Below are 137946 nucleotides of genomic sequence, written 5' to 3'. Positions count from 1 at the left end.
ATAAGTCTGATGAAGTTTTTATAGTAAATACAGTGTGCTGCATCATTTTCGTGGAAAATATTTAACATTTGAAAAAGGATATTTTTAATTCAGGCGGGAAGTTTAACAAAATCCTAGAGAACAAACCACGCAGAGAGTCACCGTTTATTTGTTTCAGCCAGGCCAGCGTCCCGCATCGGAGAATTTTGTGTCAGTCGAGCTTTATTGTAGACATTTATTTGATTTATCATCGGTGGAAGCTGGCAAGGACTGTCCATACCAATGAATGTACGCTAATTTTATTGACCAAAGCAACTGTGTTTTTAAGTAATAATACAATCATTTATTTGCTCAAATATATCATAATTTCATCTTTTTACCGTTACGCTTTCATATTACCTACTTGGAGGTCAACCCTCTTCAAAATTGTCCATGAAAATTAAAAATAAAAAAAAAATCAAGTACCCTTGAGAATATTTATTTATGACATTACTGAATTAACGGTATTTAATTAGTGCTTATTATCAGCGTTGCAGATATTAGTGTAGGTAAAAGTATTGAATTTGTTTTTAATAAAAGAATAAATTAATACGAAGTCCTTCAAGTTATCAATTATTGATTATACAAAACGATTTATAATACTGCATATGCAATAACCCTAAATCCGGATAGTTTGATTGACAAATATACTTAATTTTTTAACAAATCACGGCTGATTTGGCTGATCACGTTAATTTTTGGTTAATTTTTTAATTTGAGTCCCTAAACCCTTGTAATGTTCTGAGGGTGCATATATGGCGAATAATGCCTCGGAAGGTAATTGGTAATTACGTGTGCCAATGGTGACCTTGGCCTACGATCTCTGAAAGGAGATATTTTTTGTATTGAATAATATTTGAAGCATATGAAGGCATCAGTGCATATAAAAAATTCAAAAGTTCTAATCATCTAAGTTTCAGGTGTATCGATTTTGAATTTTTCACGACTGAGGAAATTAAACTGATATGACATTAATGGTGGGGATTATGTACCTATATAAAGATGTTGTGACATTCAGGCGGAATTACAAGATATGAAATTATGTTTCTTCATATAAAGAGTTCTGTTATTTTACTTATAACTGTAATAAAAAGTGTTTCTATTTCATTTGTTTTTCCCTGTGGTTTAAAACCGTTCACATAGTGCATGTATTTACATCGTAAATAAACCTCCCGTTTAATTTACTATCTCTGTGTTTTTTGTGTGTTTTACTTACTGTATACTGTGTCCTGTGTACAGTATTGTATATTTCCATCATATTTTCTACAGTATTTATAGGAATGAAATTTATTATGGTTGTAATAAAATATTTTTTCCTGCTTAATTTTACCATCGCTGTATTTTATTCAATTAACATAGTGTATTTTGTGTTTATTTACATTAGTTTCAATTTAAAATGTTGATCGTCCTACGGCCTCAGAGGCTAGTTGTCAGTCACGTGGAAGTCATGTATAATAGTACGACCTCGGGTTGGAGTGTACTTGTCCCCTCGGCTACTTTAGCTGAAGCCTAGGATTGGGATGTCCTATAGTTTTTTATACTTTGGCCTTCGGCCTCAGGTTGGTTTGGCTGACACCTCGGTCTGCAGGCTATGGTTGGTTTTAGTCGAACCTCCCGGTTTAGCTCACACTTTGTCAAATTTTTACCATGGAATTACCCCTTGCTCATGTTATTCTTTATACGAGTAGATAGTGTACACGATATCTTGGAATCAAACTGACTTTTTAAGTTTAAATATCAAATGAAACTTCATTCCTGTATAATAAGCCAACATCGATTTTATAATCAAGCATATCACTTCATTAGGACTTAGATTAAACGTTAGTGAAGTTTTACATTGGCCTTATAAGTAACGACGATGGGAGGTAAAAAAACTAAAAAAACCACAGAATAAAAAGTATAAATAAAAAATAAGCACCATCATATTATTTTTCACATGTAACTTATTAACATATGTTGCACATATAATAAACTTATAATTTTGCATGTAACCTCATGGAACGAAGGAATGTTATCGGTATTTAATGTGGCATACTCTTTACCTAGTAACTGCAAAAAATCTAACCTTTAGTTATCACACAGTAGTAAAAGTAGTAAGAAAATAAATACCCTCTGTCGACTAAAACAGTGTGTCGTGGGGTAAGCGACCAGACTTAGAGGTCCTTTACTTCACAAACTTCGTTTCATATTCTTTTGAAATGCGGCAGTATCTCGTATGAAGCAATTTGGGTCTGAAACCTCTGCTCTGAATTTTCTTATTATTCTTTCGCGAAGTTTGCTAGCGGATGCTAAAGTCTATGAACGCAATGATATTTATTTGTTCATTTCAACGATAATTAAAAAAAGCTTTAAATACAATATTTACACGATTGAATAATAATAAAACATTTAGTATTGGCAATATTTATAACTGAATAAAGCAATACAGTTTGTTGTGACGTTTTTCATGTAACTTTTTGACGACTTCGGTTTGTACAGAGATTTTTATCTACACCAAAAGTGCGTCAGAACCAGCATAATCATATCTAAGTACTAAGTACATGATGTTTAGGTGTTCCATTGGCAATCGAGTACAAACATTGTATAAATTGATCAGTAAACAAAAATTTAAGTCAATCAAGCCAAAATATGATAATTTTGTCAACACACACACACACACACACACACACACACACACACACTCTCTCTCTCTCCTCTCTCTCTCTCTCTCTCTCTCTCTCTGTCTCTCTCTCCAAACCAGAGATAGACAGACTTGACCGCAAGGGTACTTGTTAATGCTCTCTTTAATCCTCACCATCTGCAGAGAAATCCATCCCATCAGTTCACCAGTCCCTGGATCCGTGTCATTGCCCCTTTCCGCTGATATGAACTGCCATGGTGACGTTTAGTTTCATTGAGCGAGTGCTATGGACCAGTTTAGTTCTGATGCAGACCTACTGGAGAAGTTCCGAACAACTAGTTTGCCATTTGAGATATAATATTTATCAGATTTAAGAATATTTTGTTAATTGCGTCTATTTCAACCGTTAATGTCAGAATATTTATATTTTGAATTATCCGTAATTTAATCTAACCCAACTGGATTTTTAACCTGAGATCAAGTGTTGACTAAATTTATACATTATATAGATTACTAAGAATGAAATGATAAGACTACCACATACATCTAACTAATCGATTAATATTCTGCCCGTAACGTTATTTAGTTACAAGGTAGGAGTACACCACACCATGTGTCGCTTTGTTGATGTTGCGTGTACATGTTAAAGTCTATAGCTCAATATATCGTTCTGATAGTTGCGCCACATATATGTTACTATGTCACATGCTTGTATACAAATTTATTTATTGAACGATTTTGTCTTTGTCATTATGGTTTCCATAAGTCCAATATGAAAGTTTTCACTTTCGCTCAGCCAAATTCCGTGGAATTTACATGCACAATCATCAAAATAATTTTTGATTATGTAGAAGTGAAGCTTCACACGCAAATTTCGCGTATATAGTTCATTTTGTTTTCAGTACAGACAGATATAAATGAAATTTTTTCAATTCCTCAAGTTATAAGCTTAGCTAACGCTGATCCAATAAATGTAGATCTGCAATCAGTTTTGAGGACCCAAAAGCAGATGATTTCAGAACTCAATCCCTATCTCCCCATCCCATATTATAACTCCCCTCCCCTTGTTAGCCACCCCACGCCATGTAACAACTTTGCTATTACAGGGTAGAGGAGCTTTGTGACACGATTTGCATCTGTAATGTGCACAGTTCCTGGAGGAGCTCCCTTACACCCCCTTTGATTACCTCAATAACGGAAAGCTGTCAGGTTACTTTATCTCTCATAGCATTATGGCAATCATGTAAAAGTAATGTTACTGTACGTCTTTATTGGTTAGCAGCTCATGAATCTTGTTTTATATGTCCTTGTTGATTACTTTATGATGATACTTGTTTTTGTTATTTCAATCCTTATGGATAAACTAAGTTACGGATAAAAGCAATTTGTTGCGTTATTAATACTAAATTAAAAATGTCAGTACTTACTTGATTGCTTTAACAAATTCAATGGCATCCATTATAAAACAAAACATTTTTTAAAGTTTTAGGTACACAATTAAGGTTACATTACTATTAAAGTATCTCACTGACTAGGCATATCCTAGAACTTCACCCTAGAAGACGGTATAGTCGTTAAATATTATTAAATATTAATAAAAACACTACTTTTCCAAATTGTTTATTTTTTCGGGCGAGGCCTTTCAAAACCAAAGGTTTCATCTTCAGGCAACTCCACAAATAAATATTTACACATTGTTTGTTACAATTAATATTAAAATAACATATGGTGTAAAAAATGTAAATACAAAAAGTTTGGAAATATTTTAGCAGTATGAAAAATTATATTTGACTAGAGTTTAATTTTGAATAAACTCAGAAGAAAGAAGATTGGAATTTTCAATAGGGCCCTCTTCATTGTTCATGAGTTTTTCTTTATTTCTGTTTATGTATAGTGTTTCCCAAGCATTCAAGTTCATTGGTTTTTGTTATTTCTTTTATTAATTTTAGATTTGTAATTGATGTTCTGAGTCCTGATTCAATGCAGTGCTTGGCTACAGCAGATTTGTCAACTCTTCCATATTTTGTGTGTGATAAATGCTCTTTAAAATCGTGTTTTTATTGTTCTTTTTGTTTTGTCCAATATATATTTTTGTCACAGTCATTGCATCCAATTTCATAAATTCCCGATTTACTATCATTTGAAATTTTGTCCTTAGGGTTTCCCCTAAAATTTGGGATAATTTGTTGCTTGTTCTGTGAGTGACAGTTTTATTTGTATGCTTTTTAAAAGTTTTGCATATTTGGTTTGAAAAAGTGCTGTATGTTGTGCAAAATAAATTCATGTTTTGTGTCTTCAGGTGGTCTTAATGTTGTCTTATCTTTTCTATTTTTTCTTTTTAAAGCTTGTTTTAGTATATTGTCAATGAGTTGTGTAGTGTAACCATTGAACATAGCAATAGATTTTAAGTAATTTAGTTCTTTCTTGTAGTTTTCTGTTGAAAGTGGTGTATTTAACAGTCTATAAATCATTGAATTTAAATGTTGCTCTTTTTTGTGCAGATGGATGGTTAGATTCATTGATGATGAACCTATCTGTATGAGTTGGTTTTTCTGTAGATATCAAATTCAAATTTTGTTTTCATTTCTAATAACTAATACGTCTAAAAATGGGATACTATTGTTTTGTTCAATTTCATATGTAAATTTAATAGTAGGGTAAAACGAATTTAGAGTTGTGATAAAATCTTGTATGTTTTCATTTTTATTAAATATTGCAAAAATATCATCGACGTATCTTATCCATTTTCTTGGAAATATGTCATTTTAGATTTGGCTGTAGTTTCAAAATAGCTCATAAAAATATTGGCAATAAAACATGAGAGAGGATTTCCCATAGCTGTTCCATCAATTTGGGTATAATAAGATTCTCTATATTGGAATGTGCTCTGATTCATACATAAATTTATCATACGGGAATATTCATCAATTATTTACTTTTGTAAATTTTGAGAAGTTAACCAATCTGTAATTATTTTAATTGTGTCCTTAATTGGAACATTAGGATAAAGCGATGTTTACATCAAAAGAAACGAGATATTCATCTTTATATAGAACAATGTCTTTTAATTGATTCTATAAAATCGTATCTGCTCTTGATGGAAAATGAATAGTCTACAGTATAGTCGTGCCTAACAAATTCCTGGTGTATTTACAGGATTGAAATTTTTCTAATGAATTAGGACAAGTAAACGCAGTATGGTTCATAACTAAGGAATGATATTTTGTTAGCCAATAATTACATCCTCTCTCCAAGGATCAGTAATTCTTAACTGATAACAAAACTCCACACCCATTCTACGCATAATTCATGTTTAAAATAAACTTGAGAATATTTGAGTTTATTTTAATTACCGAATAATCTATCAATTGTTAAATTATAACAATACATCACATGTGATTGAAAACCTAATGCAAAGGAAGACCTTAGATTGGATTTTACTTATTAACAAGTATACTGTTTATAAAAAGTTTTAAAATACAAATAAATATTTTTGGAAGCACAGAATATTTTTATGAGTAATAATATAAATTATATTTAACTAAGTTAAACCGATATACCACATACTTATTTTGCATTGACGTTTACCTGGTTATTACAGTCAATTCACCATTAAGACTACGTACATTAAAAAAGGATTCTAAAGTATTTTAAGATTGAAATCTCTAAAACTGCAGAGTTCATTATAGGATTGTCTAAACCCATTCTGTATATCACGTGATAGAGTGGAAACGAGAAGACGAACTTCTCATTTTCTTTCCAAAACCACCTCTACACATAATCTCATATTTCATAAAGATATATATCTTTATAATATATATTATATAAGTATATGAATGGTTTTATATATATATATATATATATATATTTCATTATAATATACATGGAATATACATTAATATACATATAATATATATTATATGTGTATTAATGTCTTATATATATATATATAAAACTAAAATTTATGACAACCAATGTTTGGATTCAGATTAATTTTGAACAATTTTCTTTTTTCAGTGCTACTAGCTACCTGCTTTAGTTTTATGCCAAAAGAAAGAAATCTAAATACATATTATATTTTGTACAATCAGTACTTTAATTAAAATGTTCTTAGAATGAAACTAACCACAAGCAACACATTATTTATAATACATGTTAACTTTAATATACAAACACTCATTTCAATATATAGTTTTAATTACATAACATATCTAAATTTTCATTTATTTGAATTGCGTTTATTAAGAATGAATCAATAGAAGGCTTTATAAATAAGTACAGAAAGCAGGCATATTGGAAATTTTAGTTGCACAGCTATAATGTTCAAACTCGGTAGTTCCTGACATATTAACTAAAATCGGAATTTGTTTACAATAAGTAAGAAATTAAGAAGATAGCCGTGTTTATCTCAACCATCGAAAGCTTGAACATTACCTTTTACTTATCAAATATTGTTAAAACAAGACAGGAGTACACTACACCACGTGTCCCACAAACAAGCTTCGCTCAAACTGCATGTAAAATTACAAGTTTATAACTCTTTAAACTCTGTTAGTTTGACTACAAGTACTACTATGTCGTATATTCAATTTCATATAATTTTACTCAGTTTGTTAATAGATTTATTTTATATTAAATTTTCTTGTTGTAATAATGTTTACCCACAAAACCATTGTACAAATGTTTGCTGAAGCTTATGATATGTGCCACCACCGAACTCAACTTATATAGAAGTGAAGTTTTTTGGAAAATTCCAATTTGTAGGTCAGTTTGCTCATAAAGTATCATGTAGATAGACAAATATACAGATAATCAGAAATGAATTTTTCCGAGAATTTTTCCAGCCTTCCGAGTTATTTAGGCTTTGATAATGCTCAGGACAGTAATTATTATTATGTTCAAAATCGGTATAATTTAAGAGAACATCTCTTCATAAACAGTCATATAAGCTCAGTCATCTTTGTCCCACTCATTAAATTGTTCTAGATTGGAAATTAAGTTTTTATATCATGAATCATTTTTATTTTAATTAGTGCTATTTTTAGGAATACTTCAAAAATTTAAAGATTGTGTTTTATATGAAAAAATATTTAAAAAACGATTGTAATTTATTGAAACTAAAGGAATAAAAATATCACACAAATTTAACCAATTTAAAAGATTAGAGCTATGCAATAACTTAAAATTCAGTATATAATACGATTTTAGTTTACATATTGAACAGATATGCAGTTTTATTCAGTTTTATTAAAAATCAAATTCGAATTAAGTAGTAAACATTTTAGAGGCATTTAGAAGAACATTTTAAGACATTTTTTATAAAACAAGTTTATGTTCGTAATCTAGTTTAATGTTAATTAATTAATTAAATTACATACTCCAGAAGTACTGACACAATCTTTAAAATTTACTCCCATTCTTAGAGGCATTGTAAAGAACAATTTTTGGTACTTGCAGTACCCAAAAATATTTGTACAACAAAATTTAAAATGTGCAAAGTAAACGGAACCGTTCTACTGGATAATTTGTCTCGCAAAAAAATGAAAAACAAAGTACTGGTTCTCTTAGTTTTGGTTCTTTTTTTGCAGAATATTCGAGTAAGTGAAGTGGCGCGGGAGACACATAGTTTAATATTTAGTTTAAAAACAGAAATTTTAATTAGCACGCAATAATAAAGGTGAGACTTTTGAAACCTACGTTAACACAGTTTAGTGCAAAGAAGAGTTTGTGTAACAGTTGAAAGAAACAAACTACGGTAGAACGTTCACCAGGTGCAGCTACTTTCGTTACATTTTATTTTCACTCTTTAGTTTTATAAGTAAAGGAAATTCCCTCAAACTTCAAGCGCCAGTTATCAATATTTGAAAAGTTGGTTATTGTTGTATATGATTAATTTTCTGAAATTGAAATTATCACATGGAGCTAGTGTATAAATTAAAATAGTATATAAATGTAAAAGAATGTTAAATATTTAAAATGATTTACTCTTTTCAAAACACCCTGTATGCTTCGTATTGTAGTGTAACATATGATACATTTTTTAAAATGCGCACGGTCACCATGTAACTATTTTTTTAACGGGTATGACTTATACTGTAACTATTTCAAGACGCAATTACTGTTTACATGTCAAGTTTGTTTGGAGCTAGTTAAAAGTTAGGGTAGTTATTCTTTTCTACTCCTGCAATATCTTTGTATAGTTCTCAACATTTGTGCACAATACTCTTCTTGAAACTTTACTAGATATTGAGCATAGTAACGAAACTTATAAATAATATCATAATATTAAAATCATTTGCACGGGGGTTTCTGAGAGGATAGATTTGTACACAGATGTTGGGACATTCATCACGCTTCATTGCCGATTGAAAGCGATCAATCAGACTTGTCGTTTCCGAAACAGATGCAAAGTAATATATATAGCCTATGGTGTAATTTCTTGTTTTACGCCTACAGGGACATGTAATATTAACCTATAAATCATTTTCATATATGTTCATTTTTAATATTTTCTGTGGTTTAAAAGTGTTTTTTCCCCAATGAATGTTTGCTACACGGAAATCAAGAGAGTAAAATCAATGAAAATTATTTAAAGGCATAAAAACAAAGTAATTCGTACATTTGGTGTAACAAATTCTCTTTCATTTTATTTGGTAAGTACATTCCTGATTATGACGGAGATAGTAGGTAATGTTTCTTTAAGCGTCTGTATGTTTGGTAGCCAAGTTGCATCCACTGCGTACCTTTCATTATAAAGAAATGTCCTGTATCGATCAGTGATGCAATAAATTAGTTACAATAACGTTTCGAGATATTAAATCTGATATATTCCTCAGGTGATGATCTCTTCTTTCACTGCAACTTTGGCTTGCGAGCCAAGTTGCCTTTGGTTCTATTACATGCGGATACAAAACTGATGATAGGGTATGTAAAAAGTAACCACTAATTATTGTTCTATTTTAGTAGATTGAAAAACAATTCGAATAATTTAAAAAACGAATATTTTATAATAATTTAATGGAACTGGGGTTTAAACCACTTGAACTACGTATGAAGTGTGTATCTCGAATGCTTTGTTTATTTCTCTCTTAATAAAAGCAATTATTGAGTTATTTATATTTCCTGTTACTAAATATGTGTAACTATTAAAATTTGTATGTGCGACTTTGAAGGACAATGTACTGCTTTAATTGGAAAAAAAATTTAAATGAGTGATTTTATCTACATAAAATCATATTATCCTGATTTATATGATTATAATTTTATAAATTTTTATATATATATTTTCTTATATCAATTATATATTATGAGTTTAAGGCTCTTATATGTGTACAGATGTGCCTTTTAGGACTTAAAATATATCTGACTGTAGGTTCTATCATACGTGCTTTGAAATTTCTTTTGTAAAATCTTACGAGAGTATTTTATTGCATCTTTTAAAAACAGCTGATTACTACCAACAAAAAAGTGAACGATACCTGTGAAGGGGAGTCACTCTCGTAATAGGATTAAAATTATTATTTTTTTATGACTAAATAAATAAAATATTATGTGACGAAGGGACCCTTCGTCTGAATATTTGAGGAAATTCTCCCTCCAAGAAGCGATGGTATGGAGTGGGGGAGTAGACTGAGTGGACAGTGGACAGCAGGGCAGAAGGACCGAGAGCGGCGACGGGACGAGACGGAGGTGGCGACGATGACACCCAGGAGCGGCACGGCGGGGACACCAACGGCCCTGGTTTGGATAGCGATGCCGGTCAGCCGGGAGTGACTATATTAATGTGTTTGACATTTTGTAAAGTTATGTTTTGGTTAGGGAAGTTACGGAGAGGGCATCGTACAACTAAATAAATGGGTAAGTGAAAAGTAATCATTTATATGTTCTTTTATTTAGCATCCCTTGCTACCCCCCCCCCCGCGTCACCCTTCTATTGAGGGGTGCATGATGTGTCAATTAATTGGAATTAAGTAATTTTTAGTCGACACATAGGCCTATATCTTTTTCTTGTTTAAAGCAAAATACCTGAAAATAAATGACATCACATATTCTCCTATTGCAATTTTACTTGGATGAAATATCCATAAAGGGTCCAATAAATAACGAGAATATCTGTTATTGGATAGTTATTCGCAATGTCTGGAAATAATTCAACGAATTGTAATGAGAGCTCAATAAAATCAATGGAATGATTTATAGTAAATAGTTCATCTAACATTAACTAGGAATGCTCTGAGCAACCCAAATATTTCGAATAATTTTATTAAGTACTTATTCGAATAGCACGTAACGTATTGCAGTAGGAATTACTTTCAATGATCTGTCATATTCTTCCAAAATTATCTAGAAATATCGAAGTATGTATTATTATTTCGGGGAAAATAATAATACACTTTGAGGAGAAATACCTAATCTATCTAACATCTAACATTGCCACTGTTGATCCATCTTACACGTTGATTAAATCTTCACTTACTGTACTTCTGACAACCATCTTGTGCCATAATAATGTATCGGGTTGAAGTCAAAATAAATGTTGTGTCATAAAAATTGGACTCATATATTTTTACTGCAGTAAGATTTAATCTAAAGCTAAAACACTTTTGCTTAGCAATTAAAACTAAAATCCTAGCTCTGATTTCTAAATAAAATGGACTAATATTCAGCTAAATGTACCCGTTAAAAGCCTACCACCCTCACTAGATACCTAGGTAGTGTTGTCGCCTATAACATCCCCAACTACTTGTGTTTTAATCCTGCTTGCACACAAAGAATAATAACGAGGGGCTTAATGTATAAGCTTGCCGTTACTCCTAAGCACCCAATTGCGTCTGCAAAGCACCCAATCCTTTGTATCCTGTCTATTCTGTATGTTAGTCATAGGTTGTATAACGATGTAGAACTCGCGGAACAGTGCCCCATACCAACAAACGAGGCAGTAATGTTTCCCCGAAAAGGTTGCTCTGTTACTCCTAAGAATTATCAATGCACATTAAATTAATATTCCTTGTATTATTCAATATTATGTACTCTTTGTAATTTAAAATTAGTTTTATTAGCATATGATCCTTAGTTTTTTTTTATTGTTTTTGGTATGTTTACACTTTATATCTCGTCAAAATGTCGTATTTTACACGAAATATGGAGATTTTTTATGATTAATTTTTCTGCTTTCCATTGCATCTGAAAAGAAAGTAACCATAAGAAAATCAACCGTGCCCAACATTAAAGGGTCACTTTGGAAGGCTACAGATGAGATTTAGGTATATAGATTCAAATTTTTCTGATTATTTATATACATAACAAACAAATCAAAATATAATGTACATAATACGGAAAGGTAATAACATTAAACTCATTAAAAAATACAACACATCATCCGGGAATTTTCACATATTGGGTATTTATACATTTGCTTCTACTCGCTTTAATAATAAAACGTTGTCACTTTATATAAACACTGGGTACATCAATGGAATATTTTTTCTTAGTAACAATAACTATTACAAACAAAATTACGTATTTATAGATTTGAGTTTATAAATATTTAGAATAACAGATACAATGCAATTTGTAGGTGAGAAATATTAAAACATGAAATAACAATAGATGCATTTGAATGCTGTTACGGAATATCAAATCATTTCTGTCAATGTCATATTTTATGCAATATAAAGCATCGCACGTCGGACGCTGTAAATAATGTACTGACGTTGGGTTATTGATCAGCAGTCCTCTAATAGATTGGTTGTGATAAGTACTTTTCATATGTGCTTTTCAGTGGACACTACATTTCAAAAAACATTCACAGCATCTATGAAATAATCACATTAAATGTATAAAGATGACAGAAATTGTGTATAGGCTATTTACGGTTCGCCAAGGTTTTTTTAAGGGACTAACATTCATCTTTATCAACATTGGATGATCACTACGTTCATCATACATTTAATCATCCAAATTCAGTTATTTTAGAGAAATAAAAGTTTTGAATAAACACTTTTAAAAACTTGCGCTATTGATTATCACACTTATTTAGGAAAATATTTATGACTTAGGAAAATATTTATGACTTTTCTATATAAAACCCTCTGAAAATCTTAATACTAACAAAATAAAAAAACCTTAACCCGAAGAAAGTTTTAAAAATTACTTTTTTGAGTTTTGTGAAATTCCTAATACCTCTGTGGGGTAATAAATAACTTAGATTAGAATGTGCACTTATTAAAATCCAATATTATACTTTATTTGAATATAACTTATTGTTAAGTATCTAAAACGGGCAAGTTAACAAATCAAAGTAAACATTCGTTTGATAGGATAAGGCTTAAGAAATAGTTTAGGGTTACTAAAAAATTAAATAATGCCTGGTTTCGTTTTCAGCAGTTGAAATTATAGTACGACAGTGTCTAATGGGGATAAGGTTTAAGATAAAGAGATGAGCGATTTTGGTTGAAAAAATTAAACAATGAAAAGGAAAAGTGTCCCCATCCCTGAAGGCTGAAAAGACAGTATTTTAAGGTAAAAGGAGTTGTTAATTAGGCATTGCCGACCGAGAATATAAAGACTGAAATCTTGCGCAAATAGACGCAATATATATGTAATACGTCGGGTAGGCAGCTGGAACTAGTTTTCACAGCAGTTTACGAAAAACAAGAGACCCACTGTATATTGTAAGAATTAATATATTTAACCAGCACTAAAAGAAATTGCAATGTTATAAACCTGAAGTTGAAAAACACGTAATAAACGTTTGACAACCAAAGGCAGAAGTAACAGGGGCCGAACACACTAGGATGGGAACATGTTTATTAAATGTTCTTTGCACTGATATTATTTTTATCTGCCTTGTACTAAAGTCATTCATTTGTAAAATGAATATTCGTTATGTAAGAGATTAGTAAAATGTATTTTTTAAATCAAAAATGTAAAATATTCATTAGTTTAATAGGTCTTTAATTCTAGGCAGTTAGGTCAATTTATTTATAACTTTTGAAACGACTAAAACACCATACTAATTTTTTATTTATTCTTCCTAAAATTGTCGTATGCAAGAATTATTGAACTGACATTGGACACGGAACTAAACATTATAAGGTACTGGATACAGGTTTATAAGATATTTTCATAAAAACGTTGGTTGGTAAAAAATATATAATTTTGTGCTTTAAGTTTCAGTTTACATATAAAAAAGTAACTAAACTTCAAATTTGTGGCTTTGGGGTTTTCGCTTACAAATGATCTTGTGACTTAAATCATGTTATTTTTTATTTAATTACACTGAACCATGTTTGCGACTTGTTTTATTTATAGTAGTTTCAATGCAAACATATGTATGAACATGCAATTCATTATAATGGTGTTTAATTGGCACAGATTATATAAGTTAAAATAGGACTTAACAAGTTTATCAATTAATAATTTTAACATATAATAGTGATGCAGTTTTTAATTCACACTATTTAATATAAGTCAGTTAAATCAAGAGACAACCAAGGTTGTAGTCTAAGTTACATCAAAAGTTAGTCAGTACTAATCAGTAATTTTGGTTCTTGTCAAAATTACAGGAACATTTTTAAACTCATCCTGTATATAATGCTTTACTGGTCATTATTTTGGACTACTGATAATTATAAATAAATGAATTATTCTAGTATACTTAGTAACTTTTAAAATTGAAAGTAAAAGTATGAGTAATATTTGCTAGTAATGTTGGTCGAATCAGCTATTGATATAAGTATGTTCTAATGTTAGTTCTTACGTAAAATAGAATAAAAATAAAATAGCCAAAGTCAAAACACAAAAGCGCGATCAATGTGGAAAAAGTTAAAGTATAAATAAAATGAGAGCTGTAAAACAAAATATTGATGTAGAACTGAAAACTGGTTTGCATTCAGAACTTCCATAGATGTTGGAAGCGAATTTCGCTGACGAGGCGTAACAAAGTTTATATATTTTTACCATAGAGGTGCATTCACAGTGATAACATCATCACTGGACTCTGATCCACGAGGAAGTACAAATCATGCATTCTAGGATTGTTTATTTAACTATTTTACATGTTGTTTATTTTTATAACTGATATATTTCTCAGGAAAAGTGTATGCCTCCGATTTATAGCCCATTAGTTTCCAAATTCACATTACTGGATACTCAGTCTAAAAACCCCAGCTAAGGACGCCATCATTGCTTTTCGAGAGTTTGACAAAATCTCGGAGGGGTTAGATATGAAATTAGTGATTTCCCACGTTGAAATGTTGTAAGACCTGACCGTCAAGAAAATAATCTTAAAGAAAAATCAACTTTGAAAATTACCATTGAATACAGTCACCGTATCCAGAAGGTAAAGTGTGTTTGTTTATAATAATTTGCGCTGACAGCTTTCAACTCTGTACCCCGTCCAGATGTGCCATAGACCGGACTGTTTATCCTAGTAAATTCATGCAGATAAAGATCAATTTTGTAATTAATAGACTGTTTAAGTCTGCAGTTATAGTTGTAAAACAATAGTCCAGGAGCGGAGAGAGCGAATTTGCGTTGTATTTTATACAACGTACTGTGTAAACACAGAAACCGGGTTTTGTATTAGTTTGTAGAGACATTTTGCTTTAAGAATGAAATCGATTGACAGTTGCACTGTTCTTGGTGGGAATCGATTATGTTTTCCAGATCATATATTTCATAGACTGAAGCACTTAAAACAAAAAATCAGAAAACATAAATAAATTCTAAATCAGCGTGAACTTCTCTCCCAATTTTAAGACAAACTCTCGGCTCCTACGGTAATAGGACAGATGAAGGTTAAATAATTATTGATCATCTGTTGACCATAATGTTCTTAATATGATCAGTATCGGTGTCATCATTTTTTTTATTATATCATTGTTATTTTATTAATGGAAAATCTGTAGTATTTAGTGAGTGTCACCGAACCACTCATTGGGACAAAGTTTTTCTCGGATTGTATCATTGTTGTTTAGCTTTGTTTATTGAATTTTATTTTTTATTTCTTTATTAATTTATTAATAGTATTTAATAATGTGATGGCTGCTTGAATTTTGGTGATGTTAGAATACTTTCAATGTATTTTCTTAGAGTCTGGGTGTTTAATTATAAAAATAAAGCTTTTATAATTTATTCCGTTTATATTACCAATGACATATACGGTAGTGTTGTAATTAACAATTTTACAGGACAGATTCAGTAACTCTCTTTACTTGTTTCATCATGAATTAAAACATTCCTCTGTAATACAAACAATATCTAAATGCTATTTTTAGCTGGATCTCAAAGTACAATTATTTTAAAGGATAAATCGAAGTTCTATAATAATTGTGCAATACGCTATCCTCAGTAGTTTTTTAATGATATTTTCTAAGGTTGTTTTAAAACATATATAGCCCTTGATTGTGAATTCTTCTCAGTTGGACTCAAATCAAGGATATATTTTGAAATAAGGTTATCTAAATTTAACCTTATAATTGAAAGTTTTGTCATTTCATTTAGTGAAATATTACTGTCAATAATATTTATTCCACTTACTTCGATCAATATACAAATTAAATTCAAACCTTAGATGAATTTTGTAAGTTTATTTTCATTATTTTACAAAAAAATTACACCATTAATCTCTTGATACTAGTAGTACTTTTATTTGAATTATCTAGAATTTTAGGTTAAAATTATAATACTACGTCAAGAAAAATTATCATAACACAGTAATACAAAAATAGTTGTAGCTACCAGAAAGCACTTAAATAGTTATTAAAAGTTAAAAATTGCACAAATTTTCCGTTGAGAGCTTTTAGTTTATACATGAGAGTGAGAAAATATTCCAGAATGACACACTTAGTTTCGATATTGGAAAAGCTTGATTTAATATGTACGCAATTTCGTCGAAAAGAAAGACAAAATCTCTCAAAATCACTTCTATAAGTGAATTAATTCTGGTCAGTATCTAAATTCATTGTAATGTTGCATATACAAATTTATTAAATTAAAATGTACAGCCGAAAACTACCGAGTCCTATGGCAGTGAATTTACATTTCATTTGGTTATTGCAGATAAGTAATGAAATAGAAGTTTAATAATATAGTATACCTGTAGGATGGATTTTTTTGAATTGGATTTATGGATATTTGGTTGTCAACAGTAACAAATCATTAGAGAGATTAATCTATCTCTATATTTTATTAAAGGCACATTTAGAAGTATTTAGCATATATAATAAACATGGATATTATCCGAAAGCACTCGGTTACGTTTTTTCAGTGTGATTATAATAATAATAGATTATTAATTAATAACCTATTAATCATAATTAATAATATTAAACCAAAAGCAATGAGTTATACATCTCTTAAGGGCCTATAACGTCAGATGGGAGTTGAGGATAACATAATTTAAACCTAGGTTTTAAAGGAATCTTTGTCCTTTCCAAATTGTTAAGACAAGTATTCCTGTAATTTAGGTCATATGGCTAAAACGGTGTTAATATTATATTATAGATATCAAAAGGTCAATTCTGGGGCAATTAAACTATACAGGAAGAACAATATACCGTCTTCACAGAAATATCACAGGAACGATATTTCATCATACTGATTTTCTGCCGTCAAAACGGTTTGATTTCATAGATATAATCAAATCTCTCCGAATAGTATGATTTTCTAACCATACTATTCGGAGAGATTATTAGTTAGTTAGTTAGTAGAATATTCTATTAGTTAATGTATTTTATTTATTGCTATTCATCTAAAACTATAATAATTATAAGCTCTTCATTTTACATTGAAATAACCCACCTTTTAACAATATGTAGAGACAGGAGTAGGGATATTTAGATATGAAGCGTATATTGCTAATAATGTATTACTATTGTTATTGACATTTTTTGTAAATATTTGCGAGATTATAGATGTGTTTAAATTTGGAGTGGCGAGAAACCAGTTTTTAAACAAAAGTAAAGTAAAGATGCATTATTTTATCAGGCGAAGTTAGGAATAAGAAGCTCTCTCTAACTGTTAACCTGGGGACCAACGTCTTAAAGGTGACTTCTGAACCACTACAAATGACCGGGCAGGCGGGCTGCTTGAAAGGACAGGATCGCTCAGCGGTCACCCATCCCAGCAGCAGCCACGCTCGACGTTGCTTGATCTTGTGATAAGCGTTGTATTCGCTACACTGCGCCATTAGGAACAATTTTTTATGTGAAATTTTTAGGAAAATGTTTTTATTTTATAAAGAGCATTGGCCCCTTCATGCTCAAATGACTTGTTTCCATCCTTATTTAACATGTGTTTTTCCTCCGTCCAAAGTTTCAATGGCTCTCTTGATAGCATCTAGTATAAAAGAAGTATTTTCATTGTCGGATGGTACGATTTTGAGCATCATATTTCCCAAAACGATCCTACCCCAGATCCTCCAGATCTAGGAGGAATTTGTTTAGTAATATACTTGCCTAGTAACGAAGCCAGTCATTATGTTTCTGATATGTTCCAAAGTCCAGAGTACCCTGCGGATTAAACAGCAATTAATGCCGCGTATAATAGATGTTTAAATTTATTTTTATCTTAAAAGTTTTAAAACTTATTATTCTTTTTTAGTAACATACTATCCGAAATCCTTATTTTCTTTCAGACAATTAAAGTAAATTAAAATATTAAATTTTAAGTTCTACAGTTGAACAATACCTCGATGGAGTGAGTGGGTGACATGAGGAACGACCACAGTGAGGTTGTGCGATGTGGAAGGTAAACCGCAGACAGACCAGACGAGGTTGTGGCTGAGCGTTGTTAAATTGTCAGGCAGAACAGGGGACACTGCGGATATCGGACTACTGAAAGGGCTGCTAAAGTCCTTTAAAAAACCATGAACTAATACATAATTATACTGTCAAGGTAAAGGACTAATTTATTTTGCTCGTGTGTAATTAATTAAACCTATTAAAATTTTGAAACCTTGTGAAGCAAATATAGAGAAATATAATATCTTGGTTTCTCCTTCACCTATGTTACTTCTGGGAGATTATTTGTGGAGATACACTTCTAAAAATCACTTAAATGAACAGTTAAACTAATACGAGACTGAAACGACGTGTTTTTTATAAAGTGGGAAAATTTAATTCATTTTCTTTAAAATTAACGCGTAGTTAACCAATATTTAATTCTTTAAACGTTATGTATAATTCAGCATGTTCTTCTTAATAGAGAAGAATAGGGGTCCCTTCAAACTGTATGATTTACGAAAAATAGTGAATGAAAACTTATTTGCCGGTATATGGTCAATAAAAAGGCTATCATGGCCTAAACAATATTCCAAAAGCTCCCTATCAGATTTTCCAAAGTACTCTATATTCTTAAAAGTAAATAATTAATATAAAATAGGTAATATACATTGATTACTGCATAGTTTTAAGAAGTCATTGCCATATACAAGGTTCCAGTGTAATGTATACTCGCAAAACCTCACATCGGGTTCTAATTAAAAATGTACATAAACGTAAAAGAATATGATTTATATTATACACTTTCTAAAGAGTTATTGTGGGCATCCTGTGAAACAAAATGTTGTAATTTGATTTTATAACAAATATTCTTTCGTACAAAACATATTTAACTTTCTTAATACGATGTATTTTTAATTTTCGTTTAAACTAATGGTAATGTTACTCACCAGTTATCGTCGAACTGGTGTGGAAAAGTCTTTGATCCCTTTAATGAACTTAAATGCTGAAAATCACCTCTTTCACAAAGTTATGCTATGAAATCATTCTCAATACCAATCTTCACAGTTTAGAAAGTTCCTCCTTCTTTTTAATAGCATTCCTACATTTTTAATTCATTTTTTTACCTTTTTTGGCTTACTTCATTACGTTCTGATTCATTTATGTAAATCCTACGATTATAAACCCTGAGATGTTTCAGGAAGTAATCTTCAGCAATAGAGCCTTAATTGGACTAGATTATTGCATTACTTATTTTTAGCTTAAGACACTTTATCCGTACAAAATTGGTTGTAAGAAGTCTAAGTATGATGGTACTATAAAAAGTATCATTTAGGTTTTTGTTTTTCCCCGCAAACAGCGTTTTAACAGTTGAAGTTATTACGTGTCACAACAAACATACAGGTTTTTCGGTTCACACCACTTCGAAACATTGCTTACACAATGAAATCCTTGAGATATGTTGGTTTCGTTATGGAAAGCCTTCAAGAGTTTAATTGAGTAAGAAATGTTTCCACCCATTTTGAACAGGAAATATTGAATATAGCGTTTTATTAAGTTTAAGTATAGTAAGGGTATGTGTAGGGTTTTGTATTTCTATCTCTATCTGTGTTAGACGGAATAACCAATTTCGTAGTTCTTTAATTGTTTTCTTTATTTTTATTCTAGCCTAATCGCACCATGGCTCATGTCCAAAAGAATGAATATGATACAAAAATGTAAATGCTGGTTGCAGCTCTAAACATAATTCACAACATAATTTATAAAATAATTACCCAATATTAAAAGAAGTGAATAGTGTATAATTTTTAAAGGAACAAACTGGAATATTTTACGCTCATAAAAAACATAATTTTATTTTGAAAATTTCCATTTCATGCACCTGTTATAGTTTAGACTGAGACTGAAAATATGGCACTGTTGTTATAAGTGCCCATGGCAACAAGTGATAACAAGTAAACCCAATTTCAAGTTCAAATACAGTAATAGTCTGTTTGAAGTTATGATGGTCGACCATAAATAAGTATAGAGACTACTTGTTTTATTGCTTCTTTCACATTAAATATTACGCGTTTGACCAATGAAATATATGTTCACACCCAATCACCCCAAAATGGTTAAGAAATATGTGACATAAATAAGGCTTCTATTGTGGTTTTCTTCATACTGATTGTATTCAATTGATACCGTTATCAAATAACATACTTAAATAATTGTTAAGGTTACTAAATAATTTTATTACACTTTTTGTTAAGAACTTTTTCTCAACGTTAGCTTAATTAATGTGAAAACAAAAAATTTTAACTAACTCATTACAAAAAGAATGGTTCTACTATCCCAAATGCATACATTTTAAAAGCTACTTTTTTAGCTTCTTCAAATTAAAGTTAAAATTTGACTACGTCGAGTAGAAAATATTTTTTTAGAATCGAAAATAGATAAATAAGAACAAATCTTAGATAATTCTATACGTTTTATTTAACTTTTCGGAAAGAAACATAGGCTATAAGGAAAAAATTGAATTAATGAAATCGATTATAATAAAATTATTTAATCTTTAATAACATAATAGTTTTAAAATATATTTGCATTAATGAATATAACAACCACGAGTAGCCTATGTTTAACAACAACGTATGAACACGCGTATTTTTGGTAGCAAAGCAAACAAAGCTACAGGGAAACCTCACTTAATGGAATGTTGGGGAACCATAAATTGTAAGTGATACATGAAAAGGTCCAAAGTCATTTGTCTTCTTTTGAATTCACTGCCCAATGTGAATACTCTAGTCTAAAATAGCGGAATGTGAAATACATTTACTTTACTTTTAGAGAATTAAAAACACTTTCAAATAAAGAAATTCAATAAAGGTACTCATTTTTTGTTTTGTTTAATATTTGTTATTGACGATGGAAGGTTTGAAAGGGTAACAGGATTTTGGAAATTTTCCATCTTTATAGATTATAAAAGGGGGAGGTATCTGCACTTCGTCAGGTGGGGGAGGTATTAATACATATAAAAATAAAGAACAGAACGATTTAAATAAGGGAAAGAAAAGGGTTCAAACATACCGGAGGGAATTTATATTTATTTTATAATAAGTGTTACAAATCGTTTCGAGGATTGTAATCTATCCTCTTCGTCAGGTGGGGGAGGTATTAATACATACAATAATAAAGAACAGAAGGATTTAAATAAGGGAAAGAAAAGGGTTAAAACATAACGGAGGGAATCTAAAATCACTCAATTTTATATTTATTTTATATTTGTCATTAATTTACATACAAAAAGTAACTCAACAATATTAAAGCTCTTATAAAAAAATAATAAAAAGATAATACATAATTGTTGTTGAAAATGGAGCTTGTATCGGCTACTGTTAATTTATTTACAGTAGGTACAGTAAGTACTCATAATTATTATTACCTATTTCATCAAAATTATTTTGAAAATGAATTAAATATGCAATCATTTATTGAAGAAAAATAAATGTATAAAAGTTCTTGGAGATTTTACTTTCGGAGTAACTCCAGAAAGGTTTACAACTGTGCAAGGGATTATGAAGAAGCTTAAAGTGGCTATGGCTGTATGTACGTAAACAATTAGCAAATAATTCAAATGATCACTCATAATAATTAAATGCTGTTTGATAAACTGATGGCGTTTTATTTTTGGAGAGATGTGCGTTTCATTTATTCATTATATTTGTTGGAATTTATTAACCATGACAATTTAACCCAAATCAGTGACAGGTTTGATAACATCCTTGTTAAATTTAATTATTTTCAGCTTATCCTACGTAATGAGATCGACATTGTTTGTAGATAACAACTTTATTATTTTGTACTACGGGATATTTGTAGCTAAAAGTAAACGTATTCAACTGTATAATAAAATATACAGTTCGGGGGATCAAGCGAAGTTGCTCATATAATATGTCAACAATCGACCTTGAAATGCAAAATTTTTATTTTTCACGAAACTGCATTAATGCAAAACTTGTAACTATCTGTAATAGTGTAGTGAATGTTTGCAGAAAAAGCTTTTATCAATATTGCTAAATGATTTCTGTTAAGCTACTAATGGTAAGTGAAGACATATAATTAAACTGTATAGTAAAACCTGTGGTTTGAATTCCACATATATTTAATAATTGTAAAATATTTTTAACAGGTTAAGCATTTTGCACTATAATAGTATTTCGTTGTGACAGATTTTTAAACAACACACATCACTGTAGACTGTTATTTTGTCATAATGTTTGCTATATACTCGTATTTATAGTAATGAACCTGAAAGAATGTGAAGGAATTTAAAACCATACAAAATATAGTTCTCATACTTGAAGTATGAAAACGGAAACTGTGCGAGAATAGTTTCACTGTGAAATGACGACGCTTCCGGGCCGGTACGTTGGCTGCCTGCTGGCCATACAAGTAATCTCTGCCGGCCGAGTGGATCGAGACATAACTTTTAATTTCACGCAAAGGCTAATTTTCGCTCAGAGAGGACACTAAATTTACTGGTTTTCATTCTTATTTACAAAGCTATTGAAGTAAATTTAATTAGGCGAATAGCGCACTGATTAAGACAAAAAATTATTTTAACAAATTTTATAGTTATCGTTTTATTACTTAATACTCTTTGGAAAGATGAAAAATAAAACTACTTTACTACATTATTTTTTCACAAGAAGTCTGCAATGTTTTGGTAACTTATAAATTTATAATCCCAAACAATATTTGTTACTTTCATTCAGTATTTTTTATTCGCTGAAGATAATCCAAGCTCTCAGAAATAAAATGGTAAACGGAAGATACTACGTTTAAGTACATTACTAAAGTACTACTACAGGAATATGAGGTAAAATAAATGGTCGATCGTTTTCCTCCGAACACAATAATATTGGCAGACTTTCATTATGTTCTAAATACGGTCTTCACGAAATGAAAAAACACTGTTCTTATGATCTGTAGATTCTTCCACAGGCTGAATTCTTCTGCGAGGGAAATAGATCATAACTTTCATCAGTGTGATTCTTTAATTAACGGTAAAAGTGCATAGTTTCAAATATTGAATAAGATTATTTTTTTACTTCATAATTAGCTTTCTATAGAGATTCAAACAAAAAAGAACAGATTTTTATAATCTTAAAAGAGAAAGCTGGTCCCATTTATCATATTTTCTTCTGAACATTCTTTAAAACCCCACACATTTGCGCCAGAAGCTGTAACACTGAAGAGAGATAAGGGGGAGAGTTGTTATTATTATACTAATGTTTTATTTATTTCATAATTATTTTTCTATAGAGGTTCAAACAAAAAAGAACAGATATTTATAATCTTAAAAGAGAAAGCTGGTCCCATTTTTCATATTTTTCTAAACATTCTTTAAAACCCCCACACATTTGCGCCAAAAGCTGTAACACTGAAGAGAGATAAAGGGGAGAGTTGTTATTATAGTAAGTATAATACAAGTATAATATTATACAAGCTTTAATTTGTTTTGTATTATACCGATGCAAATAAAAACCCATATTTTTTACTCAATTAAAAAAATTTAATTGTCCTAGTTCTATATATTGTGGAATAGTATTGAAGAGCTTCGGAATATTTATTAAGAACAAGCTTTAATTTTCTTTATCTGAAATTATTTCATATTTTAATTTATCTCAAGAGGCACAAGGAAAATGCCAATAGTTATCTATATATCATACTAAAATCTTATGAACTGAATCTGAACTTACTAAAGTTACCGTGAACTGAATTTTTCATATTTAAATGGTTACAAGGTCGACAGTTATTTAGTGTTGGATGTTTCCTTATCTATGATTAATTTTTAATTAAACGGAAATGAAAATTGCGTGTAGTAACCACAAAACGATTTAGGAGCCTGCCTTCTCACCTACCCTTTTTTATTCCTACCCCCACCCATTCCTTATTCTGGATAAAACTGATAATCTGGCTAAGTGATTCAATTAAATAAGTTTGGAATGCTTTTTCCTTAGCTCCTGAACCTCACTTAAAAAAAAATCCAAATTTAATTACCGAATCTGCACTCTGTTACCAAATCTATTCCTTCTTCTCATTCTCAGTCAATTATAAATCTGTGCCACTAAATTCACTAATATAAGTTAGACTATTCTCAAATATCCTTTTGGACACTCACAATATCTCTAATTATACTAATAATGGTTTGAACGATACAAGGACCCCAATTCTATTCAATTCGGTCAAATCCCTTCACCTTACAACTCGTATGTACGTAGGCCTAAATAACGGTATTAAAATCAAAACACAACAAAAGCTGGTGAAAACTTCAAGCTGTGCATTGAATTTAGAAAGTGGCAGTTGGATTTTCTTAAGCTATTTACCTTCATAGAAAGTAATGACAGTTTCGATAGTGCTATATCATTGTTCTCGGCTAAGTGTCATCTTGACTCTGAGTACTTAATGCGAGATTATTGCTCTCTAAAAATTCCACAACTTATTCAGTAAAATAGAGATACTTAATAGATACAACTGTGTTTAATCACGACTGCTTTACAGTGATGAACAGTTATATGTTGGCGTGTGACATGTTAGTTACGATCTGACGATAGAAGGCACGTTTCCTTGTATTCAAGCCGGCATAAAACGCTGCTTGTTTCGTATATTACCGTATCATTGCGATTTTCGACATCTTTTTATTTCCATAACAATAACTGGTCAATAACGTACTTTCTTTGGCGTTAAAAGTTGTATTCCTGCAATTGACCCTTCTGTCTCTTACAGGTAGCAAACGGAACTTATTAAAATATGAAATAGCATACCAAAACATCCTGAAATCATTACCTTAAGTTTTACGAAACGTGTTTTATAAAATAGATTCAAATACGATTGTTTGCCCATGTTTGGATTTGTGGTTTAGTGCCTGGGTATTTAAACTGGTCACCAACAATGATCGCCGCCTGTCAAAGTTTATACTTTATATTTATGTATGTGTATATATTTTTATTTATTGTATAGAAAATTGCCAGTCTATTTTGCTATTCACTAGTTGAATACCAAAAAGTAAAATACAATTTATAAGAAAAACAATATTCCAGACTTTATTGAATATTAAAAATAGATTCCTTCCATATTTATATGTCAAATAAACCCCCAGATATGCTTGGGGTTAAGCTGAATTATTAAGGAGTAAAATTCTAGGTTATTATATTATACTATGATAACCATGTTACCTTTGGGTACCACAATGTAAGAAACTCTAATAAATTCACAGCTTTCCAATTTACGTTTTTTATATTTTTTATAATTTTTCACTATTAAATTAGTTGAACACATATAGCCATCTTTATGTTTTAAACAAATTTTGATGAATATTCTTTCTTTTATAAATAGCCTACATCACGCTCTTTTAGGTAAATTACATAGAAACACGATAATTGCCGAATGATTTTAATAATTTCAAGTACTAAAGTCATAAGTACTTTTGGTTTGGTTTGGTTAGTCGGTCTCAACCAAATAAATGTTTTATGATGACTGTCATTCACATTCGAGAAAAATTTTCAACTCAATTAATTCAAAGTTGTATAGGTGGTATGAGTGCGAGAGAACGCGAGAGTTAGAGCGAGAGGGAGAGAGAGACATTTATTTAAAGAAACAGAATATCGGCTTGAAAAGATATTTCTCGATCTTGGTTTATGTCAAATGTTTTGTTTTTAATTTTGAATTATAGTACCCAGAGAGAGAAGTTTATGACACCTTTTAGTTTAAAACACTGTATATACGATCCAACGGATTCGACTACGGTTGTATTTTCAGTAGGTTTGAGTAGCAAGGATTAGGAGATCCACACAATTAGTTAACCGTATACAAATTTTTAGTTCAGTTTTAAAATTTTATAGTCCCAGGAAACAAAGCATTATACAAGGGTGAGGATGGTACAAAGATTCAAGATTCATCATACTGTAGTCACTCAAGTAGCTGTGAGGAACGAGCAAAGTTGTCTGAAAGAGATTCTGTTGCATTTCATGAAAGAAAATGCGACGCAGCTTTAGTATATACTGTGCAAGGCGTGAAGTTGGAGTGACAAAGGCCTGACAACGTCAGTTGCCGTTTACGAACACATCAGAATTCGCGTTTTCCTTCAAGTACTTAACATAATGTATACATATTTTTCTATTAAAACTAAGAAACAGTAACACATTTGATTCCTGTAATTTGCTTCTTTACTAATAATATCTATATAAATCATTAGTAATGAATTACAATATGATAAACTAACAATATTAAACACCAAATTGCTTAAAACCATTAGTCCTGTGTTTTGAACCCTATTCTACAATGAAAGAACAATTTCATTTACGGAATAGACTATTCAATGTAAAACATATAACCTCTGAACAAAAACAATTCAGCTGTCCAAATTTTTTAAATTATAATGGAAGCTATTTTATTGAATAAGTTCCCTTCAATGTCTGGCCCTAAAACCTTATTCCAAACGCCAGAAGAGGGTGTAGGATTAAACTAAGTCATCTTCAAGACTTATGGGAAACAAACATATACTAAGTTACGTAAGACAGATGTTTGAAGTTACATAGCAAACTTGTATGCCTTAAGTAACTTTAGCGTGCTTGATAACTTGACACTTAAAAACATGTAGTCTTAATCTAAAAACACATTTGCAGATTACTGGTATGTGTTATATTAATATGGTATTAAGAAAATGTAGCACAAGTTAAAAATTAATTGAAAATATAATATATATTAAATTAAAAGTTGATAAGGTAAATTATTAAATAATTTTATAAATGAATTACAATTCATATCATAAAGTAACATCATTCAATCTGCAATCAATGATTGTTTATTTATTAGAAATTAATCCACCCCTCACATATAATAGTATACACATTAAATACATACTTCTCCTAAACCAATAAATTATACTAAAATTTTATTTGATAAAAAAAATTAAACAAAAAATAATGGGAAGAAAATAAGCATACTGAAATAACAGTAATACAATAAATATACTATCGGCAAGAACAAAAAATAAATAATAACAATAATATAATATAACAACAATCGCTCAGAATGTAGAGATTAACGTAAGTACATAAAATATCTAAGAAAACACAAATTTACATAATTTTAACAAAAATAACAATAAAAGAATAAGATCTGACTATTGATAGTTTTATAACAACTTAAAATTAAATGAAAACCGAAACAAGAAAGCAATTTCAAACTAAAGGTTTAATAACGACTCTTCAAATGTCGATGAAATAGTCCCAAAAAGGTTGGAATGACACGATTTATTGCCACCAAGATGAAGTTGAATTGATAGGCTACGTCAGAGAAAACACTTGTAAAGTTGTTTTACAAGCAACATACAGTCGAAGGGTTTTTTGGCAAAAAGAATTATCTTGAGAATAAAATATCAAGTTTTAATTATTTATTATAATGAAATTTTATTTTAAAAGGTTTCCTCCCTTTTTTTTTGAAAAATCGTAATATATATGTTATGTATGAAAAATTCTCAAAAAGTTTAACACTCGTATATACTGCTTTCTACAGATATCCAAATAAACCTAAGTTTTTAGAATCCCATTCCAAAGGGGAAGTTGGTGAGTAATATTATATACCGAACTAGAAACGAAGGAGTAATTTCTAATTAATAGATGGAGGAGTGTTAATTAATAAACTGAAAAAAAATCAGGATTAATATAACATTTTGGTGGCTTATTTGAAGTAAGCTGTAGAAATTAGGTGTAAAGGCTCCGAGACGCCGAAATAAAACCTATTTATAATGAAAACTGTTACGTAGTCCTTTGGATTAAAGCGTCCTTGTGTCAAGCCGAGTGCCTTTCAGTCAAAGGAGACTCTTAGCTGCTGTTTGTGGGCGACTTAAACAAAGGGGGTTTTAAAACACAATGGATGATTGTACAGATCAAAGTGTAACGGCTCAATACTTTTATAACAATGTTAATGTAACAAGGACGTGTTCTCATGCCTTGTATATTTCGTGAAGATTGGGTACACTTGGATAATTTTCTCCTTGTTCGATTAAAGGTATTCGAATATTTTTGTATTTTGAATCATTTTGTCACAGTGATAATACTCTAATATCCTCCTTTTATGTTAGAGAACAATAACCATTGTTTTCCTCAAAGTTGGAATACCAACAATACACAACGAAACATACTTGACAACATACTTGCATACTTGACAATGAAATACTATGGAATACCTACTTTGATAAATCATAATGGACGCTCCTATACAATTATTTTGTTTGACTCGACTGATCACCTCCACTTCCGGAATGTCTCGACCACTTCCACTTCCGGTTAATTCAATAGCCTGTAATTGCCCTTTGCCTGAGTCACTACAAAAGTCCGCGAGCTGTTGGTAAAGTATTTAATCAGCTTATTAAGACGAGAATGTGTTGTAAACAATAAGTTATTGTTTTACGCAATACAATAAGAACGCAGTTACATTGTTCTCACATTTTTTTTAAATGACGTAGAAGAGTTTTATATGTAAATGGATATATCGGCTTAACCGGTCATTAAATAATGACGAGATAGCCACACTTTGTTGCAATATTATGCATACTACTGTGTCTGTATGGCTGCACTGTGTTATTGTAGGTTAGGGCTAATTATTTGTAGGTCTGTTATAAAGAGGCTTTGTTTCATTAATTGTTTTGTTGTATGCGTTTGTCCTTAATTTTCGTTCTTATTCTCTTTCTGTGATTGAGTTACGAGTTGACATTAGGGTAGAGTGACAACGAATGACTGCCTAGTAGATACATCACAGGTTGGATATATGCAATACAAAGGAGTACATATTTCTAACATGCACTGCGTGTATTGCATCATGATTTAGATAACGTAACAATTTTAGTTTTAAGTTCATTATGCTACATTTTGTAAGTCTGAAATATACGTTAGGGCATAGGTCAGAGTACGATAATAGTGTGGTTCTTTGTTTGAAATTTGTTTACGACGATGGGAGGATTGTGAAGGAAACATGATTTTCCCGATATTTGCCATCGTTCACCGTTAAGTGATACAATACAATCGGTAAAACTGCATTTCGAGATCTGCAATCTGATCTCTTCTTCACGTAAAAGACTACATGATACAACTATATTTGATAGGATTCTTTAATGGAAAAATTCGTTATAACATTTATATGTTTCAGTCAGACAAACAGAGATGATATATAAGGTAATTAATAATACAGTAGTTGCACGAATTCAGAAAATATTAGACTAGTAAACAATAAATCTTGAAGAATAATAAATATTTAATTTTGTAATTATTTAATTTTATATACCTAAATTTAGAACATTTAGCAAATACAAATATTTTAATTTACGAGTTAGATACGAAAATTTATCAGCAAGACCGTATTTAAAACTGAAAATAATCACACCTACTGTACAAAATCCAAGTACGAATCATGTTTAGTATCACGTTAAGAAGGTCTGATTGAACTTTCCGCTCTCTCAGCGGTTTTATCAGAGAGGGAAGATGAGAGAGGAGGAAGTCTGAGAGAAGGATAAATACTTGGCAGCCGCAGGAGAGATCCTTGGGGGTAATAAATCTGACGACAGAACTTGGGGTGGGCTACATGGTGATCGACCTACGTCTGCGACTAAGATATTTTCCTTGAAACAGGCACCCACCTTCGTCTGCTGTAACACTGGAAAATAAGTACACGAAAGTGAAGGTGGTTGTCCTCAGAAGCAATTTAAATACAAATAGTTTTCGTTATAACGTAAAGATTTTAACACAGCACTATAAAATAATAGTGATAAAAACTACTGTCATTTTGGTCTAATTTAATATACCGTTATTTATATTTAAAACGCCAATTGGATTTTTTTCATAATATAGGCAGTTTGAAATGTTAAAATATTTTTGTGTAAGTACCAAGGGACCTGTGAGTCTGAGTATTATATACGAGTCAGCCAATGTTTTTCAAATGTAACAAAATAAGTATAGAAATTAATTCTGGTTATGATTTGCTTTAATATTTATTCTAATTTGTAAAAGTATTCCATGACAATATAAATTGTTATTTTAACTGAAATCAATAAATATGTTTAGATTTATATCGCAGTACAAAGTTGAAAAACGAATCTGCTATTTTCCTAATTTCTAAAACATCGTATCTTTAACATATTAATTACAGACGTAGCTTTAAAAATTCTGTGTTAATTATATTTTTACCTAATTTACATCAAACTAAGACCATTGTAACTTTTGAATGTGGACTCTATTATAAAAATACTAAACATTGTAGGCCTATGTTTGTCATGCATCAATAAATATATATTTTAAGCTTTAACTTGACATACATTTTTCTGGTTGTGGATTTAGTTTAGATATAATGTCTTTTCTTAATAACGTTATCCAATTCGAAGGGCTAGAGCCAAGCCCAGTAACAGTGAGAGTGTAAAGGAAGCCGGTAAGAAAAGGCGCGAAAAAGAAGACAGCGTAGCTCGTTTTGCCTAACAGCCAAACAAATCTTAAGTCGCCAAAAAAGGAAAAAAATTTCCCAAAATTAATGTTCCAGAACACACATAAAGATTGCCGCTAATAATAAGTAAGCAGGGTTTCTTGTAGATTCATCTTAGACTGGGATAAAACTAAGATACTTATTTTGTTCTACCTCTATGAAAGCGATTAACTAAAATTATGCTTTTTAATGTAGTCAGACTGTCGAAAAGGAACTGCATCATATAAAACCTAATAGTATATTTAAAGATTCATTTGTGTAATTTATAGCGATCGTGGCCATTTACATTCGGCCGTAAGGAAATTAATGGGTTTTTAATTGAAGTTTCACTTAAGGATATTACATTTTTATGAGTAAACCCCATTCAGTTATTCATTTCCCTTCCTATTATCAATGATTATAAAAATAACATATCATTTTAACCGTTTTTCTATCGGCCTGATTAATAAAAAAATCCAAAATTCCAAGTGGAATAACCAAAAGATTTTCCTTGGTTTTCTTGTTTTCACAAAATATATTGAAAGGACTGTGAGAAGAACTTTTCAAATAAACTTATAAATCTAATATACCGCGTCACCGTTAACAGCACTTATTGATCATATAGGCACAGTATGAAATTGTTACTTTATATTAACATAAATAATGTAGTATAAGTCTTACTGAAAATATTTTAGAATATACCATCAAAGATAGTAACGTCGATAAACATAAATGCATACTGAGTATAAGATAGACTATATTTAGAAATCTAAATAATGTGTCAACATTTATCGCGTACCTTGTCTTTTAAAATTGTATCTTTCTCAATATGGAACCTCTATACCACATGATCAGTTTAGGGAGAACGAAAGGTATTGCCTAATGTTCCTTACGTATATAAATTTTCATTTTTCAACACGTTCAAGTCATTTTCCTTACATTTATAGATCGTATTGTTTCGCAATACAAGTTATCTTTATCACATCTACTCATGCATAAATATTGACAGGGTGACAGTACTGCACACTACGTAAGCCTTGACTTACGTACAATTTCAAATTTAATGTTCATTTTATTCTTCAGATGTCTTACGGACATACAGAAAAGAAATGTTCACATCCCCCGAGAAATATAAAGAGATATTGTGTCTGCCTACTGAGTGATGGAATTCAACGATACTCAAAGAAATTACATAGTTGGACATACTCCATAATAACTCATTTTTTATGTGGAGATGAAGTTTGATGCAAAATTTAATTCTGCAGATTAAATCTTTCTCAATATATCTTGCACATGATATATTCTAATTTTTTTTTATTAAGTTAGGTTTCATACCAACATTTAAATATTAAAAGTACCGTTGAGCTAGGAAGGTTGCTACAACGCAAGAGTGCGCTGAAATCAAATCTGTTGACTTAATCCACTGCGCTATGTTTTACCTCTATGAATAAAAATGTCACATGTTAAAATCTAATATTACTATACTAAGTTCGTTTACAAATTTATTTATCCTGTTATTTTTCCTTGCCATCATAGTTACCCATAATAAAAATATAATGATAATCGCTAACGCTTAGCCAAATCCCATTGAATGATATGCACCACAATCGAACTTAGTGTTGACTAAATAAAGATGAAGCTTGACGCAAAATGTAAAACCTATAGGTTACTTCGTTTCCCTGATATAGCGAGGAAAAAATGAGATTTGCCAGTCCCTAGAGCAATAGGCTCAACTAATGCTCAGCCAATAAATTATTGATAGATAATTAAAAGTAGATCATCTCAAAAACCTTCCTTCCAGGTTTCTCTGGGAAGACACTACGGGTAGCGAGCGGCTACTACAGTATAGTACGTGACAGATGTCGATGATTAACGGTTTCTGATGTGTTCATTCTTCAGTTTGCAACATTAATCATCTTCGCCTTTCTCTTCAAAGGTCCATCAATGTGTCGTATCTCTTGTCACTGATTTATGTGTTTTATCCAATTTTAACAGCGAGCGGTTTACTTACGTTGAAGTACATTAATAAATCATTGGTGTTTTAATACCACAAATAATCATCTCTAGTGGTGGTAATTAGGATAAGTGAAAATTAAAATACTAAAATTATTTTACAAAAAAAGGCTTGAATTAATTAATATAAGATAACGACCTGTAATTATTTACGTAGTTTACAGAAAGCTACCACTTTTAATACATATCTACTCTTAGACCTCTTCCATAATTGTAACACTATCACGATATTCAACATATTTTCTTGGTTTCAGAATAAAAAGCGTAGGGTTATTATAGCAAATATTTGTAGGAAATTTTAGGACTACGATGATAACAAACAACGTCATCCAATATATCGACAGCTGGGCATAAAACTATTGCTGAGAAATTACCAAAAATCATTATGTATGTATTAAGTATGAACATGTAAATTACAAAATATATTTAAAATTCATTAAGCACTGTGTAATAGTTTTTATTTAAAAATTGCAAAGCAGTAGTATAATAAACTCATAACGAGTGTATAAGTAGAATTTACTGTTATATCGCTACGTGAGACAGGTTAGATTTACCCTACTGATAACGAGTCGTAACGGTAGCAGTTCTGTTCACTACGAGAGGAACGACACTTTACACACTTGTAATAGCGACCGGTGTTACGAAACTTCCATCAGTGGAGTTATGCCTGAACGCATCTAAGGCCGAATCCCGCCTAGTGGGTGCCGACATCAACCTGGAAACCCTTGAGTAAAGGGAGCAATGTGACTATACTTGGTCCCTCTTGGTTCGGTGACCGCATACCATACCGGTGACCGTATACCATACCGGTAACCGTATACATACCGGTGACCGTGTACCGTAGCGGTGACCGTATACTGTACCGGTGTCCGTATACTACACCGGTGACCGTATACTGTACCGGTGTCCGTATACTATACCGGTGACCGTATACCGTACCGGTGACCGTATACTATACCGGTGACCGTATAACATACTGGTGACCGTCTACCGTACCGATGACCGTATACCGTACAGGTGACCGTATACCGTACCGGTGACCGTATACCATACCTAAATATACGTGAAATCAGTCGATTATAATCGTGTCCGTACTGATATGTGGTTTAGTCCAGGTAGGAGAGTGTCATATGGGGACTGGGAATCGTATATAGACAACTTTGGAAGCCAAACAAATAAACTAAACATTGTTTTTTTTCCAGCCTGCTGACTTGTAAATCTTCACCCTCAGTGACAAGAGGTTCTAAAACCCAGCTAGATAGAACACTTACAAGATGCTTGTGAACATTTCCCTGCGCACAAAATCAGACTTGGCCATTTGTGCCTAACAAAGAAGTAAAGCCCTGCATTGAAATCCTCGAAAGTTCGTTACAGATCATTAATGTTTCTAATAGGGAAATGACATTTTATAGCTCATGTTGTTAAATAAGTCATGTCAATCCACATCTCTATATTTGCTTAGGCCTACATAAAGTTTTGTAGCAATATAATAAAATATAAATGCACAATTTTAATACTACGAATTTTAACACACGACTAATGATAATATAAGTACGGTCGCAGGCCGCTGTAAAGTTTGCATAAACCATACGCGTACTTAGCGTTCATGGTTCGGAAAAAGTCATGTGATCTACTAACTCCACTATGTTTCTAATTTCTACATTCTACATTCTGTCAATTATATTCCTGTATAACTCACCCTATACTTTGAGAAAGTATGAAATGCAATTTCTACCTAGGTCTAGTTTTGAAATTACTGATACTACACTACAGTTCAAGTGAGTACTTGTTGCTGCTGTCGGTAAGTACTTCTTGAAATACAACTACGAGATAAGACCTTTTCAACGTAAATAATCTGGTGTCGCAAAGATAAGATAAAAACCACAAAGCAGAAATCAGATAACAACTAATGTTTCCTCACTGATTAAAAGAGGTCAATTAAATTGAATTTCATTTAATTCTAACCACTTATAATAAGATAAAAACTGAGAAATTTTATATTATTATAATTTATATTATAAAAGGTTCGAAATTGTGTTGAATCTGTTATACGTAAGACCCAATGTTTTGCTCCAAGCACAACATTGAAACTATATTGAACTTGAATTTCAATATAATAATTATTATTATTGTTTCAGTTTCCTGGTGTACTCTAAAGTACTCACCATCAATACAAATGCGGTTGTTGTTTAGATTTGTTGGCGACAGGATTGAGAACGAAAGATTGAAACTTGGTGTAATTGAATAAAGCTGTATTTATTGTTTGAGAAATTCAACCATCTTGAGACTAAATAAATTTTATGCTTCTCAGTTTAGTTTATTTTCGAAACAAAACTAATCTTTGAAGTACTATTTCACTGAAATCATGTAGTCTATATGCAGTATACCATGACATAACAGTTAAAAAACTAATAGAAATAAATCAATATTTTAAATACAAGTCTTTAGTACTTTTTTAAAACCACTTTCCAAATACTGGGTGATTGAAATTTTAATCACTTACTATTTCTATTTTGTAATGTCAATTATTTTTAAAACTAAGGTAACAGTGTTTTGTTTACGAATTACCTCATTAAGTTCATTTGAAAGATTACGTAATATTTATTAATTCATGCGGTTTAACTTTTAAGGAAGTAAATAATAAAACTTGTCTCAAATACTGTTTCTTTTAAATAATTTTAAATTTTGATATAGTTCCTACTGAACATAATAATACTCGGATTGAGATATGAGGAGTGTTCTTCCTCTTTCTTAAATCCATTAAATACATTCTGTTTCATAAATTTATGGATCAACATTTCATTATTAGTAAATAAATGCCTATAGTATATTTATATTTCTATCTGTCACTCAACATATAAAATGTAGTATTATTATATATATTCCGTCTAAAAATACACGAATTTATATTTGGAAAGTTAATCGCCTCCATTTAAGAATGGGAAGTCATATGTGTAATACAAGAGAAATAATATATCATAAACATTATAAAATAAATAAAAAGTATTATTAATAAACTATCTTAGATGGGGTCAATGTTTAATGTATAAATAACCGATATTATTATAAAAATAAAAACAATATATCGACCATAATACTTGGAAAAGAGGTATGTATTGTTACAGCTTTACACGAATTTACAAAATTAATTTACGAAATATTTTTTTTACTGATCTTTGGCATGATATTAATAGTTATTTTAACATAATATACGCAGTTTTATTACAGTTGAAATCACTTTACCTTTGTTAGGTAAATTACTACATTAGTTCACTTACGGGAATTTGATAATTATAACACTTCTGCGTACAGTAGTGGACAAAAAGTATAATTTCCTTTGACCATGGAACCTGTTCATTCATTGATTTTGGCAATCTATTGGTCATTTTTGATTTTGGCACGTCCAATACATTTATTGTAGTTTAGAATTTTTAAGACTCTGCCCTCTCTGATTAAACTCTGAACTCTCTGATGTTTTTGAGATATTTACTTTACGCATATGTACGAACGTAAAACTGAATAAATAATACAAAATGATCAGAAATGAAATGAGCGTAATTGAGGGGAAGAGGAGTTTTCACTTAAGCATACTCGATCTATTAATTGGATTAGAGAAGGACCGTTTGCCTAACAATCAATCCATTAATGGAATGGACTAAACGGGATCAGGTAGGAAGGCTCTTATCGCCTAGCACTCTGCTCAGGTACACAAGTGAAATGAGCATAAACACCAACAATTCACTTTCCTTTTTATTGTGATGGGTAGGTCTACTCCCGGAAACTCTCAATAAAGTTACGAAATACAAAGTTTCAACTCATAAATGAAAGATGAGGAACTGTATACTCGTAAATGCAACACTCATGTCTTACTGAAAGATATCACGCGTGCATTGTGTTGATATGAGCAACACATTGCTATTGTGCCTACAGATTATTATTTTTTGGCGTTGTTTGCCCATACATTTTGCTAGAAACGTCTAAAGATGCTATCTAATGTAATTGTGTTTCCTTTTAACTGATCTTTATAAGAACATGTCACAAGATACGTATTTCAATTTGACAATTAACAATTCCCCTTTGTACGAGTAATATGATATACCTATACGGGTTTTTCATATTAGAATCAAACAATTTTCAAAAGACGCCATTTCTTTATAATAAAGAACAATTAACCCAATTAAAAAAAATATTTTCTCTTATCTGTCCAAACGTGCGCTAAATTTGATCACATTAGCTTGTGTAGTTTTAGAGACATAATTTTTGTTAATACACAATGGAGAATAGTGGCTAAACGAGACATTTATCAACCTATGTTTGTGTGATATTTTCTGTTTGAAACAATGAATAATAGTATCCCCAGAAGTTTGAGACCCACATTATGTGAACACACATATACATACATATATTTATTAGATTTTCTTAAACAGGTATATTATGATATCCTTAATTTAGGCTACGTAATTTCAGTGAAAGAGTACTTCAAAACTCGTTTTGAAAATATACTACAAAGAGGAATTAAAACTTGCAATAAATACAGATTTATTCAATGAAATTAAGTTTCAATCGTCGGGTTCCAATCCTGTCGCCAGCAGATCTAGGACAAAAATGGGATTTGTATGGACAGTGAGTTCTTTATATTACATCAGGAAACTTGTATAATAAGTAATAAAATTGGTATTTAACTACAATTGTATATATTTTCAACGCCACACTGTGTGTAAAGCAATGGATCTTGCGTATTTAAAATCCACCACAATTGTATTGTAATATTTAATTTCGTATTTTTTTAAATCTTGTTATAAATAGTTCGAATTTATGAAAGTTGGTTGAGTTGATCTCTTTAAATGTGTAAGGAAATCAGCAGTAGTTATCTTATCTTTGCTAAATCAGATTATTTGCTTTTCCAAAGGTTCTTTATCTCATAGTGACATTTAAAGAAGACCCTATGGAGAGTTGCAGCAAGAACTTCTTACACGACAACTATATAAACAATAATTTGCTAACTAGACCAAGATGGAATTTGAATTTTATAGTTAATATAAAATATAGAGTAAGTAGTACGAAAATATATTAGAAAGTATATAGAACCTAGATGTATAATAATATTTACAACAATTTTATTTAGTTTAAGATTCAACTTTATTGTTTAGTATAATATTGTTTCTATTTGTGTTCTCTATCTGATACTTGATATGCTGGGCTGAATTGCATTATAGAGGAAGACTAGAAGAGTAGAATTAGGAGATTGCTCGCCACCGGCCGAGAAAAATGAAATACCCCATCACCCGATATCACGTGACATGGCCTGATTGGTCGGCATACCATCCCCCGTACGTTGCCAGGTCACGGTAGTTTAAAATCTCTCTCTCTCTCTCTGGCCCTAGACAGGTATAGATTATCTTATAACGTCCTCCCCGATGCCAGTAACACGTAGAGGGAATTGTTTATATATCCTGTGTAATTTCGTTGGAGATACAAATCCACCCATGAAGCCTCTCCGAAGAGTGCCTTAGTTTCGAGCTTGATCGAATTAACCTTAGTCAAATTAACCGTGATCGTTTTAGGGAACGTTGAGGTGTGAGGGCAGTTATGCTAAACTACCTGGCAGTGATGAACTCATATTGATCCATTGATCATACGTGCTGAATTTGTGTTACATTGACGCGGGTTTGAGCTGAACTTGAAAATTACCTCCTCCTTCCGAACCCTGGATTTTACCCCGCTCGACTGTTCTATTTACTTTAACATATTTACTTTAAATTAAGGCTACGTTGCTATTATACCAAGTGCAAGAATTGGAGTTACATATATTTCCTGTTTCTATCTCGTATATCATAATAGGTATAAGACAAAGAATTTTGTTGTATAATTTCGTAAATTATAACCTTACATACAACAAAAAACATATTTCTCAACTTAGGTAAATTGGAATTTAAAGAGATTATATTATCTACGTACTCTAAATCGTTTGTCTAATAACTTTCACTCACAAAGTGTTTCGACTCCTGTGATGACAGGCACAAGACTCACATGATCAGTCAATGTCTCTAAAAGCCATTAGATATACGGCCAGGAGAATCTCACACTCTATCAATCTAGGATTAAGTAGAATATCAACACCCAACAATAATAGACCTTAACTCTACGGATTTGTTTATACTAGGACGGCAACTTATTTAATGAATAGTTCCGTTTTCTATTCCTTACAAGTCAATGTAGAATCAAAATATTTATATATCAGCTTTTAAGTTAGTACTATTAAAATGCAACTAGATTTTGAAACAATTTGTTACTGTCATACGGTGTCAAATGATAAAGTTGAGGGGTAACATACATATACTCGTATATATTATTTTAAAATATTAAACATACGATAAAACTGCAAATACAGATAGTAACTAGAGTAACGCAAATAATTTACATACAAATAATATGAGTACTTATGCAATAAATACTAATATACTTGACATAAGTAAGAACATTAACTAAACACTTCTGCACACCAAGAGCCAGATATTTTTAAAGCTGCATTTTTGACTACAAAACAAGTTTAATATTGACTGGCTGAACCACCTGTGCACATGATGATACAGAGAGGATAATTCTTCATTATTGCCGGGTAAAACAGGCAAAAATAGTTTGTAGTCTAGCTGCTCATAATGTCTAAACTACGCAAAGATTTCATTTTCAAGGTCATCGTCTTCAAGAATTTTTTATTATCTGTTCAGAAGGCCGTAAAAATAGATTCTAGGAGTGAAGTCTGTGACAGTTTCAGATTTCAGACGTTGCACTAAAAGTAAGAAGGGAAGAGCTTCGAGATACTGTTACAAGTTCTTACCTACAAACTCTGATACAAAAGAACTGTTTATCATTTATTTACAAGCAATAACAGTTGTCGTTGTTTATAAAAAAAATACTCATACTCAAAATATGGCTGCAGTTAGTCACGGTCCACACGGGACTATAGAAACTGAACCAATCGCCATGAAACTTCAAGGACAGTAATGGTCCAATTATTGCTACAATTCCAATATAAGTACAATATTTTACATATGGTAAATTCGTCAAATGTAAAATTGAATACAATATAAACAATTATCACGAAACCAAAAGTCGTTAAACAATTGATAATGGCACTCGACCATTTATATTTATTCATTGTCAGGCCGTAGAGTTACGAGAGAGATTTAGTGTCCAACTTTAGATAAGTTTAATTTAACCTCTCTACTCGATCTAATCTACATAATTAACAGTTCTGGGAACGAAGGAACATTTAAACTCTAAACTGTTCTAATACAAACTTACTAAATAACCTTTATAATAAATTATAAAACACCACACTTTTAGATTCATTTCACGTCATTGTAAAAGTGGTAAAGATAAAAATGTAAAACTTAAGTTTAAAATATTTGTCTTGTAACAAGTTTTAAAGAGATTGGTCACATGAAATATGTTTACAGCTATAAATTAAAACAGCTAAAACTAGTTTGATCAGATAGCCAATACCGTACTATTTAAAGGGTTTTAAAATGTGTTTGGCTGTTCTAGCTCAAACCGTTCTTCTTATACAGGGTGATGAAAAGTCTTGAAACGGTCTAATCTTCTGTACTCCTAAACTTACATCCATTACACTTTACACCGTGTTAGAGGACATTTTTAATACACTCAATAGCTCTTCAAACGCTCGGGGGGTGGCCCGTAAGGAGTAGGTGTAAAATCTTAAATGTAAGCATAAGTTGATTTCAATACCATTTTAATTTCCAAATAAGTAGAACATCATGCCGCCTGTATGAAAGGCATACGCGTGATTTGGACCACTCTTGTTATACATTGAATATAAATTAAAGACAACTTACAATTACCTTGTTCATGTTTTATCCTCTTTACCGTATGTTTAAAAAACTTGAGCACCTACTGAGCATAGATTTTAAATATAAAAAGTAACACATTATTTCAAATGAACGTAAGGAATTCAGTATCAAATGTATTTTTTACAATATTTCATCGAAGATATTACTTTTTAGTAGTGTAAAATAAAAAAAATTAAATATTTTACAGCTTTTAAAGGGCCAAATTGTTTAAATTTACAAATCACTGTCGTTTATTCAAGCAGAAAAATTTTATGAATTTATACATATTGGGTCCAAAACAAATAAGATTTAAACTATGTTTTCTTCTGCATGTTAAAAAATTTTCGTCTTATGTCATCGGGTTTCCTCAAATCTAAAGAATACCTTATGGGAAAAAATAGAAATATTTTAAATATTTCATACCTAATTCACAAATTGAAGCGGAATATAGTTTACGTTATATTTCAAGTCTACATTTTAATGTGTCCCCCATAACTGGTCAGTACAGTATTTTCATAAATTACTTTAAGGTATAAAAAGAAGAAAATTAATTTAGGTGAAACACTTTGGTTTATTGTTTGCTTGCTATTGGTTGGTTTTTATGAAAAGTCACGTGTTTTACTATCTTATTCCTTATTATTTGCAAACCTTTAGTTTCCTAATAATTATGAATACATAATTCCAATAGCAAGGTAAAACTTGTCAATTTAAAACTATAAATTTTACTTTATTTTCATTTTTCTCGGTGTTGCGTAAGCAATAAGTTATATTGCAACCTAAATGTATTAAAAATCCTTATCTTTGTATAAAATACACTTAGACCCAAATACAAACAAGAGCATCTTTTGACTTACGTTGATTTTATTTTTTCTTGTTTCGATACCTTGAGCAAATTTCTGAAATGATCATAATCAGTTCTAGGACACCTTGTATATCTCTTATTTAAATAAAAATGTGCAGACAGGTAAACAAGTAAAGAAGCACTACATATTTAAAAATTATTAAATTTACTAACTATTTTATCAGTATCAAACACTAATTAATAATTTGGCAGTGTAAAACGATTGTCATTGCAGTTGTTCTAACATATTTAAGATGTAAATAGTTGATTTAGTAAAAACAAAATGTCAGTACGTTTGCTTTTTATCACATTGTTAGTTTGTGAATTATATGTTCCGAACTTAATTTTATAGAATGATAGTACACTCTTACGAACAAAGCACGAAACAAAGAATAATAAAATTGCACGTTTCAGATTTTAGCGTCCAGCATTAACCAGTTACCTATTAATATTTCCCCTATGTTCAATAACAAATCAAAGAGATCATTGTAACAGAGAGGGTTATCATTATCAGCAAGTAGTCAATTCTATGGACAGAGGCAAGCCTTCCAAAATTTGTCGTTGTACAACCGTCCTAGTGACTTGAAACTTGGTACACAGGTTCCTCTTGATCTTGAACATAGTCTTGTCCGTCTGCCTATCTATGTTATAACTCTCAATAGAATAATTCTAAAACTTGAACCCAGGTACATAGGTTCCTCTTGATTAAAAGAATTCTTTTTTAATAAGGGACAAAACCCGTCAGACCGTCTGTTTTGGTGAAACTCTTACGTTACGTTCTGTTTGGTACTACGACAATAAAATTCCACCGGTTTATTTTTCCGCATTCAATGGTTTAAGTTTACACGCGATTTGTGCAACCCGAGTACAGTAGATAGAGCCATATGTGTTCATTCGCTTGGATAATATACCCTTCTTACAGTAACACCTATCTCTACAACAACCTCAGTTCTTTTAGGCAACTTTGAGTGGAACAAAATATGAGTCAGCAGAGCATAAAGCTCCCCTAGGAGGTTGCCAACCTAACATACAACTACAATCTAAGTTAAAATATTGAAATCATAAGAGCGTTATGACATGAATAAGCCAGATATTATAACATATGAGTTGTTTGTAAACTCCATGCAAGCTATTTATAAAAAATAAATCCTAATAAAATAAAAGCAGTAACAGTAATTATTGAAACCGAACTAAAGAATGCAGGTCACACTAGGTCTGCTGTACCAGACCAATCACTGAAAACTGACCAATAGAAAATGGCGATCATCACGGCAGAAACAAGATGGCCAAATTATGAAACGGGATTAGTCCTGTTTTATTTATACCATTAGTTAATTAAAGATAACATTTTCAAAACCATACTCTAAATCTACATAACCTTATAAGATATTTGTAATCTGTTTGATAATATATGTTTCCTTGTTAGGTAATTTTTCAGAATTGGCAAACAGAGCAGCCTAATTTTGACCGATGGTTGACATCGATCAGCCCATATATACGTTGTGAATTTATAAGAATCACTAGTATAAATAAGATCCCCTTTGGTGTCACTCCCTGCAACTCTGTTCCTATTATCTTTATTATGTTCTTATCTTTTTCTTATTCTTTTCCGTTAGTATTAAACGTTTATTTCTTTTTTGTGGCAATTTTCATGAAAAATAATTTAGAACAAAGGTTGAACATTTGCATTAAGATACCGTACCAAATAATCAAGACTAGGTTTGTATTAGAAGATAAGTATCGGAGTTAATAACATCCTCCTCTCCTTGAGCACTATATTTGGTTTTCTAAGAACTAAAACTCCTTAGAAAGTATTGGATTTCACGTATAGCAACCATGCGATTCGCTTAAAAATAAAAAAAATTCACTTCCGTAATTTAGACAATGCTACGCTACGTGTAACATAATAGTAATTTGAATCTAAAACGTCTGTTTATAAGTAACCTTTTAAGATTTCTAGTTACTTCCGATTATGACGCTACCAATGTATAACGCACCATGTGGCATTATTAATTTATACCACAACACCAATAGCAACAGTATAAATATTTCGAACAATATGATTTACTTTAACCTTATATTTTTAAAGTGGTGTTTAAGATATTTAAAGTTGATATATTATCAGATTGTTTATTTAGTTTACAGCATTGCACTGCGCAACCTTATCTTATCTTTGTGATGGGTTCGACGTTTTATTGTAATCTCAGTTGTTCAATTATTTATCTGTTGGATGGAGATATCAGATGACAGAAAGATATTGATATTTCTACAAAACAATTATCTTTCGATAGATCCACAGAACACATCAAAGCAGTATGTTTTTAATAGCAAATTTATTACTATTAGAATAAATATCCCTATACACGTCACAGTTTTCCTTTCACTATTCAACCGGTGAACAGGGAAATACAAAGTTATACAATCAAGAGTATACAATACTCAGTGTATGTATCATGATATACATCGTGACATCTAGAGTCAGCTGTAATATACGACTGTAGTCCTCAGTGACAAATCATTCTCCTGGTACACTCCATGCTCAGCATTCTGTCAAATTTGTTAACAGATGTAGCGCATGATCTGATCGTGATCACTATTCATATCATCCCTTGCTTATTTCATGGGGTTGCAATAATAATTGACGGTTGTACCGTATGACGATAACACATGGGGGTGGTGACTTCTGAGGTCGTAGTAATAAATACTAGAAATACAAAGTTTACTTATAAGTTCAGTTTAATTACGAAAACTTAAAAGCACCACTTTTAGATGGTAAAGGAAAAGTTATGCACTGCCACGTTGCTGCCAATTAGAATATAATAACTAAAAAGTATATCTTCTAGGTGGGCCTAAAATATCCAATGTTCTATTGAATTATGCGTACGACGTTTTACTTTACAAAACAATAATATTTTACTTCCCTTCACAATAGGTAGACTCACAACCCGGGTGTCGGCGTCTTGGCACGAGACATTGAAGCTGTAGTCTAAGAACGGTTATTTCTAGAAGAGGAGTAGAAGTTGGGAAGTGGTAGCCATCTATTCAAACAACACGTGAGATACATCAGCTACGTAAACTCGCCTAAAACAAATTCGCGACGGTATTAGCCATTTAATGATAAAAATTACAATTTATAACAACGTGCTCGTCGCCATAAGGACGACGCCACAACCTTTTATCTATCTCCATCAAGCAAATAAAAGATCTTCAAGGGTAAGTTACTTTACTATTCACATATTTACTTTACGTTACATTCATTTTATACGTTTGGCATCAAAGGGCTAATTTAATAATACGAAAAGATAAATTTTACTTACGGACAAAGCGCGCGAGGTCTGATCGGTTACGTAGTTGGGCTGCTACAAAGGGTTAGAAGAAAAAATTCATACGCGTGCCAATTAGGTAGTTACTCCGCCCAATAATTTAGTTCCGGAACATTGGATGTAAAATAATATTATATTATACTGGCTGATTAGTTTGCGAAATTTACATTGTATGAAATTTAATTAACTAATTTACGGTACAGAATATCCCCCCCTGTTTTGATTTCGCAACCTAATTAGTCGCTTTACTTTAAACATATTCTAAATAACAAACTTAATTCAACCTTTTATTAATTACATAAATTCAAATTCAACCATAACAATACGATAGCGCGGGGTTTCAAAAGTTTCCTATCAAATCCGCTAGATCGCATGCCAATGCAGTTCTATGACTGCTCGCTTAGGGACCAAAAATAGAAAATCAATTTAGGCAAACTATTTTCATGCAGTGCACGTTGCAGCGTTTTAGAATTTGCGGGTCGTTGCAAGAATAAGTACATTTAAGGCGATTAAATCGTGAACAAGTGTAGTGTAGTGTTTTGTTATATAGGCGCCACATTCATACTTCTTTTTGCATTCATACCAGTGTTTTGTGTATAGTGTTGTGCCATTAAATACCCTGAGACTTGCGGACAAGTTACCAATATGGATCGAATACTTTGGAATGAAACGTCCCCTCACGAGAAGCTAAGTCTCACATTTCTTATTACTACTCATCACTCTTAATATACATATTTACATACAACATCCTATACATCTTACATCTACATGAATTTTAACACTTCAAATATATCCACAAAATTCAAACTTCAATATTTTGACATACATACAAAAGACAGACACAACTTTTCATATTTGTTTCCTATATTACAAACAGGATCAACTCTGTCTCATTTCTTTATACAAAGTCTACCTACAAACTCTTTTTCTATATTTTATTTCCATTGAAACATTCGTTAAGAATTCACTAAACAATTAACTTCCTGGATTTTTATCTTATCTTTTAAATTTGGCAGCAAGTGGTTCCTTAAGCTAGGGATGCTACAAAGTTTTTTTTTTATACAGAACAGGTCTTAATTTAATTTTAAATCTACAATATGAACCTTTTTTACATTCAAAACATTTTCAGTGTGTTGTACAATACAAGTTACAGGGCTTAAAAAATATAGAATTCTATAAATTCCTACATATTTTGGTGCTAATTTTGCACAAAACTTTTCTACCTTATTGCTTAGATAGTGGGTTATAATCCATACTAAGGAATGCAAACTTAAAGGGATGTTTTACATTTTGCTCTGAGTACTTTTGTCTATTACTGTTATGTGCTATACTTCTTTTTACATTCACCACAGCTCTCTTTAAATTGTTTACAACAGTTTCCTTGGACAAATTCTCACCAATTAGATCATTTAGCTTCCATAAATTAGATAAAGCATTATTGCAGGAATGATTAAACATTAAATCAAAGGCAGCAAAACCTGTGCTTTCATTATGGGCGGTGTTTAAACTTAATTGTATATAGCCTAGGTCATTATCCCAATTACTATGACAGTTGTGATAGAAACTACGTAATAATGTAGATATGTTTCTAATATGCCTTTCTGATTGATTTCCATTAGCCCTGTAAGGCGCTAGTCTACGGTGTTCAATAAAATTCTTAAATAAGAACTTCTTAAAATACAGTGATGTAAAATATGCGGCATTGTCTGACACTATTATTTTAGGTACAGAAAAGTTGTTAAAAATTATGCGGTCTAATTTATTACATATTTCAGCACTCTTACATTCCCTCAAAGGGATTAGCCATAGAAATTTACTGGCGGCATCTACAACTACAAGTAAGTATACATTGTTGTTTCTAGTTCTCACTAAGGGCCCTAAAAGATCTATGAATAAACAATCCATATTGTTCTTAAATGGCACAGATACTAATTCGCCTTCATATTTTCTTTGGCACACTTTACTCATTTTACAAACATTACATTCTTTGACTTTTGCCTTTATAATTTCGTCTAAATCAGGTCTATAAAAATACTGATTAATTTTTCTTTGCGTTCTAGCAATGCCTAAATGACCTCCTATTAAAGAACTGTGGAAGAATTCATATACTAAATCAATTAACTGTACAGGCAAAAATATCTTACTCTTACTTTTTACATTCCTTTTGTACATCAGTAAATTGTTTTTTATAAAATAACATAAATTGTTACTATTGCTTTTAACAGATTGAATGATTCGCTGAGTTTCTTTATCTTGAAGTTGATATTTTTCTAAATCTTTAAACGCTAATGGCAAATCATTAATTAACAACCACAAATTATCCTTGTTATTGCACTTATTATTTATCTGCATTTTAGGCTTTATATTAGATGTTCGTTTACATGTTTGCCTTCGGGAGGAGTTTGAATGGCAGAAGGAAATCGATAATCTATTTTTATCCTGGTCAGGACCGTTCCGGCAGTCACTGGGGCTCGGATCAGCTGTTCCCGTCGACTCGCCCTCAAACATACGTGAAAGGGCGTCTGCCAGCGCATTATCGGTGGAACTTTTAAATTCCACCTCAAATGGCAAATTCAAAATCCTCTCGATCCACCGGGCAAGTCTTCCTACCTTCCTTTTGTGATTGAGGACATAGGATAAAGCTTGGTTATCAGTTATTAATTTAAAGGTTCTTACTTCTAAAAATTCGTGCCATTTTTCTATGCAAATTAGTGCACTCAAAGCTTCTTTTTCATAAACAGTATATTTTAATTCGGCATCAGTAAATTTCCTAGAGTAATAGGCTATTGGCATTAATTCATTTTGGTCGTTTTCCTGTAACAAACAACCACCTGCGGCTATTCCACTAGCATCTGTCATTACTATAAATTGCTTTGAAAAATCGGCTAACTGGAGTACAGGAGGATTCGTTATAGCTTCTTTTAACTTTACAAACGAATCTTGACATTTACTTGTCCAAACAAATTTAGCGTTTTTCCTTCTTAAACGATTTAAAGGATTACATAATTCAGCATAATTATTTATAAATTTTGAAAAGAAATTGGTCATACCTAAAAATTGTGAAATTTGCTTGGCGTTCTTAGGCGGCATAAATTCTCTTATACTCCTTGTTCGCTCGGGATCTATAGTTACTGTATTATTTTTTATTAAGTTCCCCAAAAAGGAGATTTCCTCAAAACAAAACTTTGCTTTCTCTAGGTTTGCCGTTAAGCCATGTTTGCTTAGTCTATTTACAATCTCTCTGACATGTACTAAATGCGAATCAAGGTCTTTACTGTACACTAAGATATCATCACAAAAATTTATCACATATTTAAATTTTATATTGTCTAGGACTTTATCCAGATAGGCGGACAATACAGCACTACCAACATGTAAACCGAAGGGTACTCGTTTAAATTTATATTTACCAAATATAGTGCTAAATGAGGTAAGATCTTGACTGTCAGGTGATAATGGACATTGCAAAAAACTTTTTCTTAAATCTATTATTGAAAAATATTTGGCTCCACTAAGATGTTGATAATAATTATTTAAATCACCAATGGGAAAATCAATTTTCTGTAACTTTTTATTTAATTCGGTATAATTGACTACAAGTCTGTCCTTTTTGGTTAAAAAGGCTGGACTGGAGTAGGCTGAAGTACTGGGTTCAATTATTACTTGGTCCAACCAATCCTGTATTATTGTTTTCATCTTATTTACAGTAGGAGGGCTCATAAAATAAGGCCTAATATTTACAGGTGTGGGGTCATTGAGAACTAATTTCACTTCCAAATCTAGAGCCTCTCCTAATTTTGGAGTAAAAACATTTGGAAAATCCCCTATAAGGTTTTGTATCTCAGCCTCAGCTCTAGTGCACCCTATTTTTACATCAATGCTGTTTACTTCATGTTCAAAAGGCTGTTGTCTGACAATAGTTATTTTCTCATTACAATTGAATTTAAAATAACATGAATCTCCATCAAGATCTAAAATTAATTTGCTATTAGTTATAAATGGGTTTCCCAATACAATGTCCCATTTTAAATTATCCAATACAAAAAATTTTACTTTCCAACAAAATTTAGAAATTTTTATCTTAGCATAACAGTAACCAAAACATTTTATTTCAGTGTTATTTGCACCAAACATTCTATCCTCTGACTTCATTAATTTAGAAACATTTTTATTCAACAATAGGCTATCATAAAATTCTTTACTAATTATATCTCTTGTAGCACCAGTATCTAATAAGCAGTTTGTTTTTACATTTTTACCCACTATAGCTTCAATTAAAGGCATATTGTTACACTGTCTAACATTTAGTCTTAAATTAGGTTTTATATAGTTTAATTTACTCCAATTTTTAATTACCTTACCATAGACTCTCATAAAATAGTGTTTTTCTTTTCTTACTGTATTACTATTTATAAAATTATTATTCTTAAACTTATGAAACCGGGGAGGGATATTTTTAGGTGTTGTGTGTAATACCACTCCCCTATCGACTAGTTTTTTGGATTCCTAAAACAATTTTTTGCTAAGTGACCAGGCCTATTACAATTGAAACATAACTTTGGGTTTTTGACAGTAGGCCTACTTTTTCTAAGTTCAACATGTGGTGGATACATGTTGTTAACATATGTCTTACTTAAATTGTCCCTTAAGTTATCATTAAAGGTTATATTGTTTACTAGCTATACACACATTTTCCAAATCTGTAAAACAAATGGGATTGTTTTCAAAAATTAACTTATTTCTATCTGTAGGCTTAATACCTCTTTTTATACAAGTTACCAAGTCCTGTTCACTTATTTTACACAATAAAACTTGACTGAGCTCTTTGATGTCATAGATGTATTCATACAGTGGCTCATCAAACCTTTGTGGCCTATAAACTAAATCTAGTCTTAGTCTTTCAATTAGGCCTACAGGGATAAAAGCACTAATTAATTCCCTGTGTAGATAGTTGACATTTGGCATGACAGGCTATTATTTTGGCTAAAAGTGGACCTTTTGCATAACATGGTAACAATGCTAAAATTTCATTTTCTGATAGGCTAGTTTCACATTTTAGTTTTAACAAAGTTTTCAAAAAGTTTATTAGCTCAGGTACTACTAAGCCATTTGTTACTGTAAAATTTTGTAAATAACATTCTACAGGGTTGTTTAACTTATTAAACATATTTAAACCAGACATAGGTTGACTAATACAATCATTGTTTGTATTATAAATAGGCATTATAGGCAAAGTGGGGGTACTGACAGTAGGCTGTGATATTGTTGGTGGTTGTACAGAAATAGGGCCTATTTGTTCTTTCACTGCCTGTTCCATAGCCTCATCTTGTTCTAATGATTCATTTAAATTGGCTTCTAACACTTTAAGCTGTTCTAGGTTCACTGTAGGTAGCAAGTTTTTAGCTAACTGTTGTTCAACATTTACTAGCCTACACTTTAAAGCTGATAAAGTTTCACTATGTACAGAACTTAGTTCTAGCTGGTTGTCTAAAAATAAACGGTTTATTAAATGTTTACACTTTTCTTGGAATTTGGTGATTTCTAAAGGTGAACTAGCACTGTTCAATTCACTGCACCCATGTTCTAATAATATCACTTTGTCACTGAGAAGTTTTACTTCCTGATTGTGGTCTATTTTTAATAGGCTACTAGGAGTAGGTAAAATATTGTTTCTCAAACACTGTCTTAAGGACTTTCTGAGTTCATTTACTGTACTGTCACTATTTAATTTAATACCTCTAGATATCAGTTCAAATACCAACTCATCTTTAGACAAATATTCTATTTTAATGGCAGGCATTGTGGCGTTTTCACTCAGTTTCACCCAGTTGATGGCAGAGTAGGCACATCAATAGCAGAGTTGCGCAATAAAAATGTGTACCGTATGACGATAACACATGGGGGTGGTGACTTCTGAGGTCGTAGTAATAAATACTAGAAATACAAAGTTTACTTATAAGTTCAGTTTAATTACGAAAACTTAAAAGCACCACTTTTAGATGGTAAAGGAAAAGTTATGCACTGCCACGTTGCTGCCAATTAGAATATAATAACTAAAAAGTATATCTTCTAGGTGGGCCTAAAATATCCAATGTTCTATTGAATTATGCGTACGACGTTTTACTTTACAAAACAATAATATTTTACTTCCCTTCACAGTAGGTAGACTCACAACCCGGGTGTCGGCGTCTTGGCACGAGACATTGAAGCTGTAGTCTAAGAACGGTTATTTCTAGAAGAGGAGTAGAAGTTGGGAAGTGGTAGCCATCTATTCAAACAACACGTGAGATACATCAGCTACGTAAACTCGCCTAAAACAAATTCGCGACGGTATTAGCCATTTAATGATACAAATTACAATTTATAACAACGTGCTCGTCGCCATAAGGACGACGCCACAACCTTTTATCTATCTCCATCAAGCAAATAAAAGATCTTCAAGGGTAAGTTACTTTACTATTCACATATTTACTTTACGTTACATTCATTTTATACGTTTGGCATCAAAGGGCTAATTTAATAATACGAAAAGATAAATTTTACTTACGGACAAAGCGCGCGAGGTCTGATCGGTTACGTAGTTGGGCTGCTACAAAGGGTTAGAAGAAAAAATTCATACGCGTGCCAATTAGGTAGTTACTCCGCCCAATAATTTAGTTCCGGAACATTGGATGTAAAATAATATTATATTATACTGGCTGATTAGTTTGCGAAATTTACATTGTATGAAATTTAATTAACTAATTTACGGTACACGGTATAGTGATTGTTGTATTTATCACATACTAAAGAAGCAAAAATATATTATTTACGCTTATGTAAATTTTAGAATTATTTGCTGAGCTTTAGCGAAGCCTAAATTTGTCTATCTGAGTCTCGCAAACTAACTGACTTATAGACTTGAAATTTCGCATGAAGCTTCATTTATATGATAGCAGAAGTTAGTCAGAAGATGGTGCACGTCACTCACTCGGGATTTGGCTGAGGGTTAGTGAATATTTTTACATAGGTCTTATTTGTATCCATGATGGCAACGAGTAAACAACAGAATACGTAAATTTGTGAAAAAAGGAGTAAAGTTATGTCAGATTTTAACATGTAAAATTTTCATTCATAGAGGTAAACAATTTTAAGAAATATTGGAGTCAGTGAAAAGATGCAATTTCACAGCACCTATGTGACGTAGTACCCTTTCCAGCTTACAATTACAAGTACTTTTATTATTTAAACAAGCCGAAATCTTTTAACAGAGATTTTTTCATAGAGTAATAATTTTTATTCATAGATTTGTACCGAATGGACAATACACATGGAGTTGGATACAGCTGAGGTCGTAGTATTGAATACTCGAAATTCGAAGTTTACGTATATGTGTAATATTGGCAAATAAACATAAAAGCACTTCTTCTAGTTCGTAAAACAAAATAAAGTATTGCCACATTGTTACCAACTAGAGTATGAATGAACTAAATTTTGATACCTTGGGATGAGCCTAAGTATTCCAATGTTCTATGGATTGAATCTTCGAAATTAATAATTACTAAAACTTTAAAAATAACTTCCCTTTACAATGAACTCGACTCACAAACGCGGGCGTCAGCATTCTTGGCTCGACAATGCAGTTGTAGTCGGAAAGGGGAAGATTAGTAGACTGGAAGTCTAAAACAGGAAGTAATTGGGCTTGAACTCAAGAAATTACCTCGAAGAGGGAACTGCAACTCGCCTAAAACAAAATCGCGACGGTATTAGCCATTTATCGAGAAAAATTATAATCACGACAACGTGGTCTCTTCAGAAAGACATATATTATCCAAGTTGATCTGGCAAATAAAACACATTTAAGATAAGTTACTTTACAAGTTATAATGTTCCATTACATTACAGTCAAATTAGACGTCTCGCATGAAGGTTATTTATGATACGAAAATATAAATTTTTACTTACGGACAAGGTGTGCGAGATGTAGCTTCGGTAGCAAGGTTCGGCAACTAAAAAGTTCCCGAAAAAAAAAACAATCAATTCGCGTGTCAATTAGGTTATCAATCCGACAAGAATTTAGTTCCAAGAACATGGGAAGCAAGTTATACTAACCAGTAGCAAGTAACTGGGTTGCGAAAATATGTCCTATATGAAGTACAACTAAATAACGTTACAGAGTAAAATGAAATAAAATAGAGTGGAAGTAAATTTAAAATATAATTGACACGACTTGATTTAGGCGCTCTCTTGTGTTGCATTATCTTCTCCAGCTCAACGGGACTATATTTATTAGAGAACTACTATGAGCCTTTAAAGTTTGCATGATAATTCATTTCTACATAGACAAGAATATGTTCTACGATGGTCCATTTCCAACCATGGAATTTGCCTGAGCTTAATTCAAACCTAGCACTCAGTACGGTCACACATGTAAACATTTGTTTTCTGAATTTGTTAGTCTATCTTTCTCCATGCCATCTTGATCATTAAATTAATTATAGACTTGAAAGTATGAATGAATCAGCGCAACCTGTTTTGAGACATGTGGTGTGACGTATTCCTACCTTGTCTTAGTAGGATTGTGCATAAGGAGAGATCTAATTTATGTTCTAGACGTTACAAACTGTATATTTGTATATTTTTCACTTTGTTTGTAAATAAAGATACCTCAATCCTACGCTGCATCGGTTTCAAAGTTCATGCAGTATTCTATATGGGCCATAATCTGAAATAAAACACAAATACTGAATCTCTCTGATATCATTGAACTTAGTATGTTAATGCGTAGAAAATATGATATGAAAAATGGATCTTATGCCCATAATATTTTATTTATGGCTGCTCTCAGAGGACATCTCTCGGAATTTTTAAAATCCCCAAAAGGCATTTATGGTGTCGGTAATAAAGTTCGTCGTCAGGAATGATTTAATGCTCCTTCAGTATCAGTAATTCCGAAAGATTTAAAACTCTTTTTTTATCAGTAAACGGTTACCTCATCGTCAACATAACACACGAGGACTTGGTAGTTCATGGTGAATGGAACAGTTTTATACACGCTGTTCTGATGCTCGAGGATTATTTTATATGGAATATTTTCCATCTGAACCGCCAAAAGGAGTGTAATGTATACTCCTGATATGGAGAAAATCTCTCAAGAGATAAAAATGATCATTGATTGAAAGCTATAGGTCCTACTGCTTTTGTATGACTCCCAACTTTCATGTGGCAACTGTAAGATTGTGTTAGGAATGTCCAATTTAATACTTAAAATAGCCACAGTTATCTAGATCAATCTAAAAAGTCACTCTCTTTGTTATTGTTTGAGGTCAAGCTGTATAGTGTATATGACCCCTTACTAATTGACACCCAGAGATTCTTAGGAATCCTATCATGATCCACAAGATTTCTTCAACATTTGCTTAAGTAACTCTCATTGCCCCTGTAGGTGTGTTACTGAATTTCTGGCATAATTTACAGAAAAATATCAACTACCATACCCATGGCTTTTTGAAGAATTCAAACATTTTATATTTCATTGCTGCTCAAAAACATATTCCATATGGCCTCCAAATTTTAGCCGGACCTAAAATAAGACCATGGATATAGTTTTTCTACCGGCTGTGCTTTAAATCGAGGTAAATCAAAAATAATTAAATAAGACGTTAATAATCTGATATATTATGTATATATATATATATATATATATATATATATATATATATATATATACACTCGTTTCTTAAGAACTCATATGTGTCAGATTTTATATATATATATATATATATATTATATTTCTTAATTTTCATTTTCTGTGTTGAAGTTTTGTTTTATTTTTATTATGTTCTTATAGCCCTATTTATGTTTGTAATTTCCTGAAGACGGCTTAAGCCGAAATATAGAAACTGTTAATACATTTGAAGATTTCTTATTGGAGATTTATATATATATATATATATATATGGATATATAACTAGTAAATAAATTTAACACAATCAATAATTCTTATCATGGCTTTGCTGTACGTGTATTGTAAGAGTATGTGTACACTAAATTATTTTATTCAGTTTATAACTGTAAATTCAACGTATCGTGATATGAATCCCAGACGATATCAAACAATGTCATCTATATCTCATGACTGATTTATGATCTGATACATCCTGATATAGTCATCAATCATCATCTTATTGCCCTTTGATTGTGATCGCGATCGCCCCTGTTCAGAAACATCTGGCTTTTGCTCCGTCTCTCTCTTGGTATTTCATACTGTTCTATTTATACAAACAACAGCAGCTATCAATTATATATTTCTGGTGTGTTTATATTTTTATCCTTGGTAATAGTATAATATATTTATAAATTCAAAATCAAGTATAATTTGAGAAAGGTTGATGGCGGAGATATATTTAGTCAATGCAAAGTGTATACCTGACTGTTAAGTATATTTAATTATTTTATCGTCAATTAATTCCAATAAGGAGAGAAACACATAAAATATTTATTCGTTCAAACATAATGTAGCCTTTCGGATGGATTTCATGGAAATATGTTTATTGGAATCGCCTTCATGACGGAATCATAACCACCATATTCCAAAAACCATCATAATATATATATATATGTATGTATGTATATATATATATATAAAATATACATATATAATATATATATATAATTTATTTCAATGTTTATTTAAATAAATTAAATTCGGCTATTGCCATTAATACAAATTAAATGAATGTAAATAGAAGTCATTTGACAGGTATTTGGTCTTCCGATCATATGTTAGTTTGGTTATTTAAACACATATGTGAAAGAAACGGCCAAATACAAAATAATTGAATCGTAAAAAGTGAGGGCTCTGTGGTGTAATGGTAGCACATTCACCCGGTAAGTGAGAGATCCGGGTTCGAGTCCCGGCGGAGCAAGTACTTTTTGCGATTCAATGTTTATTGAAATAAATTAAATTCGGCTATTGCCATTTATACAAATTTAATGAATATATATATATATATATATACATTTTACGATTTAACTTTTTAATATCTCTTAAGGTTTCAAGATGACTGCCATTCAATTTCTTATACATATCAAACATACTCGTTAATGTCTCATACAATAATGAACCAAGTGATAGACGTCCGTCATTGTTCAATAAATGAGTATTAGTCAGGCTGTGAAACTGACTGTGCTTGAGCATCAACACAAAAAATTAATATATTCACATTTATTTATTCACACGAGTAAGTAGAACACGAATATTTACACACGTGTTTCATTAATAACAGCTACGAGAACAAATCACGCACCTCCGCGCATGTGCATAACAGCATTGGTATTACAGTGATGTTGGATGAACAGATACCTACTCAGAAACTTACAATATATCATACAGAAACTCAACATGAACTTTTTACATAGTATCGACATCAGAGTCATCTATACCACAAGATAATTTGTAATCTAGATGAAAGTCATTCTAATTGTTATTAATGGTAGCTGTTGAGAAAATGGGAAATATTTCGAAACTAGGTAGAAAGTACATTTGTAATTTTTATTACCCGAATTCTATTGTACTTTACAGGTGAACATGACTCCAGATTCCAGGATTAAAGTAACGGAGTCAGATTCCAAACATTGTACTAAGAGGAAGGTAAACTGGTGCTTACTGATCGTGTTAACATCTCATTACACACAACTGGGCACCTCATGAGACAATGAGAATGACTCTGCATCTTTAATTAACTGTACTTTAAATTCTAGGTGTCTCTAATGCTGAATCGCTATAAATGTTTATACTGATTTTCATTGTTTCCGAATTTTTCTACCTCTCTAGACGAGTATGACTCCAGTTTTATGTAGTCAAGTCTGTGATGGCTTCGATTCCAAAAGCTGCACTAAGAGGAATGAGAATTCTAGCTAAACTTACATTCACATTGAATCAACCCTTCCTACCATAGATTCTTTATATGTACAAGTGTTGTGTTCAGCATATTTGATTTACTTTCATAAATTCCTTAAGGGGACCCGGACAGTCCTATTACGCTAATGTTAAATTGTGTATTTTGTGGATCACTTTCTTCAAAATCCATTAGAGATAACCAAATGAAATTTTTACCACACATTCTTTGACATTATTAGTACACTTTAACACAGGGATTTTAAAAAATACACATTTGTTTTAAAAATTTAATTTTTTTTATATGCTGCTAATTTTTTACTTAAAATTTCACATATAATATTTTATAAAATATTAACTAACGTGCTAATTAACAAATGCTCGTGTTAAAGTGTTCAAATAATAGCCTAGAATATGTGGTAAAAATTTCAGTCTGATATCTCAAATGGTTTTTGAAAAAAGTGTTCCACAATGTAAAAAAATGCAACTTTCGGGAATCGCGATTTAAAGTAATGGGTACCATTTCAATGTTGTAAAAAAACAGATTTTACTTACAAATTGTGTTTAAAACAGGCCAGCCCCATAACTTGGTTGTCTGTGTCTTCTTCCTTGTCCTCCAGCTTCCTTTTAGATTGCCTCTTGGTCTGCCTTGCCCTTTTCTATAATTCAGCAGAAGCGCGCATTGAATTTCGAAGCCTCTCGGTGTCTAGTAATTTCATTGTAGAAACAGTGTTTTTTGCCAATTGAAATGCCCAATTTCTGTAGGACCTTACATTTAGTAATCTGTCCGATATTAAAAGTTGAAACGGCTTTATAAACTCCAAAATGTAAGGTCTTTATACCCACAAATCCAGTTTTTGGGAGGCGAGCCCATATCACACTATTTACACTTTCGTTAGGGTTTTAGGTCTTTTTGTGTAAACAATTTTTCAAGAGATCAGGATCTGACAGGCTCCTAAACACTGGCCTAATAAACTCCATAATAACTGAGGGGATATTATTTTTATGTTTGTATGTCTCACCAGTTACAAGAGATCGGTGATACTTGCACCAACTTTCAGCGCCTTTTGGGCAAAGACCATGTTGAGGATTTTCATCACTGGATGACTTGTGATGAAATAAAGCCAATATTCCTTGCTTCATCTCTTCAACTGTATTGCTCCTTCTAATGGCTTGGCCATAATAGGCCTGGAGCTGGTCTATAGCACTTGATGAAAGGCGGTTTTTTACTATTCAGTGGTTTACCATCAGCAAGTTTTATGGAATTATTATAGGACTTTAGTTTGCGTAGCCTAGTACCCATCCGCTTTTGTATGTGTCCCAATACACTCTAATTTGTCTATTAGGACATCTGCTCCATAAGGCATCATCTCTTTTACTGATAAAGTAATGAGTACTACAACAAATAAGTTGCGTTGCTCAGCTATGAGGTGTTGTTTCCTTGCCATATTTACGTAAACACACTTTCGAATTTATTTTTTTATGAGTGCTAATAAAATTTAAAATATGAAGTGTTGTATATCAAAATGTTCACAAGAAAATTGTCTACAAAAATAAATAAAAAAGTGAAAACGTAATTTTTACCAAATTTTTACTGTCCGGGTCCCCTTAAGGACTTATATATTCCTAAAGTATTTATACTTTATATACTTAAACTAATCTTATATACATAAATCTTATAATATATAACTGAACTAAAATCTAAAGATTTATGGTTACTTTTCTGTACCTTTTCCTGAAAACTAGTGGCATCTCACTCTGAAACTGCTATCATTACTCAACATCCTTGCAGGTATAACCTAATCTAGAACGTACTAGAAGAAAAGTGACACTAGTGCCTCCTGGCGGTAAGAGGTGAAATTAGGTTTGTGACGTTTTTAAAGTGAAAAAAATCTTTTGCAGTCTGCCAATCGAAAAATCCGAATGGAAACATTTTGAGATGTGACACTTTTGAAGGAACTATATTAGTAATTATACAAGGTTAAAACATAACTAAGATCTCAATGCTCAGGTAAGTTTAATATCTCGTCCATATGTCGTACACAAAGGAAGTGATTAAACTTTAGGATAGCTGGCCATTGTGGCGATACCGCACATGTTGTGGAAGTTCCTGGCCATCATGGACGTAGCCGTTCATGCCCCAGTTACTTCCCCAGGAGTTCTTCACCAGCCAGTAGGCGCCGCCTTTCTTGGCTGAGCCGTAGCCAACAGCCAGAACTCCGTGGTCCAGAACTATAGAAGAACAGTCGGGATCCTTGTACACTCCTGGACAACAATGAGAGCACATTACGTGACGAGGACAATTACAAGGTTAGTCTAGTTGTCACAGGCGGAGTTAGTTACTGCAGTATGAACTTACCGCTCTTGTAGTGTTTAAAGGAAGTGTGGTTAGCCAGAATGGCGACTGAGATCGGCCCAACCGTGGCCACAGCCTTCTGGAGAGCCTTCTCGCTGCCTGAGGTGATGTCAACATATCCATTGTCGGTGGCTCCCTTGTTCTTGGGGTCGTAGCGGCAAGTATCACTCTGTAAATAAAAACACGTTTTTGTTTTAATGTTTTGCTAGATGCATCTGACATTCCAGTGTTAGCAATGACAGTAAGACAAACTGTGGTGACAGCAACATCTTCTGTTACCTTTAGGAATGTTGCATACTGCAAGACTGCAAAATCAATTAAAAAGTTTTATTTCACAGTTATAATGAAGTAATACGTAAAAAAACATAAAACTACCAATTTGATAAAATTCTTCATGTATGTTCATTAAAAAAACTTGTTATTTTTATTCTACAACACTTATTAACAAATTTTGACTGATTCCAGTCACATCCAATCAGTTTGTGAACCATTAGCACAATATATTAGGATGATTTTTGGCAGGACAAATAATTTAAATTATATAAATAAATAAGCTGCATTATTTACGTACTTTAGCCTCGTAGGGGTAAGATGCCTCTGTGTCAATGCCCTTGTTCTTTTTCACGTAAATGAAAGCATTATCCATGAGACCACCGTGACATCCTTCGTTTCCTTCAGCAGTTGAGCAGTCCATAAGATTCTGTTCACTGAGTGACACCAGCTTCTTAGTCTTCAGGTAGTGTTGACCCTCGAGACTTCCAGTCTGTTTAACACAACGTCACTTCAAAACAGTTTTAATAGATATTTAAATATATTTGCTTACTCGTATAGCTGAGATTTCAATATATTTCTAATAATCTATATTAAATATTTTATGGCCGTTCAAAGACTTACAGCACTGAAAGCCCAGCAAGATCCACAAAATCCTTGGTCCTTGACTTCAGTGACAGCTCCTTTCTTCCTCCAGTCCACGTTCTTAGGGAGCCTGACGTTCTCTGAGTCGTCGAAGGCATCTCCAGTCCTCTCGCGTCCCTCTGGGCGATTGTAGCCATTCATCATGGTAACGAACTCCTCGGTGGTCTGTGTGGGAATAGAAAAGAATTCTTATTATATGCCCATTACTTGTCAATTTAATTGACATTATATTTTTTGGGTAATACATAAAAATATTAAACTGCAAAGTTTTTTATTGGTTTAGTTATTCATAACAATATTAAAACGCTTGATGAGTGCTCTATTGTCATTAAGGTAAATGTACCGTGAAAATACAGTTGATTGTGTACGCTTTTTGATATGTATAAAAAGAAATTTATCCTTAAAATAAGCAAAACACTTATATTGTATTTTTTAAGTACTGTTGACCTATACCTTAACATGAAAATTTGAAATGTGCGTAATATCGTGCAATCTAAATTTATTTTCCGTTACAAACTGATGGCTAGATAATTAAATAACGTTGAATAAGGTAACCAGTATCCCGCTAAGTGTCTCTGTATGGAAACCGTGTAGCAGGAATACGTGAATTGGGGAAATAAGTGAATGTATGATAATTTGATGAACGATTTTACATGATGTTCCAGAGTGGCTGTCAAAAAGTATCTTAATATTAAGAGTATTACGAAGAAATACGGTAGTATATCAGTGCGAGATATCTAAAAGTCTTTGATTGCCGAGTCCAATTCCAGTTTAGCTTCCTTTTATTTATTTTTGTTTTCTGCCGAATTTGATTCGGCATTCAAACCGAATTATCACTTCCTACATTTTCTGCGTTGTGTATGAAAGGTTCGGTTATTCCGCCTTGCTAAGAGATCGTATCAGAGACATCATAGTGAATTCTCAATCAGTTGGGAAAACGAGTACTCAGCGGTATGATCGCTGTATCTGGGAGAAAACTACGCCTGGTTTCCACTCGACGTCCAAAACCTGTCGCCGAGCTGCAGTCGCCGCCTACCTGTATGGACCTCTCCGGACCAATAACCTTACGTCATGAGACGTATGCCGCCGCCGTCAGATCCTCCGATCAACCAGAGACTTCCAGCCTCCAAACGACACCAAGTCAACGACAGACTGATTCTCGATCGACAGAACACCATACTTTTTTAGGGTCCCCACTTCGGATCGACAGGCAGAATTGAATATATCAAAACAAAAACAAAAACCTATTGGAAAAGTTCCATTCCAAATTTCATTGAGACTGCTTCACCAAAACGCTCAATTCGCAACTAACAAACTGGATGCACTTCAGCTCATGTGTGAAGATCTGAACACAGATGTACTTGTTGTAACCGAAAACGGGTTCAACAGTAAACACATTGAGCAATGTAAAATTCCAAATACTACTACGTACTGTCGTAATCACTCCAAAGGAGGTGGGGTCGCAATTTTTTTGAAACAAAATTTCATTTCAAAAACTTTTCCTATTCAAGAAACAGACGAGAAACATTTTGAAGCAGTCGGAATTAAACTTAAAACCCAAAATTCAAAATTAATTGTCATTGGCATCTACAGGTCTCCCAGTGGCAACGAAAACATGTTTTATACAAAATTAGAATCCTTACTAACGGACCTGACGAATCATCACCTTGACTACATCCTGATGGGTGATTTTAATATAAACGTCTTGGACAACAACCAGCAAACCACAAAACGATTAGCAGATTTATTAAGGTCATTTGATCTCGAGTGGCTTGTCAAGACCCCAACAAGAGTGACAGCAACGACAAAATCTGCTATTGACAATGTTATCTCCAACCTTCCTAATGTCGCAGTGTCTGTGGTGAATACAGCGATTTCTGACCACTATGGCCAAGAGGCCGTAATTAGTGGAACAAAATTCATTAGGGAGCCCAAAATTTCCAAAACCGTAAGAGACACAAGGCCAGAAAATATCGCTCTTCTCAACTCTTTCCTTTCGAAAGAAAAGTGGGACTTTCTAAATTTATCCAAACCAGTTGAGCAACAGTTTGAAACTTTTAATAGTTATTTAAACTTTTATTTAGCTATGTTGTCCAAAAAGAACCATCAAAATTGGTCAAAAAATGACAAACAATAAATGGATCACTAAAGGAATTCTCATCTCGAGAGAAAAACTTAAGTTTTACTCTGAAATTTATAAAAAAACACAAGATGACAATTTTAAAACATTTTTCCGGAAATATAAAACAATTTATAGAAAGGTGATCCATGCAGCAAAAGCATATGATGTCTCAAAAGCGATTATATCTTCAAAAAACATTTCTAAAACTATTTGGGGCATCATTAACAATAAATCAAATCCTTCAAAAATAGCACAGATCAAAATTGGGGATCGGCTTTTGGATGATGAAACTTAGGTGGCTAACGAGTTTAACAAGTTTTTTGCAACTGTGGCTTGTGACCAAGGCCCTCGGCCATCGGCTCCTGTAGCAAACTCCACGAGAAGACAAATTCCATCAGCCTCTATGTGCTTGGCACCGGTCGACGAGAAAGAACTCGTCAGTATTATTCAGCAGCTCCCAGCCAAAAAATCGAATGATCTTAATTCAAACTCAATGTGGCTCATAAAAAAATGCTCGAAGCATATTGTGAGGCCTCTGACCGCCTTGATAAATTCCTCATTTCATTTGGGAGTTTTTCCCTCACTCCTGAAGATGTCAAAAGTAACCCCTATCTTTAAAAAAGACTACCCTACACTCATGAATAACTATCGGCCTGTCTCTATTTTGCCTATTTTAAGCAAACTATTTGAAAAGTTGTTTTTAGTGCGAATGCTTCAGTTTCTGAATAAACACAATCAGCTCTCAAATGACCAATTTGGCTTCAGAAAGGGCAAATCGACAATAGATGCAATTGTGGGTCTTGTCGATATGATTGTAGAGGGATTGGAAAGTCGAAATCACACTTTAAGTGTGTTTCTCGATTTATCTAAGGCTATCGATTGTGTTGACCATATTACACTGCTTGACAGACTGGAATCGCATGGCATTCGAGGCGTGCCTCTCACATGGCTTAGTTCATTCCTAAGCCATAGAACTCAAGTTGTCCAAATTTCTAATCATATTTCAAATTCTGTAAATATGAGTTATGGAGTTCCTCAAGGATCCATTCTCAGTCCAATTCTCTTCCTGCTTTATGTTAATGACATAAAATCATCACTACCACACGGGAAAATCGTGCAGTATGCTGATGATACGACTCTTTGTTTTAACGAATCTTCGAAATCAGATTTGAAACAAAACGCATTTGTTGGAATGAACAATTGTGTCCAACATTTTCATAGCCTCAATCTAAATACAAATTCATCTAAATCTAACGTTTTAAATTTCACTTTAAACCCAGTAGACTTTGAGTATGGACCTAGCGTTATGTTAGCGGATACAATACTAGAAGAAGTATATTCCTCAAAATTCCTTGGAATTTACCTTGATCAAGGTTTGACATGGAATGTTCACATCGATCACGTTTGCTCAAAATTAGCCTCAGGCATTTATGTTCTGAGGTCTCTAGCCAAATACTGCCCAAGTCAAGTTCTGATAACGGCGTATTATGGCTTGATTTATCCACACCTCACTTACGGATTGGTACTATGGGGTTCCTGTGCAAGAAACCAATTTTCAAGAGTGTTTAAATTACAGAAGCGAGCGATCCGCACCATTGCAAATTTAAAGTTTAGAGAGTCGTGCAGGTCAACTTTCAAAAGGTTGCAACTGTTAACTCTGCCTAGCCTATACATTTTACAAACAACGTTGTATTGTATGTCTAAATGTGCCTTGATTACGGGCCGAGACATTCACTCGTACGGGACTAGAGGCAGAGACAACTACCGAACTGGGAGACACAGGACGGTGGTTTATGAACGCTTGCCTTCACAGGCAGGGGTTCATTTTATTAACAGATTGCCTAATGAATTAAGAAACGCCTCGACGCTCAAGGCGTTAAAAACTCGTTTAAAACGCTGTTTAGCGTCAAATGCATTTTACAATATAAAAGAGTTTTCTGGAGTATGACTGGGAGACCACACAATAACAAGACTGACTCTAGAACGAAGTGGGAATTATTAGCGATGGATGAACGTGGAATGAGTGATCAAATGTATGTCTGAATGAGAGCTCGATGTGGTATGTATGTCCAAATTTTAACCTATTTGACGTTTGCTATACAAATGTATTTTGTCTCCGCAATAAAAAATTGACTATTGACTATTGACTATTTAATTCAATTGTGCACCTGATAAGAAAATGAGTTTGCCACTTCGCCTATGTATAAGTGTCTCTGAATTCTAAAAGATTTCGTTATGAGCTTCTTCGTCGGTGACATTCTTTGGATCGCTTCAGAAGAAATATGACTTCAGATTCCAGGAGTCAAGTTTCAGACAGCGTCAGATACCAGACGCTGCAATACCTGCGTTGTGCATAAAAGTATTGTTTCACGGGCAGTTTCTGCATTAACCTAAGTTATACATTTAAATTTTAATCTAAATTCAACAAATAAATAGAAAAAGTTTATTAGATATGAATACAAGAAGAGAGTGTAATGTATAGAATCATATCTATGAGTTTCACTGTATCTCAGTATCATTTGGTTTAGGCCTATGGGTGTTTATTTACTTACCAAATCCGAAAATTTATTGATTTCCACATCAAAAGAAACTTCGCCCTTTCCAAACTTTTCATTAAGTTCTCGTACAAACTTCCTACATTTTCTGCGTTGTGTATGAAAGGTTCGGTTATTCCGCCTTGCTAAGAGATCATATCAGAGACATCATAGTGAATTCAATTGTGCACCTGATAAGAAAATGAGTTTGCCACTTCGCCTATGTATAAGTGTCTCTGAATTCTAAAAGATTTCGTTATGAGCTTCTTCGTCGGTGACATTCTTTGGATCGCTTCAGAAGAAATATGACTTCAGATTCCAGGAGTCAAGTTTCAGACAGCGTCAGATACCAGACGCTGCAATACCTGCGTTGTGCATAAAAGTATTGTTTTTCACGGGCAGTTTCTGCATTAACCTAAGTTATACATTTAAATTATAATCTAAATACAACAAATAAATATAAAAAGTTTATTAGATATGAATACAAGAAGAGAGTGTAATGTATAGAATCATATCTATGAGTTTCACTGTATCTCAGTATCATTTGGTTTAGGCCTATGGGTGTTTATTTACTTACCAAATCCGAAAATTTATTGATTTCCACATCAAAAGAAACTTCGCCCTTTCCAAACTTTTCATTGTGTTCTCGTACAAACTTCAGATTTTCCAGGAAAATAGTCATTCTCTTCAGTTCCTCTTCTTGTGTAACGTACTCTCTTTCGTGGGCCACCTAGATGAGATGTTTGTATTAGATTGAAATATTAAATACTGTGATATAGCAAAATTTGAGATTAAATATCATGTTTAGTTCCCTCACCAGTAATTAATTGAATATAGTTTTAATAGTACATTTTTTGACTTTTCAGGTCTTGATTGGAAATTATATTAAGTTATTATACTAGAATATGCGCAAATAAAATAGGAATATAACCGTATTTGATGCATTGTTTCGTTGAAACAAGCTGTACAAGCAAACGTTTCACAATAAAAATAAAAAGTATTAAATAACAAATAAAAGAATAACAAATTTCATGAACATCTATGTCGGTAATTTTTTTAATTTTATTTAATTATTTATTATTAAACAACATATTTTACTACACGTATTTTATATTTACCTCACAAACAGATTTTATTTCATTTAACCGTTTGATACATATAGTAGTACAAATGCTGTTAATAGTTGTTAACTTTTTCACTACACTTATTAAATAGCATGTAAACAATATTTATTAGCTTAGATTATTAACTGAGATTATATTTTATGATTCTAAATAAAGTAGCATAGTACTGTTACCTAGTATTGTTAAGTCATTTACTGAGGTAATTAGTGTAGACTAACCACAGTTACAGACAGCTAACCATCTTCCCAGTGTGGTTACGAGTTATGTATCTCTATCTAATTTAAGGTCGTTATCATGTTTTCGTCATTATCACGAATTTATTATTACAAGAATTGGTATTCTTATGATCTATATAAATTCCATGTTACCTTGAAACAGTTCCCATTGGGCATGATCTTCCTCGGACACTTGCAGAGGATGGGAGAGGACGACGGCCACCAGGGCAGAGAGAAGTAAGAGTTTCATAGTTACCTGAAACAGGCACTTAATTTTGAACGTTTTAATAGATAAGAGCAAATTTACCTTTGATCAAAATATGTATATTTTAAATAAATATGAAAAAATTAATTTTATTAAATTGTATATCCATTTTTATTATTGGATCTGAAAACTAAAGCAAATCAAATTCAAATTTCCACCCAGATTCAGTTTAAATCCATTATCAAGTTAGTTTAATATTTACCACAAACCGTAGATATTGTTACTAATCCTTTTCTGTAAAATTCAGAGGTAACAACAACCTAATAAAGTTATATACATTTATAATTTAACTATTTCATAACATTTTAGGTGTATGTTCTGTAACATTTAATAATGATTTTTAATATATTTAATTTAATTTAATAATGCTTTTCAAAATTAATAAAATAGATAGTATTATTTAAAGGCTTCATAGGGTGGGATATATTGGATATAGATAGATACCAATGTATGTATCTATATTTATACAGTAGATCAATTAAATTTTCTTCTGAATATTAGTTTATGAAAGATTTACAAAAAGAAAATTGTATTCGATTTTTGCCATGTGGAAATACTGAATGGAAAAACGTGATAAAGACATCAGCCACACTTACCGTAAACTGTCTCGAGCTCAGCACTGTGTGAACGATGTGTAGTGTGGATTTTGTCAAGCGTCCGTTTTATATACAGTTTTGGGACAGAAGGTTTCCAAGAATTATCTTGAGTGCGATGGAACATTCCCAGATAATCTGTGAAACTATTTTTCTAGTGCACCTTTATCTATACCGGACCTTTCAAGTGAGTACGGGATTCTTCATATGTTCAATAAGGTATATCCCAATTGTTGGGAATTGGAATGTACAGGATCTAACATACGCTCTGTTATCAATGAAGAAACGCTTTGGTTATTTTACCATTATTGCTATCAAAACACTTATAAAAACAGCACACAAAAAACCACAATTGAGCTCTAGAAGTTGTACATTGTATCATACAAGTTGTGTAGTTTGGAAATCCTAATAACTCCTACATTACTAATTTGTTGCCATAACATGTATTTAAATATTATTTAATGGATTTAAAATTCATTATTAATCAACTTTTTTAAGTTCAAAAGTAAATTTGATTATCTGGCAGTATTATTTCCTTTAATATTTTGACACTTGGCATCATCAAAAAGGTGCAAAGTAAAACAAATGTAATATAATTTTACTTAGTTTGTACATTTTTGATGACGAGAAAGTTCTAAATATTAAATAAGAAGTCTTTTTTCTTCTTTTAAAGGGACTTTGTACAATGATACGTTTATTTTAATATATGTATAAATATAAACGATTTATTTTCTAAAATGAATAAAGAGCCAAATATTAGTATACACTTTACGAATTTGCGTACGATTTAGCGTACTTTTTTGCGACGATAATTGTGGGAAAATTTGCAAATATGATATATTAAACCAACTTAAAAATATAAACAAGAAAACATCACTGTGATTGAATAATAAACCGGGAAAAATAGATCACAGCTGATTTTTTACTAAGAATTTTGAAAATTAAAAACAAATACTTTTTATACAATAGTGATGGTTAGAAGAGAAAGAAAATTTTCATTATAAAATTTGATGAGCAGTTTCACTCCTTCTCAAATGAAATATAGATATATTTACGTTCTAGTGGGTAGCTACGTTAATATTGCCTTTTGATTTACAGCAATTTTGTAGTTTGTTTCATGATTGTGTTCTCTGGAATGAACAGCGAGGGGCTTGTCGTCTCCGTGTATTCAAATATAACGATAACCTGTCATTTTCATGCGAAGATTGTTCAAGGCTCCATCAAACATATGAATATTACACACATATATATATATAAATACATAAATAAATTTATTGCATATATAAATTAAAAACTTATTCAATATCAGTGACTTAAAAAAAGTCAATACTCTAACTATTTTATGAAACTAATCTTGTACTTCTTAAATATAAAAAAGTAGTACGGTTATACGATCAGAACCAATTAGATTTATTTATTTAACTATCACCATTACAAATATTTCGTAACAATATATAAAGAAAAGAATAAATATTACGAATATAGCAAGAATGAGCTAATTGTAGCTCAATAGGCAGATACTAAAACAATTTTAATAATAAACAAACCCAGTTAAAGCGAAGGAGGGATCTTCACTCATGTGTGACTCAAAAACAGAAGAACAATTTCTCTTTTAATAAAAGAACGTTAAGAAGAAAATTATACACATTAACATTAAATAAAGAATGTTGTAACTAACTTGGACTTTAACATATTTGTTTGGGTCCTAACTAGAGACTCCATTGGAAATATACGTAGATGATTTCTAAAACCTGAAGACATTAATATCATATCGTGGTTTTACTAGTCCATGAGCATTATTCACGGTGGTTTTTAGTATATATGTGAACTCTTCACTATAAAGAGTGCATTGCTATTTCAAGTGTAACTAGAAGGTTAAGGTAAATGTAATTTTATTGGTGAAATATGACTTATTTGTGCAAAGTTACTTAAAAACAAATGTAACCACATAAGCTTTAAAAATGCTGCAATTTTTTGTAAGGCCTACAACGCAAACTAGTATAGTAAACACCCATTTCTACTTATTAGAGTGTTCCTACATCTAGGATCAGTGTCACTAAAACAGAGGTATTACGTTCTGCCACCTGAACATTAGTACATAATCGTTGCAATTCATTCTATTTATTTGCATGATTTTTCAGACACAGTGAAGTGTTTGTGTCTGCTAGCGTACATTATATGGACAAAAAAATGTTAGTACATCTATGTTATTGGTTTAAAATTAGCCAATACAAATTTTGACAGAGCGTAACACGGTACTAGTTGATGGCGACTGAAGTATTCTGTCTTTGTGCGTGTCGGTCAGTGCATCCTATACTTTTCGAATGAAATTTGGAATTTGTGTTTAAAATGTTTCCGCTTTGTCTAAATTAAATGGATATCTCTCCATGGGAAGTCGTTCTATGTGCCGGGCAGAGGCGAATGCAAAGCCTCCCTTGCTATTGCGTTTAATCTTGTACATGATCACCTGATAGAGGTAAATTTTGTCTCTATGTCCTTTATAGACTCACAAAATATTTTACCGATCATTATGCAAATATATATGTATATGTATATTTCCACTTAGGAGGTTTATATACTATGCTCAATGATGTAACTCACCACCAGACGGCGCTGCAAAGTATAACATTTTGGCAAAGCGCCTTCACAGTATATACTGCAATTACAAAACAGTTACGTTTTCTTTTTACAGCAAAATTATTTTTAAAGGCGCTAAGTTTTCATGTATATTTGTCTTTAAATAAATTTCTGGATAAACTTAAAGCGTGAGTGTTAAACCACTTCATAATAAAGTATATGTACGTGTACAAAGGCTATAAACATACAATTCTAATAGAATTTCTTGATCGTGGCAACAAGATAAAATCTAAATCGGCGTTGGACATATAATTCACTTGAACTACAAGTGTAAAGATAGCAATCTCTTCTTGTAGAATCTGATTAATTATTAATTCGCAATGACGATTCCAAATTCTTTTTAGTTAAATTCAACAGTTTTCCATTGACAGTGAACACACTCGTCTTTGTCAGGTCAGTTAAAAAGAATTTGGGCCCTGTTTATGTCGAAATAGTCTGCACAATATCTCAAAAACAGTAAGACGTAAAACCAGAGCAGTAAATTAAATTTTTTTCAATTTTTACTCTATGTTCAGGATGTATTTTGCATTATAGGAAAATAGTCGCTTCTTGGTCGGAATAGGACTTTCTAACATGCGTATGTATATATTTTATTGACTCGCCTTCGGCTCGCTGGGGGCTACGCCCCCAGGCCCCCAAAGTAAACGCTTGCAAATTCGGGGATAAGCGGAATTCGGTGACTGGTTAAGTCCGGACATTAAGTAAATGACAAGGGATTTAAAAATTGACCTTTTTCATAGATTTTTTTCCGGATTCGTAAAAACTTTTGACTTTGAGGGCATTTTGCGGTTAAACCGTTAGAGATACGACAAAAAGTGACTGGACCTTTCTTGTTGGAAATTTAATTTTGTCTTTCGATTGTGCCCTCAGATCTGATCTACGACCTATGGTTTAGCCAGAAATGAGCTCGGGAGAAAAGTCTGCACGGGTCAGCTATCTTGAATTGTTTAGTATAAACATAATAAAAACCGACCTCAAGGCAGTATTTTAAGTCGAACAGGGGGTTTAATATCACCAGGAGACTATCTAGTCAAGGCGAGAAATTCCCTGGGTGGGTGATTAATGTTAAGGAGGTTAAGACAAGAGGGGGTTTAATTTCGTCAGGATATTGTCTGGTCATATGAACAAATTCCCAGGGGGGGTTAACGTTACCGGGGGATAAGTCTCCAGGGGGTTATCTGGTCATACCAGGAACTTCCCAGGGGGGGGGGTTAAAGAGATTTGGTGACTGGTAAAATTCGGACATGAGGTCATGGCAGGAAATTCCCTGGGGGGGTTTAATGTTACCAGGGGGGTTAACACATCAGGGGGTTGAATGTACAGGAGGTTATCAGGTCATACCAGGAAATCCCCGGGGGGGGGGTTAATATTACCGGGGGTTAATGACACACTTGGGCCTTTTTTAGAGGGTATTGTGTCTGTGAACATAATAAATATTCCTCTGTCCCTATCTACTATTGACGCTTAGCTAACGCTCAGCCAACTCCCGAAGTCACTGAACCTTTTCTGTAGATCACGTGATTTCCTAAATCCCGTTTAAAATTTGTTTTGAGTTACGACCAACCGTTTAGCCGCTATCAAGCCCGGAATGTAAATTTTTAGGCGAAAATGTCCAATATTTTCACTTAATCGCGTTTTGCGGTCAAACTAAGGGAAATATAGTAAAAAGTCACTGGACCTTTTTTTGTAGGTCATCTTATTTCCTAAATAAAACGTTAGTCTTATTTTGACCTCCGACCAATGGTTTCGCCGCTATCGACCCCAAAAACAAAAGTTTCGCGTAAAAGTTACAACAAAATTGTACATAATCACGTTTTTTTCGGCCAAACCAATCGAGATAGGGCAAAAGATTACTGGACCTTTTCTGTAGATCGCGCAATTTGCTAATTTGATGGGTCAATCAGATTTGAGCTACGACCAACGGTTCGGCCGCTATCGGGCTTGAAACATTATTTTTATCGAAAAAATCTCTGGAATTTCAAATGTTCGAGCGTTTTGTCGCTTAACCATGGAAGATAGAGCAAAAAGTCATTAGACCTTTTTTGTAGTTCACTTCATTCCTGACCATGAATTTTCCGTCAGATCCGAGCTAGCTCCAACGGTTCGCCCGCTATCGGGCTTACAAAAAATGCCTGCAGGGGTGAAGAATGCGCGATTTTTTGGGAATTTTTTTGAGGGGTTGAAAATGAAAAATTCCTCACTTTTCGGGATTTTCCTGGTGGTTACACGTGGAAAGCTATCTGTGTACCAAATTTCAAGTCTCTAACTCATCTGGAAGTAGGTTAGAATTAGTATACGTGAGTGAGTGAGTGAGTCAGTCAGTCAGTCAGTTACACATGCGGTTGTATATATATTAGACTCGCCTTCGGCTCGCTGGGGGCTACGCCCCCAGGCCCCCATGATGTACGCTTGCAAATTCGGGGATAAGAGCAATTTGGTGATTGGTAAAATTCGGACATGAGGTCGTGCCAGGAAATTCCCTGGGGGGTTTAACGTTACCAGGGGTTAAGACATCAGGGGGTTATCTGGTTATACCAGGAACTTCCCAAGGGGGGTTAAGAGATATGGTGAGTGGTAAAATTCAGACATGAGGTCATGCCAGGAAATTCCCTGGGGGGGGCTAAAGTTACCAGGGGGGTTAACACATCAGGGCGTTTAATTTACTCAGGAGGTTATCTGGTCATACCAGGAAATCCCGAGGGGGGGGGTAATGTTATCGGGGGTTAATGAAGCACACCAGGCCCCTTTCGGGTGTTGGCCAGATTCGGGGATAAGCGGAATTCGGAATTATCTTGGACCTATGTTATTTAATTTTTCAGTTTTAATCAAAATTTTGACTTTAATGGCGTTTTTACGGGTTAACCGTTAGAGATACGAGAAAAAGTAATGGACCTTTCCTGTCGGAAATTTAATTTTATCTTTCGATTCCGTCGTCAGATTTTAGCTGCGAACTTTGGTTTAGCCTGGAATGAGCTCGGAAGAAAAGTTTGCACAGGTCAGCTATCGTGAATTATAAACGTAATAAAAACAGACCTTAAAAAGGCAGTATGTTGAACAGTTGGTTTAATATCATCAGGAGATTATCTAGTCAAGATAGGAAATTCCCTGGGGGGGGGGGGTTAATGTTACCGGGGGGTTAACACATCAGGGGGTTTAATTTACTCAGGAGGTTATCTGGTCATACCAGGAAATCCTCGGAGGGGGGTTAATGTTACCGGGGGCTAATGACACACCTGTCCCTATTTTAGACGGTGTTGTGTCTGTGAACAAAATAAAAATTTATTCTGTCCCTATCTACTATTGACGCATAGCTAACGCTCAGCCAACTTATTATGTGGGGTTGTATTCACTCGTTAACCTAGCAAAGCCTGAATCCTGATTGAATTACACAAATATTAGTCACATATAGGCCTAATATATATTTAAAACTCCAAAAATTTCCAATTCACGACAAATATTTTGCTATTTATCGCGTTTTCAGGCTTATTAAAGTACATACAGCAAAAAGTTACTGGACTTTTTTTGTAGAACACGTTGTTTACTAAAACTTATTAAGTCGCATTTTTTTGAGCTACGACCAACCGTTTAGCCGCTATCAAGCCCGGAATGTAAATTTGTAGGCGAAAATTTCAAAATATTTTCACTTAATCGCGTTTTGCGGTCAAACTAATGGAGATAGAGTAAAAAGTCACTTGACCTTTTATGTAGATCACTTCATTTCCTATATCTAACCTGTGTTTTATTTTGCCCTCCGACCAATAGTTTTGCCGCTATCGACACCAAAAACAAAATTTTCACGTAAATATTACAAATAAATTGCACATAACCACGTTTTTTCGGCCAAACCAATGCAGATAGGGCAAAAAGTCACTGGACCTTTTCTGTAGATCACATAATTTGCTAATTTGATGGGTCAATCAGATTTGAGCTACGACCTACCGTTCGGCCGCTATCGGGCTCGAAAGTTTATTTCAAGCGAAAAAATCTCTGGAATGTCAAATGTTCGAGCGTTTTGTCGCTTAACCATAGAAGATAGAGCAAAAAGTCACTGGACCTTTTTTATAGTTCACTTTATTCCTGACCATGAATTTTTCGTCAGATTTTGAGCTAGCTCCAACGGTTCGCCCGCTATCGGGCTTAAAAAAAAGGCCAGCAACGGTAAAAAATGCGCGTTTTTTTTAATAATTTTTTGAGGGGTTTAAAAGTAAAAATGTCCGGTTTTCAGACTTTTCCTCCGGGTCATATTGCAAAAGGTACCTGCATGCCAAATTTCAAGTTTCTAGCACTTCTAGAACTATGTTAGAATTTGTATATATCTGTCAGTCAGTGAGTGAGTGAGTGGTTTCACATGCGGCTGTATATATAATAGGACTCGCCTTCGGCTCGCTGGGGGCTACGCCCCCAGGCCCCCAAAGTAAACGCTTGCAAATTCGGGGATAAGCGGAATTCGGTGACTGGTTAAGTCCGGACATTAAGTAAATGACAAGGGATTTAAAAATTGACCTTTTTCATAGATTTTTTTCCGGATTCGTAAAAACTTTTGACTTTGAGGGCATTTTGCGGTTAAACCGTTAGAGATACGACAAAAAGTGACTGGACCTTTCTTGTTGGAAATTTAATTTTGTCTTTCGATTGTGCCCTCAGATCTGATCTACGACCTATGGTTTAGCCAGAAATGAGCTCGGGAGAAAAGTCTGCACGGGTCAGCTATCTTGAATTGTTTAGTATAAACATAATAAAAACCGACCTCAAGGCAGTATTTTAAGTCGAACAGGGGGTTTAATATCACCAGGAGACTATCTAGTCAAGGCGAGAAATTCCCTGGGTGGGTGATTAATGTTAAGGAGGTTAAGACAAGAGGGGGTTTAATTTCGTCAGGATATTGTCTGGTCATATGAATAAATTCCCAGGGGGGTTAACGTTACCGGGGGATAAGTCTCCAGGGGGTTATCTGGTCATACCAGGATCTTCCCAGGGGGGGGGGTTAAGAGATTTGGTGACTGGTAAAATTCGGACATGAGGTCATGGCAGGAAATTCCCTGGGGGGGTTTAATGTTACCAGGGGGGTTAACACATCAGGGGTTGAATGTACAGGAGGTTATCAGGTCATACCAGGAAATCCCCGGGGGGGGGGTTAATATTACCGGGGGTTAATGACACACTTGGGCCTTTTTTAGAGGGTATTGTGTCTGTGAACATAATAAATATTCCTCTGTCCCTATCTACTATTGACGCTTAGCTAACGCTCAGCCAACTCCCGAAGTCACTGAACCTTTTCTGTAGATCACGTGATTTCCTAAATCCCGTTTAAAATTTGTTTTGAGTTACGACCAACCGTTTAGCCGCTATCAAGCCCGGAATGTAAATTTTTAGGCGAAAAATGTCCAATATTTTCACTTAATCGCGTTTTGCGGTCAAACTAAGGGAAATATAGTAAAAAGTCACTGGACCTTTTTTGTAGGTCATCTTATTTCCTAAATAAAACGTTAGTCTTATTTTGACCTCCGACCAATGGTTTCGCCGCTATCGACCCCAAAAACAAAAGTTTCGCGTAAAAGTTACAACAAAATTGTACATAATCACGTTTTTTTTTCGGCCAAACCAATCGAGATAGGGCAAAAGATTACTGGACCTTTTCTGTAGATCGCGCAATTTGCTAATTTGATGGGTCAATCAGATTTGAGCTACGACCAACGGTTCGGCCGCTATCGGGCTTGAAACATTATTTTTATCGAAAAAATCTCTGGAATTTCAAATGTTCGAGCGTTTTGTCGCTTAACCATGGAAGATGGAGCAAAAAGTCATTAGACCTTTTTTGTAGTTCACTTCATTCCTGACCATGAATTTTCCGTCAGATCCGAGCTAGCTCCAACGGTTCGCCCGCTATCGGGCTTACAAAAAATGCCTGCAGGGGTGAAGAATGCGCGATTTTTTGGGAATTTTTTTGAGGGGTTGAAAATGAAAAATTCTCACTTTTCGGGATTTTCCTGGTGGTTACACGTGGAAAGCTATCTGTGTACCAAATTTCAAGTCTCTAACTCATCTGGAAGTAGGTTAGAATTAGTATACGTGAGTGAGTCAGTCAGTCAGTTACACATGCGGTTGTATATATATTAGACTCGCCTTCGGCTCGCTGGGGGCTACGCCCCCAGGCCCCCAAAGTAAACGCTTGCAAATTCGGGGATAAGCGGAATTCGGTGACTGGTTAAGTCCGGACATTAAGTAAATGACAAGGGATTTAAAAATTGACCTTTTTCATAGATTTTTTTTCCGGATTCGTAAAAACTTTTGACTTTGAGGGCATTTTGCGGTTAAACCGTTAGAGATACGACAAAAAGTGACTGGACCTTTCTTGTTGGAAATTTAATTTTGTCTTTCGATTGTGCCCTCAGATCTGATCTACGACCTATGGTTTAGCCAGAAATGAGCTCGGGAGAAAAGTCTGCACGGGTCAGCTATCTTGAATTGTTTAGTATAAACATAATAAAAACCGACCTCAAGGCAGTATTTTAAGTCGAACAGGGGGTTTTAATATCACCAGGAGACTATCTAGTCAAGGCGAGAAATTCCCTGGGTGGGTGATTAATGTTAAGGAGGTTAAGACAAGAGGGGGTTTAATTTCGTCAGGATATTGTCTGGTCATATGAATAAATTCCCAGGGGGGGTTAACGTTACCGGGGGATAAGTCTCCAGGGGGTTATCTGGTCATACCAGGATCTTCCCAGGGGGGGGGGTTAAGAGATTTTGGTGACTGGTAAAATTCGGACATGAGGTCATGGCAGGAAATTCCCTGGGGGGGTTTAATGTTACCAGGGGGGTTAACACATCAGGGGGTTGAATGTACAGGAGGTTATCAGGTCATACCAGGAAATCCCCGGGGGGGGGGTTAATGACACACTTGGGCCTTTTTTACAGGGTATTGTGTCTGTGAACATAATAAATATTCCTCTGTCCCTATCTACTATTGACGCTTAGCTAACGCTCAGCCAACTCCCGAAGTCACTGAACCTTTTCTGTAGATCACGTGATTTCCTAAATCCCGTTTAAAATTTGTTTTGAGTTACGACCAACCGTTTAGCCGCTATCAAGCCCGGAATGTAAATTTTTAGGCGAAAATGTCCAATATTTTCACTTAAATCGCGTTTTGCGGTCAAACTAAGGGAAATATAGTAAAAAGTCACTGGACCTTTTTTGTAGGTCATCTTATTTCCTAAATAAAACGTTAGTCTTATTTTGACCTCCGACCAATGGTTTCGCCGCTATCGACCCCAAAAACAAAAGTTTCGCGTAAAAGTTACAACAAAATTGTACATAATCACGTTTTTTTTTTCGTCGGCCAAACCAATCGAGATAGGGCAAAAAGTTACTGGACCTTTTCTGTAGATCGCGCAATTTGCTAATTTGATGGGTCAATCAGATTTGAGCTACGACCAACGGTTCGGCCGCTATCGGGCTTGAAACATTATTTTTTTTTATCGAAAAAATCTCTGGAATTTCAAATGTTCGAGCGTTTTGTCGCTTAACCATGGAAGATAGAGCAAAAAGTCACTGGACCTTTTTTGTAGTTCACCTCATTCCTGATTATGAATTTTTCGTCAGATCCGAGCTAGCTAGAACGGTTCGCCCGCTATCGGGCTTACAAAAAAGGCCTGCAGGGGTGAAAAATGCGCGATTTTTCGGGAATTTTTTTGAGGGGTTTAGAAGTAAAAAAGTCCGGTTTTCAGACTTTTCCTGTTGGTTACACGACAAAAGGTACCCGCGTGCCAAATTTCAAGTTTCCAGCACTTCTAGAACTATGTTAGAATTTGTATACATCCATCAGTGAGTGAGTGAGTGAGTGGTTTCACATGCGGCTGTATATAATATAGGACTCGCCTTCGGCTCGCTGGGGGCTACGCCCCCAGGCCCCAAAGTAAACGCTTGCAAATTCGGGGATAAGCGGAATTCGGTGACTGGTTAAGTCCGGACATTAAGTAAATGACAAGGGATTTAAAAATTGACCTTTTTCATAGATTTTTTTCCGGATTCGTAAAAACTTTTGACTTTGAGGGCATTTTGCGGTTAAACCGTTAGAGATACGACAAAAAGTGACTGGACCTTTCTTGTTGGAAATTTAATTTTTTGGTCTTTCGATTGTGCCCTCAGATCTGATCTACGACCTATGGTTTAGCCAGAAATGAGCTCGGGAGAAAAGTCTGCACGGGTCAGCTATCTTGAATTGTTTAGTATAAACATAATAAAAACCGACCTCAAGGCAGTATTTTAAGTCGAACAGGGGGTTTAATATCACCAGGAGACTATCTAGTCAAGGCGAGAAATTCCCTGGGTGGGTGATTAATGTTAAGGAGGTTAAGACAAGAGGGGGTTTAATTTCGTCAGGATATTGTCTGGTCATATGAACAAATTCCCAGGGGGGGTTAACGTTACCGGGGGATAAGTCTCCAGGGGGTTATCTGGTCATACCAGGATCTTCCCAGGGGGGGGGTTAAGAGATTTGGTGACTGGTAAAATTCGGACATGAGGTCATGGCAGGAAATTCCCTGGGGGGGTTTAATGTTACCAGGGGGGTTAACACATCAGGGGGTTGAATGTACAGGAGGTTATCAGGTCATACCAGGAAATCCCCGGGGGGGGGTTAATGACACACTTGGGCCTTTTTTACAGGGTATTGTGTCTGTGAACATAATAAATATTCCTCTGTCCCTATCTACTATTGACGCTTAGCTAACGCTCAGCCAACTCCCGAAGTCACTGAACCTTTTCTGTAGATCACGTGATTTCCTAAATCCCGTTTAAAATTTTGTTTTGAGTTACGACCAACCGTTTAGCCGCTATCAAGCCCGGAATGTAAATTTTTTAGGCGAAAATGTCCAATATTTTCACTTAATCGCGTTTTGCGGTCAAACTAAGGGAAATATAGTAAAAAGTCACTGGACCTTTTTTGTAGGTCATCTTATTTCCTAAATAAAAACGTTAGTCTTATTTTTGACCTCCGACCAATGGTTTCGCCGCCGCTAATCGACCCCAAAAACAAAAGTTTCGCGTAAAAGTTACAACAAAATTGTACATAATCACGTTTTTCGGCCAAACCAATCGAGATAGGGCAAAAAGTTACTGGACCTTTTCTGTAGATCGCGCAATTTGCTAATTTGATGGGTCAATCAGATTTGAGCTACGACCAACGGTTCGGCCGCTATCGGGCTTGAAAACATTATTTTTATCGAAAAAATCTCTGGAATTTCAAATGTTCGAGCGTTTTGTCGCTTAACCATGGAAGATAGAGCAAAAAGTCACTGGACCTTTTTTGTAGTTCACCTCATTCCTGATTATGAATTTTTCGTCAGATCCGAGCTAGCTAGAACGGTTCGCCCGCTATCGGGCTTACAAAAAAGGCCTGCAGGGGTGAAAAATGCGCGATTTTTCGGGAATTTTTTTGAGGGGTTTAGAAGTAAAAAAGTCCGGTTTTCAGACTTTTCCTGTTGGTTACACGACAAAAGGTACCCGCGTGCCAAATTTCAAGTTTCCAGCACTTCTAGAACTATGTTAGAATTTGTATACATCCATCAGTGAGTGAGTGAGTGAGTGGTTTCACATGCGGCTGTATATAATATAGGACTCGCCTTCGGCTCGCTGGGGGCTACGCCCCCAGGCCCCAAAGTAAACGCTTGCAAATTCGGGGATAAGCGGAATTCGGTGACTGGTTAAGTCCGGACATTAAGTAAATGACAAGGGATTTAAAAATTGACCTTTTTCATAGATTTTTTTCCGGATTCGTAAAAAACTTTTGACTTTGAGGGCATTTTGCGGTTAAACCGTTAGAGATACGACAAAAAGTGACTGGACCTTTCTTGTTGGAAATTTAATTTTGTCTTTCGATTGTGCCCTCAGATCTGATCTACGACCTATGGTTTAGCCAGAAATGAGCTCGGGAGAAAAGTCTGCACGGGTCAGCTATCTTGAATTGTTTAGTATAAACATAATAAAAACCGACCTCAAGGCAGTATTTTAAGTCGAACAGGGGGTTTAATATCACCAGGAGACTATCTAGTCAAGGCGAGAAATTCCCTGGGTGGGTGATTAATGTTAAGGAGGTTAAGACAAGAGGGGGTTTAATTTCGTCAGGATATTGTCTGGTCATATGAACAAATTCCCAGGGGGGGTTAACGTTACCGGGGGATAAGTCTCCAGGGGGTTATCTGGTCATACCAGGATCTTCCCAGGGGGGGGGGTTAAAGAGATTTGGTGACTGGTAAAATTCGGACATGAGGTCATGGCAGGAAATTCCCTGGGGGGGTTTAATGTTACCAGGGGGGTTAACACATCAGGGGGTTGAATGTACAGGAGGTTATCAGGTCATACCAGGAAATCCCCGGGGGGGGGGTTAATGACACACTTGGGCCTTTTTTACAGGGTATTGTGTCTGTGAACATAATAAATATTCCTCTGTCCCTATCTACTATTGACGCTTAGCTAACGCTCAGCCAACTCCCGAAGTCACTGAACCTTTTCTGTAGATCACGTGATTTCCTAAATCCCGTTTAAAATTTGTTTTGAGTTACGACCAACCGTTTAGCCGCTATCAAGCCCGGAATGTAAATTTTTAGGCGAAAATGTCCAATATTTTCACTTAATCGCGTTTTGCGGTCAAACTAAGGGAAATATAGTAAAAAGTCACTGGACCTTTTTTGTAGGTCATCTTATTTCCTAAATAAAACGTTAGTCTTATTTTGACCTCCGACCAATGGTTTCGCCGCTATCGACCCCAAAAACAAAAGTTTCGCGTAAAAGTTTACAACAAAATTGTACATAATCACGTTTTTTTCGGGCCAAACCAATCGAGATAGGGCAAAAGATTACAGGACCTTTTCTGTAGATCGCGCAATTTGCTAATTTGATGGCTCAATCAGATTTGAGCTACGACTAACGGTTCGGCCGCTATCGGGCTTGAAACATTATTTTTATCGAAAAAATCTCTGGAATTTCAAATGTTCGAGCGTTTTGTCGCTTAACCATGGAAGATAGAGCAAAAAGTCATTAGACCTTTTTTGTAGTTCACTTCATTCCTGACCATGAATTTTCCGTCAGATCCGAGCTAGCTCCAACGGTTTCGCCCGCTATCGGGCTTACAAAAAAAATGCCTGCAGGGGTGAAGAATGCGCGATTTTTTGGGAATTTTTTTGAGGGGTTGAAAATGAAAAATTCTCACTTTTCGGGATTTTCCTGGTGGTTACACGTGGAAAGCTATCTGTGTACCAAATTTCAAGTCTCTAACTCATCTGGAAGTAGGTTAGAATTAGTATACGTGAGTGAGTGAGTCAGTCAGTCAGTTACACATGCGGTTGTATATATATTAGACTCGCCTTCGGCTCGCTGGGGGCTACGCCCCCAGGCCCCAAAGTAAACGCTTGCAAATTCGGGGATAAGCGGAATTCGGTGACTGGTTAAGTCCGGACATTAAGTAAATGACAAGGGATTTAAAAATTGACCTTTTTCATAGATTTTTTTCCGGATTCGTAAAAACTTTTGACTTTGAGGGCATTTTGCGGTTAAACCGTTAGAGATACGACAAAAAGTGACTGGACCTTTCTTGTTGGAAATTTAATTTTGTCTTTCGATTGTGCCCTCAGATCTGATCTACGACCTATGGTTTAGCCAGAAATGAGCTCGGGAGAAAAGTCTGCACGGGTCAGCTATCTTGAATTGTTTAGTATAAACATAATAAAAACCGACCTCAAGGCAGTATTTTAAGTCGAACAGGGGGTTTAATATCACCAGGAGACTATCTAGTCAAGGCGAGAAATTCCCTGGGTGGGTGATTAATGTTAAGGAGGTTAAGACAAGAGGGGGTTTAATTTCGTCAGGATATTGTCTGGTCATATGAACAAATTCCCAGGGGGGTTAACGTTACCGGGGGATAAGTCTCCAGGGGGTTTATCTGGTCATACCAGGATCTTCCCAGGGGGGGGGTTAAGAGATTTGGTGACTGGTAAAATTCGGACATGAGGTCATGGCAGGAAATTCCCTGGGGGGGTTTAATGTTACCAGGGGGGTTAACACATCAGGGGGTTGAATGTACAGGAGGTTATCAGGTCATACCAGGAAATCCCCGGGGGGGGGGGGGGTTAATGACACACTTGGGCCTTTTTTACAGGGTATTGTGTCTGTGAACATAATAAATATTCCTCTGTCCCTATCTACTATTGACGCTTAGCTAACGCTCAGCCAACTCCCGAAGTCACTGAACCTTTTCTGTAGATCACGTGATTTCCTAAATCCCGTTTTAAAATTTGTTTTGAGTTACGACCAACCGTTTAGCCGCTATCAAGCCCGGAATGTAAATTTTTTAGGCGAAAATGTCCAATATTTTCACTTAATCGCGTTTTGCGGTCAAACTAAGGGAAATATAGTAAAAAGTCACTGGACCTTTTTTGTAGGTCATCTTATTTCCTAAATAAAACGTTAGTCTTATTTTGACCTCCGACCAATGGTTTCGCCGCTATCGACCCCAAAAACAAAAGTTTCGCGTAAAAGTTACAACAAAATTGTACATAATCACGTTTTTCGGCCAAACCAATCGAGATAGGGCAAAAAGTTACTGGACCTTTTCTGTAGATCGCGCAATTTGCTAATTTGATGGGTCAATCAGATTTGAGCTACGACCAACGGTTCGGCCGCTATCGGGCTTGAAACATTATTTTTATCGAAAAAATCTCTGGAATTTCAAATGTTCGAGCGTTTTGTCGCTTAAACCATGGAAGATAGAGCAAAAAGTCACTGGACCTTTTTTGTAGTTCACCTCATTCCTGATTATGAATTTTTCGTCAGATCCGAGCTAGCTAGAACGGTTTCGCCCGCTATCGGGCTTACAAAAAAGGCCTGCAGGGGTGAAAAATGCGCGATTTTTCGGGAATTTTTTTGAGGGGTTTAGAAGTAAAAAAGTCCGGTTTTCAGACTTTTCCTGTTGGTTACACGACAAAAGGTACCCGCGTGCCAAATTTCAAGTTTCCAGCACTTCTAGAACTATGTTAGAATTTGTATACATCCATCAGTGAGTGAGTGAGTGAGTGGTTTCACATGCGGCTGTATATAATATAGGACTCGCCTTCGGCTCGCTGGGGGCTACGCCCCCAGGCCCCAAAGTAAACGCTTGCAAATTCGGGGATAAGCGGAATTCGGTGACTGGTTAAGTCCGGACATTAAGTAAATGACAAGGGATTTAAAAATTGACCTTTTTCATAGATTTTTTTCCGGATTCGTAAAAACTTTTGACTTTGAGGGCATTTTTGCGGTTAAACCGTTAGAGATACGACAAAAAGTGACTGGACCTTTCTTGTTGGAAATTTAATTTTGTCTTTCGATTGTGCCCTCAGATCTGATCTACGACCTATGGTTTAGCCAGAAATGAGCTCGGGAGAAAAGTCTGCACGGGTCAGCTATCTTGAATTGTTTAGTATAAACATAATAAAAACCGACCTCAAGGCAGTATTTTAAGTCGAACAGGGGGTTTAATATCACCAGGAGACTATCTAGTCAAGGCGAGAAATTCCCTGGGTGGGTGATTAATGTTAAGGAGGTTAAGACAAGAGGGGGTTTAATTTCGTCAGGATATTGTCTGGTCATATGAACAAATTCCCAGGGGGGGTTAACGTTACCGGGGGATAAGTCTCCAGGGGGTTATCTGGTCATACCAGGATCTTCCCAGGGGGGGGGTTAAGAGATTTGGTGACTGGTAAAATTCGGACATGAGGTCATGGCAGGAAATTCCCTGGGGGGGTTTAATGTTACCAGGGGGGTTAAACACATCAGGGGGTTGAATGTACAGGAGGTTATCAGGTCATACCAGGAAATCCCCGGGGGGGGGGGGGTTAATGACACACTTGGGCCTTTTTTACAGGGTATTGTGTCTGTGAACATAATAAATATTCCTCTGTCCCTATCTACTATTGACGCTTAGCTAACGCTCAGCCAACTCCCGAAGTCACTGAACCTTTTCTGTAGATCACGTGATTTCCTAAATCCCGTTTAAAATTTGTTTTGAGTTACGACCAACCGTTTAGCCGCTATCAAGCCCGGAATGTAAATTTTTAGGCGAAAATGTCCAATATTTTCACTTAATCGCGTTTTGCGGTCAAACTAAGGGAAATATAGTAAAAAGTCACTGGACCTTTTTTGTAGGTCATCTTATTTCCTAAATAAAACGTTAGTCTTATTTTGACCTCCGACCAATGGTTTCGCCGCTATCGACCCCAAAAACAAAAGTTTCGCGTAAAAGTTACAACAAAATTGTACATAATCACGTTTTTTTTTCGGCCAAAACCAATCGAGATAGGGCAAAAGATTACAGGACCTTTTCTGTAGATCGCGCAATTTGCTAATTTGATGGCTCAATCAGATTTGAGCTACGACCAACGGTTCGGCCGCTATCGGGCTTGAAACATTATTTTTATCGAAAAAATCTCTGGAATTTCAAATGTTCGAGCGTTTTGTCGCTTAACCATGGAAGATAGAGCAAAAAGTCATTTAGACCTTTTTTGTAGTTCACTTCATTCCTGACCATGAATTTTCCGTCAGATCCGAGCTAGCTCCAACGGTTCGCCCGCTATCGGGCTTACAAAAAATGCCTGCAGGGGTGAAGAATGCGCGATTTTTTGGGAATTTTTTTGAGGGGTTGAAAATGAAAAATTCTCACTTTTCGGGATTTTCCTGGTGGTTACACGTGGAAAGCTATCTGTGTACCAAATTTCAAGTCTCTAACTCATCTGGAAGTAGGTTAGAATTAGTATACGTGAGTGAGTGAGTCAGTCAGTCAGTTACACATGCGGTTGTATATATATTAGACTCGCCTTCGGCTCGCTGGGGGCTACGCCCCCAGGCCCCCATGATGTACGCTTGCAAATTCGGGGATGAGCGGTTAAATTTACGCTTGCATATTCGAGATAAGAGGGATTTGATGATTGTTAAAATTTAGACATGAGGTCAAGCCAGGAAATTCCCTGGGGGGGTTTTAATGTTACCAGGGGTTAAGACATCGGGGGGTTATCTGGTCATACCAGGAACTTCCCAAGGGGGTTAAGAGATTTGGTGATTGTTAAAATTCGTACATGAGGTTTCATGTTCCCTGCTCTATCCGATTCCGAGAATCGTACGGGTCATATCGCTTCGCTAACGCTCAGCCAATTGATATGTGGTGTATAATAACAATCAATAGACATCGCAGAACAGTTAAGTTATGTGTTCGCGAAATTAGAAGACAAGAAGAATTTTATGGTAACTAAAGTCAGCGTATATCATAGTTTAATTTTCCGGATTCACCCAAACTTTTGACTTTGAGAGCGTTTTACGGCTTAACCGTTAGAGATACGAGAAAAAGTGACTGGACCTTTCTTGTCGGAAATTTAATTTTATCTTTCGATTCCGTCATCAGATTTTAGCTGCGAGCTTTGGTTTAGCCAGGAATGAGCTCGGGAGAAAAGTCTGCACTGGTCAGCTATCTTGAATTGTTTAGTATAAACATAATAAAAAACCGACCTTAAGGCAGTATTGTAAGTGGAACAGGGGGTTTAATATCACCAGGAGACTATCTAGTCAAGGCGAGAAATTCCCGGGGGGGGGGGTGATTAATGTTAAGGGGGTTAAGACATCAGGGGGTTTAAATTCGTCAGGATATTGTCTGGTCATATGAACAAATTCCCGGGGGGGTGGGTTAATGTTACAAGGGGTTAATGACACACCTGGGCCTATTTTAGAGGGTGTTGTGCCTGTAAACATAAAAAAAACACTTTGTCCCTATCTACTATTGAAGCTTCACTAAAGCTCAGCCAACTCCCGACGTGGAGGGGGGTTTTAGTCACTCGTTAACGTATTAATACAAGGTCAATCTGGAACCAGCACGAATCGCACTAATTATAGTTGCAAGATTTAAAACCCCTAAAATTGACGACAAAGAATTTGCCTTTTAGAGTATTTACCAGGCTTACGGAAAGATAAACGACAGAAAGCTATTGTACCTTTTTTGTTGATTTTATCAATAGCTAGTTATAAATAGTTTTACATTTAAGCTACGGCCAACTGTTCGGCCACTATCGAGTCCGAAATGTAAGTTTTTAAGTGAAATTTTCGACATAATCACGTTTTTACGGCTAAACCATGGAAGATAGAGTAAAAAGTCACTGAAACTTTTGTGTACATCGCATTATTTTGTATTAAAATCAAATTTTTATTCTGGCCTAGAACTAAGGTTTTGTCTGCAATGGAGCACAGAAAACAATATCTCACGTAAAACTTGAAAAATCGATACATTAAAACGCGTAATGCGGCCAAACCATTGGGGATAGGGCAATATGTTACTTGACCTTTTTTGTAGATCACGCCGTTTTACTAAATCCTAATGAAAATTTAATTTGAGCTACGACCAACCGTTTAGGCGCTATCGAGCCCGAAAGGTAAATTTTTGGGCAAAATTTTCAAAATGTTTTCACTTAATCGCGTTTTGCGGCCAAACCAATGGAGATAGAGCAAAAAGTCACTGGACCTTTTTTGTAGATCGCTTCACTCCACACTAGCGTTTTTTTCGTCAGATCCGAGCTACGACCTACGGTTTAGACACTACAGAGCGTCAAACAAAAGTCTACAAGCGAAAATTGCCAAAATTCGGCAAAATGTTCGAGTTTGGAAGCATTTTACGGGTTGATCGGTAGAGATGTGGGAAAATCTAATGTGCCTATTTTGTAGATCAGAAAATTCGCTAAATCCCCTCAAAAATTAGATTTGAGCTACGACCAACGGTTTATTCGCTAGACGGCTCTAAAGCAAAAAACTACACCAGTTTTTAACCAGTTTCAACCGGTTTTTAATTTTTTTGAAGGGTTAAAAAGTAAAAATATCCGGTTTTCAGACTTTTCCTGTGGGTCATATTGCAAAAGGTACCTGCATGCCAAATTTCAAGTTTCCAGCACTTCTAGAAGTATGTTAGAATTTGTATATATATGTCAGTCAGTGAGTCAGTCAGTATCACATGCGGCTGTATATATATAGGATTAGAACAGCAAGGTAAACCAAAATGTGCTACAAAAGTTTATACCGTCTACGTTATACTATAAGTAGATTACAACGGTCAAATGTAGACGAGTTTTGCCCAATGTAGGCTTCTCAGAGCCACATATGTATATTTTTGATCTTGTAGCAGGGTATTAGATAGTATGGCATAGTTAAATATAGATTTTATTTTGAAATCATAGTTACTCCGACATACTCAAAATGTGCAATAATCCCCAGTGGTAAGTTTACCTAATCTCGTGAAGAATGTACGTACTCATTGATTGTTAAAATCTGTGTTTGGTGGGTCAGATTATTATATAGGTAATTATGGTTGTCTGTGATTTTATTGATATTAAGATGACTAATCTATAAAATTTAAGAACCTGATTATACTGTTATCCATTTGAAACATTGTCTAAACAACAAACCTTTAAATGTCAAAAGATAAGAATGATGCGAAAGTGCTCTCAACTCAAATCTAAACGGGTCTACAGTTTATACGCTAGGAATCAATGACGATACGTGCGGAGAAATTGAACCTGATCAGGTCTTAGGTTCAACGGAGGTTCGAGACATACTCTGATGGTTACATAAAGAAATCCGCCTAACAAAGTATGAGATGATATTGAATTTGAGGAATAAAGAGATAAGTGTTATGTTATCTCTCTGTTTTAATAATTTGTTCTAGCTGAAAGTGAACATTTCTCAAAATATTTCTTGAACCACAATTTACTCCATCTTGATACTTATTATTATGGTACTGATTTAAGTGTATTGTAAAGTATGTATACAACAAGTTATTTTATTTAGTTTCCATTTGCAAATTCATCCTATCCTGATATTAATGCTAGACAATATCAAACAATGTCATATATATCTCATGAGTTTGACTGATCGGATACATCCTGGTGTAGTCATCAATCATCATCTTCTTATTGCCAATTCATTGCGATCACGATCGCCTATATTCAGAAACATCTGGTTTTTGTTCCTTCGCTGTTGAAGTTTCATACTCTTCTATTTATACAAACAACAGTAGTTATCAATCATAGATTTCTAAATTAAATAAATTTCTACGTATATTTTTTATCTATGCTAATAGTATAAGCCATTTAGAAATGTTTAGCGTTTTTTAAAGCTACATTGACTAATTTTTTAATTAACACTTAATTTGAATGAAAATTTTAAGAAAGAAATATTGGGATTTAATTTTAAATTACATTTTGAGGAATTAGGATAAAAACCAATATGTAATCCTTCGGCAAGTTACTGCTGGTAAGTTGAAATTATTAGGAAGGCGGTTCACTGCCTTAAATTGATCAGAACTTGTTCTGCAGTTACATTAGTTCAGAGAAGGCTATGGTTCTCAGGTTGGATATGGCTGGGGCGATGAGAGAACACCGCGGATGTCCATCATAATTTTTGGGAAGGGGAAGTATATAACTGCCAGCTCATAATTTTTGCCCTTCTTTTGGTAATTTTCGTGATTTAAGTTGATGCACTGTAGCGCCGTGTTTTTTAATTTTTTTCCCGCGAGGATTTTGAGGAAAAATTAAATTCATAGACACTACAGAGCAATCTGCATAACTGATTCTCGATGAACAATAGAGCACAATAGAATCGTACAAGTTACATTTGGTTCATACTTGCAAGAAAAGTGAATTAAAATTTAACTTTGTTAATAACTTTAATTCAGATTTGGAAATTTAGTAATTTATTAATATTTAATTTGAACTGTTTTATTGTGAATTATTAATTTGAAATTAATTGAACATTAATTATTTTTTGAGAGAGTTGTATCTGAATTACAAAGACTTGAAAGTTAAGGTACAACTAGTGGAAAGAGAAGTTTGAATTTTGAGCGAACTAAGAAGTTAATTTTATTTTAGTTTTTTCCAAATGGCATTTGATTTTTATTTGAAAACCTTATTATTATATTTTAGAAGGGAGCTCTGATTGTTAGTTTGATATATTTCATTGATATTTTTATTTCTTGCCAAAGGACCTTTAAAAATTATTAATTGGTTTATCAATTCTTTGTGGAAAATTCTGAAACATTGAACTTATTTACCAAGTTTAAAATAAATCCATTATTTTTATTTAGAACTGTGATTTTTATTTAAGACAAAACTGATAACATTTAATAGTTTTTAAATCTAGTAATAAATTTTACTGAACATTCACTCGGAAGTTACTAATCAAAACAAATTTATATCATCTTGGATATATGAATATTAATATGTACAATGTAAGTCGTTATAAAGTTGTAGAAGATGTATAACATACTGGAAAACATATGTTTTTCAAGGTGAAGTATAAAAATAATTGTTAATAATATTGTATAATTTTCTCACCAATTATTTACATACTAATTACAACATGAATCCCTTAACGCATTGGATTCTAAAATATTTTTGCTAGCCAATGTTTAACTAACAAAAACAAACTGAATGGTTTGCCCACTCGAACTTCTACATGAATGTTTTTCTACAACCGACGGTGCAAACTTGTATGAAGATTTCTGGTACGTGTGAATTATATTTTTTGTCATACAATGTTAAATTTCCCTTCTTCCCAAGATCAAGAAAAAATTGTTAAACTGTTTTATTTATGGTAATTGTTAATTTACTTTGATATTAAGGTGTTTTAGAGGCGTTGCTGCTTTTGCCTCTGTTCTGATCAACCCAACTTTTGTCAAAGACAAATAATATAGGTTTAATGTTATTAAACCTTTACCTAAAACAGTGTTGTGTTAAAATGTAAAGTTAATGTCAGATTATTTTGTCTCTTAAATCTGCACTTCTAGCAGTTACGCGCTTATTTTCACGCAATTTAGTAGGCCTTGCACGTGTATGACCACTACTGGTTTGAGTGAATTTTATTTCCGACGCCAATGTTGAGTTATCCTTGTTGCCACGATCAAGAAAATACGTTTAAAAGTTTATATTTATGGCTATTCTAATTTAAATTGTTAGATAGTAACATTATCTTTTAGATCTAATATTTAATATTTAATTAAAATGCATAGCTAAAAGTACGGTAACAATGACATTACGGTTTGTATCCTTTTGAACTGAAAAACATTGTATCATTTTAGAACATTTAGAGCTGGTATTAATACTTTGGTTAAAAACACAGTCCAGCGAACTTTCATGTAGCATAGTTCTCGCCGACTGCTACAAATGGAATCTTTGGTGTCAAATTCTGACCATCTTATGTTTTGAGATATTTTGTAAAATAGATAAGTGCTTACTTAATTGCTGAAATCTAAAACGACGTTTAAAATACTTTCAATCACTATGAATGTAAACAAATTTAAAATAATAAACAATGTTTACACATAGCAGTTGATAAAATTAGAAATTCTCTTTTACTTAATATTTAAGAATTTTTAGAGAGATTATATTGTTACTTTAAAGACTAGAGGGGCGTAGCCCGGAGGGATTTTAGAAATAAGAATATGCATGTATTCATCTCAGCGACCTTAAGAGTCTGCATGTCAAATTTCAGCGCAGTCGTTTGAATAAAAAGTCAAGTTAACTTTACAGACAAGCAATAGTTTAAGTAACGTTCAATAAATAATGAAAACTACTTAACTTACTAATTACTCCTCATATTTAAAAATTGAATGATAGAAGATTAAAATTGTTTGAAGCCTACGAAACAACAAAATTTAAAAAAGACGCAAGGTACACATACATGTACTATATTATAAAGTGATCGAAAAGTGAAACTTTAAGTTAATTTATTTTAAACACAGGTAAAAAAAATTAGCGCCATATACATTTAATTTTTGGCTATGTAAAAAACAGAACTGTCACGTATTTTCAGTTTCCAATTTGCAGGCGTTTTTAAAACTGTAATGTTCTAAATTAAATTGGTGGACCACACGTTTTTCACTTCGGGGTATGAAAAATAGATACTACCTGATTCTCAGCCATACTGAATATGCATATAGAATTTGGTAAAAATCGGTAAAGCCATTTCGGAGGAGTAAGGTAACTAACATTATAACACGGGAATTTTTATATGAGATTTCCATGCAGTATTCTTTAAAAGCATTACTTTTCTTGAATATGAAAACTATAAAAGGTAATTATGGAGTTTAATGAGAAATATGCTAATTTGACGAATTAATTACTAAAGGTCTCCTTACTGTAAGTCATTACTGACAGAAATTTAACATAAAAATTAAATGACTGTTAAAATATGCTAATAATATTACACACTTATGAAGCTAATGTATAGTATAAGTACATGAAGATCCCGTGTTCAGGTTAATGAGGCGTGTATGTTCTAAAATATAACAGAAATTTTAACCACTTAATAATTTTAGTAGTAGTATTTTTGTTAATTATTGAATATTGTTATATTTTCCAGCTGAAATAACTATTTTCATAAGGGTTATTTGAATTGCACTACTTACTTATTTAAGGATTTAAGGGATTCAAAGTTTAATAAAATTGTACGTTATTATTAAGTTGTATCGTTAGAGCCATATCTATGCGGTATATAATTTTCGATACGTAATATCTTATTAGATTCTATGTTCATAACCGTATTAACATTTTAAATATTAACAACAACAAAAACAAAAATTCAAACTTTTCATTTAAAGATTAAATAATTTTTGTGTAGTTACTTCCAAAAGATAATTAATGTTATTCTTAATCTAGAAGTTATATTTAAACTTTGTTACACTATAATAGATACATTAACAAAGTATATAATGTAACGTGTATTATTCCAAACTTTTTCAACATTTAAAACACACATACTACAAACAGAACTGATATTGAGTGAAAGACATAAAGACAAATGTATATCTATTTCTTTCAGGATCATGTAACCTACTGGGGTTTTATAAATTTAGTTAACTGTTAAATCAATAATTTATTCACTCGTAATAATCACAAGTTAAATTTTTAGAGGTCTTCTCGTTTCAATTTCTGAGACACGATGTTATGGTCCTATTCCTTGGACTTAGAACTTTACGTTGTTCTGCGGCAAATCCCTCACATATTTCTGATGATTACATATTACTGTTTAATTCCTCATACACACATGGTTTAGGATATGAAATAGTTATTGAAGGATATATTCACTCCCTGTGGTATTTTAACCAAAACATATGCATAATATAAAAATTTCAAAACTACCAATTCAAAATATAAATAATTCCAAACATTTCCTAGAACTATACATTATTGGTATTACTAATTTTTATGATGAATTCTTACAAACTTCATTGTATTTGAGTTTGAAAACGAAACTTTATAATATGTTTATCGTATGTCTAAAAGTGTAAAAATCAAAGCTACTTAGCATGTCTACCCAGAGTTTTCGCTTGAATAGTTAATACAGATAAAGCATAATAATAAATATATAAGGTTAAAAAACAACAAAGATCTCAATGTTCAGGGAAGTTTAATAGCTCGTCCATATGTCTTACACAAAGGAAATAATTAAACCTTGGGATAGCTAGCGGCAGTAGCAATACCGCACATGTTATTGTGGTTCCTAGCCATCATGACGTAGCCGTTCATGCCCCAGTCACTTCCCCAGGAGTTCTTCACCAGCCAGTAGGCGCCGCCCTTCTTGGCTGAGCTGTATCCAACAGCCAGAACACCGTGGTCCAGAATTAAAGAAGAGCAATCGGGATTCTGGTACACTCCTGGACAACAATGTGAGCACGTTACGTTATGAGGACAAATACACGGTTAGTCTAGTTTTCACAGGTAGAGTTAGTTACTGCAGTATGAAATTACCACTCTTGTAGTGTTTAAAGGACGTGTGGTCAGCGTCAATGGCGACTGAGATCGGCCCAACCGTGGCCACAGCCTTCTGCAGAGCCTTCTCGCTGCCTGAGGTGATGTCAACATATCCATTGTCGGTGGCTCCCTTGTTCTTGGGGTCGTAGCGGCAAGTGTCACTCTGTAAATAAAAACACGGTTTTTGTTTTAATATTTTGCTAGATGCATCTAACATTTAAATGTTAACACTGAAAGTAAAACAAGCCGTGGTTGACAGCAAAACGTTCTGTTGCCATTAGAACTGTCGCACACAAGACTAAAAAAATTCCCTTAAACATTTTTTCCACTACTATAATAAAGTAATAAGTAAGAAAAGCATAAAATATGAATTTTAGCAATATTTATTATGTATGTATAGTATTAAGAGCCAGCAAGCGTACTATTTTTTTCTAATACACATACCAACAATTTTTTACCGATTACAGCCACATCCCATCAGTTTGTATAAAAGCAATTTGCACAATAATTTAGGATGTTTTTTTGGCAGGAAAAATAATTTAAATTATATAAAGAAGTGAGCTGGATTATTTACTTACTTTACCCTCGTAGGGGTAAGATGCCTCTGTGTCAATGCCCTTGTTCTTTTTCACGTAAATGAAAGCGTTATCCATGAGACCACCGCGACATCCTTTGTTTCCTTCAGCAGTTGAGCAGTCCATAACATTCTGTTCACTGAGTGACACCAGCTTCTTAGTCTTCAGGTAATGTTGACCCTCGAGACTTCCAGTCTGTTAAACACAACGTCAATTCAAAACAGTTTTATTAAATATTTATAGCATAGCTGAGATTTCAATATATCACTAATAATCTATAGAACATATTTTTATAAAAGCTCAAAGACTTACAGCACTGAAAGCCCAGCAAGATCCACAAATTCCTTGGTCCTTGACTTCAGTGACAGCTCCTTTCTTCCTCCAGTCCACGTTCTTAGGAAGCCTGACGTTCTCTGAGTTGTCGAAGGCATCTCCAGTCCTCTCAAGTCCCTCTGGGCGCTTGTAGCCATTCATCATGATCACGAACTCCTCGGTGGTCTGCGTGGGAATTGAAAAATTCATTATTTTCACATTGGTAGGTAAATATAATTGACAAAGTATTTTTGAGAATAGTAAAAATATTAAACAGCAAAATTTCTGGTTTAAACCCCTAACAATATTAAAACACTTGATAAGCGATTTACGTCGGTTCATATCCATAGAAAGAGACACTAATTTTATATATTTCATCTTAGAAACTCTAGTGTCACTAAGTAAAATGTAATTGTAAGTACTTCAGACCTGTAAATTAACATGAGCATTTGTAATGTTCCGACTATCGTGTAATCGAAATTTATTTTCCGTTTAAAAAACTAAAAGGCTAAATAATTTATAAACATAGAATAAGGTAACCAGTATCCCGCTTAGTGTCGTATGGAAACCCGTGCAGCAGAAATACGTGGAATGGGGAAATAAGTGAATATCACACATTTGATAATCAATTTTACGTGATTGTCTAGAGTGGCTGTCAAAAAAGGATCTGAATTTTAAGAGTATTACTAAGAAATACGATAATATATGAGTACGAGATATAAAAAAGTGTTTGATTGCCGAGTCCAATTTCAGTTCTCCGTCCATTTATTGTTTTGTCTGCCAAGTTGGACTCAACATTCAAACCGAATTAACCATTCCTACAATTGATGTTCAGTAATTATATATGTTTATTTTCCACAAAATAATAATTAGACTAAATGCTAGTCCTTAGTAAAACTTAATCTATTTTACTTCAGAGAGGTAGTCAAGGGTGATAATATACCTCTAGACTTTTTGAACGTCATCTTCGTCTAATCACAGTGCCTATTACAGTTATTTTTTAGTGTCCCCTGGTTCGCCGATTAAACAAAACATTTAACCCTTAAACTCCCATTGAAGTGATTCAATGGGTCTTTGCTTCTTGTTTTTTCATATAGAATTTTATTGTATATATACATATCATACAACACATACCAAATTTTTTTTGTATTATAAGTTTTAAATTTATTGTAATATATATATATATATATATATATATATATAGCAATATATAGCAATATATATATATATATATATATATATATATATATATAAAGCAATTTTTGTTATTCTCTATATAAATTATAAGTTACATTTTACCCCAATTTTATCATACTATTGTAACTTTTATTATATACGGTATGAGTTTGAGAGGTAGAGAGGGCTTGATAGCCGTAACCCCACCTCTTTAACAAAGGCAATTTTCTTATAATTTAAAAACGTAAATATTTTATTTTATTCTCATGTTCATAGGAATTTTTAATTTATAAAAAATCTAAGTAATAAAACTGCAAGGTATTTGAAAAATATAAATTTTCGTAGGAAAAGTATTTAAAATATCGTCGGTATACAAAATGTTTTAATATATATCAATATATTGAGAAATCCTTAAACGTTCCTGCGGTATAATTAATTAAAATAGTGTCTAACATATGACTTATATCATCATATAGTACATCACTTATCATTATTTGTTGTAAACCTATGAGTGTTTATTTACTTACCAAATCGGAATATTTATTGATTTCAACATCAAAAGAAACTTCGCCATTTTCAAACTTTTCATTGTGCTCTCGTACAAACTGCAGGTTTCCAAGGAAAATATTCTTTCTGTTCTCTTCTTCTTCTGGTGTATCGTATTCTCTTTCGTGGGCCACCTAAATTATAGATGTCTATTAGGTTTGAAATATCAACTATTACAAATTTAAATATAATCTAACCTATACATATACAAATTTTAGTGTCTATATTAGTAATTGAATATTTTAGGTTGGGCATTTTCTAATGTTTGGGGATTTATTGGAACGTACATTTAAAAATTAGAATAAAATTAAAAAGAATGATAAAAGTTAACAAAGTAATATTTCGTTGAAACAAACTGTATAAGCAAACTAAGTTAACTAGGTTGTGTGTGTGTGTGTGTGTGTGTGTGTGTGTGTGTGTGTGTGTGTGTGTGTGTGTGTGTGTTTGCATATAAAATATTTAGCACGTTAAAATATTATATTTAAGTTTATTTAAATTACAATTCACTATTCTTACAAGGTTAATAGTTTTGAAATTGTTCTTCCATGAATCCCTAATATTGTACTTCTGAAATGTAAACGGACAAATGTTTTATGAGCTTGTGCCTCATTGCTACCAGACGATCATGTAAAATAAAAAAATCGTGTTTTTTTTAATTAATATCGATTTTTTATTTTTGCAATATTATAAAATATACGTTATGTCCTCATTCGCATCTTAATTTGAACTAAAAACATATACTCTACAATAAGGAGACATTCTAATAATATTACAAATTCGAAAGTTACTTTTTTGTTTGTTTTGCTTTCACGCGTAAACGACCAATGTAATGAAATTTTACGTTGGCATTCTTAGGGCCGCTGGTGTGAATCTTGGTCTAGCAAATATTCTACCTTAGTCATCTTTAGAGTTGATAAATATTCATTTAAAGATCCTGTTAAATGTAATGGACTGTTCTACTTGATATAAACATTGTACTATGAAAAACTATCATTCGTTTAATATTGGCAACTGTAAATGTTTGTCCATTTGTAGTCTTCAAACCATAGAGATAGCTTGAAAGTAGCATTTACTATTATTTAAAGGTTTATGCAGATAGTTAAATTAACAGTAAATAACGTTTAATCGCACATTTTTGCAACATTATATACGCAGTGCATATATCAAAGACAAAGCTACTGTCTAGGTTCTACTATAGATTTTAAAACCGTTATAAGACCAATTTAATTATTTTATATTTTACAGAAGTAAGCTTTTTAAAAGTATTTATGTATATATATATATATATATATATATATAGTTTCTTGATTGGGGTAACAAAGCAACCTCAAATATTCAAATATGGCACCGGAAATGCCTTATACCGGAAGTAAATTACAATGGCTGAAATTAGGCAATTTTTGATAGAAGTTGATTCCTCAGACCCGTATATACTATGAATATATATATATATATATATATATATATATATATATATATATATATATAATTTCAAACATGGAATCACAAAAAATTACTTGCTCCGCCGGGACTTCGAACCCGGATCTCCACTTACCGTGTGAATGTGCTACCCAGCACATATTTCCTAGAAGGTACTTTGTACTAAAGTATCTTTAAATATTTTCTTTAAACTAGTATTGCTCAATCTCATACAAAATGTGAATTGAGATCCAGTTGCAAGTTTAGTTCATCACCGTGAAGCTTCTAACGGAATAGAAGCGTACCCCTAGGTATGGTACATTTTAAGGTGGTTTCATATTTATGTTTTATACTGTATTTGTTGTGAATAATATAGAGATAGCGGATCATTGCGATTTAAGGTTCTGATTATGCAACTTTTCTGGTGAGTCGTTTTATTACCATCAAGCTTTGGACATTCAAAAGGTATTAAGGCTGTTGGTATTAATGTAACATCCAGTAAAAGTCTAAATTAAAACTAATTATTCGAACATGTTCTGACCTTAAAGCTGAACGAGTCTACTGTTGAATTAACAGTATGAGCAGAAAAAGCGAACCTGAAGGTCATCTCAAAGGACGAATCAAAGATCAGAAAACATAAACTCGACATGTGGTTCGAGGACATACTGTGAAGGTTACATCAAGAAATAACCAAGAAATATGTTTTACTGACTTGTTTGAGTTGCAGATAAACATTTCTTAGAATATATCTTGTACCACATTTTCCTCAGTCTTTGACTGAAGTGTATTTCTTCGTATGTTTTTTAAAACTTTTATACAACATTGATCTCTCCTCTTATCAAGGATAATTACTGGAACTCTGAATTGAAAATCTTAAAACACTTCTTGTTTATCTCTGAATAGACTGTTGGTTCCCTCTATTCGCTGTGTGTATGAATTTTAACATTGAAGGTTCACCTTAAGTAGGTAGGTATATGATCCCACTGACAAACGTACAAGTTGCAACCTGCCACGTGATATTTGCACATCCTGCTTCTTAGAGTATGCAATTTTAATAAATGTAGTAAATACATTTAACCTAATAATTAATTTTATCATGGCTTTGCTGTAAATGTATTGTTAACTATGTGTACACTAAGTTAGTTTATTCACTTTCTAACTGTAAATCCAACCTACACTAATATGAATAACAGAAAGTATCAAACAACGTAATCTATAGCTCATGAGTTGAACTAATGTATGATCTGATACATCTTGGTGTAGTCATCAATCATAATCTTATTGCCCTTTAATTGTGACTGAGATAACCAACGTTGACGAACATCTGTTTTGTGCTCTACCACTGGTTTTAACTCATACTCTGCTATTTTTAAACATATCAGAGTATGAATTACAACCAGCGAGAGAGCAAAAACCAGATGTTATTTTATGTTATGTTATTTTATAGGTTATTAAAAAATTCTATTTTTAAACATAGCAGAAGTTATCAATCATATTTTCTTGCTCCTATCTGTACTAAGGTAAGACTACTACGTCACAATACTTCTCGTAACAGGCTTTGTTAAGTTTGAATGCAAAATTTCAAATCTGTGAAACAACAAATCAGTAACACTAACAGTAACATTAGGTGTATTAGGTTAATAGATTACACTAAAAGGTAGTAAATTTGAATTGTCAGAAGTACACTTTTAGACCGCTGTATGCCTCTCAATCCTTCGGTTATATATTTTATAATTAGGGAAACAAAGTCAATTATAGAAAGATTACACTATCAGGTAGTACATTTGAATTGTCAGAAGTACACTTTTTAGAACGTTTTTATATGCCTCTCAATCCTTCGTTTATATATTTTATTGATTAGAACAGCAAGGTAAACCCAAATGTGCCACAAAAGTTTTATACCGTCTACGTTATACTATAAGTAGATTACAACGGTCAAATGTAGACGAGTTTTGCCCAATGTAGGCTTCTCAGAGCCACATATGTATATTTTTGATCTTGTAGCAGGGTATTAGATAGTATGGCATCGTTAAATATAGATTGTTTTTTGAAATTAGAGTTACTCCGACATACTCAAAATGTGCAATAACCCCCAGTGGTAAGTTTACCTAATCTCGTGAAGAATGGACGTACTCATTGATTTTTAAAATCTGTGTTTGGTGGGTTAGATTATTATATAGGTAATTATGGTTGTCTGTGATTTTATTGATATAAGATGACTAATCTATAAAATTTAAGACCTGATTACAACCGTTATCCATTTGAAAGATTGTCTAAACAACAAACCTTTAAATGTCAAAAGATAAGAAAGGTGTTGGTGTTAATGTGACATTAAGTAACATACAAAATAAAATTGGATGATGCGAAAGTGCTCTCAACTTAAATCTGAACGGGTCTACAGTTTATACGCTAGGTTCAATGACGATACGTGCGGAGAAATTGAACCTGATCAGGTCTTAGGTTCAACGGAGGTTCGAGACATACTCAGATGGTTACATAAAGAAATACGCCTAACAAAGTATGAGATGATATTGAATTTGAGGAATAAAGAGATAAGTGTTATGTGATATCTCTGTTTTACTAATTTGTTCGAGCTGCAAGTGAACATTTCTTAAAATATTTCTTAAACCACAATTTACTCCATCTTGATACTTTTTATTGTGGTACTAATTTAAGTGTATTGTAAACTATATATACAACAAGTTATTTTATTCAGTTTCCAACTGCAAATTCATCGTATCCTGATATTAATGGCAGACAATTTAAAAAAATGTCATCTATATCTCATGAGTTGGACTGATTTATGATCGGATACATCCTGTTGTAGTCATCAATCATCATCTTCTTATTGCCCATTCATTGTGATCGCGATCGCCTGTATTCAGAAACATCTGGTTTTTTGCTCTTTCGCTGTTGAAGTTCATACTCTTCTACTTATACAAACAACAGTAGTTATCAATCATATATTTCTAAATTAAATAAATTTCCACGTATATTTTTTATCTATGCTAATTATAAGCCATTTATAAATGTTTAGCGTTTTTAAAGAAACATTGACTAATTTTTTAATTAAAACTTAATTTGAATGAAAATTTTGGGAAAGAAATATTACGATTTAATTTTAAATTAGATTTTGGGAAGTTAGGATAAAAATGAATATGTAATCCTTCGGCAAGTTACTGCTGGTAATTTGAAATTATTAGGGAGGCGGTTCACTGCCTTAAATTGATCAGAACTTGTTCTGCAGTTACATTAGTTCAGAGAAGGCTATGGTTCTCAGGTTGGATATGGCTGGGGCGATGATAGAACACCGCGGATGTCCATCATAATTGTTGGGAAGGGGAAGTATATAACTGCCAGCTCATAATTTTTGCCCTTCTTTTGGTAATTTTCGTGATTTAAGTTGATTACAGTGCGCCGTGTTTATAAATTTTTTCCGCGAGGATTTTGAGGAAAAATTAAATTCATAGACACTACAAAGCAATCTGCAAAACTGATTCTTGATGAACAATAGAGCACAATAGAATCGTACAAGTTACATTTGGTTCATACTTGCAAGAAAAGTGAATTAAAATTTAACTTTGTTAATAACTTTAATTGAGATTTGGAAATTTAGTAATTTATTAATATTTAATTGGAACTGTTTTATTGTGAATTATTAATTTGAAATTAATTGAACATTAATTATTTTTTGAGAGAGCTGTATCTGAATTACAAAGACTTGAAAGTTAAGGTACAACTAGTGGACAGAGAAGTTTGAATTTTTATTTTGAATTTTGAGCGAACTAAGAAGTCAATTTTATTTTAGCTTTTTCCAAATGGCATTTTATTTTTATTTGAAAACCTTATTATTATATTTTATAAGAGAGCTCTGATTTTTAGTTTGATATATTTCATTAATATTTTTATTTCTTGCCAAAGGACCTTTAAAAATTATTAATTGGTTTATCAATTCTTTTTGGAAAATTCTGAAACATTGAACTTATTTTCCAAGTTTAAAATAAATCCATTATTTTTATTTAGAACTGTGATTTTTATTTAAGACAAAACTGATAACATTTAATAGTTTTTAAATCTAGTAATAAATTTTACTGAACATTCACTCGGAAGTTACTAATCAAAACAAATTTATATCATCTTGGATATATGAATATTAATATCTACAATTTAAGTCGTTATACAATTGTAGAAGATTTATAACATACAGGAAAACATATGTTTTTCAAAGGTGAATTATAAAAATAATTGTTAATAATATTGTATGATTTTCTTACCAATTAGTTACATACTAATTACAAAATGAATCCCTTAACGCAATGGATTCTATAATATTTTTGCTAGCCAATGTTTAACTAACAAAAACAAACTGAATGGTTTGCCCACTCGAACTTCTACATGAATGTTTTTCTACAACCGACGGTGCAAACCTGTATGAAGATTTCTGGTACGTGTGAATTATATTTTTTTGTCATACAATGTTAAATTTCCCTTCTTCCCAAGATCAAGAAAAAAATTTAAACTGTTTTATTTATGGTAATTGTTAATTTACTTTGATTATTAAGGTGTTTTAGAGGCGTTGCTGCTTTTGCCTCTGTTCTGATCAACCCAACTTTTGTCAAAGACAAATAATATAGGTTTAATGTTATTAAACCTTTACCTAAAACAGTGTTTGTGTTAAAATGTAAAGTTAATGTCAGATTACTTTGTCTCTTAAATCTGCACTTCTAGCAGTTACGCGCTTATTTTCACGCAATTTAGTAGGCGTTGCACGTGTATGACCACTACTGGTTTGAGTGAATTTTATTTCCGACGCCAATGTTGAGTTATCCTTGTTGCCACGATCAAGAAAATACGTTATAAAAGTTTATATTTATGGCTATTCTAATTTAAATTGTTAGATAGTAACATTATCTTTTAGATCTAATATTTAATATTTAATTAAAATTCATAGCTGAAAGTACGGTAACAATGACACCACTATTTGTATCCTTTTGAACTGAAAAACATTGTTAAGATTTTAGAACATTTAGAGCTGGAATTAATACTTTGGTTAAAAACACAGTCCAGCGAACTTTCATGTAGCATAGTTCTTGCCGACTACTTCAAATGGAATCTTTGGTGTCAAATTCTGACCATTTTATGTTTTGAGATATTTTGTAAAATATATAAGTGCTTACTTAATCGCTGAAATCTAAAACGACGTTTAAAATACTTTCACTCACTATGAATGTAAACAAATTTAAAATAATAAACAATATTTACACATAGCAGTTGATAAAATTAGAAATTCTCTTTTACTTAATATTTAAGAATTTTAGAGAGATTATATTGTTACTTTAAAGACTTGAGGGGCGTAGCCTGGAGGGATTTTAGAAATAAAAATATGCATGTATTCATCTCAGCGACCTTAAGAGTCTGCATGTCAAATTTCAGCGCAGCGTTTGAATAAAAAATCAAGTTAATTTTACAGACAAAGAATAGTTTAAGTAACGTTCGATAAATAATTAAAACTACTTAACATGCTTATTACTGCTCATATTTAAAATTTGAATGATAGAAGATTAACTAATTAGATAATTTATTTTAAACACAGATAAAAAAGTTAGCGCCATATACATTTAATTTTTGGCTATATAACAAATGTAACTGTCTCGTATTTTTAGTTTCCAATTCGCAGGCGTTTTTTTTTTAAACTGTGATCTAAATTAAATTGGTGGACCACACGTTTTTTCACTTCCAGGAATGAAAAATATATACTAGCTGATTCTCAGCCTTACTGAATATCCATATAGAATTTGGTTAGAAAATCGGTAAAGCCATTTCGGAGGAGTAAGGTAACTATCATCATGACACGAGAATTTTAAATATAACATTTTCATGCAGTATTCTTTAAAAGCATTACTTTTCTTGAATATGAAAAACTATAAAAGGAATAAAAAAAAATGTAATTATGGAGTTTTAATGAGAAATATGCTAATTTGACGAATTAATTACTGAAGGTCTCCTTACGGTAAGTCATTACTGACTGAAATTTAACATAAAAATTAAATGACTGTTAAAAATATGCAATTAATATTACACACTTATGAAGCTAATGTATAGTATAAGTACATGAAGATCCCTTGTTCAGGTTAATGAGGCGTGTATGTTCTAAAATAGAACAGAAATTTTAACCACTTAATAATTTTAGTAGTAGTATTTTTGTTAATTATTGAATATTGTTATATTTTCCAGCTGAAATAACTATTTTCATAAGGGTTATTTGAATTGCACTACTTAATTATTTAAGGATATAAGGGATTCAAAGTTTAATAAAATTGTACGTTATTATTAAGTTGTATCGTTAGAGCCATATCTATGCGGTATATAATTTTCGATACGTAATATCTTATTAGATTCTATGTTCATAACCGTATTAACATTTTAAATATTAACAACAACAAAAACAACAATTCAAAACTTTTCATTTAAAGATTAAATAATTTTTGTGTAGTTACTTCCAAAAGATAATTAATGTTTATTCTTAATCTAGAAGTTATATGTAAACTGTGTTACACTATAATAAATACATTAACAAAGTATATAATGTAACGTGTATTATTCCAAACTTTTTCAACATTTAAAACACACATACTACAAACAGAACTGATATTGAGTGAAAGACATAAAGACAAATGTATATCTATTTCTTTCAGGCTCATGTACCCTACTAGGGTTTTGTAAATTTAGTTAACTGTTAAATCAATAATTTATTCACTCGTAATAATCACAAGTTAAATTTTTAGAGGTCTTCTCGTTTCAATTTCTGAGACACCCGATGTTATGGTCCTATTCCTTGGACTTAGAACTTTACGTTGTTCTGCGGCAAATCCCTCATATATTTCTGATGATTACATATTACTGTTTAATTCCTCATACACACATGGTTTAGGATATGAAATAGTTATTGAAGGATATATTCACTCCCTGTGGTATTTTAACCAAAACATATGCATTATATAAAAATTTCAAAACTACCAATTCAAAATATAAATAATTCCAAACATTTCCTAGAAACTATACATTATTGGTATTACTAATTTTTATGATGAATTCTTACAAACTTCATTGTATTTGAGTTTGAAAACGAAACTTTATAATATGTTTATCGTATGTCTAAAAGTGTAAAAAGCAAAGCTACTTAGCATGTCTACCCAGAGTTTTCGCTTGAATAGTTAATACAGATAAAGCATAATAATAAATATATAAGGTTAAAAAACAACAAAGATCTCAATGTTCAGGGAATTTTAATAGCTCGTCCATATGTCTTACACAAAGGAAATAGTTAAACCCTGGGATAGCTAGCGGCAGTAGCAATACCGCACATGTTATTGTGGTTCCTAGCCATCATGACGTAGCCGTTCATGCCCCAGTCACTCCCCCAGGAGTTCTTCACCAGCCAGTAGGCGCCGCCCTTCTTAGCTGAGCTGTATCCAACAGCCAGAACACCGTGGTCCAGAATTAAAGAAGAGCAATCGGGATTCTGGTACACTCCTGGACAACAATGTGAGCACATTACGTTATGAGGACAAATACACGGTTAGTCTAGTTGTCACAGGTAGAGTTAGTTACTGCAGTATGAACTTACCACTCATGTAGTGTTTAAAGGACGTGTGGTTAGCGTCAATGGCGACTGAGATCGGCCCAACCGTGGCCACAGCCTTCTGCAGAGCCTTCTCGCTGCCTGAGGTGATGTCAACATATCCATTGTCGGTGGCTCCCTTGTTCTTTGGGTCGTAGCGGCAAGTGTCACTCTGTAAATAAAAAACACGGTTTTTGTTTTAATATTTTGCTAGATGCATCTAACATTTAAATGTTAACACTGAAAGTAAAAACAAGCCGTGGTTGACTGCAAACGTTCTGTTGCCATTAGAACTGCCGCACACAAGACTACAAAATTCCCTTAAACATTTTTTCCACTACTATAATAAAGTAATAAGTAAGAAAAAGCATAAAATATGAATTTTAGCAATATTTATTATGTATGTATAGTATTAAGAGCCAGCAAGCGTTTTTTTTTTTTCTAATACACATATCAACAATTTTTTACCGATTACAGCCACATCCCATCAGTTTGTATAAAAGACATTTGCACAATAATTTAGGATGTTTTTTGGCAGGAAAAATAATTTAAATTATATAAAGAAGTGAGCTGGATTATTTACGTACTTTACCCTCATAGGGGTAAGATGCCTCTGTGTCAATGCCCTTGTTCTTTTTCACGTAAATGAAAGCATTATCCATGAGACCACCGCGACATCCTTTGTTTCCTTCAGCAGTTGAGCAGTCCATAAGATTCTGTTTCACTGAGTGACACCAGCTTCTTAGTCTTCAGGTAGTGTTGACCCTCGAGACTTCCAGTCTGTTAAACACAACGTCAATTCAAAACAGTTTTATTAAATATTTATATCTGTTTGGTTACTAGCATAGCTGAGATGTCAATATATCACTAATAACCTATAGAACATATTTTTATAAAAGCTCAAAGACTTACAGCACTGAAAGCCCAGCAAGATCCACAAATTCCTTGGTCCTTGACTTCAGTGACAGCTCCTTTCTTCCTCCAGTCCACGTTCTTAGGAAGCCTGACGTTCTCTGAGTTGTCGAAGGCATCTCCAGTCCTCTCAAGTCCCTCAGGGCGCTTGTAGCCATTCATCATGATCACGAACTCCTCGGTGGTCTGTGTGGGAATTGAAAAATTCATTATTTTCACATTGGTAGGTAAATATAATTGACAAAGTATTTTTGGGAATAATAAAAATATTAAACAGCAAAGTTTCTGGTTTAAACCCCTAACAATATTAAAACACTTGATAAGCGATTTACGTCGGTTCATATCCATAGAAAGAGACACTAATTTTATATATTTCATCTTAGAAACTCTAGTGTCACTAAGTAAAATGTAATTGTAAGTACTTCAGACCTGTAAATTAACATGAGCATTTGTAATGTTCCGACTATCGTGTAATCGAAATTTATTTTCCGTTTAAAAACTAAAAGGCTAAATAATTTATAAACATAGAATAAGGTAACCAGTATCCCGCTTAGTGTCGTATGGAAACCCGTGCAGCAGGAATACGTGGAATGGGGAAATAAGTGAATATCACACATTTGATAATCAATTTTACGTGATTTTCCAGAGTGGCTGTCAAAAAAGGATCTGAATTTTAAGAGTATTACTAAGAAATACGATAATATATGAGTACGAGATATAAAAAAGTGTTTGATTGCCGAGTCCAATTTCAGTTCTCCGTCCATTTATTGTTTTGTCTGCCAAGTTGGACTCAACATTCAAACCGAATTAACCATTCCTACAATTGATGTTCAGTAATTATATATGTTTTTTTCCACAAAATAATAATTAGACTAAATGCTAGTCCTTAGTAAACCTTAATCTATTTTACTTCAGAGAGGTAGTCAAGGGTGATAATATACCTCTAGACTTTTTGAACGTCATCTTCGTCTAGTCACAGTGCCTATTACAGTTATTTTTTAGTGTCCCCTGGTTCGCCGATTAAACAAAACATTTAACCCTTAAACTCCCATTGAAGTGATTCAATGGGTCTTTGCTTCTTGTTTTTCATATAGAATTTTATTGTATATATACATATCATACATCACATACCAACTTTTTTTTGTATTATAAGTTTTAAATTTATTGTAATATATATATAGCAATATATATATAAAGCAATTTTTTTTATTCTCTATATAAATTATAAGTTACATTGTACCCCAATTTTATCATACTATTGTAACTTTTATTGTATGCGGTATGAGTTTGAGAGGTAGAGAGGGCTTGATAGCCGTAACCCCACCTCTTTAATAAAAGCAATTTTCTTATAATTTAAAAACGTAAATATTTTATTTTATTCTCATGTTCATAGGAATTTTTAATTTATAAAAAATCTAAGTAATAAAACTGCAAGGTATTTAAAAAATATAAATTTTTGTAGGAAAATTATTTAAAATATCGTCGGTATACAAAATGTTTTAATATATTTCAATATATTGAGAAATCCTTAAACGTTCCTGCGATATATTTAATTAAAATAGTGTCTAACATATGACTTATATCATCATATAGTACATCACATATCATTATTTGTTGTGAACCTATGAGTGTTTATTTACTTACCAAATCGGAATATTTATTGATTTCAACATCAAAAGAAACTTCGCCATTTTCAAACTTTTTATTGTGCTCTCGTACAAACTGCAGGTTTCCAAGGAAAACATTCTTTCTGTTCTCTTCTTCTTCTAGTGTATCGTATTCTCTTTCGTGGGCCACCTAAATTGTAAGTGTCTATTAGATTTGAAATATCAACTGTTACAAATTTAAATATAATCTAACCTATACATATACAAATTTTAGTGTCTATATTAGTAATTGAATATTTTTGGTTGGGCATTTTCTAATGTTTGGGGATTTATTGGAACGTAAATTTAAAAATTAAAAATTAGAATAAAATTAAAAAGAATGATAAAAGTTAACAAAGTAATATTTCGTTGAAACAAACTGTATAAGCAAACTAAGTTAACTAGGTTGTGTGTGTGTGTGTGTGTGTGTGTGTGTGTGTGTGTGTGTGCGCGCGCGCGTGTGTGTGTAGTGTATATATATATATATATATATATATATATATATATATATATGTATAATATGTATGTATATGTGTATATATATATATATATGTGTGTATATATTCTTAAAGCTTTTATATATGTTTGTATTATTTTTTAACAATTCATAAATTAATTATTCTAAATAATAAATATTTTGTTACCATGTATTTTTTATTATTAGGACGCACCACATACATTTATAAGTATCCTATATACTAAAATGTTATTATTCTAGTGGGTGTTTACTGTTTTCATTACTTTTGTTAAACATAAACATTTTATATAGACCTAGTTGATTTCACTTTTAACTATCCAATGAATCTACAGCAAGTACTATGTGTATAGTGCTGTTACAGTAATATTGTTAAGAATTTTAATAATTTAATTAATATAATCTAACTGCAGTGGGAGACAGCTATATATCCTCCAACTCTTGTCCACGAGATATAGTTCTGTCTGATTATAAACACGAGATCATAATCACGCTTTGTCTGGAAGAGTTCACTTCGTTCTATACAATTCTACATAACCTTCATGGTCTAAATGTATTCTGTATTACCTTGAACAGTTCCCATTGGGCATGATCTTCCTCGGAAACTTCCAGAGGATGGGAGAGGGCGACGGCCACCAGGGCAGATAGAAGTAAGAGTTTCATAGTTACCTGGAAAAACAGTTTGATCTTCAATTTGTTATTAGATATCAGCCACTCCATCATCGTATTCCATTGATCTAAATAATACGCAATTGGTGTCGTAAACCAAACCTTTTGTATTTTTAATTATATTATTTTTAAAACTTTAAAGTTTAAAACGTTCAATGATGGTTCGGTAAACTAGGAATGCAAATATTAAATTTTGGATTCATGTGCAAATTATATCAAAATAGATGTATATTTAACATAACACTTAGACAACATTGTTAACACAAATTGTTTGTTCTTGTAAATACATGAATAACTTAAATGTAATAATAATATCTCATATAATAAAAGGTAATGATATTATATTAAGTATATTCTGTTTAGGTTTATACTTAGAAGGCCAGGTGATTTAATTATATAAAATACAGTATACTATAGAAATACACCAATTTACCATTATATAAATTCATCTCAGGTAGTGCGTAATACAATTTTTTTTCGTCGAATTCTCATGAACAACTTACAAAGCTAGAAACAAAAGTAACAGTTTCATTAGATATATTGTAGAGAAATACTGTATGAATAGTGCAATGAAGAAGCCAACACTTACCGTAAATTGTCACGACCTCAGGTTTGGGTTGAGCGATGTGTAGTGGATTTTGTCGAGCGTCCGTTTTATATTGAGTTTTTCGGACAAACGACCTCCGAGCATTATCTTGAGTGCGATGGAACATTCCTAGATATTCTTTGAAAATACATCAGTCAAGAGCACTTCACCAATTTGCTCTTTATCTATACCGGACTTGACAAGTGAGAACGGGATTCTCTGGGCGTAATACACTATAGATTCGCTAAGGTATGCCTGAAGTGTTATTCTTGGAAAATACACAAATTCTGAGATTTCCTCTATTGTCTAGGAAGATGACTTTACTCTTGGTATTTTACAATTATATCTAAAATAACACTTATAATAATAACAGAGAAAGAAACCATTACCGTACTGAGGTACTTTTTTTGTAGAAATGTGTCCTTCGTTATAAGGCAATTATAGCCCACTTTACTTTGAACCATGCAGTTTATGTAACTAAAAATTTGTATAATTGAACAATTTCGAAACAAGGACTGGTTGCATTCTTGAAGCTCTTTTCTTATTTGAAATTATATATTAATTTAAACAAACTCTCCGATAATATAAGTTTTATTTTTGTGAGGCCTCTCGTGTGTGTGTGTGTGTGTGTGTGTGTGTGTGTGTGTGTGTGTGTGTGTGTGTGTGTGTGTACATATAAAATATTTAGCACGTAAAAACATTATATTTAAGTTTATTTAAATTACAATTCACTATTCTTACTAGGTTAATAGTTTTGAAATTGTTCTTCCATGAATCACTAATATTGTACTTCTGAAATGTAAAACGGACAAATGTTTTATGAGCTTGTGCTCATTGCTACCAGACGACCATGTAAAATAAAACAAATCATGTTTTTTTAATTTGTATCGATTTTGATCTTTTTTTTTAATATTAAAACATAATACGTTATGTGCTCATTCGCATCTTACTTTGAACTAAAAACATATACTCTACAATATGGAGACATTCTAATAATATTACAAATTCGAAAGTTACTTTTTTCCTTGTTTTGCTTTCACGCGTTAACAGCCAATCTGCTGAAATTTTACGTTGGCATTCTTAGAGTCACTGGTGTGAATCTTGGTCTATCAAATATTCTACCTTGGTCTCTAAAGATGATAAATATTTATTTAAAGAGCCTGTTAAATGTAATGGACTGTTCTACTTGATGTAAACATTGTACAATGAAAAACTATCATTTGTGTCATATTGGCAACTGTAAATGTTTGTCCATTTGTAGTCTTCAAACCATAGAGATAGCTTGAAAGTAACACTTACTATTATTTAAAGGTTTATGCAGATAGTTATATTAATAGTAAATAGCTTTTAATCGCACATTTCTGCAACATTATATACTCAGTGTATATATCAAAGACAAAGCTACTGTCTAGGTTCTACTATAGATTTTACCATTATAAGACCAATTTAATTATTTTATATTTTACAGAAGTAAGCTTTTTAAAACTGTGTATGTATATATATATTTATATATACATACATATACTATATATATATATATACGCATATATACACATACATTTCTTGATTGGGGTAACAAAGCAACCTCAAATATTCAAATATGGCACCGGAAATGCCTTATATACCGGAAGTAAATTACAATGGCTGAAATTAGACAATTTTTGACAGAAGCTGATTCCTCAGACCCGTATATAATATGAATATATATATAATTTCAAACATTGAATCACAAAAAATACTTGCTCCACCGGGACTCGAACCCGGATCTCTCACTTGCCGGGTGAATGTGCTACATATATAAATGATCAAATTGATAGATAAAACAAGGCAGACTCAACCGTAGTGTTGAATATAAATTAATTATTACGAATCGGAAGTGCAATAGCGTATAGCGAAAACAACAATACACGATTCCGTTCAAAATGCGCAGGTATAGTTATCTTGCTATAGCACCGGATTATGAAATAATTTTCAATGATTTCAAGTTATTTCTATTGAAATATAACAATTCCCATAAAAAATAATGCAAACGTTGTTTATGTCAGGACAGTCTGAAAGAATTGGCCACTGTAATTGTCCAAGTAGGTTTATACACACATCTCGAAACGGAGTTGATGTAAAGGAAATAGATGTAACACCAATTTTATTCTGTAGACTAGGGAGCTATATCCGGAAGTGTAAATTTTCCAAATAATACTCCATGTACAGAAAGTAGATTAGAAAATCCAGAAGTCGTCTCTTTTTAATTGAAATAGGATTTTATGTCCTATATGAAAATATTGTAAACATACTTTGCATACTTAGTATTCATTACTATAACCTGAGATCTCCAACCATGTGTTTCGTCCATGCGGTACAAGGTTGTTGACCAAAATAGGCTTCCCAGGCCCACATATGGTACCAAAAAGTTATTTTATAATAAAGTATCTTGAAATATTATCTTTAAACTAGTATTGTTCAATCTCACACAAAATATGAATTGAGATCCAGTTGCAAGTTAATCTCCGTCAAGGTTCTCACAGAAAGAAGAAGTTTACCCCTAGATATGGTATATTTTTAAGGTGGTTTCATATTTATGATTTGTTTGTGCTGTATTTATTTTGATTAATATGGATATATGGGATCACTACGACTTAAGGTTCTTCTTATGCAACTTTTCTGGTGAGACGACATCAAGCTTTGGAAATTAAAAAATGTATTAAGGTTTCGGTGTTAATGTAATATCCAGTAACGGACTAAATTAAAAATAATTATGAGAACATGTTCTGAACTTAAAGCTGAACGAGTGTACTGTTGAATTAACAGTGGCTATGAGCAGAGAAAGCGAACCTGAAGATAAGTTCAAAGGACGAATCAAAGATCAGAAAACGTACAACTCGACATGGGGTTTGAGACATACTGTGATGGTTACATCAAGAAATACAACATCTAACAAAGTACGAGATGATTTTGAGAAATAATAGATAAGTAACATGTGATCTTTCTGTTGTACTGATTTGTTCGAGTTGCAGATAAAAATTTCTTAAAATATATCTTGTACCACATTTTCCTCAGTCTTTGACTGAAGTGTATTTCTTCGTATTTTTTTAACTTTTATACAACATTGATCTCTCCTCTTATCAAGGGTAATTACTGGAACTTTGAATTGAAAATCTTAAAACACTTCTTGTTTATCTCTGAATAGACTTAAATTCCCTCTATTCGCTGTGTGTCTGAATTTTAACATTGAAGGTCCTTAAGTAAGTAGGTATATGGTCCCACTGACAAACGTACAAGTTGCAACCTGCCACGTGATATTTTCACATCCTGCTTCTTATAGTATGCAATTTTAATAAATGTAGTAAATACATTTAACCTAATAATTAATTTTATCATGGCTTTGCTGTAAATGTGTTGTTAACTACGTGTACACTATGTTAGTTTATTCAGTTTCTAACTGTAAATCCAACCTACACTAATATGAATAACAGAAAGTATCAATCAACGTAATCTATATCTCATGAGTTGGACTAATGTATGATCTGATACATCTTGGTGTAGTCATCAATCATAATCTTATTGCCCTTTAATTGTGATTGAGATAACCAACGTTGACGAACATCTGTTTTGTGCTCTATCGCTGGTTTTAACTCATACTCTGCTATTTTTAAACATATCAGAGTATGAATTACAACCACCGAGAGAGCAAAAACGAGATGTTATTTTATGTTATGTTATGTTATTTTATAGGTTATTAAAAAATGCTATTTTTAAACATAGCAGAAGTTATCAATCATATTTTCTTGCTCTTATCTGTACTAATAGTACAAGGTAAGACTACGTCACAATACTTCTCGTAACAGGCTTTGTTAAGTTTGAATGCAAAATTCCAAATCTGTGAAACAACAAATCAGTAACACTAACAGTAACATTAGGTGTATTAGGTTATTAGATTACACTATCAGGTAGTAAATTTGAATTGTCAGAAGTACACTTTTAGACCGTTGTATGCCTCTCAATCCATCATTTATATATTTTATAATTAGGGAAACAAAGGCAATTATAGAAAGATTACACTATTAGGTAGTGTGGTGACTGCCCACCACATTTATCAGACCGCCGAATCAACGATTAGAACCGGTCTTTCTGATAAGCCGCGTGCGGATGGAGGACCGGTGGTCTGATAAGGAGGAGTCTAGATTGAGTCAGGGACCAGTGAGGACGTCTGATCGGCGAGTGGCGGTGACGGAAATATTACCTGTCGCAAGTCTTATTTTTATTATTTATTTTAAGAATTGTGTGTCACACTATGGATTGATTTAATAATCAGGGGGGGGGGTTAGGTGCCGGAAAATTATAGGGGGGTCATTGTAAATTCTAAATTGTTTGTATGTCGGGGCGGGTTTTGTCGTAATGGTAGGTCGGCGTGTCGGTATGTGTAAATTGGTGTCGGTAAGTGTAAATTATCTTTGGCGGTTATTAAGGGGATTCTGCATCTAGATGGGTGTTTTTTTATATTTACTAACATTTTATTATTTTGATGTATTTTTTCAATTCCCTACATGTAAAAACTAATATGTAAATACCTTTGGTGTCATATTTTAATTTTACTTGGATACAATAAAAATAAATACTCGTTTTTATTTTGTAAAAACGTTAATTTTTAAAATTGATATTCCATAGCTGAATGACAATCAATTGTTATCCTGTTTATTTTATTTTGATGCTATTGACAGCTACTACATTCCTATGTATTTTCATTGTCATACCCCAATAGATTAAAATTCCATGGGCTTTTAAAAATTAAAAAAAATATTTTCTCATTTTATTTTATTTGTATAATTAAAAAAAATAGGTTAGGTAAGCTGTAGAGTTATGAAAATACATAGGAATTTTAGACATGATATGAATAATACCTGGAAAAAATTTCAGCTCTCTATGTATTATGGTTCTCAAGCAATATCAATTTTTATTCAAAGAAACCTAACTTTCGGAAAATCGCGATAAACTAAAATAGTTTTCATTTCTTCAATGTAATCTACAAGTTTATATTAATACAACAATTTTATATAACATAATATTACATTAATTTGTTATTTTACATAGGCCTATTAGAATAGTATCCATAAATATTTTTTGTTGGTCCAAAATCTAAGTTTTGAAGTCTTAAAAAAAAAAAAAAAAAATTAGACCTACCGTATCAAGTAGTGGTTCCAGCATTCAGATCTTTACAGCCAATGTAGCCTACTAGGTTTTAGACCTAGAATTCTCCTGCACCATACACCAGCCCTTCTGTTGCTCTTAGTCTTTCTTCTTCTGCTATCTGTGCCACTTTCAGTCTCCTCCTATATTCTCCAATCTGTAACTCTTTGCGCCTTTTTGATAGTCGTAGCCTGCTTTTATCAAAGCGCTTAGCTATCCTATAACTGTGCCTCCCAGGACTAATACCTGCAGCCTCTTGATAGCTTGAACAAGTTTTCATATAGCCTGTGTTGTAAATGCTGATGGCTTCAAAAATACCCAGTTCAAGTTTTGTTTTAGATGTGTAAACAGTTTTGGGGCACTTTGACCAAATAACATTGTGGAGCGCCTCATTGGCATTTTGAGTCCGACCGGCTAAACACCTAGTCAACAAAGTTTCGGTGGAGAGCCTCTCATATAAAGGAAGCATTTCTTTCACTACATTAGGAGAGAGAGGTGTTTTGATTTTCAATGCATGTGGTTCAGGAGATCTTCCATCAGCAATGGCTCTTTGGTAAAAACACCAAGATTCCTTCCCTAGCGGACATAACTTATGATGTGGTGACTCATCAGTGGATTTTACAGTGAAAGAGAGTGGCATATATTGCCTCTTTCATTTTGGTTACATTACCAAGGTTTTTATGTATACCATTGTGGTAATACCTTGTTAGTTTTTGTATAACTGGTTCACTTAGGTGACCTCGAGATCGACCTCCAACTGGGTTTTTTGATTTTGAACGATCCTTTACTAGTTTTCTCAATCCAGTGCCTAACCTCTTTGCAACATGATTGAGGCACTCCACTTTTTCAATCTGTTTGTCACCATAAATATTGCAATCATTTAGATGTGCAATTGTTTTTTTTTTGCATCGCCATCCGACAACATGGTTGTATATCTAAATCCAATGCTTTCCGAACGCCGCCACAATCTTTCTGCTGCCTCCACCTCCATTCCTGGTGATGAACCTACATAGTTTTGGTTACATACACCTTTGTGATTGTTGTACCAAGTCTGAAAATGCTCAGGGTTGCTAATTTTTCGTTTTGCTACCTCACATATGTTACAAAATTTGGATATCACTTCAAAATCTATAACAAGACCTGTCAAAATTTCAATACAACAACCAATCCCATATTTGGATGTGAAACCACGTTTCTGCCATGATCCGTCATAACTCACAGTTATGTCAAACACCTCATTGTCAGCATCTAAAGTGCCATAACACTTTTTTACTTCGAATCGGGCTAATTCCAAAACATGTTCCATTTCTGTTTTTGAAGAAGCGTGTAGGCTACTTATATGTTTTTGAAACGTTCTATAATTCATTGGACTCATGTTCAAGGACATACAAAACATATCTAAAGCCCTATGCCCTTTGCCAATAGAAGCAATTGCTTTGACTACTCTGCGGTTTACGTCATAAGAACCTCTCGGAGTGTCGTTTGTATTCGTCGACTGGGACGTACAAAAGCTAGTCTCATAATCACAGTCATCACATTTTACATTCAGGGTAACAGCAAAACCTTTTATGCATTTGGTTATTACTTTTGACCTCTCAGAAAAACACATTTTACAAGGAAAAGAGCCTATAAAACTTTCAAGCTTCTTGGTTTCGACTAAAATGTATTCTGATGATTCGTTTTTTTCTGGAATTATCTCATTATAACTAGAATATAATGCAAATCCAGTAGGCCTACTTACATTTTCCACAGTCTCTTCACTTACTTGTTGTTGGACAAATGGTGCATTTGTAACATGTTGCATACTAACACTAGGTTGTGGATCACAAGTTTGTAGGTTAGGCCTAGGCTCAACTGGAGCTCTATTTCCATTGTCACTTGTATCTTTCCATCTTAGCGAAATCGCTTGTCTATTTCTATCACTTAGTCTCTTTTTGGAGTTCTTTTTTCGACCCATATTTGACTAAACTATTCACTTATTGTAGACACTAAAACACAAGAAACTGCACAATTACAATTGTAAACAAACAGAATATTTTGTGAATGTTTGTTTGTGATATGCTACCATATGACTCAAATACATTTGATCAGCTGTTTGAGCAAACAGTTGTTAGCTAACTAACATACAAGCTAGCCAGAAAGACAAACAAACAAAGATAAATAACTATAGAAACAAAGAGTAAACAATAATGCTTATTACATGTAAAGTTTCTTTGAAACCAGAAAATGTCGAGTTCACACTCAGGACATGGCCGAATAAAATAAATATTATGAGATAAAATATTATTTTTTTAGTCATAAAGTTATGTTTTTCTGGTTCAGAATTAAACAGAGAACAAGAATATGTATAAATATTTTTTTTCAAATTTTTGTCATTTTTTGCCATTTCTAGATGCAGAATCCCCTTAAATTGGTTTTAAACGATTTACTTTTACTGTTTTGTGCTTAAATTATAACTTAAAATTCTTATCAAAGCTGGCAGGAGAATATTGTGTAATTAGGATTATGGTCGCTCCACGGTCTTCATCGTGCAGGCGGGTACAAGCCTAGGCCTGCACGGTGACACGTTTTTGCTTCCAAAAAATCCATCCCAATCGTCACAATTGGTAGCAGAGCGAAAACTATAAATTTTATTGAATCAAATTATTTTACATCTGTTTTTCAAAATCCTTGGTTAACTAAATTCTTAATACTTCATTTCCAAATCTTAAATAATTTTTTTTTAATAGAACCTAAAACAAATCATTCGACATTATATAACTTTTCTAAATTGAATATGTTCTACACTTATTACTAAACAAGGTAATATCAATCTATTTATTTTAAAGAATATTTTATTATCAACAGATTATTATTATCGCGAAGCATTAATTAGTTTGCCTTTTAAATTGCCGTGTTGTTAGTGTTTAACAATATTATCTCCTGCCAGCAATTAAATTATTTAGCCATACTTACGATCTTTATGTATTTCATTACTTTGATTATAATACAATAATCGATATAATTAGTTTTCAACGCTGCCGACACCACGCCGACAATGGAGAATTGGCTTACATTTCAAAATTATTTTGTTGAAATTAATATTAAAAAACCTTTCATTTTGCATTACAAACATATTAATTATGAATGATTTATTTTGGAAAGTTTTCGGCCATATTTTAATAGACATATATACGAGTATATAACTAATAAAAATGGGGAATTGGCATCATAACAAAAGTAATTACATTTCAAAAATTTATTTTGTTTACATTGGTACTAATAAACTTTTATTTTGCAAACATATGAAATATTAAATATCAACACTTAAATTCGTTTATATTTGGTAATACTTCTAATAGTCACATATGTAATTAATGTAAAACAATTGTTCAAATGGCATATTTTCAAATTAAATCAAAATTTCAATTCCAACAGCTATGCTTCAATAAGTACATATACAGACAGTACTGCTAGTCTTGTAAGAATACAGAGTTGCGATTGTTGTGAAAGTTTGCATAGATCTATATAAACGAATACAACTGGATTGAGCTAAATTTATTTCAAGTATCCAAAATAAACCTATAAAAATACAAAAAAATGCATAAAATATTACATAAAAATGTACAAAAAAATAAGTAAATGTTCAGGATACTTTCAAACCAGTAAATGCTCACTTTCACAAATTTATTTCTTTCCCATATCCACTACACGGTGTGTTTTATTCAAGCAAGCTTTGAAAAACACTAAATTTTATATAATTTAATCTTATTACAACAGTAATCATCATCTTATTATAATAGATATTGGATACTAGATGGCTGGTTTTCTAGTTTTACTAATTAATTAGTGATACATTTATTACTATTTATTAATTTATACATTGATGATACGTTTATTACATTAGCAGTCAATAAGGTCTCTTTAATTCAAAACCATACTAGATTATTTTAGAGTTTCCGTGTTTACAAAATCGATCTTTAATGATTATAACAGTTAATACCATTTACAGGAGTAATTTCACATATAAATTGGGAGGTATGTTTTAACGGCAATATCAAGCCACAATATTGTATTTTCATACTATTCTGTTGATTGAAAACATTCAAAATTATAGCTCTCATTGAAATATATTTAATTGTATCTATTAGGCCAATAAAACTTTATTTTAGATTAATATTGATCAAAATTATAACTTTTATTCATTCGATATAATTTTAAAAACCACTAGCAAAATGAGTTCATATTATATTTTGGTTCCAGGATAGGGTGTACTCAGTTAAGGTTGGGTAAAGTTATATTATACTGGTAAATACCATATATTTTTGTCCGTTATCCCTATGTTTCATAAATGTCTGCAATTCAGTATGTTATTTTCAGAGCTACAACATGCTACAATATTAGTAAGTACAAGTTATATATTACTTCTCTCTATAATAGCAATAAAGCTTACATTAGTTATATCCCCTTAACCAAGATTTAAAAAGGTAAGTTAACTGATGGTGCGGTAGTATAGTTGCTGGAAATAAATATAATCTTATCGCTTTATTATCAGTACCGGAAGTAGGCCCTATTGTTTGCCTTCTGCTGGGATTTTACAACATGCTTTGAGTTTACTTAATTTATTTAGTACACTCATTTCAAACTTTGGTCTTTCATATTATCGTGAGAAAATCTCGGACAGGAAACACTTGAGAAAGTGGAAGTTATGTTTGAGAGTTATTTAAAGTATTGAAATCAATTGAATTATTGAATTTAAATTGTAACATGTTAATTGGTACATACTTAAATAATTATTGTTCTTATTTATTGTAATCTGTAGATATTGAAACTTTGGATATTTTTTCACTGGGTTAAAAAAAAGTAATTAACTTATACGATAAGTCGAGTAAAGTTATGATACAACAGTTAATGAAAATTAAAAATTAAACATTATAGATTTTCCTGTTTATTTGCGTGTTTTGAAATATCTCTTATATATATATGCATACTGTTGGTAATGAATGGTTTGATTTAAACAATGGCTTATTCGCACCCGTTATAGAGATTTGTCTTTAACTAAAAATTAATATATTTTAGACTCGGTATAACTCATGTAAGTTAATATATTTCTTGCCTCCTATTTTTAGAAAGCCCTACGCCTCGCTCTTACATAAATTAAATGAATAATTCTCACGTAATTCAATTAATTGGTGACTCACTAGCCCGACGTTATTTTTTCTATTTAAGTAAGTTCAAAAGTTCACAATTAAAGGTTGAGACAAATTTTAGTTTTTTCCGGACTTAAAGTATGTGATTTAAAAGATAAAATCAAATCACAGCGACCTTTTTTAAATTCTGATTACCCTCTATTCCTGCTGATCGGCACAAATGATATTCTGAACGCCACGCCTGTAGACATTTTAAAGCAACAATTTGTAGCTCTATTGAAATGCATTCGACGGCTATGTCCAAATTTACACATTCTAATCTCTCAGCTTCCGGTTTATCCTCGTATTCAACGGTGCAATCACACAGTTAATAAATTAAATGCCTTCAACCAGTTTTTATCTTCATTGAAGTCGGTAAACAACATTATTGTTCCTACTCCCACGGTCATTTATAATCGAAAGTTATTCCATAAATTTTACCCACATTCGGACAGACTAGACAGCGTACATTTTAACAATGAAGGGTTTCTACTTTTAACAATGTTATTGAAAGATATATTAAAAAAAAAAAAAACTCTTGAAACCAGTTATTAAAACCAGCTAAAATAGAATATAGACTTGTTATTTTAAAACTGAATTAAATGTTTCATAGGTTTAATATACAGACTGTTGTTATGTTTTCTGTAAAAAAAATACTTTAATGCCAGTAAGTAATAAAAGGGTATCCATAAGATAAAATATGATGCATATATAAGCCTTAAGTAATAATATTACTAAATATAATAATTTTTTATCTATCCAATTGAATATTACGCTTAAAATAATTGGCCACTATAATAAAATTGAACTATCAAATGAAGCACTCAATTATTGCAGTAATTAATTAATAACAAATATATAGTAAAAGTGAAACATACAACAATATTAATTGGTAAACCCCCTTATGGTTACAATGGTACTGAATACCCCTCCATCTTTACATAATAAATAGTATTGTGATATTAGTATTGATATAATTTAGTAATTGATATAATTTATTTTATTGAGTCAAGCATAAATAAGATGTTAGAGTGCGAAGATATCCTCAAAGAAGACGTTAGTGTCACTGATCCACCGTATGAATGGGAAAAACGCCCTAAAGGACTGGCTTGGGTAAATCTACTAAATGCATCTCAGGCCAAAGAACAGTGCTTATGTTGGGGAATAACTCCAGCACCTAAGTTAGAGAACAATCGTGTTCTACTAAAAGAGCGTATCAGTGGAGCCAACTGTCAAGCAACTGTTCTTAATCCAACAGAGTCGTCTACTAGCCATACAACCACAGACATTCAGAGTCCCGTAACCGATTGGATGCAAATAGTCCACACAACGGCAACCGCTGTGGGAAACCAAATTGCGTCAGCCTTGTCACAGATGCAGGGGACTTCACCGTCACCCTCGACATCACGCGCAATGTTGCCCTCTGTGTTAACAGATTTAATTACAGATTTACCATCGCTTGATGGAATAGTTATTAGAAAACTACTCGATTTTGTTATAAAATTTAGGGAAATTTTGATGCTAAATTTAGCTAATCCAGACAGCGTCATATTAGCAATTTTACCTAAAACTACAGGTCAATTAAGAAATATCTGGCTACAAGCTATTTCATCAAAACAGAATCCGGAAAGTCTAATTACCACCGTACTCGATACTTTTCTGCCTACTAGAGCTCGTCAACAGGCCACGGTCGAACTTATATATAGAATCCAGAAACCAAATGAAACACTGGTTAGTTTTATCAATGATATCAGACCGTTAGCAGAATTGCTTATACCGGCTATTTCACCCCAGGAGATGCTTGAAATTGTCATTACAGGAATTAACCCTCAAACCAGAGCTCGATTAGCGGGTTTTCCGGCTCCAGCCACCATTTCTGAATTGTTGAGCTTAGCCCCCCGATTACAAGTAATTCAAAATACGGAAAACCGGTCCACACAAGATTTAAATTCACCAGAGTATTATCAACAAACTGGACCACAGGTCCATGGTGGACGTCAACTAAACCAATCTTATAGACAAATAGGGAGAGGCAATGTAACTTATAATCGATATTCCATACAAGATCAGCAAAATAGTTTTCATAACCGCCGCAGTCAATCGGGACAATTTACTCAACATAGACCTCCTTTTCAAAATATGAATACAAACAATAGGAATCAACTATATAATCAATTCTCCAGAAATCAATCTCAACGTGGGTTTTTAAACTACAAAAGAGGGTTCTAATAGGCGGAGAATCCCCTCTTCTAACTTTAACCGCCCGTTTTGATAAAATCAAGCCAGCAGTGAAGACACCTTTCACCAAGTCGGCTCAAGCTCCTTCTTTCCCGGGAGTTCAGTTTTGTACAGTTCCTTTGACTTTTCGCAAGTTAATCATTAATTCTTTGGTAGATTCGGGTTCTTCATTCTCCATTATATCGAATGCCTGTTTTCAGAATTTAAAGAATTTACCAAGGGTGATAAAATCTGTTTCAACCATACATGAGTCAGCCATTTCAGCCTCGGGACAAAATATAATATTTAATTTAAAGGTTATATTACACTTCAAAATTTCAAACTTGTCTTGGGATTTTCCTTTTCTTGTCGCCTCAGAATTACCAATGCCAATTATTCTGGGCTGTGATTTTCTAACTAAAACTAGGGTGATCATTAATATGGCAAATAAAACATTAACTCTTTTCCATATGGCACTCCTTCGGTCATGTATCTCGCTCAATCAGCTGAATTACCAAGTACAACAATATGTCCAATTAAGTTAGGGGAAAACCGCTCATCTGATCAAGCGGACCAACTGTTAAGACTAGTAAATGAAATTTCCAGAAACAATTACTACTAAATTAGGCCGTACAAATTTGGTCGAATATCAAATCAAATTAAATTCTGATACAATCGTTAGAAATAGGCCCTATCAGTTTGCTCCACCTAAAATGGAGGCAATCAAGGAACATGTGGATCATTTATTGGCCAACGGAGTGATTAGACCATCAATGTCTCCCTATGCGTCGCCAGCATTTTTAGTACCAAAGAAAGGCGGAAAAACGCGCATGGTAATTAACTATAGACAGCTTAACTCATTAATAGATCTTGAGGCAACTCCCATGCCAACTATAGAATCTGCTTTCCAGCACTTAGGGCAAGCTGCTTTCTTTTAGTTTGGTGGATTTAAATCAGGCATATTTACAGGTCCCTTTGCAAGAGAACTCAAAGAAATATACAGCTTTTGTTCTACCTTTCGGGCAATTTGAGTACAATTTTCTGCCTTTCGGTCTTGCAACCGGCTCTCAAGTCCTAACACGTTTAATTGATCAAATTTTTGGAGATATAAAATACAAATATGTGTTCAATTTTTTCGATGATTTGTGCATATACACAAACGGTACTTTTGATCAGCACTTGTGCCATCTCCGAGAAGTCATAAATCGGCTAAAGCAGGCAGGATTAACCATCAATCCAGATAAAATGACCCTGGCAGCAAATCACATCCAATTTTTAGGTCACACATTTGCCAATCATACCGTGACGATTCACACGGATAGGTGCAAGCCAATAGTTGAGTTCCCCGCTCCAAAAAACTTGAAACAGCTAAATAGATTCTTGTGGTATGACAGCCTTTTATTCTAAAATTCATTAAATCATTTGCAAAAATAGCGCAACCACTTAATAGTCTAAAGAAGAAAGGCGTAAAATTTACCTGGGGGCTTGAACAACAATCCGCATTCGAAACTTTAAAAACAGCCTTGACATCAAATGCAGTTTTGAAAATGCCGGATTTTAATCGATCTTTTGTTTTACAAACCGATACATCAACCTCCGCCTTAGGTGCTTCACTCAGCCAAGAATATAATGGCAACTTGATGCCAAGTGGCATTTGCTTCGCGACCACTAAACAAGCATGAGCAAAATTATGACACTCTTTCAACTTGAATGCCTGGCTGTTGTCTTTGCCTTTTCCAAATTCCAACAGTATCTTGAAACATAGGGAATTCCTTTTGCAGACGGATTGCTCGGCATTATCCTGGCTTTTAAACCACCCACGTCAAGTTGGAAAAATTTCTCGCTGGATTACATTTATAAATTCGTTTAAATTTCAAGTACAACATATCAAAGGATCGGATAATGTAGTTGCTGATTGTTTATCGCGCCTGTTCGAAAACAGTGAACCAACTGAAGTGCACGCAAATAATTCATCGGAAAAGCCATCCACCTTACCACAAGTGGCACTCTTGGCAGGATTCCCAGAAATGTTTAAAGATATTGGTACTCATCAACGTGAAGACCCTGATCTCTTAAAGATTATAAAGTCGAGTAATAGGCCCACTAACTATCAACTTAGTCAGGGAGTGTTGATGTACAAAATATCGGACAGACATACACCTAGAGTGGTATTACCTTACAAAACTCATCGATATGGTTATTAAATATTATCATGAGTCCCCAACTGCAGCTCACTTTGGCATTAAAAAGACACAAAAGCGTATTCTTAAAATATTTTGGGCCCAAAAACTTGATACAATAATAGCAGACCGAGTAAGATCATGTCAAATTTGTCAACGTTCCAAGCAGGCTCAAAACTCTAGAGTGGGTAAACTTTGCATCGGAAGTAGTTTACAAGACCTTTTGAAAAGATATTCATAGATCACATTGGTAAACTTCCTAGATCAAAACAAAGGCAAACCAATATCTGTTGACGGTAGTTGATGCGTTCTCCAAGTTTGTTATTCTGTTACCAGCTAGAAATGCTACAGCAAAAACTACAGTGGATATTTTGTCTAAAAAACGTTTTTTCTCTTTTTGGTTCCCAAAATTTTTAGTTTCAGATAACGTATCCCAGTTTAAATCTAGACATATGGCAGACATGTGTATGACTTACGGTATCCAACATATTTACACTTCTGCTTACTACCCGAATCCTAGTCATGCTGAGCGGTTAATAAAAATCTTAAGGTGGCACTACGAATTTTTCACGGACATAACCACAAGACTTGGGATGAGAACATTCACTGGCTGCAGGTAGCTTTTAAACTCAGCATCACATGAAAGCACTAAAGCAACTCCAGCTAGCGTATTTCTAGGCCGGGAAATAACAGCATCCACTCGAATTGGCATGGAATCTCGATTCATTACTGGCGCAAGAACCGCTACAAACAATGCAACAGCGTTGGGACAATGCACTCTCAAACTTAAAAAAAGCTAGGTCAATTAGGGAACGCTTAATACAACGCTGGTAGGACAACTACCCACATCTCACAGGGTGACTGGGTTATGTTTCGAAATAATCCAATTAGTAAAGCTGCTGAGAACATCAAACAGTAAACTGCTCCCCCTGGTGGTCCAAACCTTGTGTGGTGGAATGCTTTACATCACCTGTCACAGCTAGACTCGTCAATCCTACAAATGGGAAGTTTATAAGAAAGGCTCATGTATCTCAATTAAAGAAGTTTTTCATGCCTAAATATTAAGTCCGTGGTAAGCGACCATATTCCTACACAATTCTCCCTAGGTGATATTAGTTCAATGTTTCTTTTCCTCTTCTTTCACACTCTAACATTCTTCTTTACACATTATTACACTTTTGGGTCCTCTGTTAGCGGCTGCTTGCATGGCTGCTGAGTCTGAGGGAGTTTTCTATGAGGGCTTCCCTACAGTGGTCTGTGGTTGATCGTTGGTGGAGTATCTAAATATACACTTTGAACACACTATGGAGATGAAGTCTGAGTTTCCTCGGTTGGTGGGTTCTTTGTATATTGTAATTTTTTTCATAAATTCTTTCTATATTGCAATTTTACGTAGCTTTTGGGTAAAATAATCTATGGTAAAGATGCATTTTTTTTATTATATTTTTAGTGCGCATCCTTTTACCGGATTGCTTATCAACCAGGAAATGCATAGATTCTTTTGAACATGTTGATCACATGGTCAAATTAATTTTTTCTTCTCCATAGATATACACAATCAGACAAGAAGAAAATCTACACATCTCTATTCTATCCTTTACTTTTACTAACAACTAACGTCTTACCAAAATGTAGGGAAATCTGTAGGAGTCATATTGTACAAAAAACTAAAAATACTTTTGTGCTATTTTGTGTAATTTATGTTGTAATATATGTTGTGTTTAGGATTTGATTTAGTTATGTTGAACGGATAGGTTTATCCTGTCTTAAACTATTCAGACGAGTTACGAATATAAACATGATAAATGCATTAATCGTATGAAATACAATGATCGTTATTCCTCGTAGCATCGTATGCTGCTCGTATGTGTGTTGTGTGTGAATTTTGCAAATTTAATGTGATCAAACGAACATTAAGTTGCAATATCTATGTTTTTCTAAATAATTAAATGTTATTTATTGCTAGATATATATACAACCGTCTACATTCTACGTGAATTTTGTGCAAGCGAATATATGAGTTAGGTGTTGATTGTAAATGGGAATATTTTAAAAATACCTTTCCTTGTCATTTCACTATTATACCTTAATGTATGTTTTCCTTGTTAGGGATACCTTTGTTATTTGTGTGCTTATTTATATATTCGTGTATCCGACCTTTAATCGTAAAGTGGATCTATTTTTTTTTTATATAACGGAGCTATTTTTGGATATCGCATAAGCAAGTTATGATCCAGCCGGACGACCATCCCCAAAATTTTTTCGCCGTATATTACGCACCTTAGCTTTGCGGGAACATGGGCAATGTCACACACTAATTTAAAATATACTACCTCATTACTAAAAATACTACAATACTTCGCCACACGACACGTCAAAATCCTATCCATATTCCAATTAATTCCTAATTTAAGAATATGTGAATATTTGTAAATACGCGCATGTGTATTCCGAGCACTTTCCACATAAATTAATCCTTACCAAATTCTCCACCCTGACAATGGCCATTGGATAACTGAAAAGCTATACATACCATGTGAAGAAACAGTGTTGTCACTGCAATTGCAAATGAAGTCATCGCATCAAGAACGGCAACATCTAAAGAAGAGACGTACCCACAGTGTAAGCACCAAAACACATTACTTCAAAAAAATCTCGTCTCTGGAAGAAGACACTATCTTCACTAGAAGTATCGCTAAAACCCACAGGACTGTATACGCACATCGACTGCAAGCAGAACAAAGACAACCTATAAGGTCGCCAAAAACCAGGCGCGTAAACCACTCTCTCCGCACGGAATACACATGCAATTTTATTTTCAGGATGACCAGAATTCAATCCTAATCCCTCACATACACTACACATCACATAACAACTTTCTGATTGTATCGAACTCTTTCCTGTTCGGGGGGTGGGTGTGTGACATTTTCCCGTTGTTTTAGAATTTATACAAAATATTAACGGTAGGTGCGATCGCCTATTCGGTCATTACTTGAAGGGTGACTAGTACAAGAGTAGACCAACAGTTGGATTTTGTTCCATCATTATTATCAATACGTAATTGGTCCTCCTGTCGTCACCCGCTCTTCGATTGGTGGAGAGCACCCAAAATTTTTGGATATTCCAAAATTGAAATTTTTATTAACTATATGTTTCTTCCTTCCCACTTCCTCTCCATTTTTTTCCTTTAGGGGGGAGATTGTGGTGACTGCCCACCACATTTATCAGACCGCCGAATCAACGATTAGAACCGGTCTTTCTGATAAGCCGCGTGCGGATGGAGGAGGACCGGTGGTCTGATAAGGAGGAGTCTAGATTGAGTCAGGGACCAGTGAGGACGTCTGATCGGCGAGTGGCGGTGACGGAAATATTACCTGTCGCAAGTCTTATTTTTATTATTTTATTTTAAGAATTGTTGTGTCACACTATGGATTGATTTAATAATCAGGGGGGGGGGGTTAGGTGCCGGAAAATTATAGGGGGGTCATTGTAAATTCTAAATTGTTTGTATGTCGGGGCGGGTTTTGTCGTAATGGTAGGTCGGCGTGTCGGTATGTGTAAATTGGTGTCGGTAAGTGTAAATTATCTTTGGCGGTTATTAAATTGTTTTACGATTTACTTTTTACTGTTTTGTGCTTAAATTATAACTTAAAATTCTTATCAAAGCTGGCAGGAGAATATTGTGTAATTAGGATTATGGTCGCTCCACGGTCTTCCATCGTGCAGGCGGGTACAAGCCTAGGCCTGCACGGTGACACGTTGCTTCCAAAAAATCCATCCCAATCGTCACAGTAGTAAATTTGAATTGTCAGAAGTACACTTTTAGACCGTTGTATGCCTCTCAATCCTTCGTTTATATATTTTATAATTAGGGAAACAAAGTCAATTATAGAAAGATTACACTATCAGGTAGTAAATTTGAATTGTCAGAAGTACACTTCTAGACCGTTTTATGCCTCTCAATCCTTCGTTTTATATATTTTATAATTAGGGAAACAAAGTCAATTATAGAAAGATTACACTATCAGGTAGTAAATTTGAATTGTCAGAAGTACACTTTTAGACCGTTTTATGCCTCTCAATCCTTCGTTTATATATTTTATTGATTAGAACAGCAAGGTAAAACCCAAATGTGCCACAAAAGTTTATACCGTCTACGTTATACTATAAGTAGATTACAACGGTCAAATGTAGACGAGTTTTGCCCAATTTAGGCTTCTAAGAGCCACATACGTATATTTTTGATCTTGTAGCAGGGTATTAGATAGTATGGCATCGTTAAATATAGATTGTTTTTTAAAATCAGAGTTACTCCGACATACTCAAAATGTGCAATAACCCCCAGTGGTAAGTTTACCTAATCTCGTGAGGAATGGACGTACTCATTGATTTTTTAAAATCTGTGTTTGGTGGGTTAGATTATTATATAGGTAATTATGGTTGTCTGTGATTTTATTGATATAAGATGACTAATCTATAAAATTTAAGACCTGATTACACCGTTATCCATTTGAAAGATTGTCTAAACAACAAACCTTTAAATGTCAAAAGATAAGAAAGGTGTTGGTGTTAATGTGACATTAAGTAACATACAAAATAAAATTGGATGATGCGAAAGTGCTCTCAACTTAAATCTGAACGGGTCTACAATTTATACGCTAGGTTCAATGACGATACGTGCGGAGAAATTGAACCTGATCAGGTCTTAGGTTCAACGGAGGTTCGAGACATACTCTGATGGTTATATAAAGAAATACGCCTAACAAAGTATGAGATGATATTGAATTTGAGGAATAAAGACATAAGTGTTATGTGATCTCTCTGTTTTAATAATTTGTTCTAGCTGAAAGTGAACATTGCTTAAAATATTTCTTGAACCACAATTTACTCCATCTTGATACTTTTTATTATGGTACTGATTTAAGTGTATTGTAAAGTATGTATACAACAAGTTATTTTATTTAGTTTCCATTTGCAAATTCATCCTATCCTGATATTAAACAATGTCATATATATCTCATGAGTTTGACTGATCGGATACATCCTGGTGTAGTCACCAATCATCATCTTATTAATGCCAATTCATTGCGATCGCGATCGCCTATATTCAGAAACATCTGGTTTTTGCTCTTTCGCTGTTGAAGTTTCATACTCTTCTATTTATACAAACAACAGTAGTTATCAATCATGGATTTCTAAATTAAATAAATTTCTACGTATATTTTTTATCTATGCTAATAGTATAAGCCATTTAGAAATGTTCAGCGTTTTTAAAGCTACATTGACTAATTTTTTAATTAACACTTAATTTGAATGAAAATTTTGGGAAAGAAATATTGGGAATTGATTTTTAAATTACATTTTGAGGAATTAGGATAAAAATGAATATGTAATCCTTCGGCAAGTTACTGCTGGTAATTTGAAATTATTAGGAAGGCGGTTCACTGCCTTAAATTGATCAGAACTTGTTCTGCAGTTACATTAGTTCAGAGAAGGCTATGGTTCTCAGGTTGGATATGGCTGGGGCGATGATAGAACACCGCGGATGTCCATCATAATTGTTGGGAAGGGGAAGTATATAACTGCCAGCTCATAATTTTTTGCCCTTCTTTTGGTAATTTTCGTGATTTAAGTTGATTACAGTGCGCCGTGTTTATAAATTTTTTCCCGCGAGGATTTTGAGGAAAAATTAAATTCATAAGACACTACAGAGCAATCTGCAAAACTGATTCTCGATGAACAATAGAGCACAATAGAATCGTACAAGTTACATTTGGTTCATACTTGCAAGAAAAGTGAATTAAAATTTAACTTTGTTAATAACTTTAATTCAGATTTGGAAATTTAGTAATTTATTAATATTTAATTTGAACTGTTTTTATTGTGAATTATTAATTTGAAATTAATTGAACATTAATTATTTTTTGAGAGAGTTGTATCTGAATTACAAAGACTTGAAAGTTAAGGTACAACTAGTGGAAAGAGAAGTTTGAATTTTTATTTTGAATTTTGAGCGAACTAAGAAGTTAATTTTATTTTAGTTTTTTCCAAATGGCATTTGATTTTTATTTGAAAACCTTATTATTATATTTTATAAGAGAGCTCTGATTTTTAGTTTGATATATTTCATTAATATTTTTATTTCTTGCCAAAGGACCTTTAAAAATTATTTAATTGGTTTATCAATTCTTTGTGGAAAATTCTGAAACATTGAACTTATTTTCCAAGTTTAAAATAAATCCATTATTTTTATTTAGAACTGTGATTTTTATTTAAGACAAAACTGATATCATTTAATAGTTTTTAAATATAGTAATAAATTTTACTGAACATTCACTCGGAAGTTACTAATCAAAACAAATTTATATCATCTTGGATATATGAATATTAATATCTACAATTTAAGTCGTTATACAATTGTAGAAGATTTATAACATACTGGAAAACATATGTTTTTCATAGGTGAATTATAAAAATAATTGTTAATAATATTGTATGATTTTCTCACCAATTAGTTTACATACTAAATTACAAAATGAATCCCTTAACGCAATGGATTCTATAATATTTTTGCTAGCCAATGTTTAACTAACAAAAACAAACTGAATGGTTTGCCCCCACCCGAACTTCTACATGAATGTTTTTCTACAACCGACGGTGCAAACCTGTATGAAGATTTCTGGTACGTGTGAATTATATTTTTTGTCATACAATGTTAAATTTCCCTTCTTCCCAAGATCAAGAAAAAATTGTTAAAACTGTTTTATTTATGGTAATTGTTAATTTACTTTGATATTAAGGTGTTTTAGAGGCGTTGCTGCTTTTGCCTCTGTTCTGATCAACCCAACTTTTGTCAAAGACAAATAATATAGGTTTAATGTTATTAAACCTTTACCTAAAACAGTGTTGTGTTAAAATGTAAAGTTAATGTCAGATTACTTTGTCTCTTAAATCTGCACTTCTAGCAGTTACGCGCTTATTTTCACGCAATTTAGTAGGCGTTGCACGTGTATAACCACTACTGGTTTGAGTGAATTTTATTTCCGACGCCAATGTTTGAGTTATCCTTGTTGCCACGATCAAGAAAATACGTTAAAAGTTTATATTTATTTCTATTCTAATTTAGATTGTTTAGATAGTAACATTATCTTTTAGATCTAATATTTTAATAATTTTAATTAAAATGCATAGCTAAAAGTACGGTTAACAATGACATTACGGTTTTGTATCCTTTTGAACTGAAAAACATTGTATCATTTTAGACCTTAAGAGTCTGCATGTAAAATTTCAGCGCAGTCGTTTGAATAAAAAATCAATTTAAATTTTACAGACAAAACAATAGTTTAAGTAACGTTCGATAAATAATTAAAACTACTTAACATGCTTATTACTGCTCATATTTAAAATTTGAATGATAGAAGATTAACTAATTAGATAATTTACTTTAAACACAGATAAAAAAGTTAGCGCCATATACATTTAATTTTTGGCTATATAACAAACGTAACTGTCTCGTATTTTTAGTTTTCATATTTGCAGGCGTTTTTTAAACTGTGATCTAAATTAAATTGGTGGACCACACGTTTATTCACTTCCAGGAAATGAAAAATATATACTAGCTGATTCTCAGCCCTACTGAATATCCATATAGAATTTGGTAGAAATCGGTAAAGCCATTTCGGAAGAGTACGGTAACTAACATCATGACACGAGAATTTTAAATATAACATTTTCATGCAGTATTCTTTAAAAAGCATTACTTTTCTTGAATATGAAAATTATAAAAAGGAATAAAAAAATTGTAATTATGGAGTTTAATGAGAAATGTGCTAATTTGACGAATTAATTACTGAAGATCCCCTTACGGTTTTTTTTTTTTTTTTTTTAATTTACCACAAATTAAGAATATATATTATTATAAGTGCATGGGTAGTAAACGGTATTTCTGTAAAATAAACCTGCAAACTTCTTAGAAAAGTAAGTATCAACAGTTACGTCACACACGATATGTTTCTTTCTATTACTGACTGAAATTTAACATAAAAATTAAATGACTGTTAAAATATGCCAATAATATTACACACATATGAAGCTAATGTACAGTAATAATTAACATGAAGATCCCTTGTTTCAGGTTAGGAGGCGTGTATGTTTCTGAAATATAACAGAAAATTTTAACCACTTAATAATGTTAGTAGTAGTATTTTATTGTTAATAAATTATTGAATATTGTTTATTTTCCAGCTGAAATAACTATTTTCATAGGGGTTATTTGAGTTTGCATTACTTACTTATTAGAGATTTTAAGGATTCAAAGTTTAATATAATTTTACGTTTTAAAATAATGAAACACAAAAAAAGAACAGTTTATCATTAGAGCCATGTCTATGCGGAATATAATTTTCGATACGTAATATCTTATTAAATTCGATGATCATAACCGTATTGAAATATTAAATATTAACAACAACAAAAAACAAAAATTTAAACTTTTCCTTTAAAAGATTAAATAATTTTTTTTTCAGTTACTTCCAAAAGATAAATAGTGTTATTCTTAATCTAGAAGTTATATGTAAACTGTTTTACACTATAATAAATAACATTAACAAAGTATATAATGTAACGTGTATTATTCCAAACTTTTTCAACATTTAAATCACACATACTACAAACAGAAGTGATATTGAGTGAAAAGACATAAAGACAAATTTATATCTATTTCTGTCAGGATCATGGTAACCGGATGGGCTTTTGTAAATTTTAGTTAACTGTTCAAGAAATAATTTATTAACTCGTAATAATTACAAGTTAAAATTTTTAGAGTTTCTTCTCGTTTCAATTTCTGAGGCACGATGTTATGGTCCTATTCCTTGGACTTAGAACATTACGTTGTTCTGCGGCAAATCCCTCGCATATTTCTGATGATTACATATTACTGTTTAATTCCTCATACACACATGGTTTAGGATATGAAATAGTTTATTGAAGGATATATTCACTCCGTGTGGTATTTTTAAACCAAAACATCCTAAATATAAACTTTGTGCGTGTTATATGCATTATGTACAAATTTCAAAAATTGCCAAATCAAAATATAAATAATTCCAAATATTTCCAAGAACTATACATTATTGGTATTACTAATTTTGATGATGAATTCTTACAAACTTCATTGTATTTGAGTTTTAAAAAGCGAAACCTTATAACAATGTTTATCGTACGTCTAAAAGTGTAAAAAGCAAAGCTATTTTAGCATGACTGCCCAGAGTTTTTTCGCTTGAATAGTTTAATACAGAAAAAAACATAATAATTGGATATATAAGGTTATAAAACAACAAAGATATCAATGTTCAGGTAAGTTTAATAGCTCGTTCCATATGTCTTACACAAAGGAAATAATTTAAACCTTAGGATAGCTGGCATCAGTGGCAATACCGCACATGTTTTTGTGGTTCCTGGCCATCATGACGTAGCCGTTCATGCCCCAGTCACTTCCCCAGGAGTTTCTTCACCAGCCAGTAGGCGCCGCCCTTCTTGGCTGAGCTGTATCCAACAGCCAGAACACCGTGGTCCAGAATTAAAGAAGAGCAATCGGGATTCTGGGTACACTCCTGGACAACAATGGGAGCACATTACGTAAATGAGGACAAATACAATGTTAGTCGAGTTGTCACAGGTGGAGTTAGTTACTGCAGTATGAACTTACCACTCCTGTAGTGTTTAAAGGACGTGTGGTTAGCGTCAATGGCGACTGAGATCGGCCCAACCGTGGCCACAGCCTTCTGCAGAGCCTTCTCGCTGCCTGAGGTGATGGTCAACATATCCATTGTCGGTGGCTCCCTTGTTCTTGGGGTTGTAGCGGCAAGTATCTTTCTGTAAATTAAAACACGTTTATGTTTTAATGTGTAACTATTGGCATCTAATATTCTGGTATTAAAACATGAAAATTAATATGTCTTTAGGGAGGGCAACATTTTCTCATTTCCTTAATATAGTACAAATAAATCACCAGCAAAGAAATCTGTAATATTTTCTAGAACTGTTATAATTAAGTACTACGCATAAAAATATAGCAAATATGTACTACTGATTTTAAACTAAGACATGTCAACAAAGTTTTGACTAATTCCAGTATCATCCTATCAGTTTGTATAGAAGACATTTGCACAATACATTACCATGCTTTTTTAGCATCACAAAAATATAATTATATAGAGAAGCAAGCAGTATTATTTACGTACGTAACCCTCGTAGGGGTAAGATGCCTCTGTTGTCAATGCCCTTGTTCTTTTTCACGTAAATGAAAGCATTATCCATGAGACCACCGCGACATCCATTGTTTCCTTCAGCAGTTGAGCAGTCCATAAGATTCTTGTTCCACTGAGTGACAGCAGTTTCTTAGTCTTCAGGTAGTGTTGACCCTCGAGACTTCCAGTCTGTTTAACACAACGTTACTTTAAAAATAGTTTTATAGACATTTAAAGACATTTAGGACATAATTATAGACATAAATATTTTATTATATAAATAGCTGAGATTTTCAATATATTTCTAATAATCTATATTAAATATTTTATGACCGTTCAAAGACTTACAGCACTGAAAGCCCAGCAAGATCCACAAAGTCCTTGGTCCTTGACTCCAGTGACTGCTCCTTTCTTTCTCCAGTCTACGTTTTTTAGGAAGGTCAACGTTCTCTGAGTCGTCGAAGGCATCTCCAGTCCTCTCGTGTACCACTGGGTGCTTGTAGCCATTCATTATGGTCACGAACTCCTCGGTGGTCTGTGTGGGAATAGAAAAGAATTCTTATTATATTGCCCAATTACTTGGGCAATTTAATTGGCATTATATATTTTGGGTAATAGATAAAAATATTAAACTGCAAAGTTTTTTATTGGTTTAGTTATTCATAAAAAATATTAAAACGCTTGATAAAGCGCTCTATTGTCATTAAGTTAAATGTCCCATGAAAATAACACCTGATTGTGGGTATGCTTTTATATATATATATAATAAGAAATTTATCCTTAAAAAAACACTTATATTGTATTTTTAATTTTTTTTAATTTTAATTTTTTTATTTTATATTGTAAGTAACTGCAGGACCTGTACCTTAACATGAAAATATGAAATGTGCCTAGTATTGCGCGATCTAAATTTATTTTCCGTTACGAAGTGATGGCTAGATAATTAAATAACGTTGAATAAGGTAACCAGTATCCCACTTAGTGTCTCTGTATGGAAACCCGTGCAGCAGTAATTACGTGGAATGGGGAAATAAGTGAATGTGTGATAATTTGATGAACGATTTTACATGATGTTTCCAGAGTGGCTGTCAAAAAGTATCTTAATATTAAGAGTATTACGAAGAAATACGGTAGTATATCAGTGCGAGATATGTAAAAGTCTTTGATTGCCGATGTCCCAATTCCAGTTTAGCTTCCTTTTATTTATTTTTGTTTTCTTCTGCCGAATTTGATTCGGCATTCAAACCGAGATTATCACTTCCTACATTTTCTGCGTTGTGTATGAAAGGTTCGGTTATTCCGCCTTGCTAAGAGATCGTATCAGAGACATCATAGTGAATTTCAATTTGTGCACCTGATAAGAAAATGAGTTTGCCACTTCGCCTATGTATAAGTGTCTCTGAATTCTAAAAGATTTCGTTATGAGCTTCTTCGTCGGTGACATTCTTTGGATCGCTTCAGAAGAAATATGACTTCAGATTCCAGGAGTCAAGTTTCAGACCAGCGTCAGATACCAGACGCTGCAATACCTGCGTTGTGCATAAAGGTATTGTTTCACGGGCAGTTTCTGCATTAACCTAAATTATACATTTAAATTATAATCTAAATACAACAAATAAATAGAAAAAGTTTATTAGATATGAATACAAGAAGAGAGTGTAATGTATAGAATCATATCTATGAGTTTCACTGTATCTCAGTATCATTTGGTTTTAGGCCCTATGGGTGTTTATTTACTTTACCAAATCCGAAAATTTATTGATTTCCACATCAAAAGAAACTTCGGCCCTTTCCAAACTTTTCATTGTGTTCTCGTACAAACTTCAGATTTTCCAGGAAAATAGTCATTCTCTTCAGTTCCTCTTCTTGTGTAACGTACTTCTCTTTCGTGGGCCACCTAGATGAGATGTTTGTATTAGATTGAAATATTAAATACTGTGATATAGCAAAATTTGAGATTAAATATCATGTTTAGTTCCCTCACCAGTAATTAATTGAATATAGTTTTAATAGTACATTTTTTGACTTTTCAGGTCTTTGATTGGAAATTATATTAAGTTTATTATACTAGAATATGCGCAAATAACATAGGAATATAACCGTATTTTATGAATGCCATTGTTTCGTTGAAACAAGCTGTACAAGCAAACGTTTCACAATAAAAATAAAAAGTATTAAATAACAAATAAAGAGAATAACAAATTTCCATGAACATCTATGTCGGTAATTTTTTTTTAATTTTATTTAATTATTTATTATTAAACAACATATTTTACTACAACGTATTTTATATTTACCTCACAAACAGATTTTATTTCATTTAAACCGTTTTGATACATATAGTAGTACAAATGCTGTTATATAGTTGTTAACTTTTTCACTACACTTATTAAATAGCATGTAAACAATATTTATTAGCTTAGATTATTAACTGAGATTATATTTTATGATTCTAAATAAGTAGCATAGTACTGTTTACCTAGTATTTGTTAAAGTCATTTACTGAGGTAATTAGTGTAGATTTAACCACAGTTACAGACAGCTAAACCATTTTCCTAGTCTGGTTACGTGATATGCATCTCTATAAAATTTAAGGTCGTTATCATGTTTTCGTTCGTTTATGACGAATTTAATGTTATAAGAATTCATATTCTAATGATCTATATTAATTCTATGTTACCTTGAACAGTTCCCATTGGGCATGATCTTCCTCGGACACTTCCAGAGGATGAGAGAGGGCGACGGCCACCAGGGCAGAGAGAAGTAAGAGTTTCAATTGCTACCTGAAACAGGCACTTGATTTTGAACGTTTTTAATAGATAATAGCAACTTTTCCCTTTGAATCAAAGTATGTGTATTTTAAATAAATATGAAAAATTAATTTTGTAAAATTGTATATCCCATTTTTATTATTGGATCTGAAAACTAAAGCAACTCAAATTCAAAATTTCAACCCAGATTTCAGTTTAAATCCATTTTAAAGTTAGTTTTATATTTACCACAAAACGTAGAATACATTGTTACTAATCCTTTCCTGTAAAATTGAGAGGTAACAAAAACTTAATAAAGGTATATAAATTTATAAGTTAACTATTTCATATCATTTTAGGTGTATGATCTCTAGTTTTCAAAATTTAATTAAAATAGATAGTATTATTTAAATGCTTCCATAGGGTGGAATATATTGGATATAGATAGATAACCAATGTATATATCTATATTTATACAGTAGATCAATTAAATTTTCTTCTGAAGATTAGTTTTATGAAAATATTTACAAAAAGAAAAATTTATTAGATTTTGCCATGTGGAAATACTGAATGGAAAACGCGATATTAAAGACATCAGCCACACTTACCTTAAACTGTCTCGATCTTATCACTGTGTGAACGATGTTTATGTGGATTTTGTCGAGCGTCCTTTTTATATAAGTTTTGGGACAGAAGGTTTCCAAGAATTATCTTGAGTGCGATGGAACATTCCCAGATAATCGGTGAATCTATTTCTCTAGAGCATCTTTATCTATACCCGGACCTTTCAAGTGAGTACGGGATTCTTCATATGTTCAACAAGGTATATCCCAAGTGTTTGGGAAATTGGAATGTACAGGATGTAATAAACGCTCTGTTATCAATGAAGAAACGCTTTGGTTATTTTATAATTATTGCTACTAATCAAACACTTATAATGATAGCACACAAAAAACCACAATTGAGCTCTTGGTTGTATAATTGTAATAATACAAGTTGTGTAATTTGGAAATCCTAATAACTCCTACATTTCTAATTTTGTTGCCATAACATGTATATAAATATTATTTAATGGATTTAAAATTCATTATTAATCGACTTTTTAAGGTCAAAAATAAATGTGATTATCTGACAGTATTATTCCTTTAATATTTTGACACTTGGCATCATCAAAAAGGTGCGAAGTAAAACCAAATATAATATAATTTTGCTTATTTTGTACCTTTTTGAAGAACTAGAAAGTTCTAAATATTAAATAAGAAGATTTCGTACAATGATACACTTATTTTAATATATGTATTAATATAAACGAGTTATTTTCTAAAACGAAAAAAGAACCAAATATTAGTATACACTTTAAGAATTTACGTACGACTTAGCGTACTTGTTTTGAGACAATATTTGTGCAAAAAATTTGCAAATATGTTATAATACAACCAACTTAAAAATATAAACAAGAAAACATCACTGTAATTGAATAATAAACCGTGAAAAAAAGATCGCAGCTGATTTTTCACTAAGAATTTTTAATAGTAAAAACAAATAATTTTTATAAATTAATGATGGTTAGAACGGAAAGAAAATTTTCATTATATAAGTTGATGAGGCAGATTCACTCCTTCTCAAATTAAATATACTTATATTTTCGTTCTAGTGGGTTGCTACGTTAATAATACCTTTTAATTTACAGAAATTTCCGGTTTTTTCCAGATTGTGTTCTCTGGAATGAACAGCGAGGGGGCTTGTCGTCTCCTTGTATTCAAATATAACGATAACCTGTGATTTTCATGCGAAGAGCGTTCAGGCTCCAACAGAACAACAATTTCTCTTTTAAAAAAAGAACATTAAGAAGAACAATTAAACACATTAACATTAAATAAAGAATGTATGTAACTAACTTGGACTTTAACATTCGTACTAAGTTTATCTCA

General features: G+C 33.0%; 1 protein-coding gene, 1 non-coding gene and 3 pseudogenes across 2 annotated transcripts; 1 reads left to right on the top strand and 4 right to left on the bottom strand.

Annotated features, from left to right (window-relative positions):
• The first annotated feature begins 55724 nt into the window (after positions 1–55724).
• Positions 55725–55795, top strand: Trnat-ggu. Its single transcript has one exon. It is a non-coding gene; the product is annotated as a tRNA-Thr (tRNA).
• A 3026-nt stretch (positions 55796–58821) lies between these two features.
• Positions 58822–136066, bottom strand: LOC124370362 (annotated as a pseudogene).
• On the bottom strand, positions 91975–96970 carry LOC124370360 (procathepsin L-like). The gene is made up of 6 exons (XM_046828649.1): positions 96905–96970; positions 94926–95078; positions 93223–93408; positions 92914–93105; positions 92333–92498; positions 91975–92238 (listed from the first exon to the last, which is right to left on the bottom strand). Exons 1-6 carry the CDS (start codon positions 96968–96970, stop codon positions 92030–92032), a joined length of 972 nt encoding a protein of 323 aa, XP_046684605.1. The 3' UTR covers positions 91975–92029.
• On the bottom strand, positions 103688–107680 carry LOC124370359 (annotated as a pseudogene).
• On the bottom strand, positions 132419–135968 carry LOC124370358 (annotated as a pseudogene).
• Positions 136067–137946: the final 1880 nt, after the last annotated feature.

Source organism: Homalodisca vitripennis, unplaced genomic scaffold (assembly GCF_021130785.1).
Source record: "Homalodisca vitripennis isolate AUS2020 unplaced genomic scaffold, UT_GWSS_2.1 ScUCBcl_131;HRSCAF=1313, whole genome shotgun sequence".
NCBI lineage: Eukaryota > Metazoa > Arthropoda > Insecta > Hemiptera > Cicadellidae > Homalodisca > Homalodisca vitripennis.
This window is presented reverse-complemented; position numbering and strand designations above follow the sequence as displayed.

What these genes read in the sequence shown, in the direction of transcription:
- LOC124370360 (XM_046828649.1), bottom strand. Translation starts at nt 96,970, where the DNA reads ATGACCTTCAGGTTCGCTTTTTCTGCTCATACTGTTAATTCAACAGTA. An exon ending in TAGACTCGTTCAGCTTTAAG is followed by an intron (nt 95,079 to 96,904) that starts GTCAGAACATGT and finishes TCTATAATTTAG; the next exon opens with GTGGCCCACGAAAGAGAATA. An exon ending in CTTACCCCTACGAGGGTAAA is followed by an intron (nt 92,499 to 92,913) that starts GTAAGTAAATAA and finishes TTTTATTTACAG; the next exon opens with AGTGACACTTGCCGCTACGA.